We start from the raw sequence: 119,761 nt of genomic DNA on the forward strand, positions 1-119,761 counted from the left end.
TATATATATATATATATATCAATATCATCAGGACATTACTATGGGTTAAATAACTTTTGATTCTTTCCTCTGAAAGGTTGTAGTTAAAGAAAAATTAGTTAATTAGTTACCAAGTTAGAGGATTAGAACTGTAGGACTTGCATTTCAGAAGCTGGCCATATGCTGTTAGGAATTGTGCCTCCATTCAGGTAACAGACATTGGAAAAGATTCTTCCTTTAATTAGAGATCGTGAATTACCTGATTGAATTTGTTCAGAAGTAGATATCTAAGAAAAATACAAAACAATATTTAATTAGATTATGCTTTTGTTTTCAGTTGAAAAGTTAACTTTTCATTAGAATAGTAGGTATACAAACTTAGTAAGATTATTAATATTGGCAGCTATGTTTAAAAGTATGCTGTAGAATAATATTTAAAGTAATGCATTTCAATATACACAGATATGGATATTAGTTATTGTTTTCTTTCTAGGACTATACTTATTTATAGTCAAAACTTTTTGGTACATTTATTACATGGTAATTTCCAAAATTTGTGATTCATTTATTTAATTTTTTTATCTCAGGCAGGATTAGGGTTTGAATTCAGCCTCATACTTGCTAGGCAGGCACTCTATCACTTGAGGCATACATCCAACCCTTTTTTGCTTTAGTCTTTTTTCAGGTAAGGTCTCATGTTTTTTGCCCTTGGTTGACCTCATACTGAAACCTTTTTACTTTGGCCTTCTGTATAGGTGGGGTCATAAGCATGTGCCGCCATGCCCTCCTCGTTGATAGAGATGGGATTTCACTAATTTTTTGCCTAGGCTGGCTTTGAACTACAATCTTCTCAATCTCTAACTCCCCAAGTAGCTGGGATTATAGGTGTGAGCCACCAGCCTAGTTCACCTTTTAACTATGTAACTATAAACACTTTCTTGTCCTATTTCTACTATCATATATATTACCTCAATTTAATTTCTATAATAATTTGTACAAAACCAATATGGTTTTCTTTATAAATACAAGCAAAATTTTGGTACAATCAGAGAAAATTTATCCCATGTTTAACTTCTCTAAGAATTTACGTGCGCAAGTCTCTGGTTTCAATCTCCAGCACCACACACACACACACACACACACACACACACACACACACACAATGGCAACAAAAACAACAAAAAGCTTCAATAAGTTCAAAAATGAGCAAAGCCGACATCATAGTAATTTTTTTAGAGTGCCTAGTCCAGAAAGGATACTATAGTCTTCATGTTTTTATTGAGTAATCCAGTATTGATCCTATCATTATGTGAACACCAACAGGCAAAACAGAAGAACTTTTCCCAATGGAAATCTCATTTATCCTCCTAAAACAACAAGAAGCTAAGTTCTGACAAATAGGAAAAGATGATTTCAATAGATGAAATTTAAGTAATTTCCTGAAGCCATAGTACAGACAAAATAAAATTCAAGGAAATTCAACAAGGGGAAGAGAAGAGCCTATTTGGGAGTCAATTTAAGTATTATTTTCAGTAAAAGTCTTGGGATTTCCAAGCTGAGCACAAATTGGTACAGGGGGATGGTAATTAATGGATTTCTGAATATCACTGATGTAGAAAATAGATACAGAAAAAAGATTTTGTTTCCCTCTAGTTTTCATTTGGTGAATGGCGTGGTAAGTAAAGCTGGGACATACTAGCTTCAAAAGTCCTAGTTTAGGACCCCACAACCACCAGAGAAAAAAGGCATATTAGTGATTGCTCATAATGGACTTTTGACTACACCCATTTTTGCCATAAAAAGTAGAACTAGAATCTTAAAGGAAATCATTAAAATTAAAGAACTACTAATAAATACACCTGGGAATGGGATGCATTTGATATGGTTCTAAATTTTAATCCTCCATAGCATTTTTTGAATGTTTCCAGCATTTTATAATTGGATCAGATTAATTACAAAATAAAAAAAAAAACAGACAGGCAAAAAAAAGTTATGCCAAATACACTTGAAAAAAAAACCAAAACTCTGTACTTGATCAAGAGTTGAATTCAATGACTTCATGGTTGCCTACTCAGGAAAGCAGTATTATTTTCCCATGGACAACCACAACTCGAAACTAATAAATTTTCAGCAGAATGAGTTGGAATGGAGAATGGCCATAGAAAGACCATAGAATACATCCTTCACTACAGTGAACAACTGTGGAGTCTATATATACAAGAACCCTTATTTATAATATTCAAATATATGTTGGTGAAGGGTAGGGAGATGGGGGGAGAGGGAGAGAGGGAGGAGAGAAGAAGAAGGAGGAGGAGGAGAGGAAGAAGGAGAAGAAGAAGAAGAAAGAAGAGAGTGAACAGCTTGTTTTTACTCCTTTTGTTACTAAATGTTTTGGTAGGCATAATTCAACCGGAGTACTCCCCCTTCTATAATCAAACAGCACATCTACTTAATTAAAAAGGATACAGTTTTGAGCTGTTATATATCAGAATAAAAACAGATAAAATTTATAGTGATCTTAGGTATGTTCTGATTAGTTTAATTCTCTAAGAGACACCCCTAAGGGAGGGTGCAGCAATCTGTGTCTTTTCCTCTCTCAGACATATTAATGGGGTAAACATGTATGCTTTTGTTATGCTCCAACCTCTCAGTATATATTAGAAGACAAGCCCAAGTGTAATATTTCCTTGAGAATCCCAGAAAGTTTATTACAGAAGCATTTTCAAAAGATTGTGAGAAATATACTATATTTCTGAGAGGCAAGCTTTAGTTTGAAAATTAATTAAAAAATCAAAGATTCAACATAACATAAATCTCTTGAGAAATTTACCTTAGAAGATTAAGGTCAGCAAGTTTATTTCTTGTTCAATTGAAAAAAATTATAAATAAATGACCAATCAGATTTTAATGATGTTTGCAGTTTTTATTTGCTTATTTTAAAGGTTCCAATGTCTCCTAGTTACTTTCTCCCGTACACTGCATGTGTTTCTGTTTGTGAATTTAGAATGTATTATTTGGGAATTTGTGTGTGTTTGTGTGTGTGTGAGAGAGAGAGAGAGAGAGAGAGAGAGAGAGAGAGAGAGAGAGAGAACTCTACATTGGAGTCTGAGTTTTAAAGTAATGATGCTATAGTCAGATAGAGGCTAATATTATTTTTAAAATAAGGATATTCTATTAATAAAAGCAACTATTTAATCATAAATTGCCTTAAGCACAAATCAACAAAACGACTTTAACATTTTAAATTTAAATACACAAAGAAATTTTAGAGACTTTACTATATGAAATCTACTAGTTTGTGATGCTGAAGTTAGAAATAAATATAACAAAACTACTGGCCGGGTGCCAGTGGCTCAAGCCTGTAATCCTAGCTACTTAGGATGCTGAGATCAGGAGCATTGTGGTTCGAAGCAAGCCAGGGCAAATAGTTCCTGGAGTGGCTCAAGGTGAAAGTCCTGAGTCAAGCCCTGGTACTGCAAAAATAAATACAAAAATAAATAAAACATAACTACATCATATATAAATGCAATGGAAGAAGTAAAGAAAAATTGACTACTCCAGAAAATTAACTAGGGATTTAGAATTTTGACTTGAGAAAATATAAAGCTGAAAGGAAAAAAAAATTAAAGTACCCACTCTAGGCAGATGATATGGAAATTAAATCCCAAGAAAAACATAATAATAATGAAAGAGAAAATCTAGAAAGGTAGACATACCAGACTAAGGAGAAAAAATTCCTACAATAGTTGCAATAGAAACAATTGCCTTAAAAAAAACAAGCCAAAATCTATTTATGCTTCTAACTAAAATAAAATAGTTTCCCTTAGATCTAACTTTTCAGTAATAGTAATAAGGAAGCTGAATACATTTTTTAAAAAAGTTCTAGGTAATATTAGGTATCAACATTGTCGGCCCTTACTGGCCAGCATCCACTAAAGAAGGGAAATATATGGTTGAATTTCATTTCAAATATTTCCAAAATATTAGATATTTTCAAAACAGTAAGTGAAATTTTAGATGAAGGAAAAGTTAGTCAAAGGGGAAGCTTCACTAATATTGATTTCTAAGAGTTTGAGAGGCAAACAAGAATGTAGCAAGGCACCAAGAATTTCAGGGAGGCTGCAACAATTGGAGTCCTATCCTGCAAAAAGAAAAGAACTTTGTGAATACGCAAAGTTGTCACTAGGACCTCTGGAAGTGCTCATTTCCTGCAGTAAGATTATGCTAACCTAACATGGGCTAACTTTTACAAATATGGAAGCCTATTTAATAATCAGCAAAACCTATGTGGTTAAGACAATTTTTCAATTTGCCAGAAGAAAATTTAGCCCTTTAAAGTAGTACACATGCTTCAGTTATTTATATAATTTTTCATGAAAATTTTCTGGCATTTAATTTTAAAAATGACCAGAATAACTAAGAGACAATGCCACACTATCAAAAGTTGAAAGGAAAAACAGACAATAGAGACTTATAAGAGACCTAAAAGAAGACAAAATGAATAATGAGGCAGAAAATTAGTGCCTAAAAAAACCAAGTGAAATTTTCAAAAAACAAAAAATACAATTATTAAAGCAAACAATTAGATGGATGTTTTAATAGCACTTTACACCCAGCCAAAAAAAGAGAATTAATGAACTTGAAAATTGTTTAGTAGAAAAAACTCCAGAATAAAGCTTAGGGAGAGCATAAAAATCAAATAGAGTTGACATAAATGAAGGTGCTCTTTGAGATGTGTGGTAGCTTGAGCCAATCTAGGACCTACTATAGAGAAAGTAGATACTCATACTCTGCAGCAATATTTCAGAGGATCATAAATGTCTTAAATGATGTAAAACTAATGACTTGTATTCTGAAATTAACTCCTCAAATTAGCAATACATTTATTTAGGTGTTTCATATGTAACAGAAAGATCTATTATCTCCATGAAAATTAGCTGCAGCACAATATTCTGTGTAATGGCTGTATATGTTATTTATTTAATCCTTCTTGGTGCAGATTTGGATTTTTAATAATAACTTCTAATAATAAAGAAATCCATAGTAACAATGTATGCACAAGCTTGAAAACCACCATACTGCTGTGAGATCAATTCTTGGAAGTATAATCATAGTACCCAAAGTACTCAAATTTTAGATTTTGAATACATAATGACAAATCGCTTTCCAAATTTAAACATCCAGCAATATTAAATGAGAGTCCCTATTTGAACACATTATTACTCTTACAAATCACTGCTTATAATATTTGCCAACCTATAGTCAGTTTTAGTTCTTTTTATTGTTGCTTGATCACTTGTTGCCAATTTTACTTTTCAGTGCTGAGCTTCACAACCCAGGCCTCCCACATGCTAGGCAAGCTCTCTATTGCTGAACTACACTCCCAGCTCTGATGCCAGGTTTTTCTTTTGAGCGCTTTGCTTTATAAACATTCATTAAAAAAAACCACGTATTCCATTCTTACTATGATGTCTGAAAATGAAAAAAATAATTAAGAAATATGCATGATATATTATAATTTATGAAGCTATTGGAATTTAAATGTAACTTAAAATTTACTAAATATGCCTTTATATACTAGTTGAATGACACCATTGTCTGTTTTTTTAAAATTGATTATAATAGAATTAAATGCAACCATGGGTTCTTAAATAAGTGTGTTTCCATGTAAATAAATGATGTGTTTTGTAGAGTCTCATAATACAAGTACAAAACTTAAAATTATTCAGATCTTAAATTCCAACTCAATTTCCAGGGTAGTTTTGTAAGGTGAGAATGGATATATCAGATACTGTTAGTTCACTTGTCTGATAAAAATCTTATATTCCTACCCATTATTCTTTGACCACTTCTCTTAATGGGTTCTTATCACTAAGATATAAGAAAGAGTGCTATACGATTTCTGGTGTAACTATTCCTAATTGTCTCCCAGTCACATAATTTTCTGCCATGAGTGTGAAAATAATGCCTGATTTTGCAGCCATGAGAAAAAACAGGATCAAATATGTTAAGAGAACCCCTAACTGATACCATTGTAAAACATATCTTAGTTATAATGTTGTGTTAGTTTATGTTAATAAACTGTTGTCTGTTCTAATACAATGTTATCATTTGGTTGAAATTTTCCATATGTACCCATGATTTTTAGAAAAATATCTTTCTAGCTATCAGTTCCTGTATGAATTAATACTCAATGAAAAAAAAATGTAATTTATTTTCCTAAAAGTCATATTTGGGCTTTTATTTGTTATTCTTAATAAAGGAAGTAAGACTTTTTGAAAAAGAGCTTATTCCATATCACAGGGCAGGAGAAATTTGAGGAGAGAATAGAATGTCTTGTAACCTGAAAACAAAGTTACTTCCAAACACTCTAGAGTAAATCATAAAAGGATAAATGAGATTTAAAAAAAAAAACCAAAAACTTTCAATTAAAAATAAACTTATAAATTCAAACACCCCTAAAGAGACCAAAAACAGAATTCAGTTTAAATACTATTTTCTTCAAACACTTAATATATACAATTTGAATTTATTCAGAAAAATATAACCCTTATAAATCAATTCTATGAAAGTTAAGAGTAGAATGGAAATAATCTTCATGGGAGTGGCATACAACACTGCTAATTTGCTTGTCTTTGGGAGAATTCCCTGCTGGCCATTATTCTTCCTAGAAAACTCTCTGACTTCTATGCACAAAAGAAGCAAAATAGGAGAAAATTCAGTATTATCAGCTAAAATACTTGCCATAAACTTCAATATGAAATAAGTAGATGGAACATATAAGAAGCCAATTATGTTTCCTGAATTAAGTTGAATGACTCAGGAACCAACGGAGTACAACCTTGGCTACTTTATGTCACCGTTCCTTGGATCTCCTCACCTTATTTGTCCAATATCCTTTTAACCTTTTTTATAATTTTGATTAATTTAAAAGTCAATCCAACCAGAAGTGCCACAGAAAGAGAAGTATAAATAAATAAATTAGTAAATAAATTAATAGATAAATAAGAAAAAGTAAATTTATTACAACTCCTAGAGCTTCCAAGCTATCTCATTTGTACTGAACTGGACTTCCTTGGGATTGGAGTTCTTTTAATTACTAGCATAAACTGTTTCTCCTAATTGGAGTCATTATGAGGATGGTTGTTTTTCTACTTATCTTGAATCATTTGTGTAGAATTCCCACAAGAGTCTGTCTCGCCATTCTAGCATTCTACTTAAGTGCACAAAAACACATATACAAAGGGAGAAGGAGAGAGAGAGAAAAAGTGAGAGAGAGAGATCACTCACTGAGGAAAGGAAGGAAATTTACTTTAGATAGAGAACTAAGGGTAGAAACGAGGCAAAAGAGCAAGGGAATTTTTGTCTTTGTGTAGCAGTTCTAATGACCACATTAGAGTAGGTAAAGACACGGTCTTCATGATTATTCCAATTCTGGAGCCCAACATCAGCAAGGTCACTGAATTAACTAATTTTGGTAATAGCTGATATCCAGAAAAAGAACAACACAAGTGAGTAACAGACAGTCCCAATAGGCCTGTAGAAACTGTGAGTAACCTTTGGAAAAGTTTTGAGAAGTAGGGAAAGAATGTTCTAGGACAAGTTAGTACAAAGTACAAAGGTTTTGATTACTAAATTTCCCCAGAAATGAGTAAGATGTGGCCAAGATCAAAGGATTGCTTTAAAATCACAATGAGCACTGTGATTGATTTCTGAAGTGATTCAGAAATATGTTCCAGGAATCAGATGAGACTTTCATCTAGATATTGGGCAGTCAATGTCACCGACAACTGTATTAGACTTATCATTGCTTAATTTTGGATAAGGATAGCAAAGGATTCAGTGGGCAAAGATTAATGCCTTTTCTTTTTGCTCAGATTCTCCTTATCTTAGGCTTAATGGCATCTCTAGAGACAGCATGAGAAAGGCATCACTCTGTTCAGAAGGCACATACTTGAACTAGTTTTTTCTGAGGCCCATAGTTAGGAGCTGTGCTCATGACTGTTGGGGACATCAAGACTTGTAGGAGAGATCAGGTATGTATGTGAAAAATTAAGAAAACTTAAAAAGAAAAATATTTTAAAAGAATGAATGCAAGTATATAATATATAGGTGAATATAGTGATATAAATTCCAGAGTATACCCACATGCAGTCACTCCAACACCCACATACTACATGCATATAGCAAGGAAAAGAAATAGAGTGTAGAGACATGTGATATTAGCTTGTTAAAATTGGACGAAATGTGTAGAACTTGGTTAGAAAACAATGGAGCAGAGATTGGAAGGGAAATAAGAAGGCAATATTTCAGAGAGAAAAGATTCTTCTTAGGGATGTTTAGAGCCCACAAAATGTAAACTACATGTGTGAAATAATAACACTTTAACTAAATTGAATTGGCAAATAGCACAGTTGTCATAGCAACAGGAGGTAGGTGGCTTTGTTTTCTATAGAAAAGAGCAAAAAAATTCAGCATAGTATTAAAAGAAGGTGATGCTTGCTATTGTGTGTAAATAAAACAAGTTTGATGGAGACTCGATCTGTTAATAAATGGACAGATATATATAATAGAAATAAAACATATTGATATAGCAAGAAAAAATAAACAGAACTTAATGATTAATTTGATTTGGGAACTGAGGAGACAGTAGGTATAAAAATGGGTAAAGTTGAGATAGGTGAAAATAGCTTCAACAAATAGACAATTAAGTGTTCTTTCCTATAGTATACACAAAGTAAGACAGTTATTAATGCAAAGGAGTTTATTATTTCTTGATTCAGTGAATAGAAAAAAGTGATCCTAGCAGTGGTTTCTTTTCTAAAAAAAGGGTGGTTCAGAAGAAGATAAAGATAAAAAAAATTAAATTTAAGAATAGTGTAGAAAGGGATCCACATGAGAACACTGATTGATTTTTAGACAATGGAGGCTTGTGTAGAGAAAAATAAAATTCAAGTAGAGATCTTTGGAAGTGTATTACAATACTGCAAGCATTATGACCAGGGATCCAATTAGGACAAAGATAGTGGAAATAAAAGATATTATTGATAAAACAAGAAAATTAATTTAAACTGACCTAGATGATTCATTTTGTTTGGCAACTGAGAGGATAATAGATATCAAAATGAGTACAGCTGGTATGTAGGTGAGAGGAAAAATAAGAAAGTTAGCAAGGCAAACTGATTGAGTGTTAATAGTAAGGTGATACAGAAGGTGTACTAAGATTCTATGGTCTTCTCTCTGAAACTGGCTATATCCAAATCTCTTAAGAACACCAGTCATACTGAAGTAGGATCCACCCTAATGGTGTTATTTTAATTTATTTACCTCTTTAAAGACTACATCTAAATACAGTTACACCCAGAAATCCTGAAGATTAGAAATTCAGCATACAAGTTTTGAGAGTGACATAACTCAGGGTTAGGAAGTATAGGCCAAGGTAAGGCTTATAAGTGGGGGAGCTATGAAGAAAATATGGGACTCAGGAAAGAGCAAGGTTTATTTAGAAGACAATTGATAATCTTGAATAAATGAGATCTCAAAGTAAATGCTACTTCTATATGGAAAGGAATATAGAAAAAAGAAGAGACAAATGAAGACAGAATTTTGAGTTATCTCCATAGTAGGATAACAAGAAATGGAACAATAGCCAATGAGAGAATCTAGAACAGTATGGTATCCATACTCAAAGAAAGGAGACATTTTTGAGGATTGGTCAATTGACCTTGGGAGGTAAGTGGCAATGAGTACATAAAGTTTAGGATAGATTATGCAAAGAAATTTAGGGGGAAAATGAAGAAAATAAATATTCATTAAACATTAGAAAAAGATGTTGATACAAAGGAGAGAAAATTTAAAAAACAGATTTATTTACCCCCAAGATAATAATATATGAACATATTTGATAACAGAAGAGAAGAAATAAATAGGTAAGTAAGACAAATAATTGTGAAATGGGAAAAAATTATTAGGATATGTCCTAGTATATATGGTGTTTAACTCGCATTCCATCAAACTCTGTATCTCTACCTTCCCATTGAACTACTCCATACAATTCTACTAGAACTGTTCTCCATTTATAGCTAATATTTTCAGTTTCTAAGAATTATTTCATTTGAACAAACACTTCTTGTATAAAATAACTTCCATCCAGAGATGGAAAAAGTATGGGAGGAGGTACAGTGGTCTTCTATAAAGAAGATAAAATAGAATGAAAACATTGGTTGAGTTTTTTTCCTTTGAATCATTATTTTTTTTCCTTTGAATCATTATTAAGAACCATATGAGACAGGGTAATTTGTTTAGAGGAAGACAGGCCAGAAGAGCAGAATTCACTAGTGATTGGTTTATCTTTATTATTAAAATAATCCATCAAATCAGATGCTAAGAATCAGGTGAGCTGACAGCTTGAAAAAAGACTTTTAGAACAGTTGTGGGATATTATTAAGAAATCAATAATATTTGAATCTGAATAAGAGCACCCCACTTTAATTATTTGCTATTCACTCATTGCCTTGCTGTTTAAGCACAATGGTTTTAAGATATGGTCCTCTGACCTACAGGAGCAACATTACCTGCACATTTTCAGGATCTATATGAGACCTAATGAATTAGAAACTCTCAGTATAGAGAGTCATAACAAGGCCTCCCAGTAATTCTAATTCTAATTCTAATTTTAATTCATTTTAATAGTTGAGAATCACTGGTTCAAAATATTGGTTGTGTTTTCTCACTGTATTTTTTTCTTACTACAACTTTAGTTTTAATCAAGCATGGAGTGTAGACATTTCATTTTTCATTTTCTTCCTCTTCATTTCCCATACATGGATTTACCAAGATTCTTGGTTTTGGTAAGTGTATTTACTCTCAGACCTAGAGTAGACACTTTCTAGCAGGCTTAAGTGCATTAGGAGTTAAAAACCTTACTTCCCACTTAGAGATGGAAAGCCTCAATTGGACCACTGCTCAAGAGTTTATCTTCTCTGCTTTCCCTTGTTCCTGGGGAGATTCTGTCATCTGTTTCATTCCACTGCTCTTCGTCTATGCTTTCATTGTTGTTGGAAACCTGGTTATCATCACAGTAGTCCAGCTGAATACTCACCTCCACACTCCCATGTACTTCTTTATCAGTGCTCTTTCTTTCTTGGAGATCTGGTATACCACAGCCACCATCCCAAAGATGCTCTCTGGCCTGATTAGTGAAAGAAGGAGTATTTCCTTAAATGGCTGTCTCCTACAGATGTATTTCTTCCATTCCACAGGCATCAGTGAAGTTTGTCTCTTAACAGCTATGGCCTTTGACCGCTACCTGGCCATCTGTAGCCCTCTTCATTATCCCACTATCATGACACCCAAGCTGTGTGCCCAACTGACTTTAGTTTGCTGTGTTTGTGGCTTTATCACACCCCTTCCTGAGATTGCCTGGATCTCCACACTGCCATTTTGTGGCTCCAATCAACTTGAGCATATCTTCTGTGACTTCCTCCCAGTGCTGCGCCTCGCTTGCACAGACATACACACCATCATCATGATTCAGGTGGTAGATATTGTCCATGCAGTAGAAATTATTACAGCAGTGGTGCTCATCTTCATGTCCTATGTTGGTATTGTGGCTGTGATTCTACGTATTCATTCAGCTGAAGGCCGTCGCAAAGCATTTTCTACATGTGTCTCCCACCTCACAGTCTTTTTGCTCTTCTTTGGTAGTGTGGCTCTCATGTATCTACGCTTCTCTGCCACCTACTCCTTGTTCTGGGATACAGCTATTGCCCTGGCCTTTGCAGTTTTATCCCCCTTCTTCAATCCCATTATCTATAGCCTGAGGAATAAAGAGATAAAAGAAGCTATCAAAAAGCACATGGATCAAGCTAGGATCTTTTTTTCATAAGAGCAGGGACTTCAGGTAAGATCTCTTACTTGGAAATATATATATATACATATATAAATTGCTGGTTTCTCTTCATCTTTAACTCTCAGAAATCTATCTTTTACCATCAAACGTTTACTGAAACTTGTCTCCTAAAGATCCCTAATATACAAAATTCAATAGAAGCTATCTATATTCAATAGCTTCTTTTAAATTTTTATCTAATTCAACATAGTTTTAGATCTAACTTTGCTAATTAAACTTTATGCCACTCAAGTTAACGGAGGTAAATTCATTTGGTGGAAATTACCTGGGCAAACACTTTAATTTTAACACAATTGAAACATATATTTGAGGGGCTACAGATATAGCTCAGTTGGTAGAATGCTTGCTTAATACATGTAAGGCCCTAGAATCAATTCTAGTACCACAAAAACAAGCAACAAAATAACGAGAAAAAATTTCTTTGTAAGACCTGGTAATTGAAAGTCATGTTCATAAGACTAAGTTCACTGCATGGTGCCACAAGTGTATATAGCTGAATAATAACCCTGATTTGTAAATTCAGTATTTAAGTATTGATCAGTAAGCAATCTATCTAAGTTATACATCATATAGTCAGTTGTTTTCATGATGAAAGAAAATTTTAATCTTTGTTTAACCTCGGATTACATGCATTATACATAATATTACGTAATAAATATAATTAGTATCTGTTGAATTAATAAATAGCATCACCATCCTAAATTTTTATTATTTCAGATAATTATTGTTCAGATAATGAACAATAATTCATTTTTCAAGCTCCCTCCTTCCTTGACTTTGAGGATCCTGGACTTTTCTTTATTATACCACATTGAAGATGGTTTCTGTTGCTGAGTTGTCTTGTTACACATACTTTATAAAGAGTAGTTGTTTTGGGACCCATGCTTCAGTTTGGATAGGACAAAGCTTATTATTGTGTAAACGTTGGTGAATTTTTATCCCTCCCTCCTGCACCAACACAAATTCTGTAGCTGTCAGCCTAATTTCTTTACTTCTGTGCCACAACTTTTTCCTCATCCTCATCCCTAAATCTTATGATACTTTAATATTGTATGGAAAGAGAGCAGTAAAGTTGCCAGTCTTATGTTTAAAACAGCTAATATTATTTAATAATAAGCAGGGAAGGACAGGGAAATAAGCAAAAAACTATAGGTTGTGGGTGCAGAAATACTAAATAAAAAAAACTGCTTCAAAAAAATACTTGGCTTAAGAAAATGAGAGAAACATGGCAAAGAGAGTCAAGAAATAATGTTGTTTTTAACAGTTTTTTGCAGTACTGGGGCTTGAACTCAGGGCCGTCACCTTGAGTCACTTCACCAGCCCTGTTTTTGTGAAGGGTTTGTCGAGATAGGATCTCATGAACTATTTGCTCTGTCTGGCTTTGAACCCCAAGCCTCCTGATCTCTGCCTCCTGAGTAGCTAGGATTATAGATGTGAGCCACCAGCGTCCAGCTTAATAATAAATTTTTAATGTTCTTTTAAAAATATGAGGAATAGTATTATTTTACTAGATGGCTGACTACTTTGATTTTCCTTTTTTAAGTGTAGTGTCATTACGGAACCAGTGCACATGACTATCCATTGTATAAATGGATTATTCTGCTTTTTTATACAACTTTACTTTTAAATTTTGTGTTATGTAATCTTTTCCTAGATATAATCAAAACCTCTAAAATTAATATAGCTAAAACTTTTTCTCTTACCTCCATCATTCCATACATTCAAACTACTTTTCCTACTGCTGACTGTGTTATTTCTTAAAATGTAGATATGAATGCTGTACTACTTTGTTTAAGAACCTTTCATGGTCAGATTGGCCTCCCTACCAGTGATGAACTTGAAGTACTTTTACTTGGTGATGCACACACATTCACCTGTGCATGTGTGGTGCTGAATAAAGAATATTCTAAGTTGAAGGAAAATCAAGAAAAAAAGGAAACAGTTAAAAGAAAATTCATGGTGTGATGACATTAACGTCACTGTGTAAATGGAATCTTAGTGAGTACATAGGATTAAGGAAACATTTTCTAGCTTTAAGATAACAGATGCTCTTAACTCATTCCTTGTTGACACTAAATATATTTCTTTTAACAAAAAACTTGCTGCACCTATTAATCAAATTTTATTGTAATAATAAAATAACAATATGAATTAATAATTATAATTATATTCATAATAACAATAATGAATTTTTGTATTTATTTTATACTTTTAATATTCAAGACATTTTATTAAATGTCTCTGATTCAAGTTACTTAGAAATTATAATTTATGGTAGATATTGTCATCATTACTATTTTAAATGTGAGGATACTGACTAATAGAGGTTAAGTGACTCATCTAAGGTTATACACTTAGTAAGACACTGAGCTGTGAGTTAAGTCCAGGTCTACCCTTTTCTAAAAACTTTGTTCTTAATCACCATGCTTCATTTTGTAATATTGTAGCTATAGTCTCTAGACAATAGAGACATTATGTATTTAGTCAGGATGTTATCAATCTTCTGACTCAGTTTCTTTTGCTTTATCAAGATGGAAATCTCAAATAGGCAAAGGGAAGCCTCTTCAGTGTTGCAGTTCTGGGCTTTTGAGTGCCAATGACCCATTTACTAAATCAGCAGTTCCAGAGGCTTAGGGCTCTGGATCCTGAGAACTAGAGGCTTTTGGCTCCAAGTTCTAGATGTCAGAAACTTTTAGCTCTTGGTACTCAGGTCAGAGACTTGCTATTCTGTATCTTGACTGTCACTGGCCTATACTCAGTGACAAAATCCACAGTCCATAGCAACAACTAACACTCGCAACAGTGGATGACCAATGTGTTACGGCTTTCAAGCTCTCAGTGTCAGTCCCCTTAGCCCCTAAGAGCAGCTACTGTTACAGCTTTTAGAACTTGGGTATTAGGACCCTCTGCCCTTAGCACTTGGAATTTCTCAGGAGTTAGTAGGTATAGGTAAGAACTTTCTCAGGAACTCTCTCAATGACAGGAGATCAGTCTTTTATTTTCAACTGTTCACAGCCTTCCATATTCTTCAGTGTTGACTCTCTACCCCATCTTGCTTCCTTCTGCTACCCTTTTCTTGTTTCACTGTCTCTGCTCTGCAGTGTTTCTGTCCCCAGCTCCTCTATGGAACGCTTCAGCCACCTCAATGCTTATCAGTATTGGTCCTATAGCTCCTGCCACTGTCTCCATTATCACCTCTTCTCATGTAATCAGTTCAGTCTGTTCTACCCATGGTAAAGATCTCAAGGAAACAAGAAAAGATCACTCAGGATAAGCATTTTATTCAACACTGTGGGAAGCACAGAAGGGTGCCTTCTGGTGACTCAAAAAGTGAGCTGAACAGCCTGGTTATAAGGCCAGGACAGAGTGTGTAACATGGCTGTGGCAGGCATATGAAGGATTATATTTGCACCAATAATAGCACAGGTTCCAGTTCAATTAATCACAGGCCTCATAGAGGGAGAAATCATAGGCTTGCATAAGGACTGGTCAAAACTCTCACATTGCAAAAATCACTGGCTTCTTACTAGGTTACTGAAGAGATGTTCCCCTTCCCATATTGACTGAGAATAGCTTCAGGGTCATCTAAAATTCACTGTGGTTTATCATGACTGGACTTCCTTCCAAGGCTGGTACAATGTGTCTGAAGCAACTGTGACTGGAGCCAGGCCTTTTGAAGCAGAAGTGACCAACAGCAGAGGCTGCAGTGTTCCTTGCAGCTGGAGTATAGCTTTCTCAAGTCATCCCTAAAGAGTTCAAGGCAGATCAGCTGTCAAAATGACAGTCACCAAAAGATGGGCTGCTTGGTTGGCAATTCCCCTCTCAAGGAAGCCAGTCACAAAAGAAGAGTCTAACAACTGTCGGTCAGAATGCCTATGTGACCGAGAGACCAATAGCTTAGCCTATTTGAAGGAAAAGAATCTTACAATAAAGACCCACCATTAGTGTTAATATTTTAATGGTTGTCTACTAACAAAATGATATTAAGGAGGTTTGGATTCCTCTAACCTGTCTCAGGATGTGCCAGAGAAACAGAACCAATAGCATATCTATATATTTATCTGGAAAGATTTGTTATCAGAATTCGCTTATAGAATTATGGAGATTAAGAACTCCCATGATCTGCCATCTACAAGCCATAGAACTGGGAAAACTAGGAAATCCTGAGAACTAGGGAAGGTGATGGCATAATTCCAGGTCCAAGTCCAAGAGTATCTGATGTCCAAGGCCAAGAAAAGATGGATAGTCTAGCACAAAACAAAAGCAAATTCACACTTTCTCTCCCATTTTGTTCCATTCAATGGATTGGATTATAGACACATTAGTGAGGGTGCTCTTCCTTACTCAGTCTAACAATTCACATGCTCATCTATTTCAGAAACATTCTCACAGACACACCAGAAATAATATTTTCCAAGTTATCTGGCCTTCCTTTAGTCTAGTAATATTGACATTTAAAATTAATCATTATAAGCCAACCCCTTATCAATTGGGCACCCATATTCATCTAATTAAATCATATTAAACTTCCAAATAAAATTAGTAATAAGGTCATAACTCTGACTAATATGATACAACCACTTTATATACTACACAAAAAAGACCTACTTATTCCTTCTTCAGTTGAGGAAATAAAGTCCTTGAGTGATGTTTACCGTCTACCTGATGTCTTATAACTTAAATAGAATAATGTAACATTAACAATAATTAATATAGAATAAATAATATTACATTGATGAAGGAATAAAAGAGAAAACAAAGATATATGCTTAGTATAGGAATATATATGTACATATATGCATACAAACCTACTCATAACAAAATACAGAGGATATACAATTATACTCCTCAATTCTATAATATTATAGAAATAACATAGAAATAATATTTCTATAATGTTATAATAACATAACATTTCTAGAAGTTATAATAGCATCATAACATTTCTATAATGTTATAATAATATCATATATTTCTATAATGTTATAACATTTATATTATAACATATATTTATTATTATAATAAATAACATTTGTAACTACTTTTTTCCTACTGTCTATTCTGTGTTTTCTTTATCTTCATCAGGAATCTCTGCTGGTCATGGCTTTTTACCTAATGAGGTGACCCAAACTTTCATTTCTAAATCTTCTGGGTCATTAGAAGTCCTACCTGAATTGGGGAACTGGAATTTTCCATTCAACTTAATCATAAAGCATAGTAATACTAAGAAATGCCCCCTAGAGATCTTTTGAATTCCAGAATAGTCTTTCTTACCTTCACTGTGAAATAATAGACCACATTTATACTGGTAATATGAATTAATCATCCTAGAAAACACCATAACTATTCTCTTTGTCTATTAACACAGAAACATGAGATGCTTAAAGTGCCCAGGTGGCAATATTAATCCAGTTCATTGGAATCATTGTCACATCTTCTGGTAGAAACATTATTCCCTCTGAAACTAAGAGCTCTGGTGTAGAAGACCATAAAGTATCAGGAGTAGGAACCAAACTTTTTGCTAGTGGGTCATTAGGAATAAAAGTGAGTAACACTACTTGCATCTCCACCCATACTTCCTGAACTCATGAATTCTAGCTATTGGAGAACCAGTACTCCATATTGCACACTGATTCAGAACATCTATAACATTCTGGAGAACTTTGCTCCAGTCTTGCAAGCTACCTAGCTGGCGGTGTAACTGAGTCTTCAAAGAGCCATTCCACTGTGCTATCAAGACAACTGATGCAGGATGATGAGGAACAAAGTAGTATTAGTGAATTTCATGAGCATGGGTCCATTGTAACATTTCTTCTACTTGTAAAGAAAGTAACCATGATGCGTAATACCATGATGGTGTATAAGGTATTCTGAAAGTCCACATATAGTACTTTTGGAAGAACATAGCTTTCAGGAAAGGTAATTCCATTTCCAGAGTAAGTATACATTCCATAAATACAAAGTGTTGCTTCTTCCATGATGGAAGTGCTCAAGGTAATCAACTTGCCACCAGGTAGTTGATTAATTATTCCAGGGAATGGTGCCATATCAAGGACTTTGGTCTTTGCTACAGGTGGTTTGAACAATCATTTGTAGCCATAAATAAGTCTGCCTTGGAGAGTGAAAGCTCATTTTACTGAGCCCATGTACAACCTCTGTCCCTGCACCATGACCACTTTGTTCATGAGCCCACAGGATGATGACAAGGATAGCTAGGTAAATATCTGCCTGGTACTTGCAGAATAGGTTATCCTATTTATTTAACTATGAAAAACTTCCTCTCCCAAGTTACTCTTTGGTGATTATTCAAATGAGACACAAATACCTTCATGACTTTTTCACAAAGAAATCCAATTATATATCTCTTCCCCAAATTCTTTGTGACCAATTTTACAATATTTTTTCTTTCAAGTCACTGAATTGCTAGAAAAATATGTGACTATAGATCATATATTAGTACAAAACTAAACATCTGGCCATTTCTTCAAAAGAAAGTGCATAACAAGGTGCACTACGTGAAATTTGGCCAACTTAGAGGATTTCCCTTTACCACTGTCCTTTAGGGATGCCCCCAGAAGGGACTATAGTGCTACAGTGTTCATTTCTGTGTAGTGCCCACATAAAACATCTATAAACTAGGTCTGTGTCTTCTCTCCTTTGTCAAATGATAATAGAGAACTGCCTAATAAGATCATGGATGCAGGCTGACAAAGAGAAGACAATGTAGCAGAAGGGAGAGCCATGGACATTTGGGACACTTCTTCATCTAACTGGCTGTATCGTCAGGACCTGCTCAGGCCCCAAAACACATATTCCATCTCCAGTTGATGATGGAGTGCTCCTATGCATGCCCAACTTTATATGATCAGCTGATCACATAATACTCAATTTATGTTGGGCAATTCAGTTTGCATTATAACTCATCATAGGCTGATGGGCTATGGTTAAGCATTCAGTTTCTATTAAAGTTCAGGCGCAGGCTAAGAGCTACGTATACAGTCATCTATAGATGACAGCAAGAGTATGCCCCAAATATTTAAGACTTGTGCTTTGACATACTTGTTGGAGACTTCTCAAAAACACCAAATAGCAACTTTATTTAACACTGACACTTTAAGTACCACTAGATCTGTTAGATAACATAACCCACATGCAGAGCAGATTACGCAGCAACCTGGACTTGTTGAATAATCTTCTTTTGTTCTGGGGCCCCACTGGAAACTAGCATTTTTTTTTTTTTTGGCCATTGAGCAAGTATTTCATAGTAAGATACCCAAATGAGGAGGACAGGGCTTCCAAAATCTAAAAGGCTCAGTGTGTGTTGTGTCCTTTCTTGTAGAAGAGGTAAAATGCAACAATTTATCCTTTTCTTTAGAAAGGATATGTCAATATGCCATATAACACTGGACTCCCTGGGAATTTTACTGTGATAGAAAGCTCCTGAATTTTAGTCAGATTTATTTTCTATCTTCTGAGATACAAATGCATTACCAATAAGTCTAGAGTAGTTGCTACTTCTTGCTCACTTGATCCAATCAAGATAATGCCATGAATCTAATGAACCCATATGATATTCTTATGGAAAGAAAAGATGACCAAGATTCCTAAAAATAAATTATGACAGAAAAATGGAAAGTTGATATATACCTAAGGTAAGACTGTGAAGGTGTATTGTTCTCCTTGCCAATAGAAAGCAAAGTACTTCTGGTGGGCTTTGTGGATAGACATGAAGAAAAAGACATTTTCCAGATTAACAGCTACATTCTAGGTACCAGGGGATGTATTAACTTACTCAAACTTGAAACCACATCTGATGTACCTGCTATAACTGGAGTCATCACTTGGTTAAGCTTATGATAACCTGCTTCTTCTCTCCAAGATCCATTTGTATTCTGCATTGGCCAAGTAGGAGTGTTACATGGGGTTGTGGTGGAAGCCACCCTTCTGGCACTTTAGGTCCTTGATAGTGGCACTGACTTCTGCAATGCTTTTAGGAATGCAGTATTGCTTTGGGTTTCTATATTCTGAAACAGAGATAGTTCTAATGACTTCCACTTGGCCTTTTCCACCATAGTAACCCTTAGAGCCAGCCATAGAACCAATGTGGGGATTCTGCAAGCTGTGAGGTATGTCTATTACAATTATGTACTTTGGAATTGTGGAAACAAACACAAGATGTGTTTGGGGAACTACTAGACCTATCAGATGGACCAGAGCTAAAATTCCTTTGATCTTCTCACATTCATGAACCCTTACTTTGCCTAAAATACCACAGTGATATCTGGGGTTTTTTGTAATCAATATCAATTCAGAGCCAGTGTCAAGTGGTCCCTAAAAAATCTGATTATTTTCTTTTTACTAATGTACAGTTACCCTGATAAAAGTTCATAGGTCCCTTTGGGGACAAACAGAATAAAAACTAACAGCGTAAATGTTTGGTAATATACCTGAGTCCTTCCTCATAGGGAGCTAGCATCTCCCTCCGTTCAGGCGTTCTAGATCTATAAATTGTCTCAAATGTGGTAACTGATTGAGGGGCTATAGTTGTGACTTGAGTTAAACTTTAATCATTTGATCTATAATTTTTCTGCCTATATTGATAAGGTAAGGATTTAGTAGGCTGTCCATCTATTTCACATCTTAGGACTCATTGATTAACTAACCAAGCCCTTAAGTTTACATAAGTCAGATTATGTGATTGCTGTCCATTGTGGTAACTACACCCACCAAACAGCCTTTGGTGCTTGAATGCTGCTATTGCCCCATTGTCACCAAAGAGTCTAATTACTCCAGTTGAATTTAGGTTTTCCAATTGAGTTGCTTTGTTCCCACCCCTTAACTCTGACCTATAAAGAAGAGTGGTCATGAAAATCTTCAAGGATATTGGAGATCCCCTCACAAATTTATTTTTTAAAGTTTTGGTGAAAGATATCTCTTCTGCAGAGTCCTTATATAAGATTTTTAATGACAAATACACTCTTAACATTCCGGTATCCTTAAGCCTTTGATTTCTCTTACTACATTAAAGAAGCAGAAGCCAGGCATTTGCACCTTACTAATGGTAGATCATCTTTTGATTCATGTTTAAACCAAACAAATTATTAAACTTGTTTTTAACTCCCTAAGATGAAAAATATTAAATGAGGAATCTCTGCTTAGTGAGCTCACATCAATAAATTTGGTCTGACCTAACTTTGTTACTTTCGCCATAATCCCACACTCTTAATTTCCATTTGCATACATATTCTTTGAATTTCTGACTGTATAACTAAGAAAGCTCAAGGGGTTCTTTTGAAATACAGTACACTTCTATAGGCTGCAGTTTATGTATAGCTACTATAATTTCGATAAGCCCAAATGTCTGTATGTTAAAGACTTGGTCCCCAGGTTGACACTATTAAGAAGTGCTGGAAACTTTAGGAATGGGGCTTGGTGAAAAGTTTTTAGGTTATTGAGACACAACCTGAAGAGTACCCCAGCTCTTCCTATCCCTCTTCTGCTCTCTGTCTTGTTAGGTGAGCAGTTTTGCTTCACAATCTGCTCCAGCCACAATGTTATCTCATCAGAAGCCTGAAACCAATGGGGCCAACCAATCATAGACTGAATCCTCTGAAACTGTGAGCCAAAATTAAAATGCTCTCTTTATACATTAATTACCTCAGGCATTCTGTTATTATAATGGGAAAGTGCCAAACATAGTCACTTTTAGGGAATTGAGTCTGGCTATAGACTTAGAAATACAGAGGAGTGGTTGAAATAATTCCTGAAGGTAATCAGCATTTTTTTTCCAAAAACAACTTTATTCATGACACATATTTTTTAAAAAGTCCCACCCCCTGGAAATAAGCTAAAAAATAAACAAAACCTACCTCCCACTTCCCTGTTCTCTCTTTCTTCCACTCTGTCCAAATAAAAGGAGAAAAAAAGGCAAAGGAAAAAAGAAAGAAAATGAAAACCTGAAAAAACAAAAAGCACTCCAAAACAAAGTAGTACATTTTCCCCAGGAGGAAGGGGAATTTACACTGGTGAACTGGGACTGGATTGAAGATCTCTGGCTACTGAAACCTGAAAAGAAAGACACTCACTCAAAACAGAAAAGGAGAAGGATAGAGCATTAGCAATATCTTAAAACACAACATCTGTGAAGGTAGAGGATATAAAGATGTGTACTGGCAGCTGTTGAAAAATGAGGAGTGGGATGTAAAGGTGTAAGGGAGAGTAATGAATGGGTTGAATGGACCAAAGTAAAGCATACCCATAGCGGGGATCCATTGAGGAAACCCCTTTGAATATCTACTTAAATCTTAATAAGGAAAGATGAAAGAGATTGAGCTGAGGGTATGTGGTTGATGGACTTCATATGCTTTTATGAAATAGAACAAAAATACCCCTTGGAATTGCAAGACAGGGAAAGGGTTGAGGGGGAGAGATGATGTGGGTGATTTAACCAATGTACAATACAAGCCTATTGGAATTGTCAGTATGAATCCCCCCCTGCCATAATGAATATATCCTAAGAAAACATTTATAATTTAAAAAATGGCATCTACCAAAAGGAAAAAAAAAAGAGGAACAAATGCTGGTTCCCAGTAAGATACCCTATAGCAGGAAGTGGGCAAGCATTCTAAATTACATGCATTAATCTGCAATTAGGGTGTTTTCCCCTAATAGTTTGTTTCATGCTGTGTATCACCAGGCATTTGGGTTTTGGTTTATATAATAACAGTGACTTACGCACATGAGCAAATTAGGGTAAGGTAGCTAGTTTTAAATGAAACTAAAATGCCTACCCCTGCTTATAAATGTCTGTGCACAAATCCAATGAACTTGATTTTGTTTCAGTACACTGTAAAAACAATATATGTTGTTGGAGACCAGGCATGAACCCTGGACTGGGATATAATGGAGTTTGCACAGCCTCTCCATGGTAGAAGTTTGCACAGTCTCTCCTACCATATTTTTCCCAGTACCTGGTGTCTTGACCTTTGTTCTCACATCTCCTTGAAGAATACAACCTGTTTGTTTCCATACCAGCCCCCTGATGCAAAACTAGACAGAACTGTTAGGAGACTCCCTGATGCCAGATTAATCAATACCTTAGATAAGGTGTCCTGCTTGCCCTGATGATTCCAGAACAGATGTGTTGTAATTAAGTCTCTATAGTCTTAGGAAAATTAGCCCACCAAACCTCATTCCTTTTATTTTGTACCAAAGAATTGTTAAAGCTTGATTTTTACCTGAGTCTTTTCCTTGTAATGACCTATAAAATAACCACTCTGGCTCAGGGAGGTGCTCATGTTTCCCATCAGGAGCATGCAGCCCTCCTGTCTCCAGTTTTCTGTTTTCTGTTTATATGTCTGTGTGTGTCTTATTTCTCATTCCCCACCACTCTTAGTCAGGTTCATGCAGCATACCCATGCAGGTTGTGGGCAATATGTTACCTTTTAAATTTAGTGTATAGTATGACAAGTTTCCTCTAATCACTTTGTTTAAAATATGATCTGTGAGACCAGTTTTTCAATTTTGTTTTTGGCAATACGGGAGTTTGATCTCAGGGCTTCATGCTTGCTAGGCAGGCGCTCTACCACTTGAGCCACTCCACCAGCCCTATTTTTGTGTTATATATTTTCCAGATAGGGCCTCATGAACTATTCATCCAGGCTGGCATCAAACCACGATCCTTCTGCTCTCTGCTTCTTGAGTAGCTAGGATTACAGGTGTGAGCCACAGGCACCTGGCACATTTTTTCACATTTTTTAAAGGAAACAAGTATTTAGAGAGTTTTATACTTCACAGCAAGTTTTTGTGGTTTTCTTCATTTACTCTCATACATTCTTCTAAGATTGTTTCTAGTTGTTAAATAAATCTTTTTAAAACTATAGTCATTGTAACCATTCTTGCTGGTATAAGTCAATATTAGATTTTCGAAAAGAAAAACAGAAAAAGAAACACAAAAGAAATAAAATAGATCACCAGGCAATCTGGAGGTCAGGGAGCCTAAGGGAGGGTTGGAGTGGGTGGTAGACCTGGCAGGACAGGATCAGGAAGGAGCAGACTATGAAAGACAGGGAGAAGATGGAGGGAAGGTAACAAAGAGAACAGTTTGGTGTCCTTCCAAAGGTCTGAGTAAAAAAAAAAAAAAAACCCTCCTACCACCCATGCCCACCTACTTTTGAGCAGCCTCCAAGGGAGTGAAAGAGCACGGGGAAACTCAGCAGCTTGCGCAGGCTCATTCACTGGGAATTCGTCATGGACACTATCAACATTGTTTTATTTTAGAATTGCCTCAAAGGGTATGGGGGAACTGACATTTTCTCAAGAAATTCAGGGTTAATTACCTCAGAGGATGGTAGAAAGGGTGATATCACTTCCATTGACAAAAACAACTCATTAGAATTTAAGAAATCAATCTCTCCAGCTTCATCAGGACTTTCCAACACATCCCCATCCCAGTGCCCTCATTTTAACAGTATATACTCTGCAAGGCTGGGAGTTCAACTTGCTTTGCAATTCATCCAGTTACAGGGTAAGGTTTTGCATTTAATTTTCAGAAATTTCAGTCCTATTGTCAGAGGAGATAAGCCTTTTTTCAAGGTACATGTATAAGCTCTTAGGAGAACCAGTAAGCAACTACTTTCATTTTCCCACAGTAAAAAAAAAAAAAATGGAGTAGTTACACTGTTACAAACATATTCAACATCTGAGTTTGTGTATGATCATGCTTACTGTTGTGTATATGTTTATCTTTGGATCTATTTTCCACATATGAGAGAAAGCATGTGGCTTGTGTGTCTCTGATCCTGGCTTACTTCACTTAAAATGATGTCTTCCAATTACATCCATTTACCTTCAAACCACATCTCATTTTCCCTTATGACTGAGTAATACTCCATTGTGTATATGTACCACAACTGCTTAATCCATTCATCAGTTGTAGGGCACCTGGGGTGTTTCCAAAGCTTGGCTATTGTGAGTAGTACTGCAGTGAACATCGGCATACAGGTGTCTCTACTGTATCCTGTCTCATGTTCCTTTGGGTAGATGCCCAGAAGCAGTATCACTAGATCATGTGGCAGTTCTATCTCTAGTTTTTTTAGGAATCTCCATACTGCTTTCCATAGTGGTTGTACTAATTTGCATCCCCACCAGCAGTGTATAAGGGTTCCTGTTTCATCACATCCTTGCCAGAATTTGTTATTACTTTTGATTATGGCATGATCATATACAAACTCAGCTGTAGAACACGTTTGTAACAGTGAAACTACTGTATGGAGCTTGGGGAAAAAGTGAAAGGAAAAGAGAATGATAGAGCATCAGTAATATTGTGTAACATAAAAAGTGAAGGTAGAGGATATAAGGATGTGTATCAAAAGCTGCTGAAAAATGGGAGACAGGAGGTAAAGGGATAAGGGAGAGTAATGGAAGGGGTTGAATGGACCAAAGTAAAGTATATCCACAGTGGGCATAATTGGGATACCTCTTTGAACATCAACTTAAATATAAATAACAAAAATCAGGACTGTAAAATAGGTACAGTGTGTGGGGGGGCGGTTTACTACTGGGAGGGGGAGGGATGGAGGAAGGAGATTAAGGTGACAGTATATGACAAACTTCATATATCTATATGAAACAGAACTAGGAAACCTTTGCAATTACTTTAAGTAGGGTGGGAAGGGGTTGAGGCGGAGAGACAATGGGGGCAATATAAATAATGTACAATGTAAGTCTAATTGGAATTGTCACTATGAATCCCCCCCATATAATGAATATATCCTAACACAATATTTTAAAATATTTTTAAAAGAATATTTAAAAAGAGAAAAAAACAGAGTGCCTATGATTGACAAAGTCTTCCATCAGTAGTAGGTTAAATGAAATAGTCTTGATAAAATGAGATTTCTGACATTTGCACTTTTCTATTATATGTTTGTTGGATATCAGCTATGTGACCACTCTTGTATTCATGAAACAGGGTAAAGGGGAAAATTCTTCTTTAAGAGTATATCATAAAAGTGAGAAGAGAAACCAGAATATCCTGTCTCAGTAATTGCTGGTTCTATATTGCTGCTAAAAATCTAATGACTCTCATTGTTTTGATATTAAACCCTGGCTGCAACAAAGCCAAAAAATTACCCCAAATTGGTCAGAGAGAAGAAGTTCATAAGTTTTTCAAATTTTATCTTGAAAACATATTCTTCCTATTTCCTGGAATCTCCTAAAAGGCCACACTGAGCACTTCCTCCATCCCTATATGTTAGTGGAGGGTAGACAATAACCTAAATAAGATAGTTAAATATTTAATAGTGATATGTGATTTTAGAGAAACAATAAGGTATGGTTAGGAAATAGGGAGCAAGGGCACAGAGTATGAATAATTTCAATAGGGTAATCAAGAATGTCCTTCCTCCACGGGTGATATATGAGCAAAAGAAGTATAGGGAAAAAAAGTATTGGACATTTAGGTATTTCAAGGAAGTATGTTATGGTAGAAAGAATAGGCATTCAATGCTCTGAATTAGAATCATTCCATGTGGCATGTAGACAGAATGATGGGTGGGTATGGAGAAATGGAAGAAGGAGTGAGAAAAATAAGTGTGGGGCCAGATTACATAAGAACTAAATGACCATTGTAAGAGCTTTTGGATTTCACTTGGAATGAAATGTGAAGCAATTTAAGGGGTTTCAGCACAGTAGTGATGTTATCTAATTTACTTTTTTTTTTTTTTTTTTTCATTTTTCTTTTATTATTCATATGTGCATACAAGGCTTGGTTCATTTCTCCCCCCTGCCCCCACCCCCTCCCTTACCACCCAATCCACCCCCTCCCGCTCCCCCCCTCAATACCCAGCAGAAACTATTTTGCCCTTATCTCTAATTTTGTTGTAGAGAGAGTATAAGCAATAATAGGAAGGAACAAGGGGTTTTGCTGGTTGAGATAAGGATAGCTATACAGGGCATTGACTTTTTAATAGAATCTTTCTCATGGTCATGCTAGGGATAGACCAAAAGAGTCCAAAGACAGAAGCACACACAATTTAAAGGTATTGCAAGAATCTAGGCAATGACTGATGGATTACACCAGGATAGCAGTGTGAATGTGATAACAAGTAATTTTGAAGACATACTTGAAAGAATTTGTTTACTGATTGGATATAGGGTGTGAGAGACAGGAGGCAAGACTGGCTGTAAGGAATTGGACTTAAATAAACAGAAGAATGAAGGTTCCATTAAATCATGATAAAGAATTTATCTCATTTATGTATTGATTTCTGTTCTATCTTACTACGAAAACTTTTGGAGACCAAGCAGTTCAGTATTTCTTTAACCCAAATTATATATCTTTCTTTGTCTACATTATTTATTCATTCCACATGGGATGTGCCCACTAGGAAGAACTGAATTTACCACACTTATCTCCAGGCAAAAGGGAAATGTCCAACTCTTTCTCAGTTTCCAGAATTCAGGCAGGATCTACTATAGTTATGAATCCAGCCTGCTGTAGCCTGGCCTGTCCTGTGGCCAATCATCTGACTGGGTTACTTTGGGTCTGTCTGGATAGGAATCATGTGTATGTGAAAAGAAGCTCTCCCAGTTTTGGCAATCCCATGCCCTTGAGTTATCAAGGTCTGGGAGCAAAACTGGCAGATCCAGAAGCTTATAGTTTCACACCCTGAGAGCTAGGAGACTATTACTATAGGATTTTTAACTCAGAGATTTATGATTAAAGGCATTCAGGTTGGAGACTTATTGCTTTGGAATTTAAGTGCTGATGATCCTGTCAATTGGCAGTTAGTGTAATATTAGACTTCAAGCAACAGTGAGTGGCAACAGCATGCTAGTGTTACATACAGTTCTCAAACAGGCCTTAGGTGCTGAGACCCTGACTCAACAGATACCAGTGTTATAGTTCTCAGGCCTAGGGGTCTGAGACATTGTCTCTGATGGCTTGGCAGTTCCCTGGAACGGTCCCAGTGACCAGGGCACAGTTTCTCTTCTGGGCTCTTAATAGCCTTCTACCTTTCTTCATCCTCAGCTGCCCATCCTCTCTCACCTTCTATTTCCAATGTCCTTCATTTTCTCTGCTAATTTTGCTCCTCTCTGCCCAGAATTCTGTAATTCTTTACCTTCCCTAACATTGGCACTGATGCCGTTGTTGTATCTGCCACTGCCAACACTTCTGCAGTTTCCTCTTCATGTTACCATCTCAACCTGCTCTACTAACAATAATGATCAAAAGTTGCCAAGAAAAGATCACTGGATAGAAGTTTTTTTATTGAACATAATCTTATAACACCAGAGAACAACACAAGAGGGTTGTCCCCTGATTGGCTTGAAAAGTATGCTGCACAGCTTTCTTATTTAGCCAGAAAGGGGGTGTAGTAAGAGTTTTTGCATCGATTATGGCCCTCCTCACGCAAATGAAAGACTGTGCACCAACCATAGAACAGTGGACTGTGTTTGCACAAGTCATAAGCTTTTTTGGGCCACCAGAGGAAGTGTGTCCCCTCTGGCCTGGCTGAAAATGACTGCTAAAGTTCACCAAGACTTGTGATGGTAAGCTCTTTGAAGCAGTCATCACTGGAACAGTATTTTGTAGAGCAGGAGTTGTGCTTTGGCAGTAAGCATCCGTGATTGTAGTGGAGTTTCCTCAAAGTATGCAAAGAGTGTTCAAAGAAGCCAGGCTGGCATGAGGCAAGTTTGAGTGGCTTCTTCACTAAAGTCCTCTGCTTAAGATAGGGCATCAGGAAAAGTCTAACAACTACCACTTAAAGAGTCAAATTGCTGTATCTCCAACATCTTAGCTTATTAAAAAAAATAAATATTAACACATTTAAAAGATACTTATAATAGAGTAACATCTTTAACAGTATTTTAAAATACTATAAATGAACTATTACTTAACTCCAGCCCCAGGACCTTAGAAAGAGGGAAACCCCTGATCGGTCTTAATTTCCACTTTTAATAAAATTCACTTCTGCCCACACTCATATTTCCTTTTAAAAACATCAAGTGAAAAATGACATACAAAGTAATTGGGGAATCAGACATACAGTTGTATGTAAGCCATGACAGACCACAATGAGCCCCATAAGCCATGACATAGAAAGTGAAAACATAATTGCTGTAAGAATATCATAGAGAGAAGACTTCAATCCAAGCAGAATCATTTCTATGGATATAGTAGTCTGCTCAAGCTGCCATAACAAAACACTATAGACTCAGTAACTTAAAACAAATGAATTTATATTCTTACAGTTCTAGATATTGAGGAGTCCAAAACCCAGGTGGCAGATGATTCAGTTATTGGCTAAGTCTTTCTTTTGGGTTTGCAGAGAGTTGCCATCTCATTGTGTCTTCACATGGCAAAGAATGAGCAAAAGCTGCTAACTCTTCCTTTAATAAGGACACCAGCCTTATTGGATTAGAGCCCTACTCTTTTGACCAAATTTGGTGATTAGAGTTTCAGCATACAAATTTAGTAGTGTAGACACAGTCAGTCCATAACAAGAGGATTAATTTTTCAGCTAGACCTTGATTTATCTTTGAGCAGAAGAAGCACTAGAATAGAGAGAAGGTGAAAGAAATAAATTCTTTCTTAGCAGAAAAGGGATGTAAGGGTAAAGTCTTCTGTTAATCATAAAAGTGAGTTTGGGAGGTAGAAGAGGCAATTGGCCATTTAGGGTGAATCTCATTGTGTGTCCAGCTAGAAGAAATTCAGCAGTTAATGTATTTGTAACTTTGCCTTCATGAAATAATACTTTTTATTTCATTATATTACATAGTACATGAAATTATTTGGGTGGACAAATGAAAAATATAGTAATTGAATGATTTGAATATACAATTAAATTTCAGAACTAAATGTACAGGAATTTCATTTCTTCTGTCTTCTCCCCACTGTAACAAGTATAACAAGTAAGAATTAGAAAGCTGTGAACACGTTCCAGGATGACTGGCTCTTGCTTTTTATTCTCTTACTCCTCATTTACCTGGTCATCAACATTGGGAACCTTATAGTATTCTTTTCCATCAAACTGGACTCCTATCTGCACATCCTCATGTACTTCTTCAACATGGTCCTCACCTTCCTAGAGATCTACAACCACTATTCTCAATGCTATCCAATATGGTCAGTGAGTGGAAAGCTATTTCCTCAGATGGTTGTGTCTGACAGATATATTTCTTTTGCTTTGTTGGCATCAGTGAGGTTTACCTGTTCACCATTATGATTATGAGCAGATGCCTGGACATTTCAAACCCCTGTACATTCCCATAATCATGACATTTCAGTTCTAATCTCAGTTGAATCTAAGTTGTTTTTTTCTATGACCTCTTCATGCCACTTCTTGAGATTGCTTGGATATCCACACTGCCGTTTTTGGTCCAAATCAAATTCAGACCTATCTTCTTTGATGGATCTTTTGAATCTGGTATGTATAGACACTGAAATAATTGTTGCTCAAGATTGCGGACACTGTACATGCTATGGAGATCATCACAGCTGCAATGCTTTTGGTTTTAGCTTGCATGTGGATCACTGTAGCAATCCTAAGCCTCCACTGTGCTGATGGACACTAAAAGGTCTTTTTTGCCTATGCTTCCTACCTTGCTATTTTCTGAATATTCTTTGGAAATGCAGCCCTAATGTGCTTGCAGTCCTCTGCCAAGTACTCCTTTCACTGGGACAAAGCTATCAGCCTAACATGGGCAGTATTATCACCATTCTCCAACTAAATTATCTAGAGTCTAAGGAATAAAGAGAACAAAGAAGTCACGAAAAAGCACGAGTACCAATCTACTATATTCATTCACCATATCAAATACTTATTAGTTAACAAAGTACATATATGCAAATGTCTATATTAATGTTTTCAGTTTGCTTCCAATGTACTTATGTTTTCTGAGCAGAGCTAGTATACAGAATATTTAACCATCCTTACCATCTCTGTGAATTTAGTAAATGGCCACAGAGGTTGATAAACCTTAGAATCCAGAGAAAGAGGAAAATCTAACATAGTTCCCTCATTTATTATATTTTGAGTCCAAAAGGAGTTACACAAAATACTATCTCTATCCTGACATCTTCTCTAAGCTATTGAAACAGAAGTAAACCTACTTTTCTCTGTTTCTATAACACATTGCTTGGGCTTGTGTTTGGCATGGTCATACTCTCTTTAATCACAATTTATATAGCTTATGTATCCCTCTAGTTTATAAGGCTACTTTAAAGTAGATATCAGGGGAGTGAATTCAACTATGATGTATTATAAGAACCCTTGTAAATGTCACAATATACCCTCAGTACAACAATAATAAAAACAATTGAAAAAGCATAAAGTAAATATCTTATTTTGTTCATTTGTATATTCCCAGTGTTTGATAGAATGCTTAACCCACCAACATACTTGACGATGGTTTGCTGAAGGAGTTAATGATTAGGGAGCAGTCATCAGCTTTTGAAGTTAGAGGGCAAAAAACTCTGACTATTTCCACATTCACCAGAAAATAATAGGGGATGGGAGGGTATAGGCAAAGAGAAGAGACATTTGTACTTACATACATTTTCAATAGTAAAATGAAGTTGCAGAACAGATAATCCACTTCAATTTCTGTGATTGGCATATATTTAAATGTTAAGTAGAACTTTCATTAAGTTCTTTAGAATCTAGTCCCTTAAACGTAGCAATTAAACATCATAGTTTAGTTAAGGCTCCAAAGCACTTGACTTTATTTTCTATTTGCCTCTGCTCTAATAAGAACTCACATTTTATTCAGTTGAGTTCTTTTATTTCCCTAAATGAGCTATGTCACCAAATATGCTGTTTTTTAAGGCTTCTAAAGATTTCAGCTTAGATAGTTTCCATAGTAATAATTATTAGCAGATGAGAGCTTCATGCAACTTTATGCAAAATTTGCTACTGATAGATTGTAAATCTTTCCTTACAAGAATAATACTTAGCTTTGTGAGAAATTATACTCAGATCTCTGCCCTCTACACTCTGATTTTAAAAATTAATGATTCAGAATGAAATATCTGATTTGAAGTAGCTAAAATATATGATTGGCATTGTTCGTATCCATTAGCCACAATAACCCTCTTAGGTGGACTTAAACCCAAAGTATTTTTTCATCTGCCTCCACAACTGAAACATGCAACATGTTTTGGGTGTAGTTTGCTTAGTCATCACTATCCTCATTGTGTGTTTGATAAAGTTGAAGTAAATTTCCACTAACTATCTGATCACTAAATGATGGAACTGAACATTCAAATCAGATTCAAATCAATGTCCTTACAATTAGACAACATCCTAATGTGTCTTTAATTTCAATTATATAGTTCACTGTGTAAAGAAAACAAAGATTTTTTTCATTTTTAATACAATAAAACCAAATGAATAAGCAGAAAAACAAAATAAAAGGAAAATAAAAATGATGGAGGTAAGAAAAGGAAAGAATTCTGCTTTTTGTTTACAGAATTGTAAACTGGAATAATACATAAATGTCAACTAGAGTCAAGGAGTAAATAAACTCAGAGGACCTGAATTGATCAAAGTTAGATAGTTAACTATAAAAAGATCACTTTATTTTTGAATAGTGTATCTTTTACTGTCTTGATCCATTTATAGGAAAAACATTGGAGAAATTTGAAAATGAGAATCATTTCAAGAGAAACAAAATGTAAACCTTAAAAATGATAGCTGAGCTTGGGGGTGCACATCTGTAATCCCAGTATTAGGGAGACTGAAGCAGGAAGATTGCAAGTCTGAAGACAGTATGGGCTACACAGTGAGTTCAAAGCCAATCTGGGTTATACCGTTTTTCAAAAAAACCCCCCAAAACAGTAAGTAAATGATTAAATAAAAATAATGGACCAATGATGACATCTATTCCATGGGGAAAATTCATCTTGGCTGGTAAATGAGCAGAAAAGTTAGACTCCAAGTAAACTTCAATAAAGTAGGTATGAATTTTCCACTATGAAGTTCTTGGACCATATAAGGCCAGGAGAAGATCAAATACATCACTTTGTGCTGATGCTTGAGCAAGGGCTAGTACAAGCTGTGCAGAGTTGATTATATTACTGTGTAAAGTACTGATATGCCCAGAGCTGATAACCATGGCTACATACAACAGCCCTCTAAGTCACCCCACCCATGTAAAACTGTATGAAAGTCTTCTTTTTAAAAAATAGCTTTCATTTTAAAGTCTCTCCAATTTTGACTCCAAAGTAAGTCAGAACAGTGAAAAATAACACCATAAAAAATTCAGAGGTCTTTTTGCAGTTAACTCTGTCTGCTTTAACTCTTACCAGTTCATGTCCTTTAAGGTTATGTGTCCTTTAATTCTATTTGAAAATGTACACATTACTCAAATTTGTAATTCATTAATCAAAAAGTGGAGAATTTCCTTTCCTTGTCTTCTCTTGAAATTAATCTCTCCGTAATCAACTCTGGTATCTTCTTATAACCCTAACATCTATTCATGTGCAGTATTGAAATTTTATCTCAGATTATGTGTACTTTTACACCTTTGTGAGATCTGCCATGCATTCTTTACCTGAGTTTTTCTAATCAGCGTCTCTATGTGGTCAGAGCCAATGAGCATTCCTGGGAGACAACAGAAGCACAGGTCTAAGTGTTAAGCCATGAGAGCATAAAATTTTCTTATCATGCTCTTCGACCAGTCCCAAGGCCAGGCCTTGATGTGATATTTGTAATATTGATGTTAACCAGTGTTCAGCCAGAATAACAACTAGAGAGGTGTCAGAGCAATTCTTACCATGAGTCTCTCCTGGATGCAATAAAAAGTGTATCTATTTTGTTTCATCAAGACTCTTTCCTAAATGTCACCTGTGAACTTCAATATCATTTACATGTTCCAAAGCTATGGTTCTTATCTACTTAAAAAATGTGGTAATAATAACATTTAGCATGAGATCTACAATTTTAAGAAAATTTTAAGTATAAAATACAGTGTCATTATCATTACCATAGTGTTTGAAAATGCAGAAAATTATTTTGCTTACTGAAATTTTATACCCAATGAATAGTGACTACCTATTCTGCCCTTTACCGGTTCCTGACAGTCACCATTATACTCTCTGTTTCTATAAGTTTGACTACTTTATATAATTTATATAAGTAGTGTCATTGTCATTCTAGGCCTGGCTTATTTCACTTATAATAACTTCCTCAAGGTTAATTCATGTTATTCAAAATGCAGGATTTCTTTCTTTTTAAAGACTGAATAATGTGCCACTGACTTTATATACCACATTTTCTTGTCTAATCACCTGGGTTTTTTTTATTTTTTTGGCTGATTCTATATTTTGGCCATTGTGAATAGTGCTTGCAATGCACATTGGAGTACAAATATATCTTGATGATCTTTATTCTTTTTTGGATATATACCCAGAAATGAGATTCCTGGATCATATGGTACTTTTATTTTTCCATTTTTGATTTTTAGTAACTTCTACACTGTTTTCTATACTGACTATAACATTTTACATTCCCACCAACTGTGTACAAGGGTTGCAATTTCATTTCCCTAATGATTTTGAACATAGTTTCATATACCTATTTGCCATGCAAATGTCTTTTTTGGAGAAGTGTCCTTTTGAGCCCTTTGCTTGTTTTTATTTTTCAGTGCAATGACTAAACTCAGGGCCTGGTGCGTGCTAGGCAAGTATTCTACCATCAAGCTACAGGCCCAGCCTCGCTTATTTTAATTCAGTTTTTATTGTTAAAATTTTGTTATTTATTGAGCTGAAGAAATTTCTAATATGTTTTAGATACTAACATTTTATTAAATATATTCAAATATATTTTCTTCTTTTTGTGGTTTCCCTTTGATTTTGTTGATAGTTTGCTAAGCAGAAACTTCTTAATTTGATATGTATCACTTGTCTGTTTTTGTTTTTATTGTTTATGTTTCTGCTTCTATATTCAAGAAATCACTGCAAGATTGTGAGCTTTCTCCCTAACTTTCCTCTAGGACTTTTATTCCTTATATTCAAATAAAATTTGGTAATAAAGGCAAAAACACAAGTTTATCAAATTCATTATAGCACACACTCTAAGGAACCTGTCTGAAGTTGAAGTGAGGAGGGGAAATTGTTTGATCCTCATCCAAAAGATAAGAATCAAAGTCTGAAGTCTGTAGCCAACATCATACTAAAATAGGGAAAACCTGAAACCATGTCCCCTAAAGTCAGGAAAAAGACAAAGGTGTCCGCTCTCTCCACTCTTATTCAACATAGTCTTGTAATTCCTAACTACAGCAATAAGACAGAAAGAAGAAATAAAAGGGATTCAAATAGAAAAGGAAGAAGTCAAGCTATCCCTATTTGCAGATGACCTGGAAAACTCCCCCAAAAAACTCATAGACATCATAAAGGGCTTCAGCAAAGTAGCAGGAAAAATAATTAATTTACAAAAATCAGTAGCCTTTCTATATACCAACAATGAACAGACTGAGAAAGAATACAGGAAAACAATTCCACTTACAATTGCCTCAAAAAATACCTGGGAATAAACTTAACAAAGGAAGTGAAAGACCTCTACAATGGAAACTATAAACCACTACAGAAGATAGAAAGATCTTCCATGCTCATGGATTGGAGGAATCAATATTGAGAAAATGGCTATACCACCTTAAGCAATCTACATATTCAATGAAATTCAGATCAAAATTCCAATAACATTCAACACAGAGATAGAAAAATCAACCTTAAAGTTCATTTGGAAGCACAAAATACTGTGAATACCTAGGGCAATACTGAGTAAAAGCTATCACAATATTCAACTTCAAACTATACTACAGAGTCATAGCAATAAAAACAGCATGATACTGGCACAAAAACAGACATGAAGATCAGTGGAACAGAATAGAAAACCCAGATATGAATCCATGCAGCTATGCCCATCCAATTTTTGACAAAGGTTCCCAAACATATAATGGAGAAAAGACAGCCTCTTCAACAAATGCTGCTGGGAAAACTGGATATCTGCATGCAGAAAACAGAAACTGCATCATGTCTTTTTCTGTACAAGTATATACTCAAAGTGGATTAGGACCTTAATATAAAACCTGAAACTTTGAAGCTAATGCAGGAAAGAGCAGGGAATACACTGGAACTAATAGGCGTGGGCAACAAGTTTCTAAATAAAACATATGTGGCTTAGCAACTAAGAGAAAGGATTAACAAATAGGACTACATGAAACTAAGAGGCTTTTACACAACAAAATAAATGGTCACCAGATTGAAGAGGCAGCCCCATAATGGGAGAAAATCTTTGCCAGCTGTACATCTGACAAGGGATTAATAACCAGAATATATAGCAAGCTCAAAAAACTAAACTCCTCCCAAATCAATGACCCAATGAAGAAATGAGAAAATGAAGTGAACAGTGTGTTTTCAAAAGAGGAAATCCAAATGGCCAAAACACACATGAATAAATTCTCATCATCCCCAGCCATAAAGGAAATGCAAATCAAAACCATGTAAAAATTCCACTCACTCCTGTTAGAATGGCTACCATCAGAACACAAATTAATGCAGAAACTTCAAAGCGATAGAGGCCAATAGGAGAAGGGGATCAGGAACTAGAGAAAAGGTCAGTTTGAGAAGAATCAACTTAGAATGTAACACATACGTACATGAAAGCAATGCTAGGAATCTCCCTGTATAGCTGTCCTTATCTCAACTAGCAAAAAGGCTTTGTCCTTCTTATTATTGTTTATACTCTCTCTTCAACAAAATTAGAAATAAGGGCAGAACAGTTTCTGCCTGGAAAAGAGGGGGTGGGGCGGGGGAAGGGAAGGAGCAGGGGGAAAAGGGAGGGGACGGGAGTAAGGGGGAGAAATGACCCAAACATTGTATGTACATATGAATAAACAAAAAAAAAAAGAATGCAAACAAAAAAAACCAAAAGAACACAAACAACAACAAATGTTGTCAAGGATGTGGGGAAAAAGGAACCCTTATACACTGATGGTGGGAATGTAAACTAGTAGAACCACTATGGAAAACAGTATGGAGGCTCCTCAAAAAATCAAAAATAGAATTGCCATATGATCCAACAATACCACTTCTAGGGATGTACCCTAAGTGTAAGTCAAGACACAATAAAGACACTTGCACATTGATGTTTATTACAGCACTGTTCACAATAGTTAAACTATAGAAGCAACCCAGATGCCCTGCAACTGATGAAGAATTTTAAAGGTGTAATTATATATATATATATATATATATATATATATATAGAGAGAGAGAGAGAGAGAGAGAGAGAGAGAGAGAGAGAGAGAATTTTATTTAGTCATGAGGAAGAATGAAACCATGAGGTTTCAAGGTAAATGAATGCAATTGGAAGATATCATGTTAAGTGAAATTGGTCAGGCTCAGAAAGACAAAGTCTGCCTGTTTTCTGTCATGTGTGGAAGATAGATGCAATACAAATATAAGCTATATAGTAGAGGGAGGATAAAAGAAGGAAGGTAAGAGGGTGAATAGACGTGATGTACTTTCTATACAAGAATGGATATAGAATTTTTAATCTGTTGAAATCACTATAAAAAGGGGATTAAGATAGAAAGGAGAAAAATAGAGGGCAATGAACCAATTTGAGTTATAGATGGAAATGTCACAAGGAAACCCCCAGTAGAGATATCCTAAACAAACAAAAATGCTTTTTTCAAAAACAGAGAACAGGAAGGTAAAACAGGTCCTGTCTGGGGGTTGGGTCCAGAGTGGGAGGGGGAAGATACAAGGAAAGGTGAAGGAGGCTGAACAAAGTTGAAATATTAGTATTCATGTATGAAAGTGGAAAAATGAGACATGTTGAAATTATTCCAGGATTGGGGAAAGATGGAGATGAAGGAAAGTGAATGAGCCAGGGAATTCAACTATGATATATTGTAAAAACTTTTGTAAATGTTACATTGTACCCATAATACAATAATAATATAATTTTAAAAAGAAAAAGGAAAAGAACTATTATCTGTTGAATACCTATTCTATATATTAACATAGTTAATTTACATTAATTAATAATTTTTAGAAGATTCTGCAAAATATTATCTCTAGTTTACATGAGAACACAATCTGAAATACAAAATTTCATTCTTAGTTGTGGCTTTTAAGCATTCAAATAAGTATTCAAAGCCATGTCAACATAACTATCATGCCATTCTGCTTCTGTTAACAATAAATTTTCTTGTAGTCCGTTAACATTTCTGGTTCAGTTCCCTGAATTTCACTTTCATTTCAAGTCCCAAACATGCAATATGCTCATGATCAAATATAAATTATGGACTGGTCATCATGAAATAAAACTATCTTTTCAACATATGGGTTTGGGAAAATTATATATCAACACTAAAAAGAATGAAATTGGATTCTTCTCTTAATCCATATTCAAAAATCAACTCAAATTAGAGTAAAGACTTAAATGTAAGATCCAAGACTATAGAACCACGAGAAAAAAACATGGGGAAAGACTTCATGACATTGGTCTTGACAATGACTTCTGGGATACAGGCTTGTGCAACAAAAGCAAATGAAATCTTCCCTGAGTTCAAACCTCAGTACCATAATTACACACAAAAGGCAAGTGAAATGAAGTTTAGTGTGGACATCCCTACTGCCTCATAGAAGAATATGAAGCCATCCTACTATTTTCTTACTGCTTTTTTATTTCACTTTCATAAGGTAGCCTAAAATAATTTCTGCTTCTTTTTTCTACATTAAAAAAATGTTATTCAAAGTAGTATGACTTCCCCCCATATGTTAGAAGTCAGTCCCATTTTCAAATGTTGTGTGATGATACTATTATTTTACCACATGCAAAGTAAACTCATTAATATATCTTACAGGTTTTTCCCTTCTACTTAAATGCCTAAGGATACAGCTATATCATAGTTTTAAAAAATCTAATTTATTAGGCTAGAAATAAAATCTTCTCCCTATTTTGGGAAAGACCCTACAGCAAAATTTGGGATGATTTGTTAACTTAGACTCTAGTAAATACCTGCATTTGAATCTTGATGATGTTATTGAGTTTATATTAGAATTAGAACCTATGCATGCCCTGAGTTCTAGCTCTGCACTGCAACAGGCAGAATGAGCAATCCAGGATTCTATCCTAATTTGTGATTCTCAGATATTGTAATTGTAAATCTTTACAAAGAAATAAAACACAATCACTTCACAACCATTTGTCTTATGTCTATAAATGGTTTTTACTCCTACGCTTTCATCTGAAAACTCTGTTTTCATTTGCTTTTTGAAGTCCTATTGAGAAATTGATAGCCATGGCCCCCCAAAACTGCTGTGTCACCCTGTCTGTGAAAGTTAGCTGCTGCCTCAGCTGAATATGTCTCCCAAAGATAATGTTGATTATCTGTGACTGGCGGGATTCTGAGACTTTTTTTTCCTGGTCTTTGGCACATTCACAAAGTTTCTGACATCCCTATTTGAATTAGACTAGACAGTTCCAAGCAAACTCTCTCTCTCTCTCTCTCTCTTTCTTTCTGTCTCTCAAGTTTTCTTTCTTCCCAAGTTTTAAACCTTAAGGAAAGATGGAGCAACCTGCTAAGGAAACCGTGAGTACAGAATTCAATTTTCTTCAGTGCAATTTGTCACTAATATTAGGAAAATTGTCTCTTTTGAACTTTCTGTATTATCTTCAATGAGTCATTAAGAATTATTCTTATTTAACTTTTAAATGGTAGAGAATTTTAATTTTAACTCTCCTTTGGTGAATGTTTCACTTTAAACAACAACCTAGGTCTTAAGTCTATATTGCAACCAAAATTCAACAATAATTATTTAAATCAGTTCATATAGATATCAACTAGGTAAGTTGGAGAAAAATAATGTCCCAACAAGATGAGTCTCCATGGAATGATTTAATTTTGTAGCCACAGTAGTGATTGCCATCTACATAGAAGCAGTTACATTTAGGAAGAACAGAGAGACTAAAATGTGAACTCTCTGTTGACTGTTCTGAGTAAGGTAAGCAAGGTGAAACAGTGCTCAATGAAGTGAGCCCTAAGATATTTTGCTGGATGTTCTCACACACAACTTTCTACAGGAAAGGGTTCTTTCATGATGTCTGACAGTAGTATGAGGCTTTATATTCCAAAAACAAATTACTGAAACACTAATAGCTTAAAATTTGTGGCAAATAGGTAGAAGTTTGAACTTAGATTTGTAGTGTTTTTTGAATAAAGCAAAGAGTAAATAAATTCAGCAATCAATGAGCTACATTGTACATGAGCTATATAATATGAGATATATTTTTAAGTGTGAAGAAAACAAAATTTTGAAGTTTTATGTGTAATATAATTCATTAATTAGTTGCAAACCATTTCTAATTATTCATTAGATTAAGTTCGGAATGATCAGTACTTCCTAAGCCAATTTTAGCCTTTGAAGGTCATAAAAGTATACATCTTTTTTATCTAGCTGAAGTTCTGTGATTTTACTTCATGGTCAGTCCAATTTCATTCTATCAGTGGAACAATAAATATTGACACACAGCTATGTAGGCAGTTGGGAGAATATTTTGGGTGATTAAGAATTATTAGTCTAAGGAGTACCAACATATGGCTAAAAATTGTACTGTAGCCCTTCTAACAATACTCATTTAAAGGCTTAAAGATATCTAAACATAGATTTAACATGAGTAAATGCCTTGGGATATATAATAGGGTAGAATACTAAATATGTGAGAACCTGCAGTACATAAAGGCTTTATTTTTCTTTAAATTTTTTAATTGACAGATAATTATTGTACATATTGAGTGTGTTGTATTCTAAAACATGTAGAGGCTTTTTACTTACAGACTGCAGAAAGCAGTGGACCAAAGGTTTTGGAAACAGCAGAAGAAATCCAGCAGAGGCGTGAAGAAGTGTTGAATCGGTACCACAGGTTCAAGAAACGAGTTGCTGAGAGGGGTCAGAAGCTTGAAGAGTCCTATCACTACCAGGTTTTCAGGAGAGAGGCAGATGACCTGGAAAAGTGGATCATGGAGAAACTTGAGATTGCAAAGGACAAGAGCTATGAGCCAACTAACATACAGGTCACTGAGCTCCACAGGCTCCCCCAGAGCAGACCTTTTAGGGAAGGAAACAGGTTTTGCTTTATGTTAATGATGAAGGGTGGGTGTGAGAAAAGTCTGATTCTATTTAGACACAAAACAAAGTAAAATAGTGGAGTGGAACAATTAAAGAAAGTGTAAAGATGCATCTCCTCTTATAAGGAATCAAACTAAAAAAAGAAAAAAATTTTAAAGTTAGTTTGTAAAGAAATGAAAAAAATAGTAGATTGTCAGTTGTTGAAAGCACAAAACTGTTTCTTATAACATTCAGAATTTGCATTTTTTTACTTTTTAAAATTGTTTTTATATTTATTCATATGTGTATACATTGTTTTGGGACACCTCTCCCTCCTGGCCTCCACCCCCCTTCCACTCTCCCTCACCCCCCATTCTCCCACCTCCCTTGCTTCCAGGCAGAGCCTGTTCTGCCCTCTTGTTCTCCAATTTTGTTGAGAAAACATAAGAGATAATAAGAAAGGCATTTTTGCTAGTTGGAGATAGAGACAGCTATATAGAGAGATTCCTAGCATTGCTTCCATGTACAAGTGTATTACAACCCACATTGGTTCATCCAAAGGGTCTAGCTGGTTAAAGGTAGGGGAATGATATAATAGAAAGATTAGGTCATCTATTAGAGACAATAACTCTAAGAAGTCTTCAACTTCTTAACCTTCAGGCTCTTCTTTGAAAAGGGAACTTATTCCAGTATTATCCCATGGTAGTTTAGTGAACAAAATAGTGATTGAAAGTTCAAGAAATCTTTGACATATCATGTGTCTTTAATACTTAGGACATTAAGTTTGGAATCATGGTAAAGAATCGTCAGTGTTTCTTAAGCAATTTTTCCTCTGTTCTTCAGAACTTGGACTTTTCTTAACTTTCCTCAAATTATAATCCATGGCTCTTGTTAAATTCAAGTGAAAGGTCCCAGGAGAAGTTTTGGTAGAAATTTTTAGACCTATCTGTTAGTGTACTGTTATTGCATGTGACACAATCATGACCACAAAAAAAGGGTGCATGTGCTGATGGGGTAATTGATGTTGAACAGAAAGCACCCAGAAGAAAGGAAAAGTGATCCATAAAATCCATCAACACATACATTTCAAGAACAGAGCCCAGTATGTATTTTTAAAAACTTATTCCTATAACTATCTTCTTCCTTTCCATGCTCTATTTTCAACAGAACACAGCTACTCCTCTTTTCTGAAGAAGAACACTAGGTGTTATATGCTTTTATTCCCATGACAGTCTATGTAGTCCTTAAAATATTAGGGTGTTTACTGATAAGGTAAAGGAAAGGAAAATACCCCCGCCGTGGCCTCTGACTTTGAGCTTAGGACCCCTTGAGAACCTATGTTCAGTGGCTCTACCTTGAGTGACCATTTCTTTTAGGACATGATTGTTCTAGTTATGTCCATAGGTTGTCATTTAATTCAGGTTGGAGAGCAAGTAGTTCTGTGTGAAAGTAAAAAGAGGAACATAAAGACAACTTTATAGTTCAGGGAGACTGTGTTTCATTAACCATAAACTCTGATTTCTAAACTTCAGGGGAAATATCAGAAGCATGAATCCTTTGCAGCGGAGGTGCAAGCAAAATCAAAGGTCCTTCCTGAGCTGGAAGAAACTAGGGAAATCAGGTTTACTAAAGACCATTTTGCCCATGAGGAGACCAAGGTAAATGGATGGTAGTCTCAAGGAGAAGTTTTTAATTGTTGATTTTATTAACAGGGCTTTCATTGACTATACCAGGGAAAAAAAGAACTATAATACGGAAAATGTCTTTGGATGGTGACACATTTCTCCATGGCTTAAGATCAAACACACTTCAACCTGTTACACATTTCTCAGATGAAACAGCTTTTCCAAGGGTCTTCTTAAATATTATTTCTTCTGACTTCAGTGTTCTTTTTTTTTTTAATTCTTCAAACAAGTAATGTTCACCCATTTGAATCTTCTCTGAACTCTTTTCCCCTTTGCCTATGAAGGCTGTTTCCTTCACACACCACACTATGACTACTATTACAATTTTCCAAACTCTCTTTTCTCTTACAGGAAACCCCTAAAATCTCCCATCTTCAGGAAATCTTCCTTGAACACCCAGAACTAAAAATCACAGTCATTTCAATAAGCATTTTTACCACTCTGTACCTATTTTTAATGTATTAGGGATTTGCTGATTTAACTCATATTCTCTCTTCCAAATGTTTGTATTGATATCATCAGTTCAAGATCTTTTATGTGTGAGTGAACTTTTTACTGTTTATGTATTTTTCAGTTATTGTGACAAATTTGCATTATCTATTTTAAAATCGGGACTTTTCTTTCTATATGCAGCATAAAAATTCTAGCTCATTTTATTATTAGCAAAGCATGATCAGGAAACGTGGACTTTATTCAGAAAAGAATCTTTTTAATAGAAATAAGAGCTCAAAAAAACTAAAAACTTACTCATCTATATAAAAGTAATTTGAAATTACTCAGTTTTGTGTGTAACTAATCACTTATATTAATTAAAATATTTGAGAAACGTTTAAAACCTTTTCCATATGTCAGAATCACTAGGACTGTATTGGACAGCACCATGGCAGAGTAGAGAGAAATGTGATCCATATGGAACCTTGGACAATGAAGTAGTTGAAAATATGATTCTTGAAGATGGGACACAGATGATAACTTCAGTTTCACAAGATACACACACAAATGTTCTGAGATAATCTGGCATTTAAAACCCTCTCTATAAGTCTGAAACTATATAGTCCCAAATATTGTTTTAGTGCCACCAATTTCCAGGGACTCAGCAAAATTTTAGCTTTTATACTGTCTAGCTAACAGTTCATGTTGTTTCTTTTATGGCATTGGCATGACCATTACTCTGTGTCTATCACCCACCTGTGAAAAATCTTTCCTTAGGCTTCGTTCAAATGAGTACTCTTCCATGCATCATCCTTCTCCCACCCACTTACAGCTTATGTTTTTTCCATCCTTTAAAGTCTTAAAGCATTTACACAAAATTTTCTCTCATAGAAAATCATACTCAGTTTACCTTAATAGCTATTTTCATATATATTTAATTGCTTTCTTTAGATAATTGTTGAGCAAATAATGCACAAATGAATGGGAGGAGGAGTTTTTAATACAGGCTTTTTTCTGCACAAGTCTGTGAGTCTGTACCTCCTTCATAGCCTCTGTTCCTGAGCAGTTATCTCTCTCTCTCTCCTAAAGATCCATCTGGAGGAACTGCATCACCTGTGGGACCTACTGCAGGAGCTTACTGAGGAGAAGGGTGACCTGCTGCGGCGGGCTCTGAGGTTCTATCAGTATGCACAGGACTGTGAAGACATCTTGGAGTGGATCAAAGACAAAGTATGAAACAGCACTTACATAGGGCCTCTGATCTTTCATTCCCAAACACTCCACAGCCACTTTCTGCAGATTACTCACAATGAAGTCCAGATGTCTATTCCTGGACTTTACTTTTTAGAAGAAGGAGGACTTTTGGCAAAGATTTAAGGGAATTATGGAGATTAACAATGTAGAGGGCAAGCCTAAACCCATGGAACTGAATATGGAGAAGACAAACTTATATAAAAAGCATGCTTTGAAATATGATCAAGGTTCGTCCCCCCTCCACCTCCCATGTTCTTTAATTCCTTCTCCTAGGTTTTTATCATACTTTGGGGCCTGACTAAAAATATTTCCAGGTCTTTTTCTAATTCTTTGTCTCTCAGTACCTAGATCATGTTTTTAAAAAATTCTTTTCTAAATGCTAAAATTTAAATTTTTCTAAATACTGAAGATTTACACAAGTACATAGCACAAAACACTACTAGAATATAACCAGAATGAATTGACTCCTCATCTTTCAAAACATAAAAAGGCTATTTCAGGGGCTTTGGTTAACATTGTCTCTGATCTCACTGAAGGATTTCTCCAAAGAACACCATCACAGGGCCACCATCTCAAGAAACATACTCCTACTTCTGACTTTTCCCATGAAAACTTTTCCAGGCTCCCCTAGTATCTGCATCTGGGAATGCAAACAGAGGTTTGAGGCTTTTGCCTGAAGGAAGTCCTCAATATTTACTGGTGAATTGGTATACTTTTCTGCATCTACAGGAGGCTATAGTGACATTAGTAGAGCTGGGTGAGGACTGGGAACGTACCGAAGTTCTGCATAAGAAGTTTGAAGAGTTCCAGGAAGAACTGACAGTTCGTAAAGGGAGAGTGGACAAAGTGAACCAGTATGCCAATGAGTGTGCTGAGGTGAGGTGGGAATAAAAGAGTCATTATATGGAAAGGTTCCTGATCTTCAAGAAAAACTTTTGGTCACTAGTAGGTGGATATGAGGTAAATGGGACATTGCCAGAAAACAGGGATGCATGTCCCTAAAATAACATGCAGTGAGCAATTTCCTTGCCCCTCCAATTCCACTCACCCCTATCAGCCCACAGAAAGAGGGATAGCTGTGTGTGTATGTGCATATGTGTGTATGTGTGTGTGTGTATGTAGTCATGCTCACATATAATAAATTATATACATGTGTATGTGTGTATACTTGAAATAAGTAAATACGATTTGCCTATTTCATTTTTCCACTTTATGGTTTCATGATGATTGCAGTTCTGTATTGAGAATATTAACATCTCTGTGTTAGTTGAATGAATATTAAGATAAATGGGTGAGAGAAGGGAAAATAAGTATTTTTCCAAATTATTATCCAAGTCATGTGTCTAATAGTCCCTATATGTCCTCCCTCTACCACTTTTTTCTTGTTGTGAAGGCTTCTCATTTATCCATAACTTTTAAACAACCCACCACAAAACTTTGAACAACAACCACTTTTGTTCATGATTCAGTGAGTTACATAGTTGAGCTGAGTAGTTGGGCCTCTCTCTTGGTAGCACCTGATATTTTCATGTGACTGCAGTTAGTTATGGTTCAGTTGGGGTGGAAGGCCTAAGATGACCTCAGCTCCATATCTGGGGCCTTGGCAAAGATAATGAAGGCTTTCTCCCTGTGGTATCTTGCAGTCTCTTCCCCTTCTGTATACCTGCCTCTTAAATGCCAGTGTTCCAACAAGGTCAGAACAGGCACCAAAAGGCTTCTTGAGCCCAAGGTGCTGGAACTCACAGAAAATTAATTTTTGTTACCTATTATAAAGCAAGAAAAAGGCTGTCCTGAAGCAAAGACATGAGGATACCACCCCAATGTCTTTGAGGGAGAAGTAGCAAAATGGCATGACTCTTTTTTTTCCCAATATACCACAGAAAAGATGAACCCAACATAATTAGAATGTATCTTTTGTTCTTCTGAGGTAGGGCCTAACCACTATAATAGAAAAGACCATAAACTCAAGAAGGAGAATGTAGACAGTTCTGTCTGAAGAGGTTTGGGAATGGTAATGGAAATGGGAAGAAATGGGGACTTGAGTAGAGAGAATTGGGCATATGAGAACTTCTCAAAATTGTGAAGTGTCAAAACAGGCTGATACTGCTAGATTAAGTAGTCATAGAACTCATTGCTTCAGGTGGTTTGCACAATGCCTGAAATTTTCTTAAAAATCATGTGTGTATGCATGTATACATAATTATGGGTATAGAAAAATAGCTTTCATTAGATTATCAAAGCTATCAAGATCACAAAAATGTTAAGAACCACTGTACTTGCATTTTGAAAAATTAAGTCATATTTCACAAAGAAAAATTTCTCTTCCTTGGTTTCAAATTTTGAGGGGATTTGACAGGCATTAATATGGTGCAGCTCTATGTAAGACAGTGAAATCTCTATGAGTAGGTTATTCCAATGCAAAGGATACAATGTCTGGAAGGTTGGTTTTCTAGGTTTTAGTGATACAGATCAGATGAGCTACGGTGAAGTTCAGTATCTGGTTACTATGGTCATCCCTTGCCTCTGACAAAGTATATACACTGTGGACTTAAGTTTTTAAATGATTGTTTATGTAACTTCACCTTTGTATAACTTCAGTGTTGGCTTCCTTTCTAGGAGAACCATCCTAAATTGCCTTTGATAAAGTCAAAGCAGGATGAGGTAAATACTGCCTGGGAGCATCTCTGTAATCTAGCTCTCCAGAGACAGCAAACTCTGACCAGTGCTGCAGAACTGCAGAGGTTCAAAAGGTATGGACATGCTATACAGAAAACTGGAATAATATCACCTTCTTTCTTCCCTTCCTCCCTCCCTCCCTTCCTTCCTTTTTAATTTTCTTTCACTTTCTTTTTTTAGTACTGGAGTTTTAACTCAGGGCCTCAGGCAAGCACTCTATTACTTGAGCCACATCCCCAACCATTTTTGCTTTAGGGTCTTGCACTTTTGCTCCAGCTAGCCTCAGACATTACCCTCCTACTTCTGCCCCTTCCCAGTAGCAGGGATTGTAGAGATGAACAACCATGCCCAGCTATGCCTGTTAGCGTGTCTACTCCTCTTAGCAAGTAATGGTCAATAACTTAGCCTAAAGAGCATCATTTGCTTGCCTTTGAGACAGCAAGGGATTTAAGAAAGCTGAGACTTACTCTATAGTAAATGAAGGTTGGAAGTCAGAGCAACACAGAATAAATAGCATTGGTCTATTAGTGATGAAATATCTACAAAAGCAAGGAAAATAATTAAGAACTTAATGTGAAGAATAGGAGAAAATGGACATTCATGAATAACTGACTCAGATATGGGAAGTATCTCTGGAGGTTCAGCTGCCAGGAGATCTAGATCCCTAACATTTACATAAAAACAACTAATAATCAAGAAACTTTCTAGTTAATATTTACTAGTATGTAGGAGAGTAGGGTAATTTCTACATGGGTTGAGTAGATTGGTCCTCATGCTACTTGGGTGAACTAGCTGGTCCTTGCTGTGTGCTCTGTTGCTTTGTTTACCCTGTCATTCTTGCCACATTGTTTTCTTGGATTTATGTTTATGTTTGGTAGGGATGTGACTGAAGACATACAGTGGATGAAGGAGAAAGAACCTGTACTGGCCTCTGAGGACTATGGCAAAGATCTTTTTACTTCTGAAGCCCTGTTTCACACTCACAAGGGACTTGAGAGGAACCTTGCAGTCATGCAGGACAAGGTAAGATACTGATGGAGGAATAGCTGACTTCTGGAATTAAACAAAGTTATATGGTAGTCATCTTGCCTAGCCACATGCTTCCAGAAGATGCAATAAATTCACTATTTACAATGAAAAACAAATTCTCTGATACTTGAATCTATTTCCTTATTCTAATTCATACTTGTTCACTGATACTGAATAATCCTTATTTTTATTCAAACCATTTTTATTTAAATATGCATATATGACTTATAGTATCTTGTGTTTGTAATATATTTTACAATTAAAAGCAAAAGGATAGCTCTGAAGATAGATCCCTAATCTCCTTCAGCAAAATATCCTTGTTCAGAATTTTTTATCTCAGAATGTTTTCTCCTGTTGCAGTTGAATCATGTTTGTTTTTGTCCTTTAGAGAGAAGCATTTTCTTCTCCTTTTGTACTGAACTATAAGACACTTAGAGTTAAATATACCTTTAGGCTGTCTTCTGAAAACTCTACTTCCTATGTCTAGAGAAGATACTGTTACAATAGAACTTGGAGCAAGGCTATATCTTCAAATAATTCTCATCTATTTGTTTTCCTCACAACTTTAGCCACAGTTTAAGTTAATTACTGCTTCTTGTCCACTTTGGAATCAGCCCACATAAGTTCACGAACTGTCACCACTTTATTCCTTTTTTTTCATTTAATAAATAGTTAAATTTCAGGATTTGATGAATAATGATTAAAAAAATGCCAGACTGTCTGCAATATTTGATTATAACTGAGTGTAATGAAAGAGCTAATGGTAATATGTGGAAAGTTATCCATATCCACTTTTTGTAATAGTAATCTTTCTCTTTGGGAATTCTGTTTAAATTGGTCTGCTGTTACTGCAATTTTATTGCCTTTTTTTAGCAAAAATATTTGTCTGACTCCTACAATAACATTAAGGAAAATGATACAGAGCAGGTGGTATGGAACAGACTTAGGTCTACACCTTATTTCTAACACTAGCTGAATGACTTTGAAAAGTAAAACACAACCTCTCTGTTGTCACATAAAAGGGAAATAAGAATAGTTTCTACCTCATGGTATTATTAAATAAAGTATGCAAAATGAAAAAAAATGCATTCACAGTGCTAAACACAAGAGGATATAAAAAGTACTCAATAAATTATTAGTACAGTGTATTGGCATTTTAGTGAATGTATGTCAATATAAATACATATATCAATTATTATAGCTTATGTGATTGCTTTATTATATGCCTTCCATAAAACTTTGCCAAGAGTCAGAGTCCTTGGACTTTCCAATAGGTGTCTTTCTCATTCCAAAGGTAAAAGAGTTATGTGCCAAAGCAGACAAGCTGATGACTTCCCATCCTTTGGATGCACCTCAGATTCAGCAGATGAAAGAGGATCTGGTCTCCAACTGGGACCACGTTCGTGCTTTGGCTACTACCCGATATGCAAAACTACAGGCTTCTTATTGGTAGGAAATCCCTCCTCCTTGCTTCTCTACCTGCCTCTGTAGTGTCCCAACGCAGAAAAAGGGTGTATGGGGTAAAACAACAAGGAAGTTAGTTCTTTGTGGAAGCAAATAAAGTTTTAATTTGCTAAGGGGAGTCTTGTAGACTGATGTGATACTCAGAACCATACTCCACTCACACAGATACTCCGGTCTTTCCTTGTTTGTGTAGTTGTAGGCTATTTAAAGTGGTATATAATGTTAGAAAAATTCTGGTTCTCACTAAGGAGTTTAAATTAGTTTTCAAGCTGCAGAGGATCAAAATAAGTTTAGAATTATCTCTTAGCTGTAGGTTAAAAGCTTACGAGAACTGATTATCAGGCATTATTTTAGCAGTTGATTTTTATAGTTAGTAGTTATGGTAGTGTTCATCTTTTTGTTATGAAATAAAGCCAAACAGTGAACATTTGATTTTTTGGAATAAGGTACTGTTTTCTTCAGTTTTTATTTTTTATTAAGAGTTAATGTAAGATACACAAGGAAATCCTAATTCTAGCCCCTTTTCCTATGGAATGCTTTCTGTAATTTATAAGGCATGTATTTTACTTATTGGCTGCATTGTGAATATTTTAGTCTATCTACAGTTCCTCTGGGGTAGGTCTGACCTACCTCAGAATTATAGTGATGGAGTTATAATGCCCACGCACTGTGTCACCCAGTTGCACATCTGTGTAGGATAAACAACCTGGTATGAAGGTTTTATAACCTGAACTATGAAAGTGACTCTGTAAATAATAGGGGGAAAGGATGGGAAGGAATAATACTAGGGTAAGGACACCCCACATATATTAGCTCACCCAACTTTAGCTCTTTGCTCAATGTCCTCCGAAATCTGGTTCCTCTTTCCTTTCCTTTGCCTCACATTTCCCACAGGTACCATCGGTTCTTATCTGACTATGATGAGCTCACAGGCTGGATGAATGAAAAGACTGCTCTCATCAGTGCTGATGAGCTGCCAACAGATGTTGCTAGTGGGGAAGCCCTACTAGCCAGGCACCAGCAACATAAGGTAGAAAGCAAAGGCCTCCCTGGTAGGAGGGAAAAAGGGGATTGGTTCAGTGCCAAGAAAGCCAGGTTACTTGCTGCATTTGAGACATTTTGTTTTGTGATCACAGCATGAAATTGACTCTTATGATGACCGATTTCAATCTGCTGATACAATTGGTCAAGACCTTCTGGATGGCAATCATGAAGCTTCTGATGAAATTCGGGAAAAGGTACTTAGTTTAACAGGGCTGAGGAAAGTTTGATTACATATGTACCCCTTACTTAATCTCATGCTGTTATGATAATCTCTGATTTGGAAGGGAATAAAAGTCATCTAAACATGACCATAATATGGACCTGACTTTTGCACTGCTCCCTTTCACATGGCTTTAGCTAAAGTGAGTCACTTGAAATACTCAGAACATGAGTGCTTGCCATTGATCCTTTATCTCATCAACTCTTTGACATCTACCTAATTTGAAACTCCATACCATTTTGCCTTGTTACATATTCATTTTTTTATTATCACATTCCCATAATCATCTCTAGATTGTAAATTCAATGTGTCTTATTAAACTCTTGGTCCCCTAGAGTGCCTAGACATGGTTGACACCTGGACCACTTCTTCTCTCCTCTGCACAATCTCAACCAAGGCTGATTTTTTTCATGTTTTTTTCATTATTATTATTTTACAAGCTCAGAACTCCACTAATAAAATCTGGTTTCCATCATTGCAACTTCCTGGATGACAAAGGTTTATCTTAGGCCCCTGGCTCCAGTCATAGAATTTAGGCAATCCTTGAACTAATAATCTCCATAAGGCTTGCATGGTTCTTTTCATCTCCCTAAATTCAGTCACAGCTTTCAGTTCTGTGAGATGGCTGAGGTTAGAGCTACCATATTTTGAATTGCCCAGAACTCTATGGGAACATTGTAATGTTGATTATTTTCTATGACAGATCCCTAAATCCTTGAAAATTGAGCTATTGTCTTGGAATTCTGAGAAGTTCTACTGCTTTTTTGATGGAATTAATAGCAACAGCTATAATATTCTGGAATTCATCAGGCAGATCCTTGGTCAGAAACAAAGCTATTTTTCCTGGGCTTAAGAATGTGCTTTTCTTCTTTCCTTGATCTTTTTTTTTTCCCCAGAGCACAATACAAATTCTCAGTCTGACATTTTATAAACTCTAGAAACTTGAACTTCATCAGACTCATTTCTAGGCACTATGTTGTATAGAACACATTGTATCCTTTCTTCCTTGTTTATGTGTATAAAAAAATCTTGTGTCTTTCTATGCACATACACTTATTATTTTTTTATAGCATTACAATTATTTCTTAGATATTGGAAACTTAAGGGAAAAAAAGCTCATTATCTACTTATTTTTGGATCTTTCAAAAGGTCAAAATTTTGCATTTATTAGCAGCTCAGAAAATACAGGATAAAATAAATTAATTACTTCTTCCTTCTCAAAGATGACAACCCTTGCCAATGATTGGGCTGCCCTGCTGGAACTGTGGGACAGACGGCAGCATCAGTACCAGCAGTGCTTGGATTTTCACCTCTTCTACAGAGACAGCGAACAAGTAGATAGTTGGATGAGTAGACAAGAGGTAACATGAGTGCTATAGTTTGAATATGAAATCTCTCTCCAAAAGCCCCAGGTGTTGGGGGCTTGACTGGCACCTGGTGGCACTATTTTGAGAGGCTCTGGACACATTTAAATGTGCTTCCTTTAGCTGGAAGAAATAGATCACTGTGGGCAGATACATGGGGGTCTCTTGTCCTGGACCCTTTCCTATCTTTTTCTCTACTTCCTGTCTACAGTGAAGTGAACACTCTATTCCTTCACACTCTTTTGCCATCATGATGTTCGGCCCAAGCACTTGGGACCAAGCAACCATGGACTGAGTCTTCTGAAACCTTGAGCCTAAATAAATTATTTCTCCTTTAAGTTGTTGTCTCAAGTATTTTGATCACAGCAACAAGTAGCTAATACAAGAGGGGTCCAGCAAGTCTTCAGAAATCACTTCTGCTACCCTTCATGTACCACCATTACTGTTATCAGCACCCTCACAACCACTTTTTTGGAACAAAGCTTGTCCTGGAAACTGGAGGGTGATCCATGACAAAAAGTAAGCAGAGGCTGCTCCATAAGACTCCTACAATCCCTTCATGAGAAAACACATAGAAAAATATTTAAGTATAAGGGTGTTGTGGTGCTATACACCTGTAAAACAGCACTTGAGAAGCTGAGGCAGGAAGATTGAAACCTCAAGGCCATCCTGGGCTACCTAATGATACTCTGTCTTAAAACATCATGTTGAATTAAATACATAGCACAGAAATTTTATCCTCAATTAAACATAAGGCAAAATCATATCAAATTGGTAAGGATCAGGAGGAAAAAAATTGTGATGAGTCAAGCAAGGAAAGGAGAAGGAGTCAGAGGAGATTTCCTGGAGGAGGTGAGGTGAGGGGTACTCTTCAGGCAGTTTTAAGGACTCAGGATTATGCCTAGACTGGGTGAGAGAATTCTATGTGGATAGACATGGAGATACAGGTGATAAAACTATGTGAGAGCATTGGGAAGGAAATCTGAAGCTCAATCTATTTGAGGTTGGTTTCTACTATCCTATGCTGCTCTTCAAATCCCTTGCCTCTTTCTATAGTTCTTGTCTCAGAGATATTCTATAAGGAACATTTCTACCCAATAAAGACATGTGGGAATCTATCTTTCTGTCTTCTACAGGCATTCCTGGAAAATGAGGACCTGGGAAACTCAGTGGGCAGTGTAGAAGTCCTACTTCAGAAGCACGATGACTTTGAGGAAGCCTTTACTGCCCAGGAAGAGAAGATCATAGTAAGAAAGAGGCCCTGGTTGGGCATATGCCTCCTGTTTGCATACATCATTTCATTCAATATGCATCCCTACAGAGAATCACTCACTTCTGTGACTATCAGACGAGCATGAAGATTATTCATGATAAAGCAACCCCCCACTTTGTTGTTCATAATATTTACTAGTATGTTTTTAAAAATTCTTTGTTATTGGTTTTATAAACATATGGAATATTTATATAATGTGAAAGCCAAAACTTAATAAATATTTATCTGTTGAAAAAAGGAGGGAACATCCAGTTAAACTAAAATACCCATTTTTATCAATACATTCAATAGGCTTTACACAAAATACTTAGAAAAATTTTCAAAATGGTAGGCCATTATTTCTTTTGATAAACTACATGTGTCTTATTTTTTTCAGTATAAATTAAAAACTATTGGGTCCAAATTCAATATCATCACTTAATATTTGAAATATAATTAAAATTTTTTTCTTTCTAATAATATCTTAATATTTCTCTTTAGTTGTGGCATTTAGACATCTAAGCAATATCTACTATTTTAATTTCTGGTATTTTTTCCTTTGCATGTCTTCACCTTTGTTTTTCTCATCTAATGATACTACAGAGATTTTCTGTGAACCTTAGGGTTTTCTTTGAATAATTTCCCAGAAAACTAGTCAATATATGAGCAGGATTCAAAACAAAGAGGAAGACTCCAGGGGCTGAATCCTAGGATGGTATTCGCTTTAAATACAGTAAATACACACACACACACATACACACACCCCATCATAATCATCACCATCACCACCTACAGCATAGAAGATGAAAATCAAATTTCAAGTCTTCCCTGTTGATCAGTATGATGCTTAATATAATCCCTTATTAATCCTTATGCTTGTTCTATTGATTCTAATTACTAACAGTATAAAATCATTTACTTTCATAGTATCATTATTTGTTTTAGATCCTTTTTCTGTTCCAGTCAATTAATTCAGTCTGAGATCTAGCAACTTGGGAGATTTATGAACGAGTATGGGTAAAGATTCGCCTGTACACTTTCTGACTCCTCTCTCCCATAAAGCTGGAGAGAGAGATGATAGATGTAGCTTTTCTTTCTTTCTTTCTTTCTTTCTTTCTTTCTTTCTTTCTTTCTTTCTTTCTTTCTTTCTTTCCTTCTTCCTTTCTTTGTCTCTTTCTCTATATATATCATATACACACATACATAATATATATGGTATATTAGGGAGAGAGACAGAGACTGGAGTCCTGTGAGAGAGTGAGAATGAGACTAACCAGTGGGCAGGGCTATACATTGACAATGCTTCCTCTTGATGATTTAAGAACAGATTAAATATTCATCTGAATTCATAACTGTAATCTTGATTAAAAAATACTGTGGCATAGACAAGGTAATTGACCTATGTTGATGCATATTAAATACAATTTATAAGAGGAATCAGAAAGAAGACTAGGTCTGCTGACTCTCATTGTCATCTTCCCACATTGCTATGCTTCATCTTTGAAAAACTACTCAAACTGAGACCACTCACTCAGTGGTTACTGAAGAAAAAAATCGCTCTATTTTTTAGACCCTGGATGAAACTGCAACCAAACTCATTGACAATGATCATTATGATTCAGAGAATATTGCTGCAATTCGTGATGGGGTATGTTCATGAGCCCTGAGTGTCTACCTACCTATGCATTGGGATCAGGAAGTGTTGGGAGCATAGTGGTCCTGGGATGCAGTAAATCTTGTGTATGAGTTTGCATGTGGTTTTTGCAGTTATTGGCCCGGCGGGATGCCCTACGTGAAAGGGCTGTAACTCGACGCAAGTTGCTGGTGGATTCATTGCTTCTGCAACAAATGTATCAAGACTCAGATGACCTAAAAACCTGGATCAACAAAAAGAAAAAGTTGGCAGATGATGAAGAGTACAAGGTAGGTTTGGTTCCTAGGTCCTGCATATACTCAACAGCTGTTAGTGTTCTGGAATTAGCATCTTGGAGTAAACAGACAGATGGTGATCCCATATATAGATGAGGAAATGGGACTTGTAAAAACAAAGGGGTCCTTAAGGGTATATACCTTGTCAAAAATCAAAAATCCAGATTCTGTAGGAAACCAGTGTAGGTTTTCCTACACTCAGTTGTCCCTCTCCCCATTCCTCTGACTAAATTTCTAGTGGTCCTTAACAGAAGGAGGTAAGGGAGGGAATGCCCTCATTTAGCTCCTTATTGTCCATTTAGTACCTCTTCTGTTCTTCTGTGTATCCCTTTTATTTGTTTGGTTTTGAGGCCCAAGCTGGCCTCAAACTTGCAATCTTCCTGCCTTAGTCTACCAAGTAGCTGTGATTATAGGTATGTAAAACCATACCTGGCTCTCCTATGTAATTTTATAGTAGGGAAATACTATGTCTTATCCCAGTGATACATTCAAATCTTTTTTGAAAGTTACTATAAATTCAAAATTAATGTAAGAATTTAGCATCATATAGATTTGCCTCAGTTTCATAGCTAGAAAGGAAAACTAGGACCAGAATTGGAAAGTGTCCAGAGTTATCCAGTTATTTAAAATGTGGTTTACTATAAAAGTTAGAAGCATGAACTCTAGAGAAGGTAAACTTGGGCTTAATTTTTTCCTTTGTACTCTCAGTTTTTCTGACCAGAAATCCCTGAGTTTTCTCTGAACCAGCAATTTCTCTTCCTTAGGGTTGTGCCAAATATATACTCTGTGCCCACAGATGTAACACAATATAAACTATTATGCACATACATATGCTATTTATAAACCTTTAGAGCTAGAATTAATCTCTGGAATTCTAAGCTCATATCTATTGAAAGTACTTACTTTTTCATATATCATTTAGTCTTAGGTGTGTACCCCTGACCCTTTTCTTATAATACAACTTTAACTATCTTAACAGTGCCTTTCATTCTGTGAAACTAAGTAACATGTGTTTGGATTGTCTTGAGAAGTTATGGTTCTAGTGTACATAACATAAGCAGATTTTCTCTATAAAGGGCAAATGGAGAATGGTTTATGTGCTAAAAGAGGAATGTAAAATAATTTTCTTCTATCATGATTGCTAATGCTTGCAAGGGATCACATTCAAAATGACTTTCAGCCATATCCATGTTTAATAGAAATAAATGCTGGAGGTGTTAACCACTGCCATTTGTATAGGAGGGAATGCTCATGTGGATTCCTAAGCACTGGAGAAGGACTTTTTTTCCTTGAGTTCTCTTCTCAGAACAGTTAGATCTATAGTGAGGGTGATATCTGTCCTCAAAATTTTTGCCCCTCATTCCTTTATCTTGCTATTTTATTTCAGGATATACAGAACTTGAGAAGCCGGGTTCAAAAGCAGAAAGACTTTGAAGAGGAGTTGGCAGCTAATGAGATCATGCTCAACAACCTAGAGAAAACCGGCCAGGAGATGGTGGAGAGCAATCACTATGCCTCTGAGGCTGTGGCTGCCCGTGTGAGTGAGGTCGGCAGCCTCTGGAAGGAGTTGTTGGAGGCAACAGCACAGAAAGGTTGGAAGCACTGGTTTTGGTGAAAGGCTAGTTAGTGTTAAATTCTGAAACCTACCGCTTCCATCTTTACAATCATGAACGTTCCTGGTGGTCTCTATGTGAAGGGATGCTACCCCTTTGTTTCCCTGTGTCTTCATTCTACTGACCAGCATTTTAAATCCAAGTTTCTTACAGTTTATATTAGCCAGATTTTGTGCTTTCTCTATAAAAATGGTCGAGTTTTGCTGTAAGCCATTTGAAAAATTCCCACATGTATGTTTAAATAGTCTCAATTATATTTTTTTTGAGTCTGACATTGCAAAATTAATCAGTTTTTTTAGTAATTATCACAGATAATGAGTTCTCTGTCAGTGCCTCCCATGTTATGAAAGCCGTATGTAGACATGACTCTGTTGTGGTTATAGAAGAAATATGTCATATTACGGAAAGAATCCATTGCTATAATAGATGTCATTGCTACTCTTCACCACCAGGAGACATAGTAATCGCTTCACAGAAATGATAAAAATAATTGTTACAAGGTCATAGGGTAAATAATTTAATCAAGCATCGTGTGAACAATCAAGAGATTTTTCTTCAAGAGGATTGGTTTGTAATAGAAGGACAGGCACTCAAAAGTGTGATAGCCAAGTTCAAAGAAAATTTAAAACTGAACCAACTCTACATTTTATGCTTTTCTTAGAAAATGTGATGTTTAAATTTGAGCAACTTTTAAAGAAAATTTTCAAAAGAGTAAAAAATAACATAAAAAATAACCAACATGATTAAACTCTGACAGAACTGTATTTCACAAGGAATGTAATTTACTGTTTACCTTTGTTTTGAGACCATTAATATATTTAAAACCGGGTACCCTCAGAATTCTAATTTAAGATGACCTCTTCTATAATGACACATAAGATAATTATTCTATTTTTCTCATTGGAATATCAAAATATCATATTGGGGGAAGTTATAATAGTGTAGTGAGAAATGGTTATAGTTATTAACTTAATGTCTAATATTTAATGTCTTCCACCAGGGACCCAGTTACATGAAGCTAACCAACAGCTACAATTTGAAAATAATGCAGAAGACCTGATGCGATGGCTGGAGGAAGTGGAGTGTCAAGTTACCTCTGAGGATTATGGGAAGGGCCTGGCTGATGTACAGAATTTACTCAGGAAACACGGCCTCCTGGAAGCGGCTGTGGTTGCTCGTCAGGTTTGTTGTTAGCTGTTTGGACAATTATAGGAAATTGGATTAATGTTCTGAGCATACGCATAATAAGTAATTATTTTTATTAAGAGAGCAAGGAATCAAAGGAGAAATATTTTAAAATTAGCTGTTAATTGCCCCTTCCAAATCTCCCCCAATTCAGTGCCTTTTGTCAGAACCTCTTGGCTTTATTGTCTTTTCTAAATACATTGTTTTCTCAACTCAGAAACCTAGGTTTGGTAGAGAACCTTGTCATTTATTGGTAGGTCATTTTACCTTCTTCTGCCTCAATAAGGTCATAGTGTTTTAGATAAAATTGCCCTTTTCCATTATAGTATTCTATGATTCATTGCTAAAAAGTCAATCTTACCAATCTTTTTTAGCTAAGAAAATTAAAATACATAGTTATTACTTTACTTTCCCAAAGTCACAGATAAAATTAACAACAGGGCTAGGACTAAGATAGAGACCAGGCTCCTGGCTTCAGGGTTATTCCCTTTAACATCCAACCAGACTGTTATTTAAAACAGATTTATCCAATAAATTTCTATATCATGCTCAGTGTGAGTTTTAGGACAATTCAGTGGAAATTTACTTCAGCTGACTTAATTTCTTATCCCAGTAATCCTACCTTTTATTTAAAATGATTCTGTTGTTCCTTAGAAAGTCCCACTAATCTGTACTCTTAAAATGCACATTTTAAATGTTTTCTGTTTGGTTACTCTGAGTGAAATAGGAAAGACAAAATAACCTACATAGAAAAAGGCTCAGTCCTTTACATAGCTTTAAGGATGACCCAATGAGATTTTAAATAAAACAAAAAGCTAGAAGTAAGATAACCATATAAAGATGGATCTGAATCTACATAGAGGTGAGTTTAGAACACATTTTTAAAGGAGGAAAAGATTTCTCTACTTTCTTGTTTAAAAATTTATTTTTCTGTTCAAAAGTAAATAAAAAAGGACAATTTGAAGAAGATGAACAGCATACGTGAACATTCAAGAACAGGTGTATGATACCCTATTGGGGAAAATTAGAGCATCTGATAATCAGGAATTGATAAACGTACATGCTAAGAAATGAGGCCTGAAAGTAAATTTTTGTGTAGAATGTTAAATTTGCAAAATATCTTCAGTGTTTTTAATCCCAAGTGTTCATTACATAAGTGAGTTCATTAAAACATGTGAATGAGCTTTCCAAAGATCAAATTGTCAGTCAAGAACAGAAACTAGGTCTCTTATCTCCCTACCCTGGAGCACCTTGGACTACATTATTTATTTTCAAAGAGTATAGTGACATCCCAATAATGATGATGATAATATTTGAAAATCACTCTATTATACTATGATGTTATACTATGATGTTCAAGTCATCCTAAGGAAAAAGAAAACTAGTGAGAGATTTTATTTTAATTCATTATGGATTCTTTAATTCTTTATGAAGAAGGGAATGCATGTTTTAAGAAGTTATTGATAGTAAAATTTTGTTCTAAATTAAGGACAGATTGTTCAAACCCTTTATAATTTCATCTCTGGATGAAAAAATAAAATAAAACTAATACATGATCTTTCTCTGTTTCTTGATGAACTTCTGCTACATACTACACCCCCTCCTCAATAACAACAAACAAACAAAAATAATGTACACCATGTTTCTACCAGGTCTCACTAATGAAGATGGAATTCACCTAGTATTTATTTTAACATAAAGGCATGCAAATAGAATCTTATTTGTAGGAAGATCCTTCAAAATCCTGTATATGTATCCCTTTCTACAGACATGACCCAAAAGGGGAGAACTATTATGTAGATGGTCATTGCATCTCTCTTTCTGAGGTTCTGACTTTTATTTCTATAAAGTATCACTTTAACTCATAGGCATCATTGCTGTGATTTCACTATCTTAATCCCAAGAAGTTTTCATTTTCATTTGTAAATACAGTTCATTTCTAAGGGAGAGAAAGAATATGAAACACCAATAGAAAAAGCCTCCCACTTCTTCCCTTGGGTCCTCAATTTGGGTCCTCACCATTAAAGTACTGTAGTTCTGATTTGTCTGATTTCTTTGGAGCATCTTGTCCTTTCTGAATGTGACTTTCAAACTATTTCCCTGTAAAAGTACTTTTAGCATGCCAAGATGGCCATCAATGAAATGACCATTTCCACTCTCTTTCACTGATTTAAGTAGAATGTGGGAGCTGATTTTCCCATTACCCTCACCTCTTAGCACATGGATTTCCAGTTATTTCCCAATGAATTATAGTTTTCATGGCATGAATTCTATTTCTACCTCAGGATCAAGTGGACACCCTCACAGACATGGCTTCACATTTTGAAGAAATAGGCCATCCTGATTCTGGGACCATTCGTGCAAGGCAAGAATCATTGGTATCCAGGTTTGAAGCTCTGAAAGATCCACTGGCCACCCGAAAAAAGAAGCTTATTGACCTACTAAATCTGCAAAGAATTTGCAGAGATTCTGAGGATGAGGAGGCCTGGATCGAAGAGACTGAACCCTCAGCAGCTTCCACCTACCTTGGTTAGTACAGACTAAGTATGTTGGGCAATAAAGAGAGAACCAAGGTCTGCAGACTGAGTGATCTGGCATGCAGTATTAAGGGGATAGAGAGTTTGTTTTCAGTTCTTCTCTCTTAGACACACAAAAATTTGGTCAGATATTCATAATTCATAGATATTTATATATTTTAAAATTATGTCAACAAATTCACTTCATGAAACCAGACATGAGCAATGCCACAAATTTATGGCCTCTAGGAAGGTCTAGAGTGCTCAGCTTTTTGCTGTCTATTCTAAAACTTAAGTTACTGTGAAGGCTCCTGACTAAGTCATTGTTAATGCTTGACGTACCAATTATTTTTGTCTTGGTTATTGATGGTCTCTTTTTATAGCTATATAAAAGATGAAAGGATGAAGTAGTAGATATGTAGTTGTCTTACCATTTGGAAGCTATTAGTTTGTAGTCTAATCACACTGAAATATGAAAAATAAAGCACACATACATTGCACAATTTCTTGCACAGGTTTTAGAAGCATCTATAAGGGGCTGGACAATGGTAACAACAGAGGAATTACCTAGGAAAATTTCCTGGAAGAGAAAATTCCAAGGCTTATTGGAAAACTGCAGAGAGTTCATGGATAGGTATTTTGAATGGGGATACAGGGGGGAAAAGTTTGGAGGGAAGAGAGGTAAAATATGATTAGGAGGTAGGGAGGGTGAAGCAGATGGTAGGGATTGGAGATCTCAGAAGATAGATAAAACTCATAGTAGTCATACTTATTGTGGGATGATAGGGTTAGGAAACAAGTAAGACCCTTTTCATTTTGGAGACAGAGTCTCATTCTATAGTTCAAGCTGCCCAAAACTTGCTGTCTCACCCAAGCTAGCCTCAAATTTGTGATCTACTGCCTCTACCTCCTGAGTCTTGGGATTACAGGCACATGCCACCCTGCCCAGCTCATGAAGTGTTTTTATAAGCTATTTCCATACTCTAGGATGATCCTAAACCTTGACATTCTTTTTCTCTGCAGGTAAGGACTTAGTTGCAGCCAAGAATCTTCTGAACAGACATGAAGTCATCCTTGCAGACATTGCCAACCATGAGCCAAGAATCCAGTTGATAACAGAGAGGGGAAACAAGATGGTACAGGAAGGTATGTGTGATTTAGATTGTGTTGGCCTAAATCACTATGCTAGACCTCTGGGAAGAAGAGTCTTAGGTCTTCTAGGGAATTAAAAAATAACTGACCTATTTTCCCACCTAGTGCAGAAATGTCCTGTGGACATTTCTCCAGTAGTAGGAGACTCCCAGATGCATGATCCATGCTTCTCTAATTTTTGTAAAGCTACAGGATTCAATATCTAACTTCCAGAGCCTTATAACCCCAACCCTTGTTGGTGCTTATAGACACATAATGACTACAAGGTCATTAGGCCTAAGACATTAGGTTCCCAATGTCTTACTAGTTTAGTAATAAAAGGATAATTTCTTTTTTGTAGTCTTATGCCTTTAAAAATATTTTTATTAATATATGATAGTTACACAGGGTTTCCACTATGACATTTCCAAACATACATTTATTTGTACCCTGGTTTGGCTCATTCCCTCTATAATCCTCCCTTTTCCCCTGTTCCTCATCTTAAAATGACTTCAACAGCTTTCAGTGTTCCATATTCATAGATGTATAGAAAGATCCTCAACCATATTAACTCTCCTTTATCCTCTTCATTTACCCCTCCCTCTTGCTATTACTCTCCCCTTAAAATGACCTGTTTTACATTCCTATTCTTTAAACTATTGTTTAAGTGTCTGTTCATTGTTCACTGGGGTTTTACCTTGGATTTTTACCTGTAAATATATTGTATTTTAATTATTCTAACCCGCCTCTATTACTCTTCCTTACCTTTTCTCCTTATTCTGTATTGTCCAAAAGTTTTCAGTGTGTTTCCTTGTGTCTTGTTCCTATGATCATGTGATACATATTTCAATATCATTCACTTTATCATTATTTTCTTCTTTTCCTCCTCCTTTGGTCTTCTCTAACCATTCCACTTTTGGAAACATGTCAGATAGGTAGTTAGATCTCTCTCTCTCTCTCTCTCTATATATATATATATAGAGAGAGAGAGAGAGAGAGATAGATAGATAGATAGATATAGATATAGATATGGATATAGATAGATAGATGTATCTATCTATAGATATATATCTATCTATATTCATCTGCCTATGTATCCAGAGCTATCTACCTTGTATCTTAGCTAGCTTATACCTAGCTTGTATCTGAGCTATCATCAATAAATGAGAAAAGACATGCAACATTTATCTTTCTGAACCTGGCTTGTAAATTTTCATTTCTTTAAATTCCTCACTTTATATAGTTTCAATGACTCTTCTCTTCCCAGTTTTCCATATTCAGAAAACTGTACTGCTTAAATATGTTCATATCTGAGCATCATAGACCAACTGTGGTATAAGCAATAAATATTATACCGAGATTTTCCTTCTGTTGATTGAAGAATCAATTTCTGCCAGCCAGTATCCAGTTTTCAAAAGTATAGGTTAAAGGAGTATGGCTCAAGTAGTAGAGCATCTGCCTAGCAAGTATAGGGCTTTGAGTTCAAACCCTGGTCAAGCAAAAAATATTTAAAAGTATAGGTTAAAATCCAGTTTTCTAAGCAAAAGTTCAGATCCCAACTGAGTGACTTAAACTAGCAAGTTTTTGGTGTACTACAGAAACATTTTATTGCTCTAAATTTCTGACTATAATTTGGATGTTTTCTATTTCATCTTTCATTTGTATCAGTTTTTGTTTTATGTATATTAAAGCTCTGTTACAGTATACATATATAGGGTCATTATGTATTTTGATGAAATTAGATCTTCATATTATGAAATATTCATTTCTACTCTTGGTACTTTCTCTTGTTCTGAAATCTACTTAGTGTATTTTTAATATAGCCACTACAACTGTCTTCTGATTAGTTTTTCATGATACATATTTCTGAATCATTTCATTTCTACTCTGTTTCTTTATATTTAAAGCAGGTGTTTTATAGACAGCATAGTTAGAAATTAGTTATTTTATCCAATTTGATAGTCTCTTCCTTGTAATTGGAGTGTTCAGGCCATTTACACTTGCTTCAAAGCTTGAGTATGTAACCAATCCTACCAATGTTTTCTGTTAATAAAATTAAAATCCATAAACATAAAGTGATTTTCCCAAAGTTACAGAGAAAATTAACAACAGGGCTAGGGTCACAATACATATTAGGTTCCTAGCTTCAGGGTTATTTCTCTAACACCCCATTAGTGCAAGTATCAAATTGAGTTTGAATCTAGCATCTTGCTAAGATGTTACCCTTCTAAAAACTCTTTCATGTATTACAATACTCCTACACTTTGCTGGGTGGTAATTTTGACTATTTCTAGTTTTTTACCACCATTAAGACTGCTTTTATGTTATTCTTTCCTCTCCTTTTGGGAGTTTCCTTACACATGTGTGCAAAGGAGTAATCAGTCAAATAATGCTAAAGGACCTCTGTGCGTATCTCTGAAGCTCTGTCTCTGTGCAGCATCCTTCTCTTTTGTATTCTGTCTTGTCTTTTCCCAAGCTCTCATCTCCATCTCCTCAACTCAGTATCACTGCTAGGTTTGCTTGTGCTGGCCTGCTACCAGCACAGAAACTGCCCAGGGTATATGCTATAGCAATTATAGGACATGTCTCACTTCATTCTTCTTTACTCATTGTCTTAAAATTACTGTGTCTTATAGTTCAACCTCTTTTCTAGTTGCTTAGGGTAAAAGAGAAATCCCTAAAATAAATGCTTTATGGGCAGAAATAGAAATCTGTGGATTTTTCTGTTTAATCTAGAGAACACATACTTTTGATAGTCTGAGCATAAACCTCACCAAGGGTGTTTTGTTTTCAGGAGTATAATTATTAAACTATACCAACCCATTCACCACCACATATACACTTCTGTTCCCCATTAGTACCTACTGCTGCTTAATCTCACTTAGGTTATTGCAATTCCCAGGGAACATAAGAGAAGTATGACATTGACTAAATGCAACACTATATTCATGCCTTCCTTTCTCTTAGGTTAGAAGAGAATTAGACTCTGGCAGACATTAATGAGGGTCATACTTACCTTGCTTAAAACTATTTCACAGGACACTTTGCTGCAGAAGATATAGCCTCTAGAGTTGAGAATTTGAACAAAAATATGGAGTCTCTCCATACTCGAGCTAGTAGGCGACAGAATGATCTTGAGGCCAATGTCCAGTTCCAACAGTACCTGGCTGACCTTCATGAAGCAGAAGCATGGATTAGAGAGAAGGAGCCTATCGTAGACAACACTAACTATGGGGCTGATGAAGAAGCAGCTGGGGTAAGGTTGGGTGGGAGGGGGCTAAACCTTCTGTAATGCTACCCAATTATTAATTTAGGGGTTGTGTAGATTGTGTGACAGATACAGATCGTGCGAGATTTTGGAGAGTTTCCAGAGAGATCACCTTTGGTCTTCATTGGCTGGGATATTATCAGAGTTAAAAGGGATCTTAAAAGATGTGTCACATTTTTCTAAGCCATAGAAATCCATAGATTCTTGAAAGAGTTACTAAATTCAAAAAAAGGTGACCAAAGGTCCATACCTGTCTTATCACATTTGGGACTTCTCAGAGTAACCCTGGACTTTCATAAGCCAACCATGGTTTTAAGACAAATGAATCTTAATTTCTTTATCAAAATAAAGTCAGTTAGACAAGAACAATCTCAAAGTTCAAAATAGCCACTTATTTTCATTTTTATGTGGGAAGCCTAGATAGTATTTCATAAACCTTAGGCCATAAAAATAATTGGAATGTGCATTTAAAATTATGCTAGTGATATTCTACAAGTAACATTATAAGTAGCATCACTTTGAGTCATGGTATGTGTTAAAATGTGTATAAATTTTAGCTAATTTTGATTTTAGTAAATATATTGAAATTGTTATTCACCTATTAATCCCATTATTCTTTTTCTGAAGTTTTAGCAAGGATTTATTTTAGCATAGCTGATAAAGTAGGGAAAAGTAAGAAAGGGAAGAGAAACATCTCATGCTTCATATGCAGGAGATGGGATTGAAGAAAACTCCAACTCCAGTATTCTGGAATGTTGCAAATGCAGGGTTAAAAGCAACCTTGTAAAAATGAAAAGTGGATCTTATCAGGATTTAAGACAACCACTATAATAAAAAATGACAGTAGTCAAAGTATCTCCCAATTTATTCTGATTATCTTCTCATCAATAAATCCAGGCTCTTCTTAAGAAGCATGAAGCCTTTCTTGTGGATCTCAATGCATTTGGAAAGAGTATGCAAGCTCTTCACAGTCAGGCAGAAGCCTGCCAGGTAAGAAGGACTTCCTGATGACAGGAATCACACAACACAGAGACGATGGAGTTCTCTTTGTCACTGATTTTTACTTTCTACAACCTAGGGGAAAATGGCAAAGAAAACACTAATTTCTATCATGCTTTTAGGCAAGAATTGTAACATCTTTGGAGCATCTATACAGATTTAATCCAAAGAAATTTTAAATAAATATTATCATACATTCGTTGGTGTCTATTTTGGCTTTCTCCTTTCCTCCTTTTAATATACCTTCCTCCTCCTTCCCATTCCTTTCTTCTTTCCTTCTTTGTCTTTATTTGCATCTCTCCTCCTTATCTTCCTTGTTAATTCCCTTTTGGTTTTACTTAGCTTTTGTTTAAATATCAACATTTATTAAATGTCTGACCTATGCAGATATGGATAAAAAATTATCCTTACTGACAAGAGAATTACAGTGTTAGGGGGCTAAAAATTTAAGCAATAATACATGTATAAATAGAAAAAAAGAGTCCCAAAAAAAGGAGCCTTATGTTCTCCTGAAACAGGAATGCCAAAAGACAGAGAAATTTTCATAACTGTGGTTAATCATTTTATCTAGGTTATTTTTTAAATGGGCATCTACTTGTGCAGACAAGGAGGAAAAGTTATTTTCTAGCTGATAAATTGTGAGAGTAGATGAACTGAGATGAAAAACCATCAAGTGCATTTGAGGAATGAAAGATGCAATTGGCTGAGAATATAAGAATAGCTAGGGCACAGGGTGAAGTGGAGTCATGAAGAATGATCAATATGGAATCAAGTGAATATATAACAGTGCTTCCTGTGTGTAAGGAAGAAAAACAAAAGAGACAAGCTTCTTATATTCAGGGAATTCTTTCTAATGAGAGCCTCAGAATTCACAACCCTGGACGAGACAGAAAGCATAGACTCAGCATGGCAAATCAGCATACACTCACAGAGCTCCTGCCTGCGCCTTTGCCAGGCTACCCACAGTGAGTGCTTAGACATGAACAGACAGGCTTATGATTTCATCTCATAAGGAAAGGCAGTATAATGTGAAGGACGTTAAATCAGGCTCTCTATAAGGTGAGGTCTATTTTCAACCCCAAACTGAATAACGGGTGGGTCATTGCTTAGGAAGAATTTTGCTCATTCTCTCAGAGATACAATGTTTGCAGACAGTAAAAAAAGCACAAACTCTACCTGGAGAGCAGGTTGCATGCAAAAGAGAGACAGAACACATTTTTAATAACACCAGTTTATTTTCTCAGTTTTTAAAACTCTGTAGTGTTTCCTGTACTGTGGTCACCTATCTGTAAAATAGAAGATCCACAATTATTCTGTTTTGACATAATTACTTAAAAGACCAAGTAGGCAGGAAGAATTATTAGTAGAGGCCCGGAGGAAGGAGATGATGAGGACAGATCAAGGGTCTTTAACCTCTTAAATGGTTTTCTGGAATGTTGATGTGCATGATTTTTTAGGCCTTCTTAGAACAGCATATTACCCCTCCCACTTTAATACCGGTGGCTTAGAGAATTTATTGTTTCTGACAAACTGTCTATTTGCTTGTTGACTCTGGGTTGACATTTCTCACCCTGCTAGTCTTCTGATAAATGTTAAACTACATCAGTATCTCTAAAGACCAACCATTTTAATCTCTAGCAGACACTTAAGAGGTTCCAGTCAGAGCCTTCTCCATCTTGTGAAGATGGGACTTCACCACTGGTAGATTCTCCAGGGGAGAGCTTCCTATTATGTAACTAACATATGCCTGTATTTCCTTCAGCAACAGCAGGCTGCTCCAGTAGAGGATGCTGCTGAAGAAGCGAGGGTTGTGGCTTTGTATGACTTCCAGGCCCGCAGCCCCCGGGAAGTCACCATGAAAAAGAATGATGTCTTAACACTGCTCAGTTCCATCAACAAGGTGACTTTTTCTTAACATTCTTTCCACTGACAAAGACAAAGTGGCTCTTTCACAGTCATCTCTTCTATCCTGCCAAATTACTTCATCTCTTTAATACTTTGTAATTTTTTAAATAGTACCTATTCTCCTACACTGTGAAATATCATATATATATATATATACATATATATATAATTTTTTGGAAAAAAAAGTCCTTAATTTACTATTAAGAAAATGAAGAGTCAAAGAAGTTAGGTAATATAAAATTATAAGATATATAATGATGACTGCAATTCTGCCATGTTTTTACAGGACTAAATTATCCCTTTCTTCACATCTCTTTGCTTGTTCCTCTTCTGTGCCAGTATTCTTTGTGATGGAGCAACAATGCCTGGTGTTAGGAAGAACCTGATTTAAAAAATGAGTCTTTTGCTGAGTGCAGAGATACATTTCTATAGTCCAAGCTATTAGGAGGTCTGAGGGGTTTAAGGCCAGTTGTGGTAACATAGAGAGATGGTTTCTAAAAAAAGAAAGAAATGATGAATCACTTATCAATCTTGGTTTTCTATAGATTTTATGACCATGAGAGCAGTGATAAAATACTGGCTGTGATTTTGATACATTTTTCAAAAGAAATCAATAAACTTTTATGAAATAATAATTAATATCTAAAACTTCTTGGTAAGAAAAGAATTGGTGATATTGTTACTATGAAGATAAGTGAATGTTTTGGAAAGGTAAAATGTTTCATCACCAAATAAATTGTGTGCTAGTCCCTCTTTCTTTTTGCCTAGACCTCTTCATTTTGCCGCAATTATTCTTTGAGAAAGTTAACTCCACAGTGGTTAGTTAAAAGTAAAATACTTAACATTAGTGCATCTCAGGACTACTGACAATTTTTAGTACCTGTAGAAGTAAAATCAGGAGAAATTTTTGTGCAATATTGTCATAGAGATGCTCCATGCCCCCAAGAAGTCCTGTTCAATTTCTGGTGAACAAAGGACACCATCATTAGAAGAGCTGTATTTGTTTTTTTTTTTTTGAAAAATAAAACCCACAGCTAAGGGTATGGCATTAATCATCACATTAATTGATATCAGAGGCTTGTCTCTACAATTTCTGCAAGTCCATATTTACCTCTTTTTTGTAATAAGTGGAAGTTATTTGTCACCTATAAGTGGTGGGAGATTTCTCCAGGGCCACCAGTTTGTGCCTAGAGAGTTTGTTTTGTGAGTTGAAGCCTCTCCTCTTTGTGGCTTTTTGAGAATTAAGGAAGGAATGGGAATGTGCTCTTCTTTCAGGACTGGTGGAAAGTTGAAGCTGATGACCACCAGGGCTTTGTCCCAGCTGTCTATGTCAGGAAACTGACCCGTGACGAGCTCCCTAGTCTCTCACAGCGGCAGCGAGAAGAGCCTGGCAGCATCGCCCAGCGTCAAAAGCAGATCGAGGACTTGTAAGTTCTGAAGACTGAAAAACTGGTCAGTGTTTGACCAAATATTTCCTATTGATTGGAAGCACTTCTCATGATTCTGTGTTTGTTAACTTAGAGACGGAAATTCACAGATTTTAAGAACTGAAAGTAAATTTAAGATGCTTCAAATACTTAAGTTTTTATATGAAGGAATGGAATCTCAGGAACATTAAGTCAGTTGCATGAGGTCACACACTTAATACAACAATATCTTCTGACTCCCTGGTCAGCATCCCTTCAGGGTTTTTAAATCATCTGTTCACAGCCGTATGAACATTGTGTACGTCACATCCAATTGTCAGTTTGCATGTGAAAATTTCACTCTGATAGAATCTGGAAGGGATGTCACCAGTCATACTCTTGGGTCACTGATATTTTTATTGTTTTTAAATGTGATACTGTTTCTCTGTGCTCCTTGTGTTTTTTTCCATCTTTGCTTCCTCCTCTTGTTTAATGATCTTCTTATATTGATTTTTCCTTCCCTACCTTTTTGTTCTTTTTAACCTCTACTTCTCCTACCTTGCCTCTACTTATATTTATTTTCTTTATCTTTTATTACATATTTTAGCATTGTCTTAATCTCTCCACGTAGGTATCACTCCCTTCTTGATCGGGCAGAAGAACGCAGACGTCGTCTGTTACAACGTTACAATGAATTTCTGCTGGCCTATGAGGCAGGAGACATGCTGGATTGGATCCAAGAGAAAAAGGCTGAAAACACTGGAGTGGAACTAGACGACGTTTGGGAGCTGCAGAAGAAGTTTGATGAGTTCCAAAGGGTAAGAAAGAAACTTCTCTAGACTCCTTTTTGGGGATTGACATAGTTTCTTCCCCTATGCATGCTTATTAAATATCCTCCCTAGAGCAACTGAGAGCTCCACAGTTCAGAGCTTCCTCAGGGTGTTGTACTAGTTGTTAATAACTGAAAGGCAAATGCATAGGAAACTAGTCACTCTAATTGTTCAATTTGGAGTCCCTGCCTCTTCAAAATCCCCTTGGGAGTGCTGATGTCCTCCGGGTCCTCAAAACTTCCCCTATCAGTTATCGTGTGAAGCCCAGGTTGAGGTGGAGTGTTGTGGAAGTTGGGGTGGGAAGAGAAGTGACCTGACTTTACACATTGACTATTTCTAAGTATTTACCTATGTCTTAACTAGCATTGAGCATAAACTTACCCCTTTCTTTATATATATATATATATATATATATATAGAGAGAGAGAGAGAGAGAGAGATGTATATTTATAATATATAGTATGTTATAAATTGTATAATATATAAATGCACAAACACAAACATGCATATATTAAGAGAGAGAGAGCTCCCTAGGGCTGTTTCTTACAATATCCCTTAGTACAGGACAATTATAGATCAGTCAATGAAATTTCACAAAACTGGAGGAGTTTGTAGTGATAGAAAATAATATTAAACAACTCAGGTAAATTAATGCAAGAAAAGATTTTAACAAATATTTGAAAAGGATATATTTCACACTCCAGATAAATAAAAGTTCTCTGGGCAAGTTTTGGTAGCTACTGGGTATTAAGGCATTTATGGGTACTCTTTCAGGAGCAGATTGAAGGAGAGCAGAGGAGAGGTGTGTTGTAAGTGGGGTTACAATATGTTTCAATAGTACTTAGCCAAATGATGACCAAAATGGAAAGGGAAATATGGAAAAGTTTTTGAGAAGAGGATTTACACTGCTTTGGACAAATTCTGTCATTTAGGATTTGAAGACCAATGAGCCTCGGCTAAGGGATATCAACAAGGTAGCTGATGATCTGCTGTATGAAGATCTTCTAACACCAGAAGGAGCTCACATCCGGCAGGTAATTAAGGCTTCTTTTAGGCTTCCTCATCACTAAATTGGGCTTTGGAGTCCTCAGATTAGTTATCCTATGCTATAGATATTGCCAGTTATGAAACTGGATATAGGAAAGGCCAAAAGCAATAGTCAAATATTTCAGCTGCTTTTATTATATAAATCAACTTGATTAAAACAGATTTATTTATTAGCATTTATTGAGTGTCCTTTGTATTCTCACATAGATTATTTTTTAGAGGGGGGAGTACAAAAGTATTAGCGACTATTGCACTGGACATCAGGAAAGTTGTTTCTATGTCCAAACTCTACTGCTCTCTGTCTGTGTGTCCTTGGTCAGCTCACTTCATTTCTGAGGACCTCAGTTGCCACTGAAAAGTAATAGAGTTAAGTAGCATGATTTCTAAGTTTCCTTTTAATTATCTCTACTGTATTCCATCAAATTGAACATAAATTTTTTACCTGTTAACCCTGTCCCAAATACTTTGAATCAAAAATTTTAATACATGTGTTTTTTACTAACCTAAAATTCTTAAATTATAATACATACTCACCTTTCTCTTACTGCTGCACACTGAAGAAATCCAGTGCTCAAATACATGAATACAAAGAAAGTACAGATAAAGAAGCCATGGTAGTGTGAAGAGGTTAATTAAGACAGTTCACTGGAAAACATAGATTTTGATAAACATAATGAAGAAGGAGAAGACTTTAAGAATCTCCCATCTCTGCAGATGGGTGAGGAAATTATTCACCTGATTTGTGTCTGGAGCTATAAATCTATAAAAGACCTAATGAATATTAAAGGAAACTCCAGTCTTGCTCTCTGGATTGCCATAAGCCAGTGTGGATAAGTTCCCTTCCTCTTTCTGTGGTGGTGTTAATGGGATAAGAAGGAAAAGGAATGTGCATGAAAATAATGTATTTATCCCCTACAGAAAGTAGCTGTCATAGACCAGAAAGAAATTGCTTGCCCTAGAGAAATGTGCCAGCTTCTAACTACCAATACGGTGCTTTTTTACTCACTTTCCCCAGAGGCTCTCATGTAATTTTTGTAATACCAAGCCTTGATTATTGTTCCAGTGTTGATAGTGCTACCAAGAACATCAAAAATAGGAAATCTTTTTCTCTATTGCACTATGTCAAACTCAGTCTATCCAAGAAAGAAGAAGTAGAACTATGCAACTTACAGAGATAATGTGAAAGCAATAATTTAAATCCCAGTTAGTCATAGACACCATTGAACTATTTGAGCTAGCTTTCTGCCTAACGTCTAATGTACCTGCTTCTTTTAGGAATTAAATACCCGCTGGGGTTCCTTGCAGAGGCTTTCGGATGAGCAGCAGCAGCTGCTACGCAGTGCCCATGCAGTCCAGGTGTTTCACAGGTAAGAGCTTTTTAACTCTAAAAAGCACTGTTACTCTAGAACTCATCGTCTAGTTACGATGATAAAACCAAAGCTGTAATGCAACCCTTTTTCCTGAGATAGAAAAAATTTGCTAATAGAAGACCAGGACTTTTAGCAATAGATTCCTCACTTGGCACATTTGATATTCCAAGGTAACCAACTTCAATTTTCTAATGCCTGGCTTGGGCAGTGGCACATAATTAGTAGTTTACATATGCTTCCGTGATAATGATCAAACTTGAAATATAAACAAAATGATTAAGTAATTATAGTTTTGTTGACCAGTAATGGGCAACAGACATCATAGTGACTCTGACTGTTCATTCAATACTTTTTAATATTTGATTCCCAAACCCATGTCTACACTAAGAGATAAATAGGCATACAAATAAATAAAAGAGAAACCAAACAACTTCGTAATGTATAAGTGCATTTTTTAAGATGTAGGGAAAAGAAAACAGAGACTCTGATAGCTCTGGCAGCCTAGAATAATTTAAGATGGAAATTTGTGAAAAATCATGGTTAAGCATATGGGTCTACAGTTAGACCATCTGGTTCAAACTTAGGATCCACTATTATCTTGAGGAATACTTATCTTCTTTAAGCCTCATTTTTCTGACACATGTAATGGAAATGGTAATAATAACTATGCTTCTGGTCATTGTGAAGATTAAAGGAGTCTAAAAGTCTAGCACATCAAAAAGGATGATGGTGGTGATGGTGGTTATGATAATTTCCTTGTGACAGCTAGTCTGTCTCTGGTACACATCATGACTCCTAAACGCTTCACTCTCTTGTGAACCAGAGAAGCAGATGACACAAAGGAGCAGATTGAGAAGAAGTGCCAGGCCCTCAATGCTGCTGACCCCGGCTCAGACCTGATCAGTGTTCAGGCCCTTCAGCGACAACATGAGGGCTTTGAAAGAGACCTCATCCCCTTGGGGGAAAAGGTGAGACCCATGTTCAAAACTTTCTCAGCACCTTTGTGTTTATATCTATGCCTGTACTCATGTTCTCATCTTTGGTTCTCTTTCTCAGTCTCTTATTCTTATTTACCTCTTTATCTTATGCCATACTTATAAGACCACTGAAAGGTTATACACCATGATTATTAACACTGGGAAAAATATATTGAACTTCTAGTGTTTGAGTGAGTCTCCTATATTCCTTTGCCTCTTCAGTGGATGTCAATAAATTAGAATTTGTGGCAAGTAGTTGGAGGCTGTGGCCCAGGAGAAATAGCAATTATTCATACTTGGAGAGTCAAGTCTATGCCCAAGAATTGTGTAGTATTTCCACAATCAGGAAATGAATGAGCTTAACTCTACCTCAAAACCCAAAAGTGAAGCCTGAAGCTTGCCAGATACATTTAAGGCAACATTCAGCTTGGCATTATACAGAGGAAAAAGCATATCTTCATATGAGGTATCAGGACCCTTGAATTTCCTAATTGTGGTACCATGAAGCAGCAAAGTCACTTCAACACCCTTACTCATAACTTCTTATTAAATAAAAGGAATGGTAAGGTCAATCTTGACTACTTCATAGAACTCTCATCTAAACTAAAGGGTTGGTATATTTATGAAGTATCAAGATCTGCTTTTACAGCACTGGTGTGTGTTTTAGGAGATGAATACCAGGACTCAGAACTATTCTTTTTCTAAGATTTAGGCTTATTATCAGAGTTCTTGCACCTCCCCAGGTGACCAGATTAGGGGCAACGGCTGAGCGGCTCTGTGAGTCCCACCCGGATGCCACAGAGGATCTGCAGACTCAGCAAGCACAACTGAACAAGGCCTGGGACCACCTGCAGGGGCTGACAAAGGATCGTAAAGAGAGCCTGAATGATGCTCAGAAATTCTACCTGTTCCTGAGTAAGGCCAGGTAAAACTCAAAAAGTTAACTTCCACCAGACAGGGAAACTTTCAAATCCTGAGAAGAACATCTTGGAATGGTCTGGATACAGATGCTATTCACTGCTATACGCAAGTCTCACCTCTGGTAAAGAATAATAATGTCAGGTTCAATACTTCAAGCCATAAACTATTGATGTTTAAGGAATATATGGACATTGAAACCAATTAAGTAAGCTTCTGTGACATATGTGTCATATATAAGGTGTTAGGTGAGGAGTTGTAGGGTATGGGGTTTCTCTTTATGCTGGATGGCAGAGAAAAATATGTATAGCCATAGTAAAACATAACAAAACATGCATTTTAAGAAACAATAGTGGAGAGGTAGAGGGGAAACATTTTGTTTCTTATAAGACTGGATTTTTTTTTAACTGGGGTTTGAACTCAGGGCCTTCACCTTGGGCCACTCCATAAGCCCTATTTTTGTGATTTTTTTTTTGAGATAGGATTTCACAAACTATTTGCCTTGCTGGCTTTGAACTGCTGTCCTCCTGATCTCTGCCTCCTGAGTAGTTAGTATTACAGGTGTGAGCCACTGGCACCTGGGAAGACTGGATTTTAACAGAAGAGAAAGCTTTTCATGTAGCTGGGACTCAGTAAACAAAAGCACGTGGATAAGAAAAGTAGAGAATGCTCTCAAATCACAGGCAACTAGAGCATGGGTTTTGTATGTTGGGGGTGGTAAGGAGAACTAGCAAGAGATAAATTTAGAACTCTTGAGATCAAATTCTAGAGATTTTTCAATGTTACATTATAGTCTATACATTATAACATCCAAAACTCATCTTGCAAAAATATTCTTGGTGAAACAGCTCTATCCCACCATATCAATTTAATTGGAGTATTTGGAATTGTAGGTCTTGGAAGCAGCAATTAATAATTCAGTGCTTTTGAAGAAAAAGAGAGACAAATTAGAAAAATGATCATAATTGCTCTTTGCAAATCTTACTCCCATTTAGCATTTCTGTTAAGTTTTAGCCATACAGTATAAATAATTAGCAACCTATACCCATTCCTCAAAAGCATACTCATACATGTATATCATTAAGATTTCAGGTCAAATGATGCCTCTGTCTCTTTCTGAAGTCTTATTCCTCAACATTGCAGTAATGTTCCCAGCCTCTGGGAAGTATAACATCTTCTTTTATATCATTAAAATACTTTTTTCTTTCAAAATAATTTTATTATATAAAATACATATTTATTAAATGAAAGGTAGAAAATATAGAGATGAAAAATAATTTTTAAAGAATCCATAATTCCACTACACTGAGATAGTCACTTTGGGACCTTTAATTAGCACACATAATTCTTTTTTTAAAAGTTTTCAAATAGCTATTGGTATCTATGTTCTGTTTGCTTTTTTTTTTTTCCCTTTATTATTCATATGTACATACAAGGCTTGGGTCATTTCTCCCCCCTGCCCCCACCCCTCCCTTACCACCCACTCCACCCCCTCCCTCTCCCCCCCACCCCCTCAATACCCAGCAGAAACTATTTTGCCCTTATTTCTAATTTTGTTGTAGAGAGAGTATAAGCAATAATAGGAAAGAACAAGGGTTTTTACTGGTTGAGATAAGGATAGCTATACAGGGAGTTGACTCACATTGATTTCCTGTGCGTGTGTGTTACCTTCTAGGTTAATTCTTTTTGATCTAACCTTTTCTCTAGTTCCTGGTCCCCTTTTCCTATTGGCCTCAGTTGCTTTTAAGGTATCTGCTTTAGTTTCTCTGCTTTAATGGCAACAAATGCTAGCTAATTTTTTAGGTGTCTTACCTATCCTCACCCCTCCCTTGTGTGCTCTCGCTTTTATCATGTGCTCAAAGTCCAATCCCCTTGTTGTGTTTGCCCTTGATCTAATGTCCACATATGAGGGAGAACATACGATTTTTGGTCTTTTGGGCCAGGCTAACCTCACTGTTTGCTTTTTTTATCCAACCTAAAGTGTGAACTGGAAGGCACAGACACATCTTTTTCTCAATGCTTAGTACTTAGCACTTAATAAAACTTAGTTGCTTCAATAAGTGAATAAAGTAGTTTATTAAAAAAAGACCTTTGTCCCCAGAATTAAGGATTTTTATTCAGCAAACAATATGAATAGAAATCTTTATGTGATGCTCAATTTAATTTATCATATATAGCTTTTAAGTTATTGTGTGGTTGACATTTGCTGTCTGGGAAAATATATCTTACTTTGCCTTTCTTAACTTCTTAACTACTAAAAGAGTAGAAAATAAGCCTTGATTTAATTAACAATATGGACATGTGTGTAATGTGTATGTATTTGCATGTGTGTGTGCGTGTTATGCTACGTGTGCTGGGAAGAAGCATATACTGTATTCTGTTGAGAATAAGAGAGTAAAGACATGCCTTCCCTGAGACTCCATATGTAGATATATATATATCTTTAACCCCTCCCCCCAAAATACTTTGAAGGAACAGGAATCAGTAGCAGTAATGGGATATGTCTAAGTCCATGATTCCAGAGACCTATGCTGTAGTCCATATTCTGCTTTTGAGTTGCATGATGTGAGCAAATTACCTTCTCTAGATTGTTGACTTCCTCATCTCCAAAATGGAAACAAAGGGATTCCCAGAATTCTCTACAAAATTGCTTCAGAAACTAAAAAAGATAATGTATGTGAAGAGATTTTTCAAATACAAGGAATAACTGTCATTAGGTATCTACAGTTATGACAGTAAACCTAATATCTGTAAGATCTGCAAAACACAGACAGCTAGATAGAATATTACTCTGGAAATGTTTTCTAGTGGAGATGGGGGTTGGAGGGTGGGGAAGAGCTATAGGACAGACAACCTTGGAGCAAGTTGTGAGGTTTTCTTTTTTATCCCAATGTCTGTTTTTGCAGTGACCTAGACAATTGGATAAAAGGCATTGGTGTCATAGTATCATCACCTGAGCTGGCAGAGGACTTAACTGGCACAGAAATTTTACTGGAGCGACACCAGGTATGGCTACAAAAACCACATCCACTCATTACTTGACTTGATAACCTCCCTGCATTTAAAATTTTCAACAGGGTTGGTCTTACCAGTCCCTTTCCATCTGTGCCCACAGGAGAATCATGCTGATATGGAGGCAGAGACCCCCACCTTTCGGGCCTTTGAAAACTTTGGCACAGAACTTATAGACAGAGGGCACCGCAATAGCCCTGAAATTAATAATAAGCTTCAAGCTGTTAAACTAAAGAGAGACGATTTGGAGAATGCTTGGGAACAGCGCAAAAAGATGCTAGACCAATGTCTGGAGTTGCAGGTACAGCAAATTCCCAATAGTTAAGTAGGTTTAGCCTCAATAGGCTTATCACAGGCACTCAATGTGCAGACTTCCTGTGTTGTAAACACAGGGCATCTTTTATTTGGTATTGTAGGCTGAGCATTGTTGTTTTCTCAACTCTTATTCCTGTTAGAAGACACAAACAGATAGTTGCCAATCCTGGACATAAAGGGGGATGATTATCACTTATTGATTGTTCAAGGGATTGGTTGAATTTTAGTGAGAACCTATTATGTCCTAGCTACAAAGATTAGTAAGTGAAATTAAACATGTAGTAAAGATCATTCTAATATAGGAGATGATTATTAATAAAAATGTATGAATATTTTGAAGCTAAAAAGGAAGGAGTGATTGCAGCCTTCAAGGAAAGTGTGTGGGAGTATCACAGGCTACTTATATGGGTAATGTTTAAGAGTCTTAAAGAAATGACCAGTAGGTATTTACCAGGTAAAGGATAAGAAAAATAACTTCCCAACATTGGATATATAGCTTGGTTTTTCTTTAAAGTGTGTGCTCAGGAAAGAGTAAGTTTCAGCAAAGTTAAGATCCATTGTCTGGGTGTTTCCTGGAAAACTGTAAGCATTCCTTGCAGGACCCTTGTGTTGATATCATGGAGGAAGGATAAAATCATTTTCTCAGTCTACCTGTAATAAAACCTAACCTAACTTATTTCATCCCTCATAGTTGTTCCGAGGGAACTGTGAACAGGTTGAGAGCTGGATGGTGGCACGTGAGAATTCCCTGAGGTCGGATGACAAGGATTCCTTAAGCAGTTTAGCAGCCTTGATGAAGAAACGTGATGATTTGGACAAAGCAATCACATCCCAGGTAATAACAACGAATATAAAAGTTCTAATAATAACTATTAGTAATAATAACAGACTTCCTATACATTTGTCTGGTTTCTGATTTATATTTTTGGTACACATTTTCTTCTTGCAGACAACTCGGGCAGGCAGGGTAACTTGAGACAAATCACATGTGGCAATTGGACTTTCTTTAAGTTCACTGTTGTAAACCCCAAATTTTAGTATTAAAAATGTCTTTATATTTCAACACCCCATCCAATGCAGAATCTACTCTCTACAATAGCCATGAGAAGTGTTTGTTTTTTAGAGAACTCAGTACCACACAAGCAGCTCATCTCAGTATGACTGTTAGTTGTTTCTTCTCCAATTGACTTAAAATGTATCTGTCAGGGATTTACTATTTGGCCCTGGATCCATCTGAATATCTCTGTTTTTCTCTACGAAGGAGTCAGGGGTTATACCAAGGGTATAATCTCCAGGCATCTGGGCTATTTTATTTTCCTTTATCCAGGTAGGGAAGATCACTGACCTAGAACATTTTGCAAACCGGCTCATAGCTGATGACCACTATGCCAAGGAAGAGATTGTTACTCGACTTCAACATGTGCTAGACAGGTGAGACCTGTTGCTGTAGGAAGATGTAGCAAAGTTCCTCTTACTAGCATCATGATGGAGGTGATACTTTGAGTTCTTGTGCTAAGTTATCTGACTTTTAAAGAAACTTTCTGATCTTGATTTATAGAATGAAAAATATAGAAAGTACCTTATAAATTATCTAAGTTAAACACTCCATTTTATACCTAAAAACAATGAGACTATCTGAAAGGAAAAAGGCGTAGGTTGGAAATAGGAAAATTTATATATATGATATCAGACCAGAGGGAAGGGTAGAAGGCAGAGAGTTATTGGACTCCTTTTCCAGATGGAATGCTCTCAAAGCACAGCTGATGGCTGAACGGACAAAACTTGGGGACTATGCTGACCTGAAACAATTCTACCGTGACCTTGAGGAATTGGAAGAATGGATCAGTGAGATGCTTCCCACAGCCTGTGATGAATCCTACAAAGATCCCACCAACATTCAGGCAAGTTTAAAATAGGACTCTTGGATAAAATTTTCAGCATTCCCCTACTTTGAACTCTCTCTTATTTTTTTAACCCTATTTTGCTTCCCTAAATGAGAGAAAAAATTAGTGTTTACTTTGCCTTTAGAGGAAATACCTGAAACACCAGGCCTTTGAAAATGAAGTTAATGGTCGAGCTGAGCAGGTGAAAGGAGTCATCAGCCTTGGGAACTCCCTAATTGAGCGGAAGGCTTGCGATGGTGAAGAAGAGACTATGAAGGTAAAGGTTCTGCTCAGGATGCATTGGCTACAAGGGCACACAGAGAGAAATCTTTTACCCTCTGTGTAGGGATATAGCATGTGTTCTGTGGTCAGTAGGTCTTTCCTCTGATTAATGTAGAAATGAGGAAGAAAGCAGTGAAGCTCAGACCATTAACATTCTCACCATACTCAGTTACTAATCTCCAAGAAAGCTTTCAACTTAATTCCCAAATCTTGCCATGCTTGTTTTGTATTTTCTATTCCTTCTACTGAGAATCTTTTGCAATTTTGAGTTAGTCTCTGTAAACAGCTAAGAATCATTTTTTCAAACTTTTTCTTTCATTCATCACCTTCTGTTATTTTCCCAGATTAAGCATAACTAGTTTGAAATGTGTTGCATTCAAGTATCAGCAAATTTTAGCTAATCCCTACATCCAGAGCCTCCCTTTATTATCCTCCCAAGATGTCACAAGACTCAGATTCCCAAACAGCCTAATGAACTCTCACTTTCTTTGAGTTAGATGCAGCTGGATGAGCTAAAGGAACGTTGGGATTACCTCCTTGAGAGAACAACTGACAAAGGGCAGAAACTCAATGAAGCTAGTCGCCAACAGAGGTTCAACACAAGCATCCGGGACTTTGAGTTCTGGCTCTCAGAGGTAATTGCACCAGAAAATGGTGGGCGCCTGGAAGTTTAATGAACTCTCGTCAAATATGTGAATATGTATATGAATGATGTCCTTGGCCCTTTTCTGGAAAAGATTGTGGGTATTAGATACTAAATTTCATTCTCCTTAAACACAGTTTTCATCTATTAGCTTTATTGCCTGTTTCTCTGTTCCCAGGCAGAGGGACTGCTAGCCATGAAAGACCAGGCCAGAGACTTGGCTTCAGCAGGAAACCTGCTAAAGAAGCATCAGTTACTGGAGGCAGAGATGTTGGCTCGAAAGGTAAACAGTGCTGGGATTCAGCTACTCTGGGCAGAATGGAAATGTCTTTGACTTTCTTCCCTCCTATCATAGGAGACCATTTGAGAACACAGGCTTGCAAACAGAACTTGATGTTGTCAAACAGGAGTTATTTTTAACCAGGTCAAATCATGGGCTGAAGAGTTATTGTTACAGTCACAATAAATTTGACTAAAGTATAAACTCCAGGACTCCAGGAAGTGGATCCTAAAAAGCGATACTGTTTATTTTTAATGCTTGCATATAAATTCACTATTTTCCAAAACTGTATGTTGTATCTGGCATTTGAAAGAAAATGGAAGTTTATATTACAAAATTAGAGGGAAAAAATAAAATCAAATGGAGCATGCAATTAATTTGAAGTGCACATACACTCTAGAAATTCTGTGGAGGATCCAGTTACAATCCAGTATCAACCAAAAATTTGTCTTGGAATAGTGAGAAAAAAAAAATCTGGTTAGTGTAAATTTTATTACAGAGAACTGTATAGAATGCTTTATTTGGTAATTCAGATATAAACAAAAAGGCAAGAAGTCAAGCTTTAAGGCTTCAGGACTTGGTGATATTTCCTATTATATAACTAGGGGGCTATGTTAGACTGAAAGTAGACATAGAATAGCCTGGGCATGTTCTGAGGCCAGCTAAAGAATGTTATAAATAAAGTACAGATACTGAATTTTTTGATCTATCATTGACTATCAAATTCAGTACTGTGAAGGAAGATAGTGTTATATAGGGACAAATTATTGCTCACCAAGGTCTTATTTTCTAATTGATGACAGCAGGCAAACATAGGTGATCATAGCAGAAGAAGGAGCAGGACACATAAGAATAAATATAAAGCTGAGTAATACTCTCAGGTTATCTATCTTGCTTACTGATCTAATCCCTATCCAACCTGAGCATACACAAATATGTAAAACACATAATACTGCCCAACTTTAAATGTGCCATCTTCAAAAGCAATCTATTTGACTTAGTCTTTGAACTGGAGCCAGCAGTGATTAAAGTCTGGGGTCTGTGTAATACCTGTACTCTACCATTCACTGAGAACACTGGGGTTTTCTAGGACCCGCTCAAAGATCTGAATGATTTGGCGGAAGAGCTAGTCTCCAGTGGGACTTTCAACGTCGAGCAGATAGAGAAGAAAATGGATGGTGTCAATGAGCGCTTCGAGAACGTTCAGAACTTGACAGTTGCACACCATGAGAAATTGAAAGAGGCCTTTGCCTTGTTCCAGTTCTTTCAAGATCTGGATACTGAGGAATCCTGGATACAGTACGTATCGTTAACTTATAATGCGGAATTGATGTAAGAGATGGAGTGGGCAATCCACCAAACGTTCAAATTTAAGATGAAATGAAATTTGTAATTGTCTCTGGAAGTTGGTATTACATTTTAATCATATTTGCCTCTGCCTGAAGTTAAGATTGTTTTTCTTTTTGCACAAATTCCTTATATAGGCAGAAGACAACTATGAAGGAAGTGGGGAGCAGTTCACATACATACTGAGAACAAAATTCAGAAGCCATGTGTTTGTTCTAAATAGTTCATAGAATTGTAATACAGAGACAACTGGAAATCGACTTAATCAGCTGATTGTATTATTGTTATTATTCTCTCTGTATTCAGGACATACATGACACTAAATAGATACCAAAGAATATGGTGTAGCATGTGCATGGCTTCATTTGTGAATCCCAATTGTGTTGTGAGTTTTTTTGGCTATTTCCCATTTAACCTATTTCATCTTGTTTCTACATATCTGTTGATTCCTATGCATAATGAATGAATTGGGAAGTATAGCGTATTGGCCAATACACAGGGTATTTTAAAGCCTTTTAAAGTCATAAAATAGGATAATCTTGTTTATATAGTCTTCATAATTCATGGTAATGTTCATTTTACACATTTTACACTTGGAGCTGTCCCAATCGCCATAACATCAATAATATCAACTCTCTATACCCATTTGAGCTAAATTTATTGCTAATATTAATAAACAAAAATAATAAAAAGTCATATAATTTTCACATTTTTAGTGGTGCAGTGGGTTGAACTCAGGGTCTTGTGCTTGCTACACAGGCAGTCTACCACTTGAACCTCTCCACCTGCAATTTTTACAATTTTAAAAGAGAAAAATCAGTGTACATTTTGAGCAAAGGCGACATGATGCACAAGTAGGCAGGGATTAATGGGAAGATTGTTACATCTGTGAATAAGATGCATATCAATATATTGTTTCAATTGATTTGGTATAAGCCAGAAGTTTTGCTGAAAGGCTCTGCCACTATTTATCTTTTAAAAAAAATATTGGCACCAAATTGTTCCATAATTTACCACCTCCCAATACACAAAATACACTTAGAAAACATTACTGTAGGGTGACCTCAGGTATCTAAATTCTGAATTTTCCATTTGCTTCCTCTGCTCCAGGGAAAAGTTGTTACGAGTGAGCTCCCAGGACTATGGGAGGGATCTACAGAGTGTTCAGAACTTACTGAGGAAGCACAGACGCCTAGGAGGGGAGCTGTTAGCACATAAAGATGCTGTACAGGTAGGAAAAGAATATCAGACCTAAAGAGGTAGAAATAATCCAATAACATCCCTTATGTTATAGTTCAATAAATTGGTGTTGCAAATACAAAAGTCACAGTGAATTAGTCATACAGTTCACAAGAGTTCTCATCCACATTTTGTCTCATCTAAATAGGAGAGTCTAGACAGAAAGCCTTGTTCTTCCTTGAAAGGAGCACTTCTAACAATGCTGGGCAGTAGTTCATAGCTGGAATGTAGATTGGGACACTTGGGAAATCTGTATTTAAGCTTTGCTGTAGGAAGATGACAGTGAACAGTGCATCTGACCTGGTACCAGAGTCATAAGGAGTAGCCTAAGACAAGCATTGAGATATTTGCCAAAAATTTAGAAAAGATGTATTGTAGATCATGCTGCAGCTTCCTAATCCTCCTAGGATTTCCCGGACTACCTCAAGTCCTTAGGAAGGACCAGATAATTTGCCAGGGACCATGGCTGAATGGGAAGAGATTGTGGGGTAATACAATAAAGGGAGTGTGTTCTTCAGAAAGTGCTAGAGATGGCAGAGATACTACGAGACAAGGCTGCTGTGGGGCAAGAGGAGATTCAGAAGCGACTGGCTCAGTTTGTTCAACACTGGGAGAAACTCAAAGAGTTGGACAAGGCTCGGTAAGAATTGGGGACAAAAGGCTCAGTTATGTTCCTGGGCTTCAGGTAGTAGACTGGTGTTGGGAGGATGCTCATATGACTGTTCTTCCTATCTATCCTACAAGTCGCTGTTCAAAAACCAAACTTTCTGCCATTTACCCTAGCATAAATGACCATAGCTTCTGTTCTGAAAATGCCTTTCCTCCTGCACTTACATGCAACTGTCAATTATAATTATTTCCTACATACATTATCCTTCATACCAGGTTATTAGCTAACACATCTATTTTAATTTATCTCTTCAGTTTTAATATTATATGCTGACATAATAGATAGGAACAGTTTTTTCCCTTGTAGCCGTATAATAAATGTAACAAATTCTGTCTATAATCCCATGCCTTTTGGCATGTTGGAAAACATTTCTTCTGTGGAATAAAAGGAGGCTTCTAGCTTTGTGGTTCCTTCATCATACAAGAAGAAAGCCAATGTTCAACACAGAAAGAGACACTACCTAACTGTAGAGCATCTCCACCTCTGAAATCAGTATTTCCTTTCATTTTGGTAGGGTTTCCTTCCTTCAACAAAGTTTCTTAGAAAGTAGTGATGCCCCAAAATAAGATTTTAGGTGGGATTCTGCTCAATTTCACAGGAGATCCATACCCCTGACCAGTAGGCACACATCAGACTGTGCTCTGGCTCTGTTCACTGTGACTGCTTTGTGATAATCCTCAAGTCTGCTTTGGTGGAGTTCTACCACTTACCAATTCCTTCTTACCTCCATTGGGCCAACAACCTTGTTATAGAGGACTGCGATTGGAAGAGTCTCTTCAATTCCTGCAATTCTTGGAGAATGTTGAGGAGGAGGAAGCATGGATCAGTGAAAAGGAAGCTATGGTTGCCCGAGGGGATTCTGGAGACACGCTGGCTGCTACCGAGGTGAGAAAGAAGCAGAATGGGTCAATTTTTCTCTCATTAACTTGGATATTTCTTCAGTAGTCAGTGTTTTCACCTGTAAAATTAGAACCTTTCTCTAGGTAGGAGGAGATGAGGGAAATATAAATAATTCTTGTATTTTTAAATATGAAGAATCAAGGTCTAAAGATATAACTGACTTCTTCAAGGTCAGGGAACCAATCAGACATGAAAGCAGAATTTAAATGTTAATCCACCATGTGGTCTGTTGATGAGTGAAAGACATCACGATTGAAGGCCTTCCTATATGTTAGATTCCTTACAGGTTATAGATTTTTCTAAAGATTCACTCAAATCACAGTGTTACATTGACTTGAAAAAATTCCTACATTTGAAAATTGGTTGCAGTTTCTAGAATATATAATTTTAGCCTAATTTTAGTGTGCCTACTAGAGAGACTAGTTCCAGAGTATAGAGTTACCGTTTTAAATGCAGGATTGGCTTTCTCAATAAAAAAATGAAGAAGTTCTCAATGTGGTCTTGGGTTACACAGCTTTAGACAGCTTTAGACAGAAAGATGGCAAAATAATACTGTTATTAGCACCTGACTGTTGTGCCCCATTGTCTTAAAAATTGGGGATTTACCAAGAATGCTTTGTAGAGATTAATTCACTTTTATATGATGACATAAGGAAAGACTTAGACTTATGAGAGAGAGCTTAAATTCTATCATGTTGTATTATCATTATTTTTACTTTGCCATTTTGATAGGTAGGTATTAATATCGCTTTGTGGTTTTTTGTTTGTTTGTTTTCTGGTTCTGGAGATTGAACTGAAGGCCTCACACTTATAAGTAAGAGGTCTTCGAAGTGAGCCATGCCCCAGCCTTTTTTTGTTTTTATTTTGTTTTTGGGATAGAGCCTTGCTAACTTTGTCCTGACTGGCTTTGATCTCATGAACCTCCTGTCTCTGATTCCTGAGTAGCTGGGATTACAAGTGTGTATCCCCATGCCTGGCTTCATTATGCTTCTAATGGGCATTTCCTTACTAGTTAATGATGTTTAATATTTTTATGTGTTGATATGTATATATTCATGCAGTGAAATATCTCTTCATGTCTTTTACCCATTTTCAAAGTGGATGGTTTGGTGGTTTGGTTTTCGTAATAGCATTTAACCTGAGCAATGTCAGCAAGATAAGATTTTAAGTGTTCAACACATTATTGATGACTGCAAGTATGATATACTTTTAGGCTATTTCCATAGCTTGGAAATTGCATTAGAGTGAGCTGCCTTAAATATAGGAATGCTAATATTTTGTCAAGATCCTGATTTCAATGCTGTTAGACAATACATGAAATTAGCATTTCTAGGCCATATGGTAGTTCTGTTTTCATTGTTTTGAGGAACATCAATACTGATTTTCATAACAGCTGCACCATTTTGTGTTTCAACCAACAGTGTACCAAGGTTCTGATTTTTCCAAATCCTCAATAATACTTGTTGCATTTGTTTTGTTAATAACCAACCTGACAATATCAGGTGATATTTCATTGTGGTTTAATTTGCATTTTCCCTAATAATTAGTGACAGCAAGAATTTTTTTCATACAAAAGTGAGCCATTTAAATAATCTTTGAAGAAATTTTTTAAACAATTTTTATTAGGATATAGTTTTTGTACAGTGGGTATTCACTGTGACAATTACAAATAGGCTTACACTGTACATTGGTTAGATCACCTCCCATTTCATCCCCCCTTAATCCCCTCCTGCCCTACTAAAAGCAATTGCAAGACGTTTTATTGTTCTATTTCATATATGAAGCCTATCAACCATATTCCTTCACCTTAATCTCCTTCATTCACCCCACACAGTCCTATCTTTTGTTATTAGTTTGTAAATCGATGTTCAAAGGAGCTTCTCAATGTATCCCCACTGTGAGGATATTTTACTTTGGTTCATTCACCCTCTTCCGTTGTTTTCCCTTGCTACTTCTCTCTCACCCCCCATTATTCCACAGCCTTCAATACATATCCTTATATCCTCTACCTTTCTTTGAAGAAATTTTTATTAACGTCTTTAGCTTACTTTAAAATCAGATTATTAGGTGTTCTTTTACTTTCTATTTATTTAGTTTTAGAAGTAAGTTGAAGTAGTTCCTTATGTATTTTGGAGATAAATCCCTTATCAGATAAATGGTTTTGCATGATTAGGCCTCATTCTGTCTATTGAATTTTCACTCTGTTGATTGATTCTGTGCTGTGCAGAACTTTGTAGTTTGATGTAGTCCTACTTCTTTAGTTTTGTTTTTTGTTATCTGTGCATTTGGTACAATATCCACACAATCATTAGAGTTTTATATATAACATACAACAAAACATACATCTTTTGATGGAGAAATAATTCTCTGCATTCATCATTCTCACGTCTCTTTCAATTCTGCCAACTGCACAGATGTCATGTTTTCAGAGAGCAGTGAAAAGCAAAGAATGCTTGGAGTAATATTCAAAGACACCTCCATTTCTCCTTAGCCCCTGACTTTAAGATCAGTGCTTAGCCTAGTGTGTTCTTAATATTTTTCTGATACATAGTGTTTCATATAATTACGTGAATCACAACATGGAAAAATCATTATCACTTTGATCATTCAAGATTTAAAAAATGCTTAAGGTCACATGGCAAGTGTGACTTTTTTTCCCAATAAGACTGCCTTCTTTAATTAGGAAAGAGTTTGAGAGAGCAATGTGTGAGTTGTTTCAGAGAAAGTGGATACTCAATCAGTCTGTAAATTTTGTTGAACCAACCCTTGTGGTAAATAGCCTGCATGTAGATAGAGACAGGTTTTCCAGACTTGGGTCTTCTGACTTTCACTGACTCATCCTTGCAGAACTTGCTTAAGAAGCATGAAGCTTTGGATACTGACTTTGCTATCCATAAAACCCGAGTGCAAAATGTGTGTGTCCAAGGAGAAGACATCCTGAGTAAGGTAAGTTCACCCAGGGACTCCTAAGTCAAAATTTTATTTTTGAAAGGGAATGACCCAAACATAGAGTCATAAACAGTACTGAAATCATACATAGAATTTAAAAAAAAAATCTCTTCTAAAGTTGACTCTTGTTGTTTTTCTCAGATATTCATTATCTTCTCAATTGCTGTTTTCTGGAAATTATTTTTTCGAGTTTCTATATACAGATCTTTCAGTGCTACTTAAAAATCTTTTGTAGACACTCTTGCTGTTCTATAATGATCTTATTACTGGCTTTGCCCATAAGATATTATAGGACTATAAAAAAAAATCTTTCTAAGCCTCTAAGGAGGAAGACCACATAGAATCCTATTTATAATTTAAGAATCTTTTTTTTTGTTTAAATGTTAGTTTTCCAAAGCCTCATTGACCTGAGTACTATATGAAGATCCTTAAGCAGAGATGCCTTCATACCTGCCAGAATCTTACACCAACTAAGAAGGTTCCATTTATATATACAAACATGACAAAATCATTCAAATGCTGGAGTGGAAATAATGTTCTTGAGCACAGATGAATAGTGGAATAATTACAGTAGGCCAAGAAGAGAGTATTTATGTCTTTTGGATAAGAGAAATGAGAGCTTTTTAATGGAGCTAAGGAATTTACATTTCTAGCTCTGACACTTATCTGTATATCTGCCTGTCTCCTTCTCTCAACCTTGCTCTTGCAGGAAGAAACTGAGTACAAGGACAAGGTTTCTGCCAAGATTGAAGCTCTAAATAAAAAGATCCCTTTTCTGGCCAAGGCAATGGCTGCTTGGAAGTTGCAACTGCAACATGATCATGACTTTCAGCAGTTTAATTGGAAGGCTGATGTGGTAGATTCTTGGATAGGTATGATGTGTCAGGGCCAAGTTCCTTCAGGGTTAAGAAATCCTGACAAATCGCATTTGTAGAATAGTCTCTGGGGCTTTTCTTTTACCATGGGAAAGGAAATGCTTCCTTCACTACACAATCTTTCTGGGCACAAGTGCACTCACCTATGTACAACACATGCTGATAGGAAATTAAACATAATTCCATAGAACAAATTTTTTGGAATTGGTAATTTCATGTATGATATTCAGAAAGGCAGAAAACATCCTAGAAAATTATCTACACTGTGTGTTGATTTACTTACAATTTATGTCCAGTCTGTATTTTTCCATTTTTTATATGAAAAATATAAAAAAATTCCTGTGCTCCTAGCTCCACTGTAGTCAGGTTTATTTTGCTTAAGGATAGAAAATATAATCCATTATTCCACACAGCTCCTATATTCCAGTGAGTCATCTATCTTTAGAATCAGGGAACTTCTTATTCCTCATTATAAATAATCATTCCCTCCTAACACAGGCTGATACAGGAACAGCTATTATTCTCTTCTCATTGATTATCTTTGCTTTTTAGGTGAGAAAGAAACAAGCCTGAAGGCCAAAGACAATGGTGGGGACCTCACTGCTTTTCTCACTCTCCTGGCAAAACAGGTGAGCTGCTGCAATGTTGAAAGGTGTCAGGGAGGCCCAAGACCCACATCACACAGAAGCTTTTGTGATTTTATTGTCTGTAGCATCTGTAATATTGTTTCCTTTTTCCTTCCCAATATTTATGATGTTCTTATATTATATTCTTACATATTCTTATAGATTCTATAACATATTATAGAATTATATAATATATATAATATATTATATATTATATTTAATATGAAATATACTGTTATATTGTACAATATCATCTATTGTACAATTGTATAATAGTATACACTATATATAATATATTAAACATTATATAACATTATATAATATATAAAATGCATTATATATTATTATGTTATACATTACATGTAATAAAATATATAATTATATATAACATAATATTCTTTCTTCCTTTCTCTCTCTCTCTCTCTTTCTTTCTGTCTCTCCCTTTCTCTCCTCACATTAGACATAAATGATGAACATTTGGTTTTCTATTTTACCCCTGAATGTTTGGGTATTCTCTTCTAGTAAGATCTGTACTAGTCTGTTACTATAGTTAAATACCTGATTAAGGCTAACTTTATAAAGAAAAGATGTTTGTTTAGCTCACAGTTTGAGGCTAAAAGTCCAAATAATATAGTGCAGGCCCAATGGCAGATGGCAATATCACAAGCAGAAGGAAAAGATCACATCTAGAAACAGGAAGCCAGAGAGAGATTGTCATCTTCCAATTGACCTAAGGACCTCCTATAAAGGACCACCTCTTAAAGGTTCCACACCATCATCACTGCACTGAAGATGAAGCTTCTGACACATGGACATTTAGGGGACACATTTAAGCCATATCTAAACTATAGCAATATCCTTTAATATCTTTAACCTTTTATATGTCTTTACCATTTTCTTTTAGCTTTCTTCAAATTAACTTGATGTTTTTACCTTAAATTTATTGAAATGGGTAGATTATCAAAATGTTAAACATTCTTCTTTCATATACATACAAAATTTATATATATGAATATAAATTGAAGTCTACAAATTTCCCTCTAAGCAAACATTTAGCTATATCCCACAAATTTTTTTGTCATCATTTAGCTAAACCGTTCCTGCAATTTCTAATTTAATTTAATATTTTTCTTTGACCTGTTGATTATTTGGTAGTATATTGCTTAATTTGCAAACATTCAAGAATTTTCTCATTATCTTTCTTTGACATTCACTATGTTTTAAAAATAAATTCTATATTGTTTCAGAAACTAAATGTCAAAAAATGGTCTGTTTTGGTGAATATTGGATATACGTTTGAAAACTGCATATTTTACCGTGGTTTATATTACCAACCCAATTTGAGTTGTTAGTTATGGTTTTTAAATATCTTGTTATTTTTATATGTGTTGATCTAGGTTAAAATTGTATTGACAGAATTGTGGAATCATTTTTTATGAATTGATATTACTCATGAAATGTTCCTCTATCTTTTTTCTTTTACTTATTTATTAGCATATTATACCTATACCAGGGATACATTGTGACATTTACAAATTGCTTACACTATATCCTAATTAGATTCACTCCCTCCATCTTTTTCCTTTGTCTTCCCTAACCCCTTCATAGAACAGTTTCAACAGGTCTGGTTATTCCATTTTTTTATATGAATACATAGTACTTCCACCATATTTGCCCTTCCTCATCCTTTCCTTGTGCCCTCGCTGCTCCCACTGGTACCAACCTCCAGACAGGACTGTTTTTTGAATTAAAATTTTCATTTTCAGATACTGGTATACTATACCAACTTTCCTTTTAATGTTGGTAGTGTGTAGCTATTTCCATCCTTCGGTGTTTTTTTTTTTTGTATGTTTAAATTTTAGTTGTGTCTTCTGTAAATACTACGGAGGGGAATATTATGTTATTTTTTATCATTTGATAAATTCTCATTAGAAAATGTGTCTACTTACATTTAAGGTAATTAACTCTTGATTTTTGGGTTAAAACTGTAAGTTAGTACCTCTTCCATCTAATCCCCTGCTTTTTAGTCAGAGATTGAAATGATTCAAGATACAGTTTTAGACTTATTTTATTTTATTTTCTTGAGGACTTGCATGCATTTTACTTTGCTTTTACTCCCAGGGCCTTTCAGAGGTTTCAACTAAAGTTCTTTAACCAATACTGATCCTACTTAATGGATCTTGAAGTCAGCCTATGGCAGATCATGCAATCAGATCTAGTAATCAAAACTTCTGCATGGCAACTTAAAAAGAAAAGATTCTGAGCTACAATCTTTAACTGGCTTCTAGGACTTTTGTCCCATACAGTTTAGGAATCTAAAATGCCTTGAGAGGAAAAGATAGGAGAATATTGTACCTGCTTTTCTTCAGAACCTTTTCATGTCCCCTTCAATCTTGCCTGCTTCAAAATGATAACTTTTATCCTTTTGACTCCTTGAGATTGCCAAAAGCTCTGAATAATGCTTTCACCTCAACTTCTTACTTGCACAACTTACCCTTCAAAGGGAAAAGTGAAGACAATATTGCTCTTATGTCAACATTGTATCTTTCTCTCTGGAGTTTTGAGCTCTTGAGTTGTGGCTACCTGAGTCACATTCTGATTCCTTTCAATCAGCAGATTTTTTTGTACTTTTATGCAGTTGTTAAAGTTACTCTCAAAAGGAGAATCAGTCCAATTAAAGCCCCTCCTTTTGTGATTTTGGTATCAACATTTCTGGAAAAAAGAAACTCATTTGTCTAACTGGCAATTATAGGAGGTTTTTTGTTAGTTTGTGTACTTTCCAGGCCACTAGTAGTGCCCTGTTACTAATTAGACCAGAGTACAGAGTATCAGAAAGAGTGTGTGCTATAGGAAGAATTTAATTTTGATGGGGAAAATTTGGAATAACATGTCATGTTTCAGTATTACCTTAACATTAATTTTAGACTAATCTAAAATCTAATTATAACCCATGCACATAGTGAAACTCAGCCTTAATTCCAACCCAAATGTTTACTTAAGTCTCTAAGTTATATTTTCTTTTCCTTGGTCATCTTCCTAACTCTTGCCTAGCCTTTATCATGTCCATAATTAAAATCTGGTTGCCATTAGGTATGAACAGCACCTTAGCTCCCACACTGTTTTCCTGTTCATAGCTCATCTATTGATCTTCTCAGGATACACTGGATGCCAGTCTTCAGAGTTTCCAGCAAGAGCAACTTTCTGAGATCACTGATCTGAAGGACCAACTGGCAGTCGCTCAGCACAGCCAGACCAAAGCCATTGAGGAGCGCCATGCTGCTCTACTGAGGCGCTGGGAACAGTTGTTGGAAGCCTCTGCAGCTCACAGACAGAAATTGCTGGAGAAGCAGCTGCCTCTACAGAAGGTAAAAGAAAAAATGATAAGGCATGATCAGCTCTATTATCTGGATATTTGTCATGGAATTCAGAAATAGATACTGGAAACCCTGTTTGAAAAATCTGTAAACATTTAGGTCATTCTAAAGGATCAAGACATTCTTATTGAACAAAAGAGTTTGTTGTTTTAGATTGAAAGGAAAGTTTTAAAAATGTTTTATTAGTGTATATTAATTGTACAAAATAATGGGTTACATTATGGCAGAGATATCTGCATACCAATGTTTACCACAACACTATTCACAATTACCAAGTCATGAAATTAGGTTAGATGCCCATCAATGGATTAACAGATAAAGAAAATTTGGCATGTATATACAATAGAATATTATTTGGCCATTAATAGGGGTTTTTTGGCTTGTTTGTTTTAGTGGATTGAGCAGTTAAACAGCTGACTTGAGATGGAAACCAGGCATGTATAGTGGGAAAAGAGAGTGGGGCAAGCAGGTGTAAGGCCTTTATACACAGTAGAACTTAGTACTCCTAGAGCTGGCCTTGAGCTTTTCTCTAATTCCCATGCCTCAAAAGAAGAACTGGTAAAATAGCCATAAAACATGTTTTCAACTTGTATCTTTCTTAGATGGGAATCCTTGTATACGCCAGTTAATATCTCTGACCTTGTGTTCCCTACTTAAGAAATAGGACAATATTGCCACCTTTACCTGACTTTCTATTTTATTATTATTAAAGAAGACAATGAATCTAGAAACAGTATAAACCACTCAGTTCTACACAAATGGGAGTGATTAAAATGTTCTTTCCAGTGCTGGATATTAAGGCATGTTTATTTAGCATATGGATCATTAAAATTAGTACAATGTAAAAGGTAACTGTCTAATGCCTTTGTCATTCCCCCTCCATTTGGATTAATTTTATTCTCTTTAACTCCCTCTTTCAGGGATAATGAAAACTCATTTTCTTATTTGTTCAAGATAAATATTTTCAGAAATAGAATTTGCTCATCCAAAGTCTATGTGGTCATAGAAGTTTGGAAGAAAAAGAGGAAGCAGAATAGTACAGAACAGATTTGCCTGGTTCCTTTATTCAATCATTTTTCTGTTTGTTCCTTCAACATCTACTCCTGCATTTGCTATGTGCTAGGTAGAACTGGAACACAAAATTTAGAATAAAAAAATCACATAATTAAAAACTGCCCTGTCAGTTAAGGTATTGTAGAGATGAAGCAACGCACTTTCTTCATTTAGAAAGGTAGAAAGACTTGGCTAATTTCACATAATGAGAAAATGATAATACCGGCCAGGGCTATTCCTCTAACTCTGTGTCAATCCATTGTATCACATGGTCCCTGTTGGTTTTAGTTCTTCCTTTTTAGAGTCAGTCATTATTTTTACCCTCTATCTTCTCTTTTATCAAGGGGCTTTATTTAGAAAGGTGGAGGTTTCTTCTGTTTTCTCTGCAGGCTGAGGAGTTATTTATGGAATTTGCACACAAAGCTTCAGCTTTCAACAACTGGTGTGAGAATGCTGAGGAAGACCTGTCAGAGCCTGTACACTGTGTCTCCCTGAATGAGATTCGGCAGCTGCAGAAGGACCATGAGGCTTTCTTGGCCTCCTTGGCTGGAGCTCAAGAAAACTTCAACTATTTGCTGGAACTAGACCAGAAGATTAAAACCTTAAATGTTCCCTCCAGCCCCTATACTTGGTTAACAGTGGAGGTGCTAGAAAAGATCTGGAAGCACCTGCCTGACGCTATCAAGGTAACTTGGGGCACAACTGGGACATCTTCTGTCTATAGTGAGCATGACCACTTAATCCGTTACAAAAGTTAAGGAACTTTGAGAAAGAAAGGAACATACCATTAATAATTATACTGGGATAGCAGTCATGAATCAAGATTAATAAAAATTGGAAAGTATTTATACCTATGCCACAGTAGACTAACCTTATACCCATAGTTTGTATCAGTTCATGCTTTGGATTGGGGAGTTTGAACAATGATTCAGGGAAAAGAATAGATGCTCCAAATAGGCAGTTGGAGAGGTAATAAGTTATAAAAAGTTCATGAGTTATTTATGATCACTTAGACATGTGCCTGTGGAAGATAGAGCAGATTTGGGATAGAGATGTGCAGATGAGCCTACAAACCAGATCTTTTATGGCACAGAAAGTCCTCTGATATGAACCCTGCTCTCCATGTTTTGGTGTCTAGGAACGGGAGCATGAGTTGCAAAAGGAAGAAGCAAGACAGGTCAAAAACTTTGAGATGTGTCAGGAGTTTGAACAGAATGCCAGTGCCTTTCTTCAATGGATCCAGGAGACCAGGTGTGCCGTGCTCCCTCCAAACTTATGACCAGTATATCACACACAGTTTCCCATAGGGATGACAAACATGTCTGAAAGGGAGTGGAGACAATCCTACATCATGTATTCTGTCCCCAAGTCACCACATTTTGAGCATGCTTTATATTTGGAATTGGCCACTTTCTGAATCAGTCCTTGCAAAATTAAGAAATGGAAATTTCATTCTGATTCCCATTTTGCACTCTTCTTTACTCTTTCCTTGACACACTCACTTTTCTTCCTGTTGCCTATGATCATACTTCAGAATAATAGCAATCCATATTGCTCTTTACAAAATATTTCTATATCCATTATCTTACTTAGCTTTCAAAGCAACCTTGAAAAGTACTCAGAGCAGATCTTATTACCTCTGCTTCCATGTTTAGAAACAAGTTTAAGTAGACAAATTGACTTCTTCAAGGTCACATAACCAGAAACAGAACCTACTGTGAATACCTAACATGATGTCTACTAAAGGTATAATGGAGATCAAGTGGGATAATGTAGGTTAATTGAATTTATTAAATGCAAAATGTTCTATACATGAAGATAACATTTGTCACATCTTCTGGGTAAATGACCTGGAATAGAAGAGACATAGAAGATGTAATATATTAGAATTAATGTTTAAAGTTGGTACACTGTATCCATTAGATGGGTCATAATTGTGCTATTTTGAGGGCAAAAGTGGTGGCTATAAAATCCATAGTATATGTTGTCACTAAATACCCATTGGTAAAAATAAATGAGAAAAAAGAACAAAATGAAACCATCATCATTCTAGAAAACATCTGACTGACATCAAAGGAAACAGTATGATGTCCCTTGCCTCTGATTTTGGTCAGTCTATCATACCCTGGCAGTGTCTGCTCAACATTGAACATATGTTGTAGCATCAGTATTCTTTGGCCTAAAGCAAAGAGCTTCATGGAATGATGAGATTCTCAGAGTGGGAGAGGCTTTGGAAGCTGTGTGGATGAGTTAATATTTTTGACTACAAACAACTCAGAATGTTTCATAAATCTGAAGAAATATGATAATTAAAAGTAATCTGTGTTAACATATGATTTCCCTCTTCTTTCTTCCGATTCCTGCTCCGGTCCACCATATCCAGGGCTTATTTTCTGGATGGGTCAGTATGTTATGTTATCATGTTTGCTTTCTTATATTATTCTGGAAGAATTAGTTAAGGGGTCCTTAGTTCTGAAGCATCATTATCCTATAGCAATCTGATAGTGCCTAAATAAAAATTCGGGGTGAGAAATAGAAGCTCATTTGATTTCATCCTGCTCCTATAGGCCAGCAGGTGGAGCACTGCCTACATTGTTTCAGTGTATAGCTTGTTCTTCTGTATTTGGGATCTATACCTGTGGATTTAACCTACCATGGATTGAAAATATTCAGAAAAAAAATGTGTCTGTACTGAATATGTGCAGACTATTTTCTTATCATTACCCCTAAACAACTATTTATATAGCATCTGCATTGTATTAGGTATTATAAGAACTCAATCTAAAGATTATTAATGTGTATGGAAGGATTTGTGTAGGTTATATGAAAATAGTATGCCAATTTATATATGGGAGTTTCCACAATTCTGTATGCATAGGGATCCTGGAACTAGTCCCCCATGGATACTAAAGAAATGAGAATGAACTAGCAGAGGCATGTGGAAGCCCTCTTCTTAGCAGATAAAAACTAGGGCAGGTCTTATATCCTTTTTTATCAGTCTGGAAAGATTACCAAAGACAGAAAGTTTGATTGTGAAAATTTGGTTTTATGAAACTTTATTTTATAGAGGACATGTAACTTGAGAGAAGTAGAAACAGAGAAGTATTCGTTCTTTGAGTTGGTATGTCTGTATGAAATATTAATCTCTGATGGTCTGAGTAATATTTCCCTTTGGTTCTAAACCAGATCTTTACTCAAAGAAAAAGGAACTCTGGAATCCCAACTGGAAGCAAATAAAGTAAGTATCATTTGTAAGATTATAAACAGTGCAAAGGAAACCAGTTAGAAACCTGGTAACCATTTTAGGTAGACAAACAGAAAGCTAAGGCTGTGGTCCCACTATGTCACTAATCTGCATTGTAGCCACAGGCCACCACTTTGTAGATATGGACCTCAGTTTATTTAAATCTCTGAACATTAATTTCTGTATCTATACAATTGAATTAATGCCTACATTATGAGGTTTAATGATTAAGTAAGAGAGCCAATATGAAAGTTCGTAGCCTATACCTGGAATATCAGCAAATTTCTGTTGTAATTTGATATGGACAAATGATATAACTGAATCTAGATATGGGCTAGAACAGTATTTCTCAATCTTATTTTTATTGCCTCCTCCCAGAAGAAAAAGTTCATTAAATTTAATCTCTCCCTAATGAAAGAAAAGTAAGATGTCAGGTAGAGTTGATGTTTGGAGGCCCACAAGCCTTATAACATCCAACATTTTCATGCATTTCTCACCATTATCAGACCATTTTGTCCCATAGCCTTGGGGAACAACAAGCTTTCACTAAAAAGTATGGGAAAGATGCAGAAAACTGGCAAATAATGTGCTTGGTTGGTGAGAACAGCCCATACTGATGAAGGAGACCCAGCAAGGGACATGGAGTACTTTGATGATAATTTACATTTTCATCCCTGTGAGCTGGTGGTACCTGAGTCTTAGAGATTCTGTTCTTGTGGTATATAACTGTTAACTCTTAGTTTTATATTTTGAAAAGTACCAGAGTTACAAGAGTCTTCTCACCTAAACTTCCCACTGTTTAATAAAAGAGGGCTATAGAAGTGAAAATACTTTCCTCAGTTATTCCTTGTTCATAGAGGGCAAGAAGTTTCCTGAAAATAATTGAAAAGGAGCAATTTAAGGAAAACCCAAACTCATTTCTTTTCTCTCCCATCCCTAGGTTTGGAGCTGGTGGCCTAACTGACTGTTTCTCTTCTTCTCTGTCTGTTCCTAGAGGAAGCAGAAGGAGATACAGGCAATGAAGCGTCAGCTGACAAAGATTGAGGACCTGGGGGACAACATGGAAGAGGCGCTGATCCTTGACATCAAATACAGCACCATTGGATTAGCTCAGCAGTGGGACCAGCTTCATCAGTTAGGAATGAGGATGCAACACAACCTGGAACAGCAGATCCAGGCCAAGTACTGAGGATTTATAGCCAATATTGGTTGTTAGGAACCTAACTAAGGGCTAGAGTTTACGGTACTCATATAGGGAACTGTTCTAGAGATAGTACACTCACTTTCAAAGCAAAGCAAATATATTCTCTCTTCACTACTTCCCCACAGATGTGCTGTTTCTCATTATACTCAGATTTATTGGGAAATGAGAGACATGCCCTCCCCATGACTGCATTCATCATCTGCCTGGACAAGTGACCCTTCCATCTGTTTCTCAGAGTCCCCTTACCATCTTACGTGTTCTTTTCAGAAAGAATTTCCTTTTGTAAAATTCTACTCCAGATATAGTATCTAGGGTGTAAGAAATATTCAAAGTATGGATTAATACAGGTCAAGACAGAAATTAGTTTTCCTAGGTAAGCAAATTATATCAAAGAAGCGTTAGATCTCAATAGTTTTTTGGCAATATTTTTATCTAGATCAGGGGTTGGCAAACATTTTCTGTATAGGACCTTGTTATAAATAATTTAGTGTTTGTGAGTTATATAATTTCCATTATAACTTTTCAACTCTGCTAATATAGTGAAAATGAAGCTATAAATAATTCAGACATGGAATCATGGCTGTACCCCAATAAAATTTTATTTCTGGACACTAAAATTTGAATTTCATACAATTTTGTGTTCCATAAAATATTCTTGTGATTACATTCGATCAAATGAAATTTAAAAACGTTCCTGATTCATGGACTATGTGAAAACAGATGGCAGGTTGGATTTGTTTCGTGAAGCATAGTTTGCCAATCTCTGAACTAGATGATTCAAGTAGCATATTGTCCATTAAAATTCCTCTTGGGCTGGAGGTAAGGCTCAAATGGCAGAGTTCTTGTCCAGCAAATACAAGGCCCTGAGCTCTAATATGCTAATATGCTAATAATAATAATAGCAGTAGTAGTAGTAGTAGTAGCAGCAGTAGTAGTAATTCCTCTCTTTCATATAACATGTCATTTGCTGTTTTCTATCTTGTTTCATGGCTTTATTTATACTTTTCAGGGACACCATAGGTGTGAGTGAGGAGACACTAAAGGAGTTTAGCACAACCTATAAGTGAGTATAACTTCACAGTTTACTGGTTCTTTGTTTTCTATACCAGTCAGAGTAAATTTACAAATAACTAATACTTTTCTCCCTCCATGTGGTTTGATGAGATTTTAACTAAAGATCTAGATATGTTAATTAGCTTTAGTCTGTGAGATTCTTGAACTTTGAAAAATAATTCTCTTTCAAGCTCAATGTTTTATGCTTTTTTCTCTATCCTCAGGTTTAAAGAGGTTAAAAAATAGAAATATAGATATAAGATACAGATAGAGACAATTCTATGACAACCATATTGACATGACGTGTTAATAACACTTTGGTTGATACAACAAAGACCTATTATTTTCTGTTCTAATCTGGTTCTCTTTTGAATTTGATAAAAATGCTTTTATTCTTTAGACACTTTGATGAGAACTTGACAGGGCGCTTGACTCACAAAGAGTTCCGGTCCTGCCTGAGAGGACTCAATTACTATTTACCCATGGTAGAGGATGATGAACCTGAGCCCAGGTTTCAGAAGTTTCTGGATGCTGTGGATCCAGGGAGGTAAGTGGAGGACCACGGGTCACACTAGCATGGTATTAGAGATTGGAGAGAGTAGAACAGACAGCAAAATTGTCCATAAAACATGAAAAAAACTCATTTGAAAATAGAGAAATACAGACAAACATAAATGAATTGGGCAGCTCTCAGTGCTCCTTTGAAATTAGCTTAGAGATAAATGGTACTAACTCCAACTCAGATCCTAGCTCTTCAGTTTTCCCAATTCATGACTCATATTAGATCTATGAATATCAACTTGCTCTGAAGGTGAGACTTAAGAGAAGAATCCTTTCATGTATGTGAGATTTTAAGGAGATGTGGGTGATTCAAAGGCCAACACTTGCGTGTGAAGTTGTGTGTGCTTGTGGGGTTGTAGTAGAGTCATGCACGGATCAAGTTATTGTTAGGGAGTAATGCTGTCTAATAGTAAAGACAATATAAGTCTGAGAATTACATAACATGAGAAATTCTAAAACTTTGCAAAGAGAATGAAGCTGAATGACACAAGTATAAATGGTCTGAAGTTTAGGAAACAGTATTTGACTATAAGAAGGTGAGGAGGGTGTCAGAATGCAGAGCATAGCCATAGTCTCAGACCACTTATTTGAATGAGGAATAGGGAGAATCTGCCTTCCTTCTGACTCCAAGACACAGGTTAGAATGAAGGGGACCGCCTACTTCTCTGACTTGAGATCCTGTTTCACTTTTCCCACAGGAAGGGCTATGTCTCTCTGGAGGACTATACATCATTTCTAATTGATAAGGAATCGGAGAACATCAAGACCAGTGATGACATAGAAAGTGCTTTCCAAGCCCTAGCAGAGGGAAAGGCTTATATTACCAAAGAGGACATGAAGCAGGTCAGATTCTAGTTGCTTCTTTTATTATGCTCTCATCATCCGGATTTTGGTCATCTTAGTCTTGGCTGCCTATTTCAAAAACCTCTACCATCCTACTCATTTTCCCCTCAGACCTCTCCTTTCACAAGATGCCATTTGTTTTGGTCTTTCTTTTGTATGGATCCAGCTCAAATACCTATAGTGTATCTCTGACTGTCAAAGACAATTCAAAACCAGTAATTCAGTTTTTTAGAGTTGCTTCCTATCACTCCTTTTTAATAAGCTGAATTTAAAGAATACAGAATTTAGTATATTCAAAATGAATGAGCTCTTTAATTCAAGAAAGAGCTAAGTTGAAAATATGGATTGGTCTTATTCATTGGAAATCATAAATTTATGAGAACAGAGTGTGATAGGAACAAGGCTTGTTTTTTCTTCCAGAGACTCTCTACCTCCTACATGTACAGCATGTCAGAAACCACAAAGAATCACCTATTTTGAGTCTTTATAACTGTATCTTTCTCTTTCTTCTATTTTTCAGGCTCTAACCCCAGAACAAGTATCATTCTGTACCGTACATATGCAGCAATATATGGACCCACGGGGCCGAGGCCATCCTGCTGGCTATGATTATGTTGGCTTCACCAATTCCTACTTTGGCAACTGACAAGCAGATATTTGGGAATTGTAGAAAATCTTGGTGTGTTGGGAAAGTATTGGGGTTGAGAGGATGGGGAAGTGTGGAGGATGAAAAATGGTCATGTGTGTGTGTGTGTGTGTGTGTGTGTGTGTGTGTGTGTGTGTGTATAATGTTTATTTCAGGATGTAAAATCTATCAAGCTTCGAGTGGAGCATGAGGGACTAACAGAGTTGGAAAAGAGGAGGCAATGTGTTTATTTGTATGGAACTAGTCATTACCGAGGAATGCCAAGGTCTTTATTTTCTATTTTTTTATGTTCTACATAAAAATGTACTTTATTGTGTCTGATTATAAAATAAAGCATCTCTTTTTAAACAGGAACTATTAACTAAAATGTTTCTGACCCCATTGAGCTTCTGTGTTTCTGGGAAACATACTATTACCTAAATGTGAGCAGCTAATTATATTATAAAAAAAGGGCCATAAAAAGTATGAATAATATCCAAGATAACTTACAATTTATTTTTAGCTTTGGAATGTGGTTAAATTCTTATATTTGGAAATGAGGATATTTGATATTCTGAGGAACCTCAATGTTTTAGTTTGTGAAATATAGACATAGAGAGATCAGCATGACACCTGTTTTTTTCTTAAATCTTCCTGTTTTCAGTTTTCTTTTTAACTCTTCCCCCTTTTCATTCTTTACCATTATAGTAGATGTTTTTACTCTCAGAATGACAAAATTCCCACATAGCAGGGCTCCTTCTTGTCCCCTAAGACCCTGAATTCCTTCTTAAATTTTAATGGGATGAAAATAATATTTGTGCTTATTTGCTTCTACCTACTGTTAGAGTAGGACTCAGTAGAATAGTTTATAAAATTATAAATTAAGTAAAAAACAAGAGAAGGTGGTACTGTCTCTAAGAATCTTCAAAACAAGTTTGGTCTGAGCAGATTCAAATGCTAATATTTGGACTTGAGTTATCAAAAGTGATAGTGCATTTTATTGGTGAGAATTCTTAGGTCACTTTGCCTTGTGTAAAATTGCCAGTGTCCTGTACACAGCCCCCACCTCCTAATCCATGAATACTATACCTTGATTACCATCTTAAATCTCTGTTCCTTCCTTTGCATGGAAATTAATCCTCCTTTGGTCTAAGGGAATATCCTGTCACAAGAACCATTTAAAAGAATTTTGTTAACTAGCAAAAATGCTTTGTCTTTCTTATTATGCTTATGTCTTCTCTTCAAAAACAATTAGAGATAAAGGCAGAACAGGTTCTACCTGGAAGTGAAGGGGGGAGGGGAGAAAAAGGTGTGTGTGTGGGGGGAATTACCCAAACAATGTATGCACATGTGAATAAATGAATAAAAATAAATAAATAAATAATTTTAAAAAGAATTTTGTTTACAACCAAAAAATTACCTTTGTCACAATAACATTTTGCTGACTTTTGCATAAGCGATCAAATACTATGATATAACAATCAGAATGTACTCTAAAAATGAATGTTCACAAATGTCTAAATTGCTTACAAGTAGAAAACAGTATAGTCAGTTGATCATCAAAAAACACTATTACCTAGTATCACACAAGTATGGACATTCTAAAACTTTGTGTTGGAAATAATCAGACAGGATTATTCAGGAAATAATTCAAAAACAGTCTGTGCAAACAGTTCTTAAGACCCCCCATCTCCAAAATAATCAGAGCAAAATGGATTGGATTGTGTCTTAAGTGTTGCAGCACCTGTTTTGCAATCATGAAGCCCTGAGTTCGAATTCCAGTCCCAACAAAAATAAACAACAGTAGTCAGAGATGCATTCAGTTCCTTCTGAAATGCAATTGTGATCACCTGTTCACTACACTCAAGCAAAAGAAATCAATATTGGAATCAACATGTAATTTAGTAGGGACTATATTCAATGTATAATATAACAATTAGAATCTGTTTTAAATATCTTTCTTAATCCAATAATTAAGTTCCTTCTAATTAATATTTATTTCTTCTCGACCTTCTATCTACTTGCTTTATGTTAGAATCCTTGCCTTACCTTTGCTGATTATCTTCTTTAAAACTTACAGATTAGATCCTGCTCCTTAGCCCAAGCCCTATGGCTACATCCTTGATTTAATTACTTCACTCCAAATAGAACACTCCTTTTTTTGTGAACCCTTAATTAACATAGAGAATTTAAATCACCTGGGGAGATTTTGTAGCCTAACTCTGTTGTCTCCATCCTCAACCAATTGTGTCAATACCCATAAAGATGGAGCTCAGGAATATGTACTCTGAAATACCCCCCAAATAGTTGTACAGCCTTTCATACTTGAGTATTACAAGTGCAAGTTAGACAGACCTATAAACATTTCCTAGCAATTCTTAGAACATCCTTACCTACCATTGGTCAGGGTGCTTTTAGGGACTGTTATTCTGGGTAAACTGGATGGGTTGTGGAACTGAACTTAATTAAATAGCCTCAGTGCAATGGGAGATGGCATCCAGCCTATAGTGAAAAGGATCCAAGATTAGATGGCCTTTCTCTTTTGACCTAGGTCCTTAATGCCATCTGAGTAACTAACCTACTTCACCATAGCCTGTTCTCTTCTCTGACATGTGGCTTTCTTCCTCCCACATTTAATTTCCACCAAATTGTAACTACAAGGTATAGTTAGAGCATGAAAACTATGGATTTTTATCTTGAAAAACTATCATCTCGGACTAAGTTCTTCCTTCATCTTAAGCATTTCCTACTTTTATCTCATTGGTAAATCCTGTAGATCTGGATCCTACCTTTTCAAAATTGCTAATGTTTGTGATTTTTTTTGTTTCCAATATTGCCATCCATATTCAGACCTCTGTCTTTCTTTAGAATGATGGCAATGGGTTTCTTATTTGTCCCCTTGCCTCTGTTTCTCCCTGTGAAAATCCATCCTCCTCCTCACTTACGGATTGAATTTCTTGAATCATTTCACAGATGCCAACCTACTCTGTGCTCAAAGATTTACTCTATCTTATCTTCCACTGCTAAAAGGATTATTTCTGAAGCAAGATATTTACACTGCTGCCCACTCCAGTGAAGAAATCTCGACCTAAGCAAACTTCCCAGCATCAATTTGAGGCATTTTCCAGCTCCTCTGGAGAAATCAACATATTCTAAAAGAAGGTTGTATTGTATTACACCCAGCCTTTGGTAACTCTGTTTCTTCTATGAATATCACCAGTCAATGCTGTCAAAATTCTACCCATCTTTTTAGGAAAAGTTCAAGAACTATCTTGAACATGAAGCTTTCTCTGATTTTCACCTTAGAGTAACCTTTTTTCTGTACTAAAACCAATACCACTTTTCATAACACATTATTAATAGTAGAAACTAACAGTTAGTGAACAATTATTATAGCCCAAGTATTGTGCTAAATTCTTAATATATATGATGCTGTTTAGTCATCAACCCAAAACTATGAGGTTAGAAACATTTTATAGATGAGGACTTTGAAGCTGAACATGGTTAAGCAATTTATCCAGTACTATACAGTTTATAAGTTGAAGAGGTTGCATTCAAATTCCTACCTGAGAGCTATGGGAGTTCACTACACTTTTACTTACCCCTAATAATATCTGGCACCATGTATGAAGCAATGTGTAGGCAGAGAGTAGAATAGGCTGAATAGGAGTTCTACAACAGATTCAAAAGTATAATAGCCAGGTTGGGGACTGAGGAGAGTTCTTGATACCAGAGATCATCAGTAATTATCAAGGAAAATATGAAATAAATGCATTTTCCTGTAATACAATGTACTCAACTTAGATTCCAATTAAAATAAGGAATGTAAAGTAATAATGAATTAGAGATAGAAAAATTCTAGTATATAAAAAGACAAAAGACACTCAATGGCAGAGAAAAGCCTGTATTTGCTTTTAGCAAGGCATTGAGCTAATCTGCCAAAGTGTTATTCACTGAATTTCAGATCTTGAAACAACATTATAGGTCAAATATTCCAATTATGTAAATATTTTAGAATTCTCTGCAGTGTCCCTGATAAGATTGCTGCCAGCTCTTCCTTGAACATGCCAAACTGCCCTCATTTAGTTCAGCTCAGTTGGAAAATTTAAAATGATCTTAATGAGCTAAGAAAATTCTTATTTCTTAATGGGTTTCAATAACTAGGGGTGACATCTATGAGGCTAAAAGTGAAAATTCTGATTTTTTAGCTCACTGTGCATTGAGCATCATAAGCAGAGCAGTAATTCCTGCTTCTGCATTCCCAAACAGCATAGGAGGAAGGGAAGAGCTGGATGGGGCTCTTCCAAAAGTTTGTGAGCAGGGCAGCTTTGCCCGCCACATGTAATTCTTGGCCTATTGAACCGGGTCTGGTTTATGACCAGCCTGCACAGAGTAGTGTCTTTTTGGTCTAGTCTTCATCCTTTACTCAGTAAACTCCCTGTAAAAGCATTTCTCAGAGATGTCTGCACAGCCCGATTCCTTAGACTATAAACAATGGGATTGAGGAGAGGGGTTACCACAGTGTAGGTGACAGAAATAAGCTGATCCCGCTCAAGACAGTAGGTGACTTTGGGCCTCAAGTACATGAAAGAGGCACAGCCATAATGAATAATGACCACAGTGAGGTGTGAAGCACAAGTAGAGAAAGCTTTCTTTCGCCCCTCAGCAGAGGGGATCCTAAGGATTGCTGCCAGAATGCAGGCATAGGAGATGGTGATGAAAAAGAAGGACACCAAGAGGACCAACAGGCTAAGGACGAGGATCCCAATTTCACTTAGTCTTGTATCACCACAGGCAATGCTTAGCACTGGTGGTGTGTCACAAAAAAAGTGTTGGATCTCATAGGAGCTGCAGAATGAGAGGTGGAAAATGACCAGTGTCATTCCCAATCCGAAGAGGTATCCACTTAGGAAGGAGGCACCAACAAGCTGGGCACAGAGAGTGGGATTCATGAGACTGACATAGTGCAGTGGGACACAGATGGCCACATATCTATCAAAGCCCATGACAGACAAAAGGAAACAATTGGAACAAGCCCATGAAGCAGAGAAAAACATCTGGGCAGCACAACCCACATAGGAGATAGCCTGGCCCCCCATAACCAGGCCAGCGAGCATCCTAGGAATGATGCCCAAAGTGTAGCAGGTCTCAGAGAAGGAGAGGAAGGAGAGGAAGAGGTACATGGGAGTGTGTAGATGACTATCTAGCCTGATAACTATGATAATGAAGACATTGCAGGTCAGGGTGATGAGATACAGAGAGAGGAACAAGACAAAGAGCAGGAGTTGCATCTCCCCAAAGCTGGAGAAGCCCAGAAACACAAAGCCCTTCCACCAGGTTACATTGGTCTGTACCATTCTAAGTGATATTCCTGATAATTTTGTTGATTCCTTCCACCATGCCAGTAGACCTAGCTTCTCCAAAAAGTAGATGAGATGGATTCTCTTTTCTTTGTACCTGTTGTGACTTGAAAAGGAACATTTGATTTAGGCTGCAGTCAAACTTCAGAAAGACATTTGTCACATCAAGCACAAATATTTATGGATCCACTCTCACACACATGTATATACATTTATAGAGATAAACTATCATCACACATATCCATGTGCATGTGCTTTCACATAAGCACATGTATACAGGCAAAGGACTCACATGCAATCATGCACATTTCACACATTCAGAACTATACATTGCATGTTTCCTAATAATTGCCATATCCACAAATATATTACCCATGCCTTTTCATACAAAAATACATATTGAGACACATAAAAATTTGAAGATATATGTACCACTTATACATTCATACAGACTTTATAAGTAAGAATATACTTTAGACACAGATATTATCTATGAGAATGTAGAGTGGAGATGGAGAGCTTCATGAATATTTTGTACATCAGGCAACAAAAGCCCAAAGAGGTGAAGTTGCTTTCTTGAAATTACACAGAACAAGTTTGGTGAGTTCTAATGTAATATCATTTTCCCCATACAATGATTACTCTTATCAGATACTGTGGCACACTTACTAACACAAGTAAAAATTAGGAAACACCTTGCTCTACATTAATTGACTGTACCTGTAAGATTCCTCCCCAAACCATTTTACCCTTTCCAAATTTTTTGGGCAAAGTAGGGTAGATCCCTCCCTTTCTCATGTTAAGCCTATGCCAAACACTGAAGAAAGAACAAGTCTCTAGGTAGGTTGTGTATCAGACACCCCTCAGCACAAATATCAGCCACCAGGCTCTGCTGCCTTTCCCCCAAATTTTGCTATGAACCAAAGCATGGGAGCGATTAGGCAAGAGGGACATCTCCACTCACTTGAAGGGATCACAGTGAGAGGAATTCTTGCCTCCAACAGTCATGCACTACACTGCTTCTCAGCAGGCAGTGCTGCAGGAGAAACACCTGAGGTCCATCACAGAACTCTTGTTCTGAGCAGTGATGTCTCCCAATTATACCAGTACACTTCCTTCCACACCTCCTTTCCTAGGTGGTGAATAATGTCTGCTTTCTTCCGAACAGCTTTTCTCTCTCTGAGGATCCCATCCCAGTGGGTGCTGCTTCAGGAAGCATGCTTAATTGTGCTTCTTGTCATTAGTTGGGAGTGTCCTTTTGGGAAAAGCAGAAAAGGGGATGTGAACAAAGAAATGCTAAGGTCTCTGTTCAAGCAATAATTTGCATATCAATAATGGGCTAAATATTACATTAATTATTTTCACATGTTGAATTTCTTTTGAAGCTTGCAACTTACTACACTGCATCAGTTACAAAGACTCAAAAGATGAGTAAGATGTGAAAACAAGTAATCCATTGGTAAATATACTGTCTTTATAACTATCTTCCTTGCACTATTATCTTGCTTGTGGGTTTACAGTAGGCATTTTAACATTTTAAACTCAGTATTAAGCTATTTCCAGTAAAATATAAAAAATATGCAATGGCATAGCCCACTTACATAAATCTGCCAACACCTTGTTAAAATTATTATTTTAATGGTACTGGCATTTGAACTCAGACCTCACACTTGCTAGGCAGGCACTCTACCATTTGAGTCATGCCTCTGGACCTGTTTTGCTCTAATTATTTTCTGGATAGGATCTCGAGTTTTTCCCTGGGCCAGCTTTGGATCAAAATTCTCCTACCTAACCCTCCACATAGCTGGGATTACAGTTGTAACCCATGTCCTGCTTATTTGTTGAGATGAGGTATCACTCATTTTTCGCCTGGGATTGCCTTGAGCCACAGTACTCCCAATCTCTGCCTCTGGAGTACCAATACTGCTGACATTTTTATATATGCTTATAATGTAACTAGGTTAGGTTCATTCCCACCATCATTCTTTCTCATCTTCCTCCCTGCTGCTTAAAATGATTCCAACAGGTTTCAATGTTCTATCTTTATACAAATATAAAAGGTATATCTAACACATTCACTCTCCCTTACCTTCCCCATTCTCCCTCCCTATAACAGGACTTGTTTTTCATTCCTGTCCTTCTTTGTTTAACTGTATATAATTGTTCAAAGGGTTTTTGCCATGGTATTTCATCTGTGCATATATTGTACTTTAATCAGCCTAATCCCATTTAATACTTTTCCTTACCTTCTCTTGCCCCCTATGATTTAAAGGCTTTTAATACGCTTTGTTGTGCCTTCTTCCTACACAGAGGTGATGTATTTCAATATTACTGACTTTCTATTATTCTGTTATTCTCTTTTCCTCTCTCTCCTCCCCCTAGTCTCCTCAAATTATGCCATTATCTTGATCTATCTTCCACATATGAGAGTCAATATGTGACCTCTGTCTTTCCGAACCCAGCTTACTACACTCAACATGATGATTCCCTTTCATTTATCTGCAAATGACATAATTTCGTTCTTCTTTATGGCTGAAAAATTATCCATTCATAGGTTGTAGGAAATCTGGAATGTACCCATACCTTAGCTGTTGTGAATAGTGTTACAATAAACATGGGTATGCAATTGTCTTTATTGTATCCTGAGTTACATTTCTTTGAATATATGGATAGTATGATAGTTGTGTTTCTAGTTTTGTTTGTGTTTTTTTTTTTTTTTTTGAGGAATCTCCATACTTGTTTCCATACTGGTTGTACTAATTTATATTCCCAATAGCAGTGTATAGGGTTCCTTTTCCCCACAACCTCACCGACATTTGTTGTTTTTTGTGTTCTTGATGATAGCCATTCTGACTGGAGTGAGGTGAAATCTTAATTTGTTTTTTTGATTTGCATTTCCTTTATGCTAAGGATGATGAATATTCTTCATGAATTTATTGGTCATTTGTAGGTATAATTTAGTAGTAACAAATTCATCACTGGAATAACAAACCAGGTATTTACATACCTGGTCTCTGGCAAGTCCCTTAGCCCTGCAAGTCAGTATCTAGCATGCCAGGTAGTCCTTGTGAGCAGGAGGTAACTCAGGTCTGGACAGTGGAAATAAAAAAGAAAACACCAACAAAACTTTGCCAGTGGTGGTGGTACAAGATGGAACAGGTCCCTGTTGGTGACTGTACACCTGTGGTGAATTTTCACTTTTAAAGGCTTTGTAGAGGTTGGCCCCTCTAGCTATGGTCTCTCCTTACATTGGCACCCTCTTTTTTTTTTAGCAAACTAACTTGACCACATATCCTTGCAGCCACGAATTGAAGGTTTTCTGTTAAGTTTGTGAAGGCTTGGGGACATAGTGGCTACTGTCAATCTGCCATTTTGTTAATCTCTCTTCAATGTCTTCAAATTTTTCATTGTACAGTTCTTTTACCTCCATATTTAAGTTTATTCCTAAGTAGTTTGACACTATTGTCAATGGCAAAAATTTTAAGATTCTTTTTGTGCCTTTTTGAGACAGAGTTTCACAGTGTAGCCCAAACTAGCCTGGATCTCACCATCTTCTGGTTCAGGCTCCCAAATCCTGGGATTATAGGCATGCACCACCACACCAAGCCTATTCAAGATTTCTTTCTCAGCAAATTCATTATTGGTGTAGAGAAAAGTACTGATTTGTGTATGTTGCCTTTAACTCCTGCTACTTTCTTGGACTTGTTTATTATCTCTAACAGTTTTTTGATGAAGTCTTTAGTTTTCCATGTGTAGAATCATATAATATGAAGAGATAATTTCACTCCCTCCATTCCTATTTACATTCTTATATTTCCTTCTAATTGTTTTGGCTAAAGTTTCTAGTACTACATTTATAAAGAGTGGTGAGAGTGGACACTAGCTTATTCTTGATCTTAAAGGAAATGCTTTCAGCTTTCCATCATTTCGTATGCATCAGTTATGCTTTTGTCATAAATAGCATTAATTTTGTTCATGTCTGATCATTCCATATATAATTTTTCAAGGATTTTATCATGAAGGGATGTTGAAAATAAATCAGAACAACATACGAAAGTATTACATGAAAAATATGGTTTATTCTAAGAATGAAAGACATATTTACTATTTGAAAATATATTAATGCAATTCACCACATTAACACAATAAATGATAAAATATTAATCTCTTCACCTCAATGTTTGTAGAAAAGTATTTTAAAAATCAATATTTTTGGTAAAATTTCTATGAAAATCTTAAAGCTGACATTACGCTTCATTGTAGAATATTTCCCTTTCCCCTAATGTATTCACTCTTACTGACTATATACAGCTGTGTACTAGAGGTCAATCCAGCCAGTAATGCAAGAAAAAGATACAAAAGTAATAATGATTTGAAAGGAATGACAAAAATTATTCATTCTTAGATGACATGACTGAGCACCTTGAAAATCTTACTAAGTATACAAAAGAAGCCACTAGAATTAATAAGTGGATTTAGCAAGATCTCAGGTTATAATAGATAGATAGATAGTTAATATATCAATCTAATCATTATTCTTTACCTCAGTAACAAAGAATAAGAAGTGGAATTCTTAAATGTCAATTTCAATAGCATTAAAAAAATGAAACACAATTAAATTTAAAAAGAAGATTGAAACTATATTGTAAATAGGATTGTTTCCCTGATTTCTTTCTCAGTCTGTTTTAAGTGGTATTTTACACATAAAACTACAAATGTAATACATAAAAAATAAAGAAATCCTAAACAAACTGTGTTGTACATGATATTTATGAATATAAATATTCATGTAAAAGCATCTGAATTCCCAAATGTATCAATATATTCATTAAAATTTGAACAGGCTTTGCTGTAGAAATTGATAAGTAATTCCAGATTCTATAAGGAAATCGAAGGACCAAAGAAAATTTTAAGAAAAGAAACTTAGAGCTTTTTGCTTAGAATAAAACATTTTATGATGGCTACAGAAATCAACTCACTGGCTTTCTCTGGGGCTGCGATTGGCAACCATCATGAGGAACCTGCTCTACCACACATTCCCTCCACGAAACCCTGTGTCACTTGTAAAACAGAAACAAGGGAGTCAAGTGACCATGAACTAGTCTCTGAAACCATGAGCCAAGAAAGAATTTCCTTTCTGAAAAAAATAATAAAGAAACTTAGAGAATTGAAATTCTGATTTTAGAGTTACAAAATAATGAAAAAAAAGAAAGTAAAAAATAATGAAAATTAAAAATTATAAAAAATAATGAAAATAGTGTTCTGTTGGCAGAAAGGTCAGTAAATAAGTTGAAGAAAAAATAGAGTTGCGAAATAGTTATTTACACGTAGATTTAATTTAACTTTTACAAAGGCACTTGTGCACTTCAATGAAGAAAGAAAATTGTTCTAGAAAGTGGCACTGAAACAACTTTATTTTGGAAGACAAAAACAATACAAAACAAGTAAATACATAAATAAAATCATCATCTCCGTTTATATAGACAAATTCTGCAAAATGCAGCACAGACCTAAATTTAAAAGCAAAAGTAGAGATAAACTAAGATAAGACATAAGAGAATACCTTCACTAACTTGACTAGAAAATATTTTAGTCAGAATGTACAAAATCATAAGAAATGAATAAATCAAACTATGAAAATTAAAAATTCATCAAAGATCAGAATGACAGAGCAAAATGATAAAATCACTTTATAAAAATACTAATTTCTATTATGCTAAACAGACACTTAATATTTACATTTCTATACCAAGATTAATAGGAACAAGTTTTAGTGCTTAATTCATAATAATGAAAATCTTCAAACAGCTCAAATGTCCATAAGTAGGTCAATAAATAAACGTATTATAGAATATTCATACCATGAAATAATGCCTAGTAATAAAAAGGGATAAACATAGGTAAATTTTGAAAGTATTTTATTGATCAAAAAAAAAACCTCAATCGAGTGCATAAAGAATATGATCCAACTTATAAGTTTACCAAACAAAAAGCCTTTATAATGAGTTTAGAAATCAGCTCACCAGTTGTGTTTTGGACGTTGACTGGAAAAGATAAGGAAGGAACATATGGGGTGATGAAATTTTTCTAGATTTTGAATTCAGATTTTATTGCCTATGCTTATACATTGATCTAACTCAAGCTTTATACCCATGATTTGTGAATTTTGCTGTATGTAAAAAATACCACATTTTTAAAAATACTGATTTAATTTTGCAAATTGAAGATTGAAGAGTTTGGTGAAGTCTTCTTGGAGAATGGTTTTACATTGAAGAGAGAATGAAAGAATATTTGGAGTTTGGAAAAAAGTATATATTATGAAATTACCTTGGCTTATGATGATGTTTTACAATGAAAATGGGATATTCATTTTTATGGTTTGTCATGATTCTTTTTCATGACAATCATAAACACAACTATTATTTTCATTTTGTGATGAAAAAGTGTTAAAAAATCATAACACAAAAATCTATTGACATACATGATTGAAAGCAGTAGTTTTTCTGTTGTTTCCAAACTTCTGAGCATATACACTTAAGCAAAAGTGTTTGCTAGCAATGGATGAGTGGATGAGTAATTATAATTAGTAGAAATTTGACAACAACTAGAAAACTTGTCATGATAAAATTTTCAGAAGCTAAAAAAAAAATTATCTGGGTGTCAATGGCTCACACTTGCAATCCTAGCTACTTGGAGGCTAAGATTGGTAGGAGTGCAGTTCAAGGTCAGTCAGGGACCCCACTTCAGCCAATATCTGGTCATGGTGGCATGCACCTGTCATTCCAAGATATGTGAGAGGTTGAGATCAGAAGGATCAAATTTTCAGGAGAGCCCAGCAAAAATGTTTGCAAGACACCATCTTGACTGAAAAAGCTGGGCATGGTGAAGTGTATCTGTCATTCCAGTTCTGGAAGGAAGTGTAAAATAAGAGGATGCAGTCCAGAACAGCTTGAGCAAAAAGGGAAATGTTATCTCCAAAATAACTGGGGCAAAATTGGCTGGAGGTGTGGCTCAAGCGGCAAAGAGCCTGCATAGCAATCACAAAGCCCTGAGTTCAAATTCAAGGAATGGAAAAAAAAGGAAAAATGAGAAAAGGCAAGAAACTAAAAACAAATTAATAGTAGCCAATAAATGATTTTTGCAAGTCAATTACATTCTACATTGTTTTTGAGAAAAAAGAATTAGTAAAATTATATTATTATAGGTTATTAAAGATAACTTTCAATAACAGACAATTGGGTTATTAGTGGTATATAACTTGGAAAGAGTTCAAAGAATTGAGTAGCCCTGCTATTCTAAAAGCTATCTAAATAAAAAAAGATCCTCTGATGCTTCTTAAATATTTTGTGAATAAAATTTCTCACTGTTCCTATCTATTAAATAAAATATTTCACAATAAAATTGCAAAACTGATTTGTTTTAGCAAAAATAAATATTAGTTATGGATAGCTGAGGATTTTTTAAAGCACTATTTTGATTTAAGGGTAATTTGACATTAAAATTTTAGTTTTTAGATTAGTGAATCTGTCTGATGGGACTATAGGAAGCAGGAGAGGGATAGAAAATGAAAATATTGGAACAACCCATCTACATATGAATATAATATAATGCACTTTTCTGAAAGATGTTGAATATTAGGGGAGCATGGTGATAAAGAGTAAGTAATGGGGGGGAGGGTTAATTTGATTAAAGCATGATATATAGAAGAACCAAGATATATGAAGTACCAAGGTGAACCCCCCTTGGACTATCAATACACAATTTTTTTTTAAAAAATGAAGGGCAGGAGGGTACAAGAGGTCTTTTCTGGGAGTGGGTACTAGTGGGAGGGAGTGGGCATAAGCAAAGGCTGAATGAAGGTGAATATAGTGGATGCATTTTGTATTCACACATGAAAATGGAAGAATGAAACCTATTGAAATTATTGTAAGAAGGGGGAATAGGGGGAAAAAGGGAGAATGATGGAGGGGGTAAATCTAACAAAGATATATTGTAAGCACATATGTAAATATCACAATGTAGCCCCCTGTACAACTAATATATACTAATAAAACTTAAAATATGCATTTTTTCAAAGAAGGTCAAAAAGAAAAATAAAAGATATATTTTAGTGGGAGTTGTAAAATAGCAAATTGGCATTACATTTAAATTTCATTGAATACATTTTTACACAAACTAATAGTGTTTTAAAATTCAATATATCCAATGTACAATTATATCACCATATCTCCATATACAAACACATGTATGGTAGCTCCTAAAATAAAATGCACCCAGGAAGATAGTGATTAGAGACACCCAACACTTTCATGCATCTCCACACATCTGAAACAAAATATCAGGTATATGGCTACAGGGAGACATGAATGGTATAGAAAGATAAGGGAGTCTAATCGTAAACAGCAGAGTTGGAGAACAAGCGAAACCCATAAAAATTGAACTTTAGATTCATAAAAGAAACAATGGGCTCTAACATAGAATGCTAAAAGGAGCTCCATGGGTACCCAACTTGGCTGTCTGGGAAAAATATAACTTAAGATGGGAGATCTGCAGCTGGTAGAGCAAGCCAATGCCAGAGAGGAGGACCCTGCACTTCCTAGCATGCTCACAGTTGCCACAGAGGGGAAACATTTTGGGAGAGGCCTTTCAGTCAAAGTTTTTGGCTGAGAAAAGCAGAAGACCCTGAATTTTTATATCTCCAAACCCCAAAGGCCTCCTTCCCCCTTCACTGGCTAGATGAGCAACCACTCCAAGAGTCAGTGTGGACCTAAGAAACAGATTATGACTTGGACTCAGGTTTGTGGACACAGTTCTACTTGGTAAGAAGTGTGAGCCATGATGCACAGGCAAACCTAGGGCAAATACATTGGGTACTGCAGCCTGAACTCTGGTGGTGAAAGGAGACCGCTGTGTGTGAACACAAGCAGGGGTGCTAGGACCAAGAACTGCATGACCCAGGTACAAGGTGTCAGTCATTGCCCATTCTGTGCACGAGCAGCCCAGACTGCTGTGGCTTCACTGTTTTTTGCGCTCTCGAAGCGCTACAGAGATTTGGTTGAAAGCATCCACTGCCTGAGAATTTCCAAAGTCATGAGCGGAAGAGCACCTTGGATGTGGTGGGATATCCAATCCGCAGGTTTATGGATTCAACTGGCGGAAACAGTTTGAGCAACTCCTGCACCCCTCACATTCACAGGCCTGAATACAGAAAAGCAACGATAGGAGTTCAGTACCCACCTCCCAAAAAAAAAAAAAAGGCAGGATGGAACTCAGTTATCAAACACTTCTGTTCTAAGTAGTTTGGATTTCAGAGAGAGAAATGGCTGCCCTCCACATGAAGTAATCTGCAAAGGCATGTATAAATTACCGTATTTTCAGTAAATTTCTTGTAAGGGGCATGCAATTTTTTTTCTCTGTTTTTTTATTGTATTGTTTTTACATTTACTTATATGTGTATACAGTATTTGGGCCACTCCCCTCCAAACCCCCAACCCTGCTTCCTGGCAGAACCTGTTCCGCCCTCTTGTTCTCCAATTTTGTATTGCAACCCACATTGGTTCATCTCTATGAGACTTCTTCACTACTTCCTAGTCCCCTTCCTAGAGTGGCCTCTGCCAGTTTAAGATTACTATATTCACTCCTATACAGTGAGCACATCAACCACATTAAAGTTTTAGGTTTCCTCCCTTTTCCCTATTTCTCCCGTGTGCATTCTCCCCTTGGTGTGACCCATGTCCAATAATATTACTGCATTTGTCTTAGCTCTATAATCCATATATGAGGGAGAACATGCCATTTTTGGCCTTCTGAGCCTGGCTAACTTTGCTTAAGATGATGTTCTCCAGTTCCATCCATTTACTTGCAAATGACAAAGTTTCATTCTTCTTTGTGGCTGAATAAAACTCCATTGTATATAAATACCACATTTTTTTAATCCATTCATTGGTAGTGGGGCATCTTGGCTGTTTCCATAGCTTGGCTATTGTGAATAGTGCCAATAAACATTAGTATGCAGGTGCCTCTGGGAGCTCAAAAAACTAAACTCCCCCAAAATCAATGAACTCCAATAAAGAAGTGGACAACTGAACTAGACCAAATGTTTTCAAAGGAAGAAATCCAAATGGCCAAAAAACACATAAAAAATGCTTACTATCCCTGACTATAAAGGAAATGCAAACCAAAACCACACTGAGATTCCACCTCATACCTGTTAGAATGGCTATCATCAAAAACACTGCTAACAACAAATGTTGGTGATAATTCTGGGAAAAAGAAACCCTCATACACTGCTGGTGGGAATATAAACTACTACAACCACTTTGGAAAACAACATGAAGGCTGCTTAAAAAACTAAACACAGATCTGCTATATGATCTGTATATGATATACCCAAAGGAATGCAATGCAGGTTATCACAAAGGCACCTGCAATTTCTTTTTCAAATCCATTCTACCAATTATTATCTCTAACTCAGGATATTTAGGCCATTTACAATGATGATTAATATGGTAAGGCTTAAGTTGATATTTTATTATTTTTATCTTCTGCTCATTCCCTTTGCTTCATATTCCTTTTAATCTTTCCTTGATTTCCTAAGAATCACTTGGATAATTTTAGTATTCTATATTATTTTATTTATAATGCTATACAGTATGTCACTTCATGTAATTTTTAGGGGTTCTTGAATATATTACACTATTCATAAATGACTTGTCACAACCTACTAATGTTGGCATTTTATCACTTTTAGTATAGTATTGAAAATTTGCTTTCATTTAGGGTTACTCCTCCATTCCTGAACACAATTGCATTGAGGGTTTTTATAATTTTTTGTCAATTGAACATATCTTTCGTACAGTCATTATACATTGAAAAGAGAATTAATGAGGATACTTAGTACATTTGCTCTTGTGTTTACAAAATACATCAGTCTTTCCTTTTTGAAGTTCCAGTGCTACTTCTATTATTTCTTTTCTGTTTGTAGAGTGACCTTGAGCCATTTTTTATGGGTTGCTTTGATAGTGAAAAAAGAAATATTCCTAGTTTTTCCTTCTCTTGAGAACATATTTATTCCTCCTCCTCTCCATTATTCCTGAAAGATACTTTTTTTCTGAACTCTGGTTGGCAGTTCTTTTCTTTCAACACTTGAAAAATAGTATGTCTATTCCTTCTGACTTCAGAGGCTTTTAAAATATTTTTTAATTCTTTGCCTAAGTTTTCCCTAAGTTTCAAAGGAATTTGTAATTGCCTATTCAATCTTATGGTGATTACTTTAAAACCTTTGTCTGTCTGACTCTGGTTCACTTGATTAATTGACTGTCTGATTCACTTGGTATTAATTGATTGTCTTTCCTCATTTAAGCTGAAATTTTCCTCATTCTTGGTATAATGAGTGATTTTAAAATGTATCTGAGACATTTTGAGTATGGTATTAGGAGACTTTTGATCTTATTTAAGATACCCATTTAAGTAGGAGCTCTCCTGATTTAAATTGAGCATGTAGGTTCTGGCAACCATTTATTGTTTTGTTGATAGTCTCTAAGGACAAAGCAGACTCTATCAGCACTGTACCAAGTCAGATTGATCTTCTGGGTTCTTTTGGCAATGTCCATCAGGTGTTACTCTCAACTTGTGAGGTGGAGGGTAGGTTGCACAATTTGGCTCAGCCAGCAATGTTACTTTGGGTAGATGAGGACTTTTCCTTTGCTTCTGACTGTACATGGTGACAGCTCCAGGACTGTCCACATACTAGTATTACAGAGTTCACTGCAGCACTGTTTTCCATGCCCTGAACTCCCTAGTCCAGTCCACTTTGTCCTTCCTTTTTCACCTTGAAGAGGCATTTAATAATTGTTAAATTCTTTCCAAGTTCTTTGGTTTTGTTTAGAAGGGACGAGCAGGGAAAGATTTACCATCTTGTCCTGGTTTTGTTTAGAAGGGAAAAGCAAGGAAAGATTTACGTATGCCATCTTGTCCTGGAACCTGAACAGATTAAACTTATCAAGAAACTGACAAACTATTTTTTCTTATCCTGGAACCTGAATACATTAAACTTTTCAAGAAATTGGCAAATTATTTTTCCAAAATTTCAAACTATTCTATTTATAATCCTCCAAATAGCAGTGTGTAAATTACAGTTCCTACAAATTCTCAAGAGCCATATAGTCAAACTTTTTATTTATTTTTCACATTCAAATAGTTGTATAATAGTATCATATTTTATTTTTAACTTACATTTCCTAATGAATAATAAATCTTGGGCATCTTTTCAAATGCTTATTCCCTGACCATATATTTAAATATTTAAAAATCTTATTGTCATAATAATAACAGATAATTTTGAAATACGTTAATTAATTTTATGTAGTCATTGCATAATTGGATATATAGAACTGCCATGAGGTATTAAAATCTACCACAAACTGAAATTCCAATGCTGTTTATTTTTAGAAGTCTTTCCCTGTGCCCTTCTCCATGATACTTCTCTGAACACCTTGGCCCAGTTATTTGCATCATTTATTGTCTGAGCATTTTTCTAAATTTCAGCACACTGTGGCACAATTTACTTTTCCTACAAAGACGAATAGACCCTTTTTTACATTTTTTATTATCATATTATTAATATTGTTCTGCAGGGGTACATTGTGACATTTGCAAAAGTTCTTACAAGATATCATAGTTGAATTCATCTCCATTTTTCTCCTTTATTCCCCCCTCTCTTCCCATTCCTGGAATAGTTTCAACAGGTCTCATTTTTCCATTTTCATACATGAGTACATAATATTTCCACTCTATTCACCCTCCTACACGCTTTCCTTATATTCCCCACACACACACTGATACAAACTCCAGACAATACCTGTTTAATAAGACACCACTCTTTATTTCTTCTGA

At 35.9% G+C, this 119,761-nt stretch overlaps 3 protein-coding genes across 3 annotated transcripts; 2 read left to right on the forward strand and 1 right to left on the reverse strand.

Moving 5' to 3' along the window:
* The first annotated feature begins 10,918 nt into the window (after positions 1 to 10,918).
* Positions 10,919 to 11,866, forward strand: LOC109693257 (olfactory receptor 6K2). The gene has a single exon (XM_020174467.2). The coding sequence runs from the start codon at positions 10,919 to 10,921 to the stop codon at positions 11,864 to 11,866; it is 948 nt and encodes a 315-aa protein (XP_020030056.1).
* A 27,490-nt stretch (positions 11,867 to 39,356) lies between these two features.
* Positions 39,357 to 102,865, forward strand: Spta1 (spectrin alpha, erythrocytic 1). Its single transcript, XM_074047748.1, has 52 exons — positions 39,357 to 39,499; positions 40,745 to 40,981; positions 42,548 to 42,673; positions 44,222 to 44,362; positions 45,116 to 45,262; positions 47,003 to 47,136; positions 47,941 to 48,085; positions 49,386 to 49,540; positions 50,450 to 50,585; positions 50,692 to 50,793; positions 52,043 to 52,180; positions 53,320 to 53,430; positions 55,006 to 55,083; positions 55,203 to 55,358; positions 56,752 to 56,956; positions 57,978 to 58,159; positions 60,448 to 60,691; positions 61,702 to 61,824; positions 64,848 to 65,065; positions 65,975 to 66,067; positions 67,839 to 67,976; positions 69,257 to 69,408; positions 70,019 to 70,205; positions 71,150 to 71,251; positions 72,540 to 72,631; positions 73,458 to 73,602; positions 74,355 to 74,536; positions 77,436 to 77,535; positions 77,645 to 77,842; positions 78,548 to 78,691; positions 79,184 to 79,287; positions 79,595 to 79,757; positions 79,885 to 80,016; positions 80,519 to 80,656; positions 80,843 to 80,947; positions 82,035 to 82,243; positions 83,402 to 83,522; positions 84,049 to 84,170; positions 84,953 to 85,085; positions 87,948 to 88,046; positions 88,759 to 88,921; positions 89,477 to 89,553; positions 92,706 to 92,915; positions 94,367 to 94,663; positions 95,116 to 95,228; positions 96,361 to 96,378; positions 97,164 to 97,215; positions 98,216 to 98,403; positions 99,435 to 99,488; positions 99,879 to 100,025; positions 100,738 to 100,882; positions 101,403 to 102,865. Exons 1-52 carry the CDS (start codon positions 39,476 to 39,478, stop codon positions 101,526 to 101,528), a joined length of 7,251 nt encoding a protein of 2,416 aa, XP_073903849.1. The 5' UTR covers positions 39,357 to 39,475; the 3' UTR covers positions 101,529 to 102,865.
* Positions 102,866 to 105,922: 3,057 nt separating this feature from the next.
* Positions 105,923 to 106,864, reverse strand: Or10z1 (olfactory receptor family 10 subfamily Z member 1). The gene has a single exon (XM_020185922.1). It carries the CDS (start codon positions 106,862 to 106,864, stop codon positions 105,923 to 105,925), a length of 942 nt encoding a protein of 313 aa, XP_020041511.1.
* Positions 106,865 to 119,761: the final 12,897 nt, after the last annotated feature.

This window comes from Castor canadensis, chromosome 11 (genome assembly GCF_047511655.1).
Source record: "Castor canadensis chromosome 11, mCasCan1.hap1v2, whole genome shotgun sequence".
Classification (NCBI taxonomy): domain Eukaryota; kingdom Metazoa; phylum Chordata; class Mammalia; order Rodentia; family Castoridae; genus Castor; species Castor canadensis.

What these genes read in the sequence shown, in the direction of transcription:
- LOC109693257 (XM_020174467.2), top strand. Translation starts at nt 10,919, where the DNA reads ATGGAAAGCCTCAATTGGACCACTGCTCAAGAGTTTATCTTCTCTGCT.
- Spta1 (XM_074047748.1), top strand. Translation starts at nt 39,476, where the DNA reads ATGGAGCAACCTGCTAAGGAAACC. An exon ending in CTGATGAAATTCGGGAAAAG is followed by an intron (nt 50,794 to 52,042) that starts GTACTTAGTTTA and finishes TCCTTCTCAAAG; the next exon opens with ATGACAACCCTTGCCAATGA. An exon ending in TGTGGTAGATTCTTGGATAG is followed by an intron (nt 88,922 to 89,476) that starts GTATGATGTGTC and finishes TTTGCTTTTTAG; the next exon opens with GTGAGAAAGAAACAAGCCTG.
- Or10z1 (XM_020185922.1), bottom strand. Translation starts at nt 106,864, where the DNA reads ATGGTACAGACCAATGTAACCTGGTGGAAGGGCTTTGTGTTTCTGGGC.